Source organism: Acromyrmex echinatior, chromosome 13 (genome assembly GCF_024713525.1).
Source record: "Acromyrmex echinatior isolate Ae372 chromosome 13, ASM2471352v2, whole genome shotgun sequence".
In the NCBI taxonomy this organism is placed as follows: domain Eukaryota; kingdom Metazoa; phylum Arthropoda; class Insecta; order Hymenoptera; family Formicidae; genus Acromyrmex; species Acromyrmex echinatior.
Window position 1 is genome coordinate 8,342,301 of NC_141864.1, and position 144,179 is coordinate 8,486,479.

The 144,179-nt window shown below is 31.5% G+C and overlaps 6 protein-coding genes and 2 long non-coding RNA genes across 25 annotated transcripts; 2 read left to right on the forward strand and 6 right to left on the reverse strand.

The window, feature by feature from the left end:
• Positions 1-218: 218 nt before the first annotated feature.
• LOC105143060 (uncharacterized) lies at positions 219-42,748 on the reverse strand. Of its 2 annotated transcripts, XM_011051045.2 has the most exons (6): positions 42,273-42,748; positions 8,006-8,479; positions 3,997-4,095; positions 2,754-2,858; positions 2,562-2,644; positions 219-2,428 (listed from the first exon to the last, which is right to left on the reverse strand). In XM_011051045.2, coding segments are annotated over exons 2-6 (309 nt in total). In that variant the 5' UTR covers positions 8,026-8,479; positions 42,273-42,748; the 3' UTR covers positions 219-2,426. The 2 variants fall into 2 exon arrangements, with proteins under 2 accessions (XP_011049347.2, XP_087268387.1); XM_087412261.1 differs by lacking the exon at positions 42,273-42,748 and adding an exon at positions 31,876-32,443 and having other exon boundaries at positions 219-2,644.
• LOC105143117 (putative cation-transporting ATPase 13A5) lies at positions 12,637-86,425 on the reverse strand. Of its 2 annotated transcripts, XM_087412263.1 has the most exons (6): positions 84,827-86,425; positions 84,213-84,685; positions 83,936-84,122; positions 14,289-14,358; positions 14,037-14,138; positions 12,637-12,979 (listed from the first exon to the last, which is right to left on the reverse strand). In XM_087412263.1, the coding sequence occupies exons 1-2, from the start codon at positions 84,846-84,848 to the stop codon at positions 84,492-84,494; spliced, it is 216 nt and encodes a 71-aa protein (XP_087268389.1). In that variant the 5' UTR covers positions 84,849-86,425; the 3' UTR covers positions 12,637-12,979; positions 14,037-14,138; positions 14,289-14,358; positions 83,936-84,122; positions 84,213-84,491. The 2 variants fall into 2 exon arrangements, with proteins under 2 accessions (XP_087268389.1, XP_087268390.1); XM_087412264.1 differs by lacking the exons at positions 12,637-12,979; positions 14,037-14,138; positions 14,289-14,358 and adding an exon at positions 44,275-47,257.
• Positions 25,298-30,768, reverse strand: LOC105143059 (uncharacterized). Of its 2 annotated transcripts, XM_011051044.2 has the most exons (3): positions 28,871-30,768; positions 28,590-28,789; positions 25,298-25,858 (listed from the first exon to the last, which is right to left on the reverse strand). In XM_011051044.2, coding segments are annotated over exons 1-3 (321 nt in total). In that variant the 5' UTR covers positions 28,990-30,768; the 3' UTR covers positions 25,298-25,856. The 2 variants fall into 2 exon arrangements, with proteins under 2 accessions (XP_011049346.1, XP_011049345.1); XM_011051043.2 differs by having other exon boundaries at positions 25,298-28,789.
• LOC147907606 (histone-lysine N-methyltransferase SETMAR-like) lies at positions 41,084-41,494 on the reverse strand. The gene has a single exon (XM_087412702.1). The coding sequence runs from the start codon at positions 41,492-41,494 to the stop codon at positions 41,084-41,086; it is 411 nt and encodes a 136-aa protein (XP_087268828.1).
• LOC105143058 (uncharacterized) lies at positions 49,019-67,368 on the forward strand. Of its 14 annotated transcripts, none has more exons than XR_015547052.1 (17): positions 49,020-49,265; positions 49,542-49,918; positions 50,015-50,148; positions 50,242-50,456; positions 50,920-51,079; positions 51,167-51,382; positions 51,686-51,849; positions 51,974-52,138; positions 52,323-61,076; positions 61,282-61,520; positions 61,773-61,908; positions 62,014-62,215; positions 64,633-64,988; positions 65,087-65,215; positions 65,694-65,843; positions 65,994-66,430; positions 66,542-67,368. It is a non-coding gene; the product is annotated as an uncharacterized LOC105143058 (long non-coding RNA). The 14 variants fall into 14 exon arrangements; XR_015547051.1 differs by having other exon boundaries at positions 49,022-49,265; positions 65,994-66,100; positions 66,214-67,368; XR_015547053.1 differs by having other exon boundaries at positions 49,023-49,265; positions 64,633-64,821; positions 64,910-64,988; positions 65,994-67,368.
• Positions 86,426-90,922: 4,497 nt separating the features above from the next.
• On the forward strand, positions 90,923-115,916 carry LOC147907607 (uncharacterized). Its single transcript, XR_015547093.1, has 2 exons — positions 90,923-97,661; positions 114,206-115,916. It is a non-coding gene; the product is annotated as an uncharacterized LOC147907607 (long non-coding RNA).
• LOC105143063 (phospholipase B1, membrane-associated) lies at positions 98,930-124,569 on the reverse strand. 2 transcript variants are annotated; one of them, XM_011051057.2, is made up of 8 exons: positions 124,016-124,569; positions 116,042-116,151; positions 114,264-114,468; positions 113,082-113,258; positions 112,816-112,975; positions 108,411-108,570; positions 108,038-108,189; positions 98,930-99,745 (listed from the first exon to the last, which is right to left on the reverse strand). In XM_011051057.2, exons 1-8 carry the CDS (start codon positions 124,043-124,045, stop codon positions 99,558-99,560), a joined length of 1,182 nt encoding a protein of 393 aa, XP_011049359.2. In that variant the 5' UTR covers positions 124,046-124,569; the 3' UTR covers positions 98,930-99,557. The 2 variants fall into 2 exon arrangements, with proteins under 2 accessions (XP_011049359.2, XP_011049357.2); XM_011051055.2 differs by having other exon boundaries at positions 121,390-124,569.
• Positions 124,570-124,664: 95 nt separating this feature from the next.
• On the reverse strand, positions 124,665-139,543 carry LOC105143062 (phospholipase B1, membrane-associated). The gene is made up of 7 exons (XM_011051054.2): positions 139,293-139,543; positions 133,134-133,235; positions 132,387-132,598; positions 128,810-128,986; positions 126,307-126,605; positions 125,652-125,830; positions 124,665-125,174 (listed from the first exon to the last, which is right to left on the reverse strand). The coding sequence occupies exons 1-7, from the start codon at positions 139,426-139,428 to the stop codon at positions 125,038-125,040; spliced, it is 1,242 nt and encodes a 413-aa protein (XP_011049356.1). The 5' UTR covers positions 139,429-139,543; the 3' UTR covers positions 124,665-125,037.
• Between the last annotated feature and the right edge of the window lie 4,636 nt (positions 139,544-144,179).

The window sequence follows — 144,179 nt, forward strand, 5'->3', positions numbered from 1 at the left end:
AATAACTACTGATCAAGTATTCAATTATTTGAATAATTACGATAAGAGAAAAATTGGTTGTTAGCCTTTTGTCAATAAATAAAGTGATTACAGTCAGTGTTACAATTGACTCTGTTAGACCACTCTCCCCTACTGCACATTTTTCCACGTTACCCTGGAGGTAGTGTGCAATAACGCGTTTTTTTTACAGTGGTATCCCCAGTAGGCCTATTCCACTATTGTGTCTTTTTTCTATTTGTATAGCTGACGAGTATAATATAAATTTGATTCAATTTTTCCTTGGAAGCTTATACCACATTAGGAGACATAAAAAAAGGACCGACAGCACTATCTCGGACTGAGTAATAGCATCTCATATCGACGTTGACCCACATCTTGGACTGGGATTTACAATATAGCGGCTCTCTACGCGAGCTTATACTATAATTTCAAGTGTACACGCATTAACACGTCAAAAAACTCTGGCATGCAGGGTGATGTTGGGCGACGACGATAATGACGACGTCACCGGGTGACAACACAATGACAACGCATAACGACAACAATGCCAGACGACGACGACGACGACGACGCCGGGCCAAATTTTGCAACCGCACTCACGAGCATGGTGCAAACTTCGTCGCATGTTCGTTATCATAATTCTTTCCGATTTTCTTCCATAATTGCAATTCTCTATTCGGAATCGACAATACACACACACACACATACACACACACGCGCGCGCGTGCGCACACACACATAATATAATCAGACAAATTCCAATTATTTTTACACTTATTATAATATCGAATATTGGGCGCCAGGAACGAGGGAGCGTGCCACTCTTCCTCGGAATTTGCTCGAAGATTTTATTTGATTTACAAAGATCTCTACAAGATCACGAATGCAGACGGGTAAAATAATCTCTCTCTATGTGTTTGCATGACACGTTTTATTTATCGCTCCGTCTTTAAGATTATTTTTCTGCTGGTTGCTGCCCTGTACAGGCGTCTTTTTGGACTGCGGTCGAGATTGTCGAGAGCAGTGTCTGCTTAACATTCTGTATGCAAGTCTTCGATTACTGTAATCTTATGGCTCTGGTATGAAATTTTCCTGCTCTGTTTTTCTGCTAATTGCTGATGGTTTCTGGGGAATGCCTGCTTGCTTTGCTATCTGATTGCGCATGCGTAACTGAGCTTGTGGAACCTAGCCGAATTGAGCGGATGACTCCTGCATTACCGATGGAGGGCAGCAGCGGAAGTGATTTTGCGAGACCGAGGCTTGGGCAAGCAACCTAATTCATCTAATATTTTGGCGGAAAGAATTTTATTTGAATCAATTAACATCTCTAGAATAAATGCACTTAGAGTGTCAATTGATAGGCAATGTGAGCTGTCTAGTAAGATCATTCTAATAAGATCTAAGAAGATTCTAACAAGATGACAGTTGAGAGAAGGGGTCAGATGGATACTACGTTACGTGCCTGTAGGGATGCTTTCCTAGAAGTGTCTATAGTCCTTTATTAGATGAGAGATCAAGCGAACGTAGATAATATTAAAAATATTGTTCAAGAAGCTGTAGTTGAGCATGATAAACGTGGCCCAATCAAGTTAACGATAACAATAATTCTTTAATTTAAATTAAAGATGTCATCGTATGTATCTATAAAATCGCTCTCATCAAAGGTATCTCGAGGTTCGATCTTAGAAGTGCCTACCTTCACTAACTTCTTTGTAGTACCTGAAAAGAATCATGCGGATAGATTTACATGCGATCATCATATGACATCAAGAAGATTGTACTTGACGTACTTAGGCCAGCGTAATGTTCCGTCAAGGTCAATAAAATTGCATATGCTCCATACAAGGGTATCAGAATTGAGGCAAACAAATCCGATCTGGCAAAATTGAAGTATTATACGGAATTAGCGAACATTGGCTTAAGGTATTGGAGAACATTAAAGTAAATTCTCGGATTATTGTACATGATCCGCCGAAATGAGAACTAGACGAAATCAACCAAAATTCTTGCTCAAAATCTCAAGGCAGTTGCGGACTCTAATTTGAAGGCCATATACATATATGTATATGCCGAAGAGTAATGGGAGGGTTACAAGCTGTGTCTTGGAGATATCGCTTATAATCCGAAAAATTTTAATAAAGAATGATCGAATATATCTACGATATATTGCGTGTAAATTTGCAGATTATATATGCATATTACAGTATTATAGATGTCTTGTTTTTGTGTATGTGTGTGTGTATGGGTCATATGGCTAAGGACTGCAGAGTTATGCCTTTATATGGCCATTGATCTAGTGAACATGAGATGAAAGATTGTACTAAGAAGAGGATCCGCCAAGATGCGGTAATTGTGCACACAGTAAAATCAACAGAGAGACCCATCGTCAAATGATTGACACCAGATGACGCCGGGCGGCGGCGGTATCCTAAAAAACATAGTTAACTAAATTAAAAAAAGAAAAGTCAACTAAGTTAGAAAAAAGATCGATTGATTGATCAATCAATCAATCAATTTTCTTTTACATGTAGCTAACCACTTTACATACTTTACTAACTTACAATGTGATGACGACGATGACGTCAGGCGACGCCGGGCGAAAACAACGACGCCAGGCGGCGACGGCGGCGGCGGCGATGGTATCCTAAGTTAAAAAAACATAGTTAACTAAGTTAGAAAAGAGATCGATTGATTGATCAATCAATCAATCAATCAAAATTTTTCTACTAGCTAACCAAACTTTTCCAACTTACGACGATGACAACGATAATGACACTAGGCGATGCCGGGCGAAGACAACGACGCCGGGCGGCGGCGGTGGTGGTGGCGGCAGCAGTGGCGACGGCGGCGGTCGCATACTAAGTTGAAAAAATATTGATTAAATAATCTAGAAAAGAGATCGATAAATCAATCAATCAATCAATCAATTTTTTTTTTTATCAAGATCAAGAAATTTAAGAAATCTTGTCTTGATTTTGTCTTGAATCAAGACAAAACCAAAACAAGAAATTAGAAATTGATTTCAAGATAAGACAAAAAATTGTTATTAAGACCAAGATTTCTTGACAATAAATGAAATTTCTTGAAATTTCTTGAATTTCCGTGACAGTTTTTATTTTTAATACTTTATTATTTTATTTCTAATTTGAAAAGTTTTGAATATGTTAGGTTTCAACATTTTTGTATTTATTGATATTAATAACAGGTTATATAACAGGTTATAGTAATCTATATTCATACATTTTCACTAAATAGCAAAATATGAGCAGAGTGTAAATCGATTAATGAAAAAGTGAAGTCCCTGATCTAACCAAATTAAATTATATTCACTGATACGTCCTTGTTGTACCAGATATTAACTTTTACATTTTTGTAAAGGAATATGTATAAAATCAATATTGCTTGAGATTACTTGCAAAAGTATATTATGTATAAATATTTACGTATTTCTACTAATAGTATCAATTAAATCAGGAATGATTAAATAAAATATGTAGTAATTATAATAATTATATCTAATCTCAGGAATCTAATAATCTGAAATAGTTACATTTGGCAGTAACCTCATAATATCAAAAATGATAATTTGAAAAATATTTTTAATTTTTATTAATAGATTTGTTCATAATAGACAGTATAGGCACATTTTTAAACCATGAATTTAAACATAGTAAACTACGAGACGACTCAATATTCAATTTGTACTTATGTTTTCTTATTATCTCTTACGATGCGATGTACTCAACGAGCCACAAGGGTCTTGCTTAAAAAAATCAAGAAATTTCAAGAAATTCAAGATTCTTAAATTCAAGACAAGAAAAACAAAATTTCTTATCTTGAAAATCAAGATAAGACAAGAAATGCTTTTTAAGACAAGAAATGCTCTTTAAGACAAGAAATGCTCTTTAAGACAAGAAATGCTCTTTAAGACAAGAAATCTTGTCTTAATGAAACACTATTCTTTTTCACGCAGCTAATCATATTTTTTCAACTTACGACGATGACAATGATGATGTCGCCAGGCGACGCCGGGCAAAGACGACGAAGCCGAGCGGCGACGGCGTCGGCGGCGGCGGCGGCGGCGGCGACATGTTCCTAAGTTGGAAAAATATCCATTAATTATGAAAAGAGATGTGATATATACAAATACGTCATTTTAAGGACAAAGGTTTGTTCTGGGACACCTTGTCTATTATTTTTATATTTTAATTTATAATGTAAATAGTGTCAAGATAATATATTCACAGAAGTGCAATTAATGCGACCTTTCGGTATAATCATAGTAGTAATATATTTTTCTGGAGATGTTAAATTTGAAATGATGGAACAATGTCCAGTCCATAAATCGATAAGAAGAACGCTATTAAAATCAATGTTTGAAAAATAAGTTTCTTCTAACCACATTTTAAAATAATCTATAAGAAATATAAAAAATATAATTAATTTAATAACTTTTTTATGACTGTTATTAGATTCTTAAATGAAATATAAAATATAAGGACAATTGATGTATCAGAGATTGCAAATTTTTTATATTATTTCGTTTATACAAATTTATATTACTTTTCAATTATACACAGTAACACAGGTAACAGTAAAAATCTGTAATATGAAAATCTGTAATAAAAGAAAATTAATTTAATTATCTGATGTCATTTTAGATTTTGATGCTTTTACGATAACATTTATTGGTTTAAACAAGTTTCTTGTATTCTTAGTCTAAATAAATCATATTAACTTCCTTTAGTACAATAAATAAAGATGATGACAAATTTCTATTACACGATATTGTTGATTGTATATGAGTATGTTATTAAGGATATAGATTACACGATAATGTAATTATCGTGTAATCTATATCCTCAATATATTCTTCTAAATCTATTTTGCACTGGTTTTAAAGGACGGTTTTTTTGTTTTTATTTTCTTCATTAATATCCCAATTCCGCTAATACTTGCTCAACCGTCTCGTCTTTTGTAAGAACTGTCAAAGTCTGCGTCATCATTTAAACATTGAGGATAAGAATTTAAATCTTCACTCTATGCTTTATCGTTATCTTCAATTATTTCGAAACTATGTATTGTAATTTATAAGATTCCTAATAATCAAGATATGTTTCTTTTGTTACTTCCAATCCACTATAATAAAAAGCGCTATCCAACAATGATTTTTGTATGTTCTCTTTTAATTCAACTTTTGCTTCAGTTATTGGTGTGTTTTTTGTTTTAAGAGAAGAAAAATCTTCTCAAGCCTAGTCAACCGGCAACGATCCAAAAGTCGTCCCTGGATAGCTAGGAAGACACTCATGTCCCGAACATGGGTAAATAGGATTCGATGCAGCCGCTCCATCCCAAGAGGCGGTACAGATCACATCGCTATCTGCTAAAAAACTCTTCTTAAGACAACTGCCGTCCGAGCCTACTGAGGACGCCACGGAATCAACGACAGGTACTACATCATGGTACTTTCCAAGGATCATGGAATCTAACTCCCTCCATCTAACTCGGACACCACACAATAATAAATAATTCATCCCAAATAATAATAAATCATTCAAATTAATTCATCCCAAATAATAATAAATCATTCAAATTAACCCATCCATACTTGATCCACGGAGAAAACAGGGACATCGGACTTCTACTCAAAGTACTTCCCATGCTTCCATCAGGGCCCATCCTCGTCGGAGTCAAAAACTTACAACGCACATACATACAATACATAAAGATGTATACAAGCATGTACACACGTGTTCATTAAATGGGTGCGGCAGGTACCGAAAGAGTCTGCCAGAGAACCAAGTGGCAATCTTCACCCTGGGATTGTTCATTTGCTTCCTTGCGAGTCATTACTGCCTCGCAGAAGAACGCGAAGACCGTTTAATTCCGAAGAGAGAGCATAATGGCTCTTACTATCGCCAAATACGTCCTATCCATAATTGGGTCCAAGCCCATTTCCCCAAACAGCATACACCTCTTCTCCGCCCACGAAGGGCAAAAGAGGAGGGTACGCCGTGTCCAAAAAAGCACCACAATATAAACATACAAGAAAACTCGTCCTATCTATCTCATAGAGATATGCCTGAAAGCAGCCACGACCAGGACTTACATCACCCTGAATGAAAGGACATATCCTCTCTCTAGCCACGCGTCTAAAGACTATTGCATCTCACACCACAACTCCGGGCGCGTCCAGGGGAAATCCCAAAAGATATTCGTGCCATAATAACACATTGCTCTACGTCATGAAGGATGGCCTGAGCGCGAGGAGCGACCACGCTATCTCGTCTCAAAATTTCCCGTTGTCGTAAATATGTACAACAGTAACACGCAACATATCTAAACGGTACTAGTCTCACAAGTATGGCCGCCGTCTCGTGCGAAACAGTACGATAGGCACAAATAATGCGTAATGCAAATTGCTGCTGCAACTTTATCACATCCCGGCAGATCATTCTATTTTTTACCGCCACTTGGGTCCATACTAGAGCATCGTACATGACCATAGAACCGACGCCGGATCCGCCGATATTTGCAGTAATTCTAAAGCTATGGCCATCCTGTACGCTTTTGGTAGAAGACGAAAGTATTTCCGGAAAATCCACCGCGAGTCCAAAACAAGTCCCAGATACTTCATGGTAGACCCCACAGGAACCACGGCTTCCCTCCCTACCTGAAGAGATGTGTGAGGCATGGCTCTTCAGCCATGAAGGCCACAACCTCCATCTTATTGACAGGGACTCTCAGACCCAACTTCTCAATCGCCCTTACAAGAAAGGTCATCACTCCCAGCTCCGTACGCACGAGTGCCTTCCTAAAGGAGAACCCATATGTGACCAAAAGGGTATCATCTGCGAAACATAATGTGTTATATCCTATAGGGAGAGTAAGACTAAGTATCGAGTCGTAGCTAACATTCCATAGAGTCGAACCCACAGGACACGTATTAGTCTATTCTCGCGATCGACATACACCAGGCTCCTATCCGACAAATAGTTGTTTTCAGAATATCGAAGGCACTCCGTAACACTTTCGTTCTCAGTATGTCTCTGATGACTAGCCATGGAAGGGAGTTGAAGGCATTGGCGATGTCAAGAGACACAGTCAGTACCACACCCCCATCCCGCACACCGTCCTCCACCCATTCTCTGAGCCGCCAAATGGCATCCACATGTATAACGGTAGACTCTATAAAGTCATATTGGTAGTTCGAAATGCTCCTGGCGGAATCCAGAAATCACATAAATCCGCCCACCAGCACCCTCTCTCTAAGAGCTTGCCAGACTCATTGAGAAGACAGATGGGCCTATATGATGGAGGAGCTAATTCTTCCCCGGCTTCTTCAGGAGGACAAGTCTCGCAGACTTCTACTCAACAGGGAAGCACCCTCTCCCCCTCTCCATAATTAAAGATTCACTTTTTCGAAAGCTGTGAACCCCATGTGTACTTGGGGATTTTCGGAGTCGCTAATTACGAATCTATAATATTTTCAAAATTTAAAATAAAATAAATTTAAAATAAACATCTCGCTTCGCGTGTAAAGTCGTATACTGCGGCTTTATTATAAAACTTTAATTTACTATATCTTCTATATCAATGCCTCCATTCAATTTTTGCAAGAAATCACTCAGGACATTCTCCTCTATAACATATTGCGATAATTTGTATTGCTAAAGTAAATACAATGAAAAACAAAACAAAAACTAATAAATCGTGGCTTCTTCAGAAATATACCCTTAAAAGGAACGCATTACAATTCCTCATATAAATATTCTGAGTAATGTAGAGTATGTATGTATGCGTTTATATTATATTTAATATTTTTATCGCGTAAATAAATTTTGTAAAAATTTCCCATAATGAATAAATGAAAAATATTCTGAGATTTGTTAATTTTCTAAGAAATATTGAAAAATTTGATTTTTTATATTTTTCAGAATTCCTCTTAAATGTAGAGATTATATAAATTCTTAAAATTAACAAGATTTCTAAAAAATGTTTTTACCACAGCTGAATGTCCTTCATTTCGTCAATCTCAGTTTCTTTAATTTCCTCCACGCTGGATTTTTTCCAGTTCGTTGCCGTCTTCGATTTCTTCTGGATTATCCTCTGGATTATCCTCTGGATTATTCTCTGGGTTGTTCTCTGAGTTATCCTCCGGATTATACTCTGCGTTGTCTTCTGGGTTATTCTCTAGGAATTCTACAGTTTCTTATAGATCATATTTGAGTGTTTTTTTTCTAGCTAAACTGACTGCATTAGTTCAGAGTTTATCTTTTTCTTTCCATATTGAAAGAAAAAAGAAATTCTTAACTCTTTCTTTAATACAAATAATAAAAAAGATTCTTTAATTTCTTGTCGTCGTTTTCTGTTGTAACGTCACATTTTCTAGTTTTAAGACTCCTCAGAGCTTTTTCCAGGGCTTCATAAAATTCAACGTTGTTGGGGGTGGGAAAGTACTTATTTGAGTAGATGGCATCTAAAAAAATCGACAAAAAATATGTTAGTTATCATGTTTTTAATGATTGTTTACATTCACTTTTAATCAATTTTAATAACATCCATTGTTTCAAGTCTGATAATGATAGCCGTTCCATTTTTTTAGAAGCTGGATAATTAGAAGTTATAATTAGTCAATCTCAGAATGTTAGAAAATTCGAATAAGTTTTATGTATACGTAATCAAATATAAAATATAATCCAGGGATGGAACCATTAGTTTTACCATTATTTTCTATAATAATTATTTGACACACACACACACACACACACACACACACACACACACACACACACACACACACACACACGCACGCACGCACGCACGCACGCACGCACGCACGCACGCACGCACGCACGCACGCACGCACGCACGCACGCACGCACGCACGCACGCACGCACGCACGCACGCACGCACGCACGCACGCACGCACGCACGCACGCACGCACGCACGCACGCACGCACACGCACACACACGCACACACATCTTTCTTTTGTATAACACAACATTGTCACTCGTGATCAATAAATTAGTATTTGGTTTTCATAATCCTCGCATTTATTTTCGAGAACACTCAGTTCTCCCAAACATTTGGCGCCCAATGTGAAGCTGCGAGTGGAAAAAGCAATTGGAGATAGCAATCGTAACGGTTAAGCAACGAGCATTGTAAAATGCAATCTAACCTCAATATGGCGGATTTGAAGAGGCTGAAAGCCATACATGCCCAAATCAAGAATCAGGTAATAAAATTGAACAATTTCTTTACGTCCAATCGAAACATAACAGAACAGTAAGCACAAGCGCGTCTGGATAAGTTACAAGAGCTATGGTTAACGTTAAACAAAAATCATGTACATGCTTTCGAGGATACTTAAAGCATTGGTAGTCGGCTGCAAAAGTGTTAATATCCATTTTTAATTTTATTATTATATATATTTCGTTCTTTACAAAATATTTGTTATGCTTTGATTTGTATAATATTATATTGTGTAATATTTATACACTGAGAAGAAATTTACCGAATTTTTTAAACACTAACTTTTCGGAACAATGTCTTAAGGAAAGTACGATTTAAGGAGACTTTACGTCGTAATATCAATCAATTTCAACGAAATTTGTAGTGAGTGGTATTGATGTCAAGTGTTGCTGCAAGCAAATGGATATCCAGAAAACGATATCTTATAGATATCCCTCTTTAAAAATATCTTCAAGATATTTACAGAAGATATCTAAAAGATGTCTAAAAAAATGTCTAAAAAGATTTTATTAAAGATATCTTTGTAGAACTTTTAAAAGATATCTATTAGACATCTTAAAGATATATTAAAAAATTTTTTTAAATATTTGTAATGGATATTTACATATGTCTAATAGATATCTTTTAGAAATGTCTTAAAAGACATTTTAAGAGAGATCATTTAGATATCTTTAATATATATTGTCTATTACAAAATATATATATATATATATATATATATATATATATATACATATATATATAAAATATAATATATAGAGACATACATATGTGGGAATGCAGGATCATCTTGATTCTGTCGATATCGATTCTTGTATCGATAGATCCGTGCATCGACCAGTGCATCGATGGTGCTGAGAGCAGTGCTTGTGGCGCGCGAGTAGCATTAAGACACAGAGATGTAAAGAACGGCGAGTGATTTTTTTTATCTTTCGTGCGTGGGTGACTCAAGTTCGTGTACGCGATCCTACATTTGGGAGCTCATTTGAGATCGCGACTCAAATCGAAAATCGAGCAGTGCGAAAGAACAATTTATGACGCGGGATGACGAATCGAGTCGAAGAAATAAGAGATCGTAAAAACGGGAACGAGGCCACGGTAAACGTCACACAGGAAACGTCTCCTACAGTAACGTGTACGGCGACTAGGAAGATATTTGTCGGGCAAAGCGATCACAGACATCATGACGAACGAAGGAGCAATCAGAGAAGATAACACGAGGACTTGAGCAGCTAGATCTCAACGGCGATGTTACGAAAAAGGACGAAGGGCGATAATGGCGAGGACAACGCGAAAGGAGAATTAAACGTAGCGATGTCGAAAGTAGAACTACAGAAGCAGCTATCTAATTTAGGGCTACCAACATCCAGTCTTAAAGCTACTTTACGCGAAAGATTACGCGCTGCATTAGAGGCAGACGCAAATGATGCGGACGAAATCGATAGTGCATACGAGATGGCGAATAAGACGATCGATGGAAGATCAATGGCGGTGACAACGCGCGATCACGCTGGCGATCTCCCACGATGATCGAGTGACCTTCAAAGTAAGTCATGAACGTGAGGTGCGTACAGGAGTCTAACCTTCAAAGATGTTGAGGAGTCATTAGGAACGTTTAGCGGCGATAGCGCTCAAAATATGCAACGATGGTTGGTATCATTCGAAGAAACGGCAGACATGTGCAAGTGAATGGATGCACAAAAGGTGATATATGCTAAAAGGGAATTGCGCGGATCTGCAAAACTATTTGCAAATTCCGAGTGTCACTTACTAACATGAAGGAATTTGAAGAGTGCTTTAATAGAAGAGTTTGCCAAAACGATGAACAGCAGGCAAGTGCATAAGGAGCGCTGTCAAAAAGAAATCGAATGAATCATACCAAGAGTATATTTACCGAGTATTAGAATTGGCGAGTTATGCGAATATCGAATTGGAAGCCAAGATTCAATATATAATTGATGGAGTGAACGACGAAGAATCTTATAAATCTATCTTCTACAGTGTGACGACAATTAAGGATCTGCGACAACGTTTCCTGTAATATGAGATGCAGAAAATTAATTGAGGTAAACTGAAGCAATAATTGAATATGGCCACTAAGAAGAAGATTGCAAATCAAACGCCGGTGAACATAACAAGATGTTTTAATTATAGTGACACAAGCGTTTAGGCAAGGACTATCCAAACAAGACGAAAGGACAAGTGCAATGAATTCGGACACATCGCAGCAAATTGTCTCAAAGATTTGACTCCAGGAAATAAAGATACTTCGGCGAAATGTAACGCAGTATGCTCGCAGAATGATAAGAAGACGTATAAGACCATGAGGAGATTTTGGGGAAAGTCATTATTGCAGTTATTGATCCTGGCAGCAACTAACACTTGACGTGCCAGCTGTTTATATATATAATATATATATATATATATATATATATATATATATATATAATATTATTTTGTTAAAGAATTAAAATTTATATATATCCCATATATATATATAAACAGTATATAAGAACAGTATGTTTTATACGTAAGCCGATAAAAGCACACGAAAAAATATAAACGACTGATTTGAATTATGAACTTTATTAAATCGTTTGTAATTTTTCCGCATCACTCTGCAAGTTCAGACCTTCGATTTATTTTTTAATAAATATCATTTCTGATGTCATTCTTTTATGAAAGCATGATTCTATGTTTAACACCTGAACGTTATCCCAATTAATTTTGTGACCACAATCGATCTGATGCTGTGATAATACGGTCAGAGAATCTCGATATTGTTCCACATAGTTAACTATAACAGGTACTAAAAAAATTTTTTTATATTTACAACTCGAAACACGATCAGAAAACATTTAATTAACCAAAGAATATTGTAACTACTACTAATATTGTAACTACAGAATCTGGAAATTTTGCGCAATGCAACAACTAAATAGGAACATTTGGACTATCTGAATTATTGTAATAAAAAGACAATTATCTTTGGATAATTTTAATCTGTTCGGACTAACATCAATTACGTGCTAATTTTAAAAATAAATTATTAAATAACGAGCGGTTTTACGTTACAAGTAGACATGTCATAAAACTATACACGTAGACGAATTTTTTGGAGTAAATATTTGTAATTATTATGTTATTACTGAAGATGGCCTAATGTAAGACCGAAACGTTTATGTACTTAATTATGTGAAATTAGATTATAATGTTGTGTAATCAAATATAATCAATCGCTAACGATTCCTGGCATTCATGGTTTATATTCTTTATCTTTTCGTTTTTAAATATCAGATACTTCGAAAGTATCTTTAGATACATTTAAGATACTCTTAAATTAATTTTATTGTAATAATGGTAATGTAAAAAAATGTATTAGTTAAACGAATCATTTATTTATTTTTCTTACATTTTTATAGATAACAGGAAAAACTTATCGTAAAACGATGTAGGATAAAATGCTTCATTTCACTTATTATAAAATAAAAATAAATAAAAAATATATAAAAAAAACTATAGAAATTAAAACAAAAAAAAATGAAATAAATAATATGATATTGAAATGATTTGGAGATATATCGCCTTCATTTCTGTAAAACAAAAAGCATTACATTAGCATGCAATGTATAAAAGAAATTCACATAATATAAATATATGATACTTACTTAGGCGCCTTACGCTCAAAATTTTCCATCGTTGTTTTTGACGCACCAATCCGCTAATGGCAACGAATAAAAAAAAAAGGAATTTCCATCAATTTGCATAATACAGGAATATGAATGCAACAAATTTAATATTTTCTTTTGTAATAATATATTTGACATTTAATATGACATACTGTTATATTTTCTGGCTTTATTTTTTAAAAATATTCTGATTACGTCTTCAATTGTTAAGATGTCAAGTTCTATCATTGATTACATAATTAAAACTGTTCACCAATTCTTTTTCAATTGATATCATAGCTAAATTGCATAACCGCATCATTGTATTTTTTAGATAGTTCTTTATTATTTTTAATTTTGAAAAAAATGCCTCTGCAGTGCCACAGACATTGACAGTTAATAAGATCTGTAATGCTATTGCTAACGCTATTTAAAAAGATTTCCAGAAAATCACTTTTAGCTAATTCATTTAAAATATCAAATAAAGTAGAGCTTTATATTTACAAGAGTAAAAAGCGCTGCCTATTAAAATTTTGCGCCCTACACTAGAGCGTACCTATTCAGTGCTTCGCAACGCCTCCGGATACTTACAATTCTAAATCTCCAACTCCGGATCTGACGGCCAAATAATTCTTCCAAATGGAAACTTGCAACTTCCTTCCACATATCAATTCTACATAACGCGACAATGGATTCATCTGGATAGGCGATAATTCAGAGAATCGCTTGTTGATATGTGGGAAGAAGTCGCAAGTTTCCATTTGGAGGAATTATTTGGTCTCCGGCAGTATGCACTAGATCCGGAACTGGAGATTTGGAATTGTATCATAAATTTATGTCATATGTGAACTGTTATACAGAAAGCTTTACATTAATATGCAATATATAAGAAAAGTTTATCTTATATATTGCATGTTAATATAATGCTTTTTGTATAACAGAAACAATGGCACTTCAACATCACATTTTTAAAAATATTTATTTATTTATTTATTTTAATTTAATTTAATTTTACTTTATTTTATTTTATAATAAAAATTAAAATAAACATATTTTTTCAAAATAAAAAATTTTATGTAATGCGAAAGAAATATATGTAAATTATATTACTTGTACATCTAGTCGCTTCCTTCTTATCTTCGCGCTATTAAATTACGCGTATCGACAGCATCATCGCACTTGATGGTACATCCTCGTATTAACATTCGCTTCCTTTAAATCATTAAATAAAAAAAAATGTATGATAAAATATCTTTGCGTGAGAAAAAGAAAATACAACGGAAGCCATTGCTGTGGGAAAGATGATGACACATGAGAGGAAGAGAAATGGTAAATATATGCGGTAAATGTATGTGAACTCACATGCTGGTGTGGTGGATTGACCCGGTCGATGGTGGCGGTGGCGCGCTGTGGCGGACGGCGGCGGCGGCGGCTGTGGCATAGCGAAACGTCATCACGTGTATCATATTTATGTAATTTATCGATTGAGATCCTATGTTTACGTAAATATAGAACCCCAATTGTCACTGTTTACATAAACAGCGATACTGTTAATCGGAGATCTTCCCCGCGTTGACCTCCCGCGCGTACGAGTACCCCCCGTTCCCCCCTCAGAGAAACACGTTAGAATCCGCCTATTCCTCCTACTTATTTTATATAAATTAATCCTATTTCCGCGCTGACTCTTATTAGCCTTAATTTTATTATTTATTATTTAAAAATTTGAAAGTCCGATTTAAATTATTTTCTGTTATTAGATACAATAAAGTTAAAATATCAATCTTATAACATAAATAGTAAAATATAGGATTATTTTTAATAAAAATACAACTGAAAATTTCTCGGTAATTATTCAGAATGCGGCCTTCATCTCTGATTTCGATGAAATTAGGCTCATTCGACGCATTTTTGCGTTACTACACTTTATCACTTTGACAGATTTCCTACTTGAGTACGTCAACTTCAACATTTAATATGCCTGCTAATAATATCGTGCTATTATCCTCAAATAGCACAATAGCGCTTGCAAAGTGTTAAAAAAGCGCGTACAACCTTTTTTAGCGCTTTGTTAACTTTATAAGCGCTATGTACTACTTGGGTCTCAGTTCACCGGTCCGACCCCGTTTTTTCTTATAAATTCTTTCATTTCGTGCAAAAACGCGTTGGAGGTAATGGCAAAAGTTGTATACGATTCTATCATTTTGGTTCTTCTCAAACAAAAAATCTAAATAGTTTCATAAATTATAATGTACTCTTTATCGTCTGACCGAGCTTTTTTTTTAAATTGATGGAAATAAATATGTTTGAATTTTTGACAATTTTTTTGTTTGACACATATTATATATGTTATTGTATTTTGGAAACTAAAAATATTATCAATAAAATCTTCGGCTAAACGATAGGGAGTACATTATAATTTACAACACTTTGGATTTTTTGTTTCAGTTTTTTTGGTTCGGTTCCGCCATTTCGGTGGGCAGGTCCCTTTGACATTCGATCCTATCATTTCGATGGGACGATATTCATAATCCGTTTTTAAAACTGTCTTAAATAATATCTTAAAATGCTAATACAGTCCTCGGATTGACTTATTACATCTTAAGATTGTACTTAAGACAGACTTATAGGCCTTCTATAATAAGTTATTAGTCATAAATCAGAAGTTAGCTAAAAATTGATCAATCACAGTCGTCAATTTTTAGTGTCTGACTTCTAATTTATGGCTGATTTATGGCTTATTATTGTAAAAGGTACATTAAATATAATAAAGATGGAATAGCTACATATGTGCAATGTATTTATGTACTGACAATACATGTTACATCTTAAGTTAAAATGGCATTGCGAACAAAGGAAAAAGTGCTATTACATTACACGTGTATATATATATATATATATATATATATATATATATATATATATATTTCAAATATATTTTGCATTCGAAGATATATCTATGTCACAGTCAGAGTGTTCATTTAGTAAAAATATACTTATTGTAACTTGCTGTTAGTTAATGTATACATTGACCTATAAGTGTATACATTTACTAAAACACTTTGAATATGATATACTTATATACATTTCATAAACGTACAGTGTCATATGAAAATTATGCATATGACTATTGACTATGTAATGTATGTTATATATATGTATAGCACATATATATGTATAACATATATATTATATAGTGTGTCCAAAAAGACCCTAGATTTATGAACTGAACAAAAAGGTAACTATAACTAATCGTGAAGGAATGTGAATTGTACTTGTATTGGCATAATACGCTAAAATATAATGTGTTGACCTATGACTATTCATTACGGCCATCCTTGTGCTATAAGACCCTTACATAACATTTTTGGAAGAAACGCTTCAGACAAAAGTTGTAAGGTTTCAAAGAAGCTATCTACTGATCTTCAGTTTGACCTAGGGTGGCGTCTGCAGGGTCTGATCAAGGTCTGATGCAAGGTCTCATCTATGTTTTTTTAATGAAACATACTATTTTTATTAGTAGACTCTAATACACAGTTATTATTATATGTTGATTTATACGAGGATATAAGTTCGAAAAGTTTTCGATCTAATATAGAAATGATCCCACAAATATCAAACTGCTATCATTTTAAAAATGTTTGATCCTTTACAGGATTACTGTTAAAATTTCAGACAGATGTGTTCATTAGTTTCTTTGTTTCGGTCGTGTCAAGCAATCAGCTTTTGATTCCTTCATGACCATGCATCTATTCATATAACTTCAATTACATAATAAATGTATTTGTTTGTCGCTTTATATTATGTGTGTGTGTGTGTGTGTTATATATGTGTAATAAGTTTAAATATTATGTTATATAAGTTATGTTACATAACTTTTTGATGTTATGTAACTCGTGTTTTTATTATAAAACATAAATATACATAAATACACAATTACTAAATATATAAAAATGCATTACATATCATTATTTTTAAATTATCTGTATTGTGCACCTACGTGTGCACAGTAAAAACCGTTTTATATTTGTGTTGAAAATACAATCCACTCAAGTCCTTGTTATCATTATGTGTTGAATTTTTTAACATATTCGAGAGTTAGTTTAATAAAATGTGGAGTTACATAATACCATAAAATTTTACATACTACTTATGTAACCATCTAACAGAAAGATAAATCGCTGAGGGAATTATTTGAGACATTACTTAAGAATCAATAGGAATTACCGAGCAGCAAGCATTACTAGGTATTATTGTCTTACCAGCCATTAATTAACATCATTGTCATTCTTTAAATTAAAACTGTTGAATATTAATTATTCAATTATAACACTATATATATTATATTATATATTATATATATTATATATTATATATTATATACTATATATATTAATTATTCAATTATAATACTATATATATTATATACTATATATTTCTTATACATTAGCAATCAAGTATTTATACAAATTTGGGGCATTACTGGGAAATTACTTTATCACTCGAATTAAATATCTGGATGGGGTATTTTTGAGATTAAGAAATCTGTCACATTCATACAACATATACAACACTACTGGGGCATTACATAAAGATTCAACAATAATGCTCCGTAATTCTCTCAGTGGTTTATTCCTCATATCTAATATATATATATATATATATATATATATATTCATCTTGTGTTAAATTAATCTAAAAATTTGACCGTTTGATACATGTAATTTATATTAAATTCGACACATTTTTTTCCAACAGTGACAAAATATACACAAATATAAAACTGTAATACGATACAAACTAAATAATGCCTAAACTATGTTTTTTATATTAAATTGATTAAATTTTCTATTTTTTTATTAATAGAAACATTGTTAAGCATTATTTGGGCATTAGCGGACATTACTAGGGCATTACTGAATATTACTGAGAATTATGGGCATTACTGGGCATTAGCGGGCATTACTGAATATTATGTAAAGTTTTGGCAGTAATGTCTAAGAATTAGGTATTACTAGACATTGGTGTACAGAATGTTGATTAGCGGTTTACTCCTTGCCTCTACGTGAACAGAAATGCTTGAATAATAAAAAAGGGAAGAAAAGTATTGTAAAGGAAAAAGGCAGCGAGAATGTATAGTTTAGCGGCCTTTTATTATGAAAAAGAAAATAAAAAAATAAAAAAATAAACATTTTGATTAGCACCTCGACGGGGGCGGCACTACTTTTCGTGTCACAGCCTCCATCCGAATGATCCGCGGAAAGACTCGGGCGGTGGGACGCGACGGCGGCGGATCCGGATGATTTCCGGGGACCGGATGATATTTTGGTGATTCTTGTGTCCACCGAGGGTCGATGAAGACCCGCGGGTCGAACACCCCGACACGATGGTATTCCCTTACAAGGGACTGAAGAACCTCTTCTCGGCCGGTCCTCCTAGTACGGCCCATATTATCCTGCGAACATTTTCTTCTCTTGTATTTGCCGTGATATTTAGAAACAATTCCGTGCATGTGAAAAAGAGTGCACAGGTACCGATGAATGAGCCTCGGCCTGATGATCAGTTTTATTGTCCTGTACTATTCGCACTGAGGATGGAAAAATGAAGCAAAACACCTTGGTTCCTTTTTTTGCAGGAACGCATTTGTGGAGGATGAGCAACGGAGAAGGAACGATGCAAGGTTGAAATGTGGAGTGCTCTGTAGGAGCGCTTGCTCCCCGCTTGGAAGGCGGCCGTGTGCTCGAAGGCGAGCCCGTGATGATCTTGGGCAGGAAGATCCGAAGACGCTGGTCAGTGCTCACGGGCCGGTGCAATAGCATGGGATAGATATAGGAAGGAATATCTCAGATGCTCAAAAGGGCATCGCTCGAGAAGTGAGAATCGGAGTACCGCAACTTAGATTATATGTCCCTAAATCTAACGCGGTGCACTCCCACGCACTGTACATCTAGTGGACGGCATAGACGACACACCACACTAATTCACTTCGCGATAGCTCGAAACAATGATGCTAATACAAGAAAGAAAGAAGAAAAGAAAAAAAAGAAAAAACTTTGAGATAAATTGATCACTGCTTTTTAATAAACTATTATCATTGTACAATTGACGCACTACTTTCACAAAACTCAACGCGAGATAACTGACGAGTTCAATAAGCGAGTAAAAAATGAATTTAGCGTTCAAAAATTTAGATTTAACAAAACATCGATTACAAAGTTGCACAAAGAGTTCCGATTACAGTGTGACTTACTTTTCGACTAGCGAAATGTTCTTTCGGATACCAGCTAAATGCTTACAAAATGACTAAATTACAAAATGCTTCTACCAAACTAACAAAATGCTCTTACTAAAATGCGTTTTTTTTTTTAATAATTACATAGCAAATCTGACAATTTGATGAACGATGTAATTTTATCTATCGATGCAATGTATACGACACCGTTTTTATTTTATATAAGTTTTTATATTATTATTGTTTAATTTAATATTCATGTTAATCAATTGGTCATTCATTACACGGCAAATTGGCATTTGGATAAAAAAGAACAAGCTAAATTGTCGGGATTCATCATCTTGAATTTTGCGTTACTCATGTAATTTAGACTTATATTTCATTTATTGATAAGGATCAATTGAAGGGTTAAAACGTCTATTTTATTCGTTTTCTTACATTCACACGAAAATAAAAAGTTTTTTGTGCATCCGAACAGCCAATGTGCTCTGATGGGCTTTTTTATATTTTTCACTGGTAAAGTTTACTAAAATGCGATGCCCGCGAAAAGTTCTCGTTTATATACTCTTACGGGGTGTCTTTTCGCAATGATGGAATAGCCCAATCATATCTCGCGTTTCATATGTTAACATTATTCTAGATTGTTCTAGAATATGTATTCTTTATTAAAACCGGTAATGATCGTTGCTATTAATTTCGATTTCAGAAAAATGCCTTCATTTTGAGTCATTTAATGGGGTACAGCAGCAACTCTAAGTTCTAGCTCCTGTTCTCTTTCTAAATGATTATTTAATTTAATTAGAGCCTTTTATGTGCTAGCTTTCGAATGCATTGTTAATACCACGTTTATAAGTAAAAAATGTAACTAGTTAGCATGATCAAGCTGATTTGTTCCTTTTTTTCATAGATTTCCGAGAAAAAATATTTTACATATATAATTTATATAAAATTATATATGATTTTGTATATTTGTATATAAATAGACATATTTTATATATAATTCTATATAATTATATATAATTTTATATGTAAGTTTATATATAATCAGTTTATATAAATAAATATATAATTTTATATAATTACATATAAAATAATTTTTTCCGGGTTTTTTTCTGACATAACTGTAATAGTAGACGTTAAAGCTCCTGACTAGGTCGCGGGGATCATGTTGGAATCGTGACGTCAGAAGCGAAGAATGAGATTAATTTATGTTGCGTGTCATTTTTTAAATAAAAACAATTTGGATGAAACGAAATGACGAGATCACTTTAAAACATTGTAAAAATCATTGAAAACTGTCCTTTCCTCCCTTGACAGTTAGTAAATGGTCGTAAAAGGCACGTAAAATGAGCCTATATTCGGGCAGAAACACACGGTCCGACAGCGGTTGAAACGAGTAAAATATACGCTTTTACATATAAAATTTCAAGATAACTTTAGTTTTCATCAATAATTACGACTTTGATAGTACGAAACGAGTCACATTTTCACTATTAAGCAAATAATAATAAAATAGCACGCAACATAAATTTCGTCGTCAAAACATCACTTTTCCATGCTTATAAGTTCGGCCATTTATCGTGGTGCGGCGCTGTAACACACACAAGCACGAGCCCATGTCCGTGTGCTTCCCTACTCATATTCCGTGTAAGCAGCCTGTAGGAAATGCTAATGATTATTATAATAGAAAATGATTTCATTCTATTATATTGCAGGATAAGCTTTACAAATTCCATACTTAAAACAATTCTTATTTCAATAGGCTTTTTGCACATGGGTGAAATGATATCCTATATAATAATTACTTCTAATGTTCTATATAATAAATATTTTAATTAAATGCACATTTAATTAAATATATTATACGTATTAAGTTATAAAATATTTTAGGAGTTTGTGATCATAAAGAATTATTTATAAATTGTTGCATTGATATGTCAGGACATATACTAGAGTTTATAGAAACAGTCCATTATATCAACACATAACAAATGCAGAAGCGCTCTTAATTCAAGATAATCGACATTTAATTGGAGATACAGCATCCCCCTGATGTGTAATTTAATGACGCTGTTTAAAGATAATGGACACTTAACTCGTTCTCAGATTTTATATACATAAAACTAAGTTCAATACGATTTATTATCGAAGCAGTTTTTGAACTAATAAAAGCAAAGTTCAGAAGATTGAAATATTTAGATGTTTCCGATTTTGAGTTAGTTAATAAGATGATTGCCGGAGCTTGTTACAATTTTATAATTCATTGGTGACAAAGTGTTTCCAAAAGATGAAAATTATGAAATTGATGCAAATATGGAAGAACAGCATAATGATATTGTAATGGATGAAGAAAATCATGATGCTATCGAAAAACGTAGTCGTATTGTAGAAGAATTGTAATTATTTAAACGAATTTATTAGTATTTTGCATTACACATGTATTATTTTAAATACAAATATTTTAATTACATTAAAGTTAAACATATTAAAGTATCATATTATTAGAGTATTATGTATTATGTTAAAATATATTATGTATTATATCGAACGCATTAGTTTTCATACATATCAAAATTATTAATATTTGCTGTATCTATTAAAATAAAAAATAATAAATAAACTCCCCTCCCCCCCCCCCCATTGATACTTTTTCAATCATAATAGAAATTGAAGTTTAGATTTATATTACAAGAATTCATATTTTATTTATTGGCTGAAAGATCTTCCTTTAATGGTGAATTAATTTTTCCCATTAAAGATAGAAGTATATTTTTAAATATTTCATTTCTCTCTTTCTGAACGTTAGAAAAATTCTCCAATGTTTGCTTTATACTTTCTAGTGTATCTAATTCTAGTGTATCTAATTTCTTTTCATTAGACTCAAACTCTTTCTTTCGCATAATATAATGCTTTAGATCTTGTAGCTTTCTGCTTTTTAATACCTTTTAACGTTTATTTATTTTAGTTTCAGAAAATGTACTATAAGAGAAAAAAACATCACAATCTGATTAGTATATTCGTATATTAGTATATTTTATTAAGTAAATAAAATAAAAATATAATAAAATTATTTAAGGAATATATTTATTTATAATTTATTTACGTATTTATTTATTTATTATTTATTTTATAATTTAATTATTTATTTATTTATAATTTATTTTTTTAAGGAATATATATGAATTTTTATAGATATACCTAACAAGTAAAGGTTAATGTTCCTTTAATTTTAATCTTCTGTTATTTCAACATGTATATTTGAACATGTTGAATTGAGAGTTTGTACCACTTCACATATTGAGATCGACGGAATAGAAGAATTGAGAGAGAGAGAGAGAGAGAGAGAGAGAGAGATGTGTTTAGCATTCGTTCCTTTGTCGGGATATTCCACAGACGAAAAAAAAATGTTATATTTATATTTATTGTGTCCTCCTTAAATATATCTTCCATAATCTCATATCATTCCCAACTTATCAACATCCTGTTTTTTTGTTATTATCAAATTTCTGTACGATTGTTTTAAGTTTCGCATTTTTCGATCCAATATGTCTTCAGTACGTTGTAGTTTTTTACTTTAAAATCATTCACTATCTCATTTCAATGATTTCTTTTTTATTTTTGGATCATGAAACATATCTTTCTTTTCAAAATATTTTTGTAAGAGCAACTTTGTATTTTGTTTCGTCCATACAGAGTTTTTAGAGATTTTTACATATATTATAAAAAACATTCCATATAATTATATACGCTACAATATTATAAAATCTCTGATGAAAAAATTTCGCTGAAATAATTCCACATTTTGGAATATTTCAGCGAAATTACTGAAAATTTACTGAAATTCAACTAACATACAGAAAAATCGTTAAAACTAAACTGAAATTACTCTGATATTTCTTTAAAATTTTATTGACATTTCTTTGAAATATAAAATATACTAAAATGCTAATACTATATTAAAATGTAAGAAAAAATAAGAATCAGCGCGGTAATCGTTGCGCAAGTATAATAATGAAAATGTTTATATGTTCATTTTTAATGTAAACAATATAAAATATAACAATATAAAAAGTTGGTATAAAATCCATACGCGTTTCGACTTATTTCAAGTCATTCTCAACGATATCAATATAATTCTAATTTAGTACAAGTAGTGCATCAATCATGGGACCAACCATTCAACATCACAATGAGGTTCCTTAGCTTCATTCTTTACAGGTCAGAAGGAAACAAGAATTCTTATAAAGTGAAGCTGTAATAAGAATGAGAACGTCACAGATATATGTGAAATTATTTTTTGAAAAAAGAACCGACAAAAAAGAAGAAAGCAGATTAATATTCATCGAATTGATGTAACTTGTGTGTATACATACAATCAGTAGAATATAATATTAATTTTGTTGATAATTAGATGAAATAACAAGATTGATCAAATAATTTTTTCGTCAAATGAAAAGAATAAAATGTAACAGTTATTCACTCTTCAGTTACACGCAGACAAATAACAAGTATCATAATCGATACAAGTGCTGATCCGGAACGATCGAAAACATAATTATAAACATTAATTTCAAATAGTATTCAGAACAATATTTCATAGTAGAATAGTATTAGAATAGTATTATTAGAATAATATTTCATTAGTGCGGACAAAATTTATTGTTTTGTTTTCTTTTGGATAAAGATATATATATATCTTTATCCAAAAGAAAACAAAACAATAAATTTTAAACAATATCTATATAAATATACGTAAAGTTTATTTCAACCAAGTATTGTTATCCTAACTAATGGAAATATTTAGAATATATTATTTTGCATTAAAACTGCGATGAGATATCGAGAACGGGATCAGAAAACTTCCATATACATATATATAAGAATAAAGATGGTTTAATCTCCCTGGGTGTTGTATTATGTAGAGTACATTTACCGCATCATTCTCGTTTAGTAACCTATTTTTAGATATAAACGATTAAACGTACAGTTTTGAATCGGATCCGCATGAATCAACGAATAGAGTTTTCTTTGTTTAATATATATGTTGTGTCTAAAGTTTTACCGCACCTTTCCTACAATATACCGTATAAAGAACGTACAAATAGACAATTTCGCGTATGCGGACGAATGCAAAATTTTGCGATGAAATAAATAGCAATCGAAAAAGAGTTAGCAACAAAGAATAACGATAGAAAAATATGAATTAAGTAGATGCAAAGACATTGACGAATTTTTTGCGGTGAAGATGCCGCATTTGCGGTCAGATGCGGTCGTTGCGGGTCCTTTGCGATCGCGTGCAGTAGAAATAAGAGTGAATGATATGTGTGCGGTGTGAATGAGTACTTACCTAGTATCTGGATAAATGACACGAAATGAAATGGATGAATATGAAATGAGGAACAGGGGAACCTCCACGTAGCGGGAATCTGAAATAAAAGAAAATTATTAGTATATATATATATATATATATATATATATATATATATATATAGTATATATAGTAATATTAGTACATATGGTAATGTTGAGTGATGGTAACTGATTATTGAAGGATGAAACGTGACAGAAAAACGTAGAGATGCGACAATTGAATTTAACTCACGCATTACAAAGTTCCGAGCGCCGCGAGCATATGTAGTTCGTAGTTCAAATCGCAAAAGGCGTAATGCCTCCCTATTGGAAAAGCGATAGGCAATCGAAATTGATATAGCACGGTGTAGCGAGAGTAACGCGAAAACGAGTAACATGATTAAAAACGCGAACGCGGAAGGCCAACACCCGAAGCTTGTTCGGAGATATAAATTAATTAAAAGCGAGCGTGTGTATAAATCTCGAGCACAGTGTAACTACATACAGTAGCGACAGTACGAGCAAACGAAGGGTTCAGTTTTGTTCTGCGCATGCGTTGATTGTAAAATCAAGAATATAGCGGACTGTCATAGTATTAAAACTGTGGCGACGACGATTGAGACACAATAAACTATGATTGAGAGCTAAATGAATTTTGTGTATAATTACACATATTAAGATGAATAAAATAGGTGGAATCTCTTGACTATCGAATTTATTCGTATCCATATCTCTATTCTCCGGGTTTTAGAATAGAACTCATTGAAGCTTAATTCTGTAATTTTCGCGGAAATTGTTTTTTTTTGTTTTCATTTTTGTATGCGGCAACTATTAAATTTCTTACCCACTTTAAATGTTTTGTTAACAATTACCATACGTTAATAATGCGTTAATTCTGGCTGAAATTTGACCTGAAAGGGTTTGAAGAGTGATACTTTTCAAACAGGTGTCATATCATCAAATGGATTGTAGCACCATCCCAAAAAGATTTACCAGACTTATCGAACCACCCTCGTATTACAATAATTAAATAAATATTTTTCGTTGTCTCTAACTTATATCCTAGAGAGCACAAATTTGGATACATGTCCAAAACTGGGGGGGGGGGGGATAAAATGTCTTAAAAATTTATGTTGGCGTTTTAAAAAGATCTTAAAGACGTTTTATGTTCCAATTTTAATTGTTCCCAATTTTTATTAATTGTTTTATTAATTGTTTACGATTTTCCGTGAGCAGTATATAGTGCATTTATAAACGTGATCCAGAAGAACTCGACGTGGCCTCGCGCGAGAACAGAATGTTGGAAATTCCATAATCGAATTCTGCTTTTTTTCCCCTTTTCGTAATTTTTTTTCTGAAATAAATAACAGCTATTAGTAAATATATTAAGCCAAATACATTTTTGTATAATTATTGAAATTATACTTTTAAAAGTTTTTAAAAAACAATTGTAGGAAAAATACCGAATGAGATTATTCAAAACAGACAAATGAAAAATTATTTTTTAATTGCATAATAATAATTTTTTAATTGTATAACATATAAACGTTTTAATTTCTATATTATAAAATGATATTGGCGTCATCCTCTCTCTCTCTCTCTCTCTCTCTCTCTCTCTCTCTCTCTCTCCCTCTCTCTCTCTCTCTCTCCCTCTCTCTCTCTCTCTCTCTTTCTCCCTCTCTCTCTCTCTCTCTCTCTCTCTCTCTCTCTCTAATTTATATTAAATATTAAATATAATAAAAAATATGTAAGAGTCTAAATTACAAATTTTATGTTGAGAAAAATAAAGTGTATTACATAATAAAAATTATTATATTATAATTATATTATAATTGATTACAATCATTACATATGAGGAGGACCTAATCGAAAGACCGAAACAATAATAACTAATAATTTTATATTATAATAATTTTAATGGATTACAATATAATGATTTTTATTATGTAATATACTCTATTTTTTTTTAACGTAAAATGTATAATTTAAACTCTTATGTCCTTCATTATATTTATTGTTTATTGAAATCAAGAGTCTTTTGTTCTTCAATCTATCAATTATAATTATATTAATCGTCTCATTTTCATAATTTTATTCATGATCATAATTTTTATACATTTGGATGATGTTTCTCTATTTATACACTGAAAAAAAATTGGTTATACAAACAAAATTTTTATGGTTGATTTATCCAATCATTCATTCAATCATTATTTAATTGCAAATATATAGTTTATTATGTCAACTATCTAAGTTGAAATGACTAAACTGACTCAACTAACTTATTTTGATAGAAATACTAATAGAATTTATTTAATTTTGCATCGCATTTAGTTACTTTCCGTAATATATTTATTTAAATTCGAAGTATCGAATTGATTAAACAATGCCGAGAGAATTGATAAATATTGTGTATTTTCAACCAAACGATGAAGTTAGATATGACAAAACAATTTTGTTAAAACAAACAATAGATTTCGTCAATTTTTAATTTTTAAAAGTAACAAAAATGCAAAAGTTTTTGTTATATTTAAAAATTGAAGTTGACAAATTTATGATTGTTTCAAAAAATATTCTATCTAATTCAATCGTTCGGTTAAAAATATACAATATTTTATCAGTTTTATTTAGTTGAAGGAAACACGTCGAACAGTTGATGTTATACAATGATGTAATATTTAATCATTTCTTTAGAGAAAAATAATATTCATTTTTAATTAAATGTATGAATCAAACGAATTTTTATTTAACCTAGAAGATTATAATAAATTATCAATTTAGTTAATTTTGAATCGCATTTGATTCATCCATCAAAAAGTTTTGTTCATCTTCCAAAACAACAGTAGATTTGTCAACTTCAATTTTTAAATATAATAAAAACTTTTGTATTATCTTCAAAAAGTAGCAACGTCAATAAGCTGACGATTAATCGGAAATTATTAATATATATACAATACATTTCTATCCCTTTTTTTATATTATATTTTTTTTTATTTATTTTATTTATTATATATTATATTGTTGTTTTTTTTTATAAAAGTTAAAAATAAAAAATAAAATTTTTTTTTAGTTTTTTTTAATCCCGCATATCCGTATCATACTAAGAATATAATAATATTAACGCAATTACGTTGATTTAAAGATGCGATTAGTCTAATAATATAAAAATAAGAAAAATGATAAAAGGTTCACATAATACTTATAAATCTACGTTGGTATATGTGTAGGGATATACAAGGTATAAAATATATAAAATGTCTTAATATAATCATCATAAGGACGAAGGTATAGATTTATGTTATTATAGAGTGTCAGGTATTGCTGGCGCGTCGCAGGCCGTGATTGGTACGCGATAACTTATTCATATTCTGAGAGATTACAGGCATTTCGATCAGATTAGTTTTTCTTAAACCTTGTGAAGGATGACAATGACATGACAGTCCCCCCCACATATGGGAACAATTTCTTAACTCCGCATGGAGTTACTCTGCCTGGAATTTCATCGCAATACATCGGCACACGGCACGCGCCTCACGGCACGCGCCTCACGGCACGCGCCTCACGGCTTGCTTCGATTAGCTCAAGCGACACACGTGTCACGCGGTGCCGGCATGACAGAATCATACTACATCAAATAAGTTTCTCGCTAGGATTATCAATTAATTAATAGAAATATATTAGATAAACGACTGTGAGATTAAATAACAAAAATAATTTAGCGCGAAACGAAAAGATAAAAAAAGAAAGTAAAAAGTACAATTTCACGTATTATCTATTCAAATAAATTTTTGCCAAGTGAAGATAAATCACTATGAAATTCACGGATTTCACAGTTTCGGTGAATTCAGTCACTCTTTATCGTTATATAATGCTGCTCTTTTATCGCGTGGATTCGTTTCAAAGTTTCAATACGGAATTGTACGGAGATAAAGTAATATTTCTGTCATTGAAGTTGTCTTTCTTTTTTTTGCATAATTTGTAATACTTTACATTACGTGAGAATCTTTATAAAATATTCACAAACAGATACTTCAATAAATAATCGCGACAGATGTGACCCGATGTGACGATAATGTCATACGAACATCGCACGTAGTATCCTATTAATGCCTCGTGCTGTTGATATGTGTACGACCATGCATCTTCCCTGATGGATTTCGTCTTCCGTAGAACGCACTCCAAATCAGCGTAGACGATGAATGAGACGCGTTCCTTATTGCAGTGGTTCCCAAATTCGAGCCACTTGTCCACGCTCGGCAGTCGGATAGCGCAGTCGTTCATTTTCCTGCGAAAAAGAAATAAAAAATTATAACTATTACCATTAATTTATTAGTAAGACGAAAAATTATAATTTTTTCATGTGTACCGATTGCAAAAAAATTTCTTCTTCTTGTCCCTAGTAATTTGCGATCTCACGAAACAGGATAGATTTTTTATCCACGCAAAATGCCCATCGTCGTCGCGTGGATCTTGCATGTACAGCATGTGACGTATTTCTCCTTCTTATTACTAGTAAGCCACAGACTCGTTTATGATACCGTACACGTTGATTGACACCACGTTTAAACGTTCAAATTTAGAAATGTCTTTTAAAGTTACTGGAAATTTTATACCCGCAAGATTCAATACTGTCCTGTAATGCGGATACGATAATTCTCGATCCGCATTTCTTTCAGTCTAGTATAGAGCGACGACCACGCGAAGTACGTACTGTCCGTCGTACGCACATTGATCACTGCTCGTTTCGTCACTATTTGTCGCAGCATTTCGATATGGCATCCTGGGATTTAGTTTGTTCACATTGATAAATCAAATTCAATATACGTGACAATGTCCACCCGCAGTCGCGTTCCTGGAACTCATCGAGTGACGTCAACGTGGGCTCGATGACGTACCACTCGCGCAAATCAGTGTATCGGTATATCTCAATGTTCTTAGTATTTATATTCTTAATGTCACGTTTGTTGTTCGTCGTAAACTCACTGTTGAACGCGATATTCACTTTTACACTACCGTGTCTTTCTATAGCATCTCAAGCATTATTTCTCTCGCGTTTTCCAAAAACCGTCGCGGCTTAATCCGAGTTAACCACAACGGCCGTCAATGTACGACTTTCAAACACGGCGTCGATCTTTCGCCAAATAAGAGATCTTTCGTCGCGACTCGAGTATTCGCCATTCGCGTATCCGCCACCAACATGCACGAAATGTCGCTCTAATTGTCTTTGCACTTGCAAGTCGCGCGATCCTCGCCACCACGGATTGTCGCAGTTGCAGCCACACGAAACTCTCTACCAGAGTAGCGACCTAGCCGCATTGCTCCAGCAGTTCGCGTTCCACTCGCTCATGATTTTCCATGTTTTTTTTTTACAGTCTTTAGATCATGTCATTCTTCCATGGAGCACTTGCTCGTTGATACGCGTTGTACCACTACGATATATCTAGAATATCATAATACGTAATAACGTTTTAACACGTTATCATTGTTTGTTTGAAAAAGTGCTGTTCATACTCAAAGCATTGATCATCGCATCTATCGAAACAGTTTTAGCGCAAGATTCTTACCGCGATCATAAAACATCCATATATTATCAGCCATATATGATCAATAATCAGTAGTTCGACGCACTTTTCATTACCCGCGGAAATCTTAATGCACATGTACCAACGCTGTCTTATCTTATCTGCGATTTTTTTCGCCCAATAATAATCGTCCAAGTAAATGTTGTCACAGCTGAGACGCCATGTTACACTAGAAAATTATACTAGAGAATTACGAAAAGATATATTGAATATCCCTAGTCACATTTTTGGTGAGCATAAACGATGTAAGGAATGTGGTCATAAATGTGAAGATGACTGTGTAATGAAGAAAAACTACGTATCATTTCTAAAACTGCACGATCTCTATCCGAAAATAGAGGCTACTGTTACAAATTTAGCCGCTCACTCCAATAGTTTGTTATTAAATGTAACAAATAATCTTGCAGAATCGTTTAATTCGATAATCTGCAAAGAAATTGGCGTATTAATTTTGACACAAACGCGGCTCTTACAATGCTAGAATTGCGGGAACCATTCTACAATACGCAGAAACATTCTACAATACTCTTACATATTATAGATACATGAAGGCATGAATAAAATTGTTTCTGCCACTGTCAAGAAACTAGAGAAGCGCCCGCAAATAAAGGTTGCTAGAGCCAGAGAATATCGACAAACAAATGGAAAACATAAGAAATGCAAACGAGAATCAGGAACAGATTGTTATGTCCGCAATCGCAACAGCCAGATTTTCTAGATGATGTAATGAAACAACTCAGCAAAATTATTTAGAGAAATTGTCTGAAGATAGAAACAACTGGAAGCAGATTGGGATACGATAGATCAAAGTGATTCCGAATCACTAAGACAACAAAGGTTGACAGCGTCTAAATTTAGAATCGTATGTCACAGTATGAGATCGACAACATTATTCATTGATTATGAATATCCGTAACTGGATGCTTCTCCTGATGGACTTATAGACGAAAATGGTCTAGTGGAGATAAAATATCCTCTATCAGCTAAAGAAGAACAGCAGAAGAAGCTATGCATTTACCTTCCTTGAAAAACATCTTTGATAAAAGAAATTCAGATAAAATGAATTTGACTCATCGATATTTTTATCAAATCCAATGGCAATTGAACATAGCACAGAGAGATTATTGCATTTTTGTTATATGCTTTGTCATATGCCAAAAAGCTTAAAAATGATGCGTATTGATAGAGACGATGTTTTTTGGAAAAATCAAATGCTACTTCGGCTAACATGCTTTTATTTGGAATGCATGCTTCCAGAACTCGTGCATAGTCGCATAACAGGCATACACCTATCACGGAATCTAAATATATTCTAGAAGCGAAAAAAAAGCAGCAAAAAAAATTTCCATATATGTATATAATAAATAAAAAATTCTATGCATAAAAGTATTATTATATGATTATAAAAACTATAATGTTTACATTGTTTACAAGGTATTTAGTATTTCATGTCAAAGTGTATCAATATGTATAAAACATCTCATAAATTATTAATTTTTCGATAGTTTTATCTTTATTTTTATAATACATGTTTTACATCCTGACGAAAATTTGCTAAAAAATAAAGACATATTAATTGGTAGAAACGGGCATTAAAGTGATAGATTCAGCATCGATAAGTCAGGTCGCTACTATGACGAATTAATGCGTACCGTGCACGCATGTTAGTAGTGGTCTAACTTATCAACTCGTTATCGATAGGTTAGATTGCTACTGACATGCGCAAGTTACGATCCTGTATCATTAATAGAACAAAAAGAAATTTAAGAGAAGACATTCGGTCTTTTACCTGTAGTGGTATAGAGTAGCAGTCTTATTTATACTACTCGATGTTGAGTTGTATTGGATGCAGCGAAAAGTGACTCTAGAATGCATTCAATAATTCAGGATTTATTATTTTATCCTCGTTGTTTACTGAACGTTAATAAGGTTAAAATGATCTCTGGATGCATCCGGATAAAATTTCTGAACGCAGTCCTATGTTGCACGTACACAATTTGAGTTTGAGCTAGAGATAATGTAGAAAACGGAATAAAAATGTCGGTAGCACCGACAGTTTATTAGAGAGCGTTTTCTCGTCGGAGTTCGGCATTTGCTTTATCCCCTTAAAGATTAATAAAATATGTATATATGTATGTAAAACATGTGATACTACTATTAGGCTCGTTTCAATGTAGATTAACTTTAATCTCGATTTAATTGATTCTTCATCTTTTTCACCGACGAGATATTAAAGATCGATATCCTTATGGGAATTCGCGTTCTTAAGAATAATGAAGTGATTAAGAATTAAAAACTGATAATATTGAATTAACTTATGATTATTAATTTAGTAGATGTATTTATGAATTTAGAACTCAATAATACTCTATTTTTCTTTAAAATTGTGATTTCAGTGTTATCGTCAGAGATGGATTATTAACAAAAGATAATAATTGCAGAGAAAAGATTATAATTTTTCTGTAATATTAGGTGTAGTAAAAAGAAATCCATTATTTTTCCAATAGATGGCTTTAGTAATCTGTATCACGCGTAGACGAGATACAGATTACTAAAGCCATCTATTGGAAAAATAATGAATTTCTTTTTACTACACCTAATATATAGGATATTATAATTTTACAAATATGCATATTTATTTATAGAACACATATAATAAAAAAATCATGAATTTAATAATGCATGAGCCAAATATTTATGTTAATAATAGCAAATTTATATCAATTTTCAATAATGTCGGCGTTCTTTAATTATCTCCGGGCCCTCGAGTCCTTTTTATATCGATTTTCGCAAAGTTGACGGTCTTTAATAGAATCTTTAAATCTCGTCCGTGTTTTCTTCTTATTCTTAAAACTAGGAAAAATTGAAGAATTAATTGAACTAAAACTAAAGTTAAACTGCATTTGTAGAAACGAGCATTAGCGATAGACTCAACGTCGATAAGTCAGGCCACTACTATGACCCAGCAAATTAATGCATTGCACTGAACAATGCACGCGTGTCAGTAGTGGCCTGATCGACTCAACGTCGATAAGTCAAATCGTTTATCACTCGACTCAACGTTGATAAGTCAGACCGTTTATCATTCTAATATCCATTTTTATCAATTAGTATGTCTTTATTTTTTACCAAATTTCTTAATTTTTATTTTGTTCTTATCTTATTTTTAATTTTCTAGTTGCATCTAACCAAACTTTTAAATTTATAAGCAAGTAGACACAAAATTTTAATATTATAATTAAATTTTAATATAAATTTTATTATAAATATATTTCATTTGCTTTTATAATGATTGATCAATTATTTATCCAATTACTATAATTCCTAAATAATAAATTTATGATGAGATAAGTTTAATTTCGATTCAATTTTTCACCTTTTTCTAGTTTTAACAATAAGAAAAAAATGAAGAGTCAGTTGAATCAGGATTAAAGTTAATCTATATTGGTAGAAACGGGCCTAATAGTAGTGTGTATCACAAGTTTACATATATTTTATTAATCCTTAACTGGGCGCGCCTCCCGGTCAAACGTTAGTAGACGCGCGCAACAATAAGCGCCCCAACACAAATTTATTATTTAGGAATTATAATAATTGGATAAATAATTGAACAATCGTCACAAAAACTAGTAAAATATATTTATAATAAAATATAATATTATAATTTTGTATCTACTTTGTTATAAAATTAAAAGTTTGATTAGATATACCTATAAAATTAAAAATGAGATAAAAATTAAGAGATTTGCTAAAAAATAAAGACATATTATTTTGCAATCAAACAAAAAAATAATAACACTACTTTTATAAAGTAATGATATAAAATAAATATAAATAATTATAACAAACGTGGTTTATAAATCAAAACATACAAAAAGAGGAGCATAAAACCATAGCACTAGATATTGTTTGTTAAACTATTTTTTTGTTTGCAAATGAAAATCATTCCAATTACATATATTAATTTAAATATTAAGCAATATTCTGCGTTTATTAATAATATATTGTAATGCTTTCATTTATTATTGTATAATGAATCAGAAAACACAAAGATTTCGCGAATGTAAATTTCTGACATTGAAAAGCATCCGAACTAAGATCGAAACGTTTGGAGTTTATATGAGAGATTAAATAAAGGAAATACTTCACACCGAGATTCAGTGCATGGCTTACAAAGGCATTAATTCATTGACAAAAATAGTAATTATAAAAATTAATAGTAATTATAATTATTTTTAACATAACTTAAAGCTAACTTTAATCTAAAGCAGGAATTGGCATTATTAATAATATTACATATATTATTATTATTATATATATATAATATATATATATTAATATACATACTGTAATATACATAATATATATAATATTATAGTAAGTAATTAGTAATATTTTTAACTTTAATTAACAATTACTTAGATAATCATTAATCAAATTCGAAAATTTTTCAATTAATTGATTAATCAGTAATCACAAGGAAAAATATTTAATTAATGTTTATCTAAGTAATTATTAATCAAAACTAAAAATATTACTAATAATATATGTATAATATATGTACAGAGTCCGGCTGAATAATATGTAAAAGCGGGCACGACGTGATTCCTTATGAAAAAATAAAAAAAATACACAGAATAAAATTTTTCGATTTTCTGCTTAGTTTTCGAGAAAATCGACGTATGCTATTGCGGCTAAGCTACGGTTCGTCAAATGACGTATATCACATATAGTGTTTATAAACAACGCTCTACAATCTACAATGTCGAATCATGTCAGTTTTCATTCAAATATCACGACGATGAGATATAGATATATAAACAAGAAGTGCGGCAATATGATCTGGGCTTTGGAAACCTGTAATGATAATTTATCCGCCGCTATTCGCTACTACGGAGAGCGATGTACTAATCGACAGGTGTCAGATCGAAGAATGATTCAACGGGTGGAGCGAAGCCTTTTAGAACTGGATCTTTTGCACCATTTCATTGAAATTGTGATCGTATTCATAGGCGAACGCTTATTGAAGACAATGTTTTGGAAGATATAAACAATAATCCTCGAATTAATTCTTCCTGTTCGTACATCTATATCTCATCAAATTTTATAAAAAAGTGGACACAAAATTTTAATATTATAATTCAACAAAGAATAACGGTTCAACTAATTAAATAAATTAATAATATAATATAGGGCTATGAATACTCAAATTATTATTTGAGTAAATATATTTATATCAACAATCTAAAATTTTGTAACAGACGTGACGTTTCGACCCTATTAGGTCATTTTCAATGTTAATAATAATTTTAAAAAAGTTACCGATAACGCAAGATGTTCACATATTAAAATATAATGTATAAACAACGCATGTGTGCTCGCATTGGCAAGAAGAATTACTGCAGGAAACGACGTAAATATAAGCAGCTTCAAATCCGAATACTGTTGATATTAATTAAACTCAAAAGTAGCATAATAATCGCATGAGATCTATTATACCTTCAACTTTTCCTCAAATTTACAATAGGTTGATACCATGAATTCAATATAAAAAAGATGTATACACACTTCATGTTCCTTATACAACTATAATTAACAAAAAGAAATTTTTTGTTTTAACCAGTTCGTTCTACAAACAGATTTATAGCACGCCGATGGGATTATGGCATTATCTCCTATTATAGCAGAAATAGTTTTGCAAGATTTAGAAAAACAGGTTTTGGAGATGTTGTCATTGCAATTGCCTTTATATTACAGATACGTGGATGACATTATTCTTGTAACTCCACAATCACAATTAAATTGCATTTTAGACACTTTCAATTCGATGCACAAAAGGTTAGAATTCATATTGAGATTGTGTAATGAACCGCACGAAAAGTTACAATTTACAATTGAGTATTGTTGATATAAATATATTCATTCACATAATAACTTGAGTGGTTCATAGCACTACATTATATTATTAATTTTTTTAATATTATATTAAAGTTTTATTACTCAATAAAGATCTTAGGCGCTCATTAATTATGTTAAAAATAAAATCATTGGGATAGTCATTACTTAAAAGTATCTACATCTGCAAAGATTTTTATCTGTTATTCGTTGACATTGGAATTGTCAACCATTACCACTAGAATAAGGAGATTGAGTTGCCACTCTACCGTCTCCCTATGAAGAAGTGAGAATTTTACAATGTACGTTCAGATATACTGATGATGGCCCGGAAATAGGCCAAAATGTTTATGCGTACCTAATTATACAGTTTTTCGACAATAAACGATTTTTATTTTCGTATTAACAGTCGCGCAAAAAACTCTCATTAGCCCTTTGTTTATATTTCTTAACATTCTCGAGAGTTTAGTTACTTTTTTATTTTATAAAATTTTTATTAACTCATCAAATTTGTCATGATATCCGATATTAATGAGTGATGTCACTGGTAATTATAGAGGATGATGAAACATACACTCACTTGATGAAACTTACAATCAGGGTGCGATTACATGTAGCGCGGTACGCGATACGCGATACAGACACTAAGTAACCACAAGAACCGCGTAAACCGTGTCGTTTCCTTCTTTTCCCTTCTATTACATGGAGCATGCCACTTACCGCGCTCCATGTAATAGAAGGGAATAGAAGCAAGCGGCACGGTTTGCGCGGTTCCTGTGATTACCTAATTAGTTTCTGTATCGTGTATCGCGTACCGCGTACCACGCTTCTATTATATGGAGCACCATAAGCGACACGCGCTCCATGTAATAGAAGAGAAAAGAAGCAATCGCACCCGCACTTATCAATGATCGCGTTTAACAGATTCAGCTGTTGCGGAGCTGATCCGTGAGCGCTCATTGCTATTAATATATAATTTAAAATATTTTAGATCATCCAATAGTAATGAGCGCTTACGGATCTGCTCCGCAACAAATGAGTCTGCTAAACGCAGCCAATGAGTGACACAAGTCGACACAATTTATACTACTCGCTTCAAGTTTTCCCTTCGAATGACACATCTCGACTAAACTGCGTAGCGGAACCTGCGAAGCTCCGGAGCCGTCGGCTTGGTGGGATAGGGCGTGGCAAAGTCCCCCACCATGTCAGATCGATATCCGGATCATTTACGGCATTTTATGGCATATGGAGAGGGTAAGACGGCAAACGGCGGCGAATCACCGTCGTGATACACACAAAGGTATGAACCCATGTCCGTGTGTGGTTGCGATTTGGCGGTAGAAGGGAGCGGTATTTCTCCCTGGGCGCTTATTTCAAGCACTTTTAAAATAATGTTTTATCAATCTCTTGAAAAGCAAATATGTATTTTTTCTATAGTCGTTGGTTTATTTCAACATACATACACGAATAATTTCAAAAATTATATCGATCAAAACCACGCCAATTTTTTGCGAATCAGGTTTATAAACATGGTATACAACATTCATAGAAAATTGTAAACAATTAATATCTCGTAAACTATCGCGTTTTGACTTGATTTATGCTATTTAAAATTAGGAAGGGGTATACAATTTGATGAAGGGATATACAATTTATTAAAAATTACATACTATTACGTATTGTTCCTTATCGATACACATCGAGCGGCCGAGGATTTTCGATCGCTTGATGGGCTTTTGTGTATCATGATGGCGACTCGTTTAACTCTTAACCTTTTTCTAGTTTCAAAAATAAGAAAAAGATGAAGAGTCAGTAGAACCGAAATTAAAGTTAATCTACATTGGTATAAACGGACCTAATAGTAGTATGTAACACAAGTTTTATATGTATTTTATTAATCCTTAACCGCGTCTCCTGATTAAACATTAATAAGCGCGCGTGGCACTGAGTACCCCATCACAAATTTATTATTTAGGAGTTATAATAATTGGATAAATAATTGAACAATCGTCATAAACTAGTAAAATATGTTTATAATAAAATATAATATTAAAATTTTATGTCTATTTTCTTATAAAATTAAAAGTTTGATTAGATGTAGCTATGAAATTAAAAATAAGATAAAAATTAAGAGATTTACTAAAAAATAAAAATGTTAATTTCAAACATAACAAATTAATTTACAATCAAACATAAGAAAGTATTAGGTTGGTGCATATGAAATGTCGGATTTTTAAGTGAATATATAAAACATATCTTTTTTGAAAAGCTGTTTATTTAATCAAAATATGCTCCATTTGTTTCAATATACTTTTCCCAACGATTTTAATGCATAGATGCCTGTCTTAAAGAAATTTTGATCTTTAGAATCAATAAACTCTGATATGGAATTTTTCAGTCTTCATTTTCTGTCTTCATTTTCATATTGTTTAGCCCGTAAAAATTGTTCTAAATGTTTAAAAAAATGAAAGATCCGGTTGGCGAAAGATCCAGTGAATAAGCTGGATGCTGTAAAATTTCATATTTTAATTCATTTAATTTCGCAATTGTTTTGTACGACGTATGCGGCCGAGCGTTGTCATGGAGAATTATTGGGCCATGTCGATTAACAAGTGATGGGCATATAATTTTCAATTTTTCATGCATTTCATCAATGTACTGGCAGTACTTTTCGATTGTAATTGTCTCCCCAGTTAGAAGGAATGAGTAATGAATTACTCCAGTCACATTCCACCAAACTGTTATTAAAATTTTCCGTGGATGAAATGATGGTCTTGGAGTATGAGCACAAGCCTCATATCCTATCAAGCCACCGAGCCTTTTCCTATTGTCGTAAAGAACCCATTTTTCATCACAAGTAATAATCCGATCGAAAAATGGCTCTCAATGAAATTGGGTTAGTAATAATGAGCATACGTTCAATCAATCCAGCTTATTTCGCTCGGTTAGTTCGCGGTACTCATTTATCCATTTTTTTCACCTTACCAATTTCAGAAAGGTGTCGCAATATTGTTGTATGGTCAACTTTCATTCTGGTAGCAAGTTCCCTTGTAGATACAGTTGGATTCGTTTCCACCAATGCTTTCAGAGCATCATTTTTCACAGACGTTTTGGGTCTTCCACGCGGTTTTCATTTTGTAGGGAAAAATCACTAGACCGAAATTTTTCAAACCAACGCTGCACTTTTCGATCGTTAACAGTATTCTCCCCAAATGCCTGGTTTATATTGCGTGCAGCTTTTGCAGCATTTTACCAAGTTTACCAAGTTTATACTCATATAAAAAAATTACATGAATATCGGTTGAATTCATATCCTTACGAAATTCAAAACAAATAACAAAATGGAACACTTTTGAGAAAATCTTCTTTGTTGAAATGTGACTCTGGCAATGGACAATACGACTATAAACGAGGTTATGCCAAAAACAAAAGCATAACGAAAACAGGGAGACAAACGTTCATATGTAAAGAAAATCCGACATTTCATGTGCACCAATCTAATAATAACACTACTTTTATAAAATAATGATATAAAATAAAATTGTTTAAAACATAAATAGTATAAGTAGAGTTACTTTGAATTAAGGCTCCTTTGAGATAAATCGATTAATGAATTAATGCCTTTGTAGCCACTTGTACTGGATCTCGGTGTGAAATATATATTTTTTTATTTAATCTCTCATACAAACTCCAAAAAACGTTTCGATTTTAGTTCGGATCCTTTTCAATGTCAGAAATTTACATTTATAAAATCATTATGTGTTTCCTACACACTATACAATAATATACACTATGCAATAATCAATGAAAGCATTACAATATATTACTAATAAATGCAGAACAATGCTTAATATTTAAATTAATATATGTACATAAAATTTAATTTAGCTTACATGAGTCAAAGGTAATGAGAATGACATGTTAACAAAACGACAGTCATAACTCATGTAACAAATAAGACAATATGTAAAATAACTAAGCATAAATAAAGAAAAAAATTTTGTAAAAATTTATGCATCTTCATTTATATTCGTATTACTTCACACTGTTACATAAAAATAATAAAAGTGGAAACGGCGTGCAGTTGAAATCAATGTAAATTATTAAGAATCAAGATGTATGAATGATGTAAAAATTCGATGTCAGATTGCAAGTTAAGGCTGTTTTTTTGCAATTGAATATGTAGCATTTCCAAGATACGTCGTTTGTATAAAAACCGTTCCTGATCAATTTCTGTACCTTCCCAAATCAAAATTATGATTTAAATCCATTCTGTGTTCAGTAATAACAGAATGATTACTCCTTTGGCTGTCATTACAATGTTCCGAGATTCTTGTTTTTAAAGTCCTCCCTATCTGCCCGACAGAAATCCATCGCAATCCTTGCAATATCTCGTAAACTACATTTACTTTTTTGCTTTATAAAGGGTCTTTATATTGGGTGTGGGAAAAAGTTCGTGGCGCTTTTTTAGTAAAATTCAAGTGTTTTTCTTAGAATATTAAAATCAATTTATTTAAACCAAATATGCTGCATTATTTTCAATAATATTTTGCCATTTTTGGGGCAGAGCCATAATCTCATCGCGATAGAATTTCTGTGCGTTCTAGTCGAAAAATTGCTTCAAGTGATTTTCACAGGCCTCTTTTGAAGCCATTAAGAGAGTTCTGCAGAGACCTAAACAAATGATAGTCTGAAGATGCTATATCAGGACTATACGATGGATGCATTAAGACTTCTCAGCCAAGCTCTCACAATTTTTGCCGAGTTATCAAAGATGTGTGTGGTCGAGCATTGTCGTGATAGAAGGACACCCCTCCTATTGATTAATTCTGGCCGCTTCCTTTCAATTGCTTGTTGTAATCTCTTCCAGTTGTTCACAGTAGAATTAATTGTTTGATCGGGCGATAACAGCTCATAGTGAACAATTCCCTTCCAATCCCACCACACATACAATATCACCTTCGTCGTCAATCCAGGTTTTGCGATTGTTTATGTCTTCTCTTTTTCCTTTATCCACGATCTTTTGCGAGTTTGATTGTACGTGATCTATTTTTCATCACCAGTTATCATTCTCTTCAGAAATGGCTCAATTTCATTCCGTTTCAGTAGCGTATCGCAAATGTTAATTCGGTCATCATGTTCTTAACACTGAATTCGTGAGGAACCCAAACATCGAGCTTCTTTTTGTATCCAGCTTTGTGTAAATGATTTAAAACTGTTTTGTGGTCGATGCCTAGTTCCCTGGCAATCTCCACAGTGCTCACATGCTTATCACGCTCGACTTGTTCCATGATTTTCGGACTTTTCAGTGATTGACTCCAACCGGAGCGACGTTCATCTTTCACATCGAAATTTCGAAGTATGAAAATGAGCGAACTATTCCAAGCTGTTGATTTTGATAGAGTATCTTCACCGTAAATAGCACAAATTTTTTCACAAGCCTGTGCAGCGTTCTTGCCTTTATTGTAGTAATACTGCAAAATGTAGCGAATTTTTTTCTTATTTATTTCCATTTTCAAAATAAAATAACTTTTGATCCACTTCACCGATTTCAATCTTTTTCGGCTCAAAACAAAGGTTGAAATGTCACTTTTTAAACGCACAAGTGTTGTCGATGCGATTAGTAGTTATCGAGTGCTGAGTATTTAATGTCATCTCATGTGGGGAAAAACGCCACGAACTTTTTCCCACATATGTTTTAATAAAAGAATTGAACTTGTTCAGACTAAAAAATGCAAGGTCAACATCAAGAGCTTTAATTAGTCTTTGAATTTGTACGAGATCTCCGAAACAAATGGAACTGTAAACCATGACTTAACAACATCTTCAGCGAAAGTATAATTCGTGTTTGGCTTTAAGGTTTTGTTACTTAATAAAAATCATAAGCGCTCATTAATTATGTTAAAAATAAAATCATTCGGATAATCATTATTTAGAGGTATCTAAATCTTCATAGATTTTTATTTGTTATTCGTTGACATTGGAATTATTAACCATTGCCAATAGAATAAGGAGATTGAGTTGCTACTCTACCATCACGCCATGAAGTGGCGTATGTAATGAATTTTACAACGTACGTTCAGATGTACTAATGATGGCTCGGAAATAAATCGAAACGTTTATGCGTCTAATTATACTAATTATATTACAGTTTTTCGACAAGAATGATTTTTATTTTCGCACTAACAACCGTGTAAAAACTCTCATTAGTCCTTATTTGTTCATGTTTTTTTGACATTCTCAAGAGTTTGGTTACTTGTTTTATTTTATAAAATTTTCATTTTAACTCACGAAATTTTGTAACGGATGCAGATAGATGTCCGACGTCAATGAGTGATGTCACTAGTGATGTGATTGTAGAGGATGATGAAACACACCCTCACGTGATGAAAACTACACTCAATTACATGTAGCGCGGTATGCGATACACAATACAGAATCTAACTAGGTAACTACAGGAACTGCGCAAACAATGCCGCTTGCTTCTATTTCCTTCTATTACATGGAGCGGGATAAGCGGCACACGCTCCATGTAATAGAAGGGAAAAGAAGCAATCGCACCCGCACTCATCACAATGATCGTGTTCAGCAAATTGAGTTGTTGCGGAGCGGAACCGTGAGTGCTCGCTGCTATTGATATAATCTTTTAGAATATTTTAGATCATCCAATAGTAGTGAGCGCTCACGAATCTGCTCCACAATAATTGAGTCTACTAAACGCGGCCAATGAGTCGGCCAATGAGTGACACAAGTTGACACAAGTTATTCTACTCACTTCAAGCTTCCCCTTCAAATGACGCAACTCGACTAAACTGCGAAGCGGAGCTCCGGAACCGTCGGAGCCGTCGGCTTGGTGGGGTGGCGCGTGGTGGGAGTCCTCCTATCATGCCAGATAGGAGTCATTTGTGGAATTTTACGGCATGTGGAGGGAGTATCTTTTTGTGTATGACGGCAAGCGGCGGCACATAAAAGTATGAGCTCATGTCCGTGTACAGTCGCGATTCGGCAGAAGAAAGCGATTTTTCTCACTGTGCTCTTATTTCAAGTGATCGAAAATGCTTCCTCGACATGCATCGATAAGGAGCAATCTGCATAATAAGTAACTTTTAATAAATTGTAATCATGTGTCCCTTCCATTAACCCTAAATAATATAAATCACATCAAAAACGATAGTTTATGAGATATTAATTGTTTATGATTTTCTATAGATGTTATATACCATTTATAAACCTGATTCGCAAGAAACTGGCGTGGTTTTCGATTAATATAATTTTTGAAATTATTCGCGTGTTACGTTGAAATAAATCAACGACTATAGGAAAAATACATATTCGCTTTTCAAGCAATCGTTAAAAAATTATTTTAAAATTGCAGCCGAGGAAGCATTTTCGGTCGCTTGAAATAATCGTCCAGCGAGAAATACCGTTCTTTTCTACCGTTCGAAGCTGACCGAATCGCGACCATACACGAACATGAGTTCATGCTTTTATGTGTTTCACGATGCCGCCGTATCCCTTCCATGCCATAAATGAGCCGGATCTGGTATCACTGGGTGGGAGTCGCTCCTAGAACTCGTAGACCATCGTGGACGAATAACAAGTCGTCCAAGTATTTTGTTACCGCCCCTTGAGACACAATCAAGTATATATAATGATAGATATGTGCAAACTGTATTAAGAGTCTTACATGAATGCGTGCTTTCAATTGCTTGACACATCTTGACACATCTTGACACAAACGTAGCAAATTAATTCACTTATTTTCAGTATTATTAAATAATTTAACCCTTTTAATTATATATTCTTTGTTGTCGCGATAACCTTGAAAGAATTAAATTATTTATTAACATACTGAAAATATGAAAACTGATTTGGACTTAATTGCATCAATTGCCGTAATCGTCACACAACACTACAGACCACACATCCATACCATCGATGAGATACTATGAATAATACACACCATCGTAAAATACGAAATATTTTGTAGATATATTATAATGAATACAAACAGATCGATGGCATTATTCTGTTCCGTTCCATTTCCGTAAATATATTAGGTGTTGGAATTAATTCGTAGCGTTTTTAATGAAAGAATGTTATTTATTTCACATGAGCATTAAAAAATACATTAATGAAAGTACTTCCCATCACTTGTAAAACGCTACGAATTAATTCCAACACCTAATATTTCTCATCATGTAAAACCCAGCTACGAAATAACGTAACGGAATTGTTCTGATTGATTAACTTCCACCCCATTTGTCTTTTCCGTTTTTTTTCCATTCCACTATTTCTCTCCATGTAACCGCACTCTTAGGCCTTTAGGGCCACTTTAACAAACTTAATCGATGATTAATCCATTGGAATAACTAATCACATTCATCAACAACAGATGAGATTGACCAATTCCAATAGATTAATTTAATCGACTAACCGTCGATTAAATTAATCTCAGCTTTCTTAAAGTGGCCCTTAAGCTGATAGATCTGTTACTTGTACTTTTTGTACTCTGTAAATTTTATTTTTTGAAAGTGGGGAATAATCACATAATATTATTATATTTTTCTTGTATATAGAAAGTTTTTTATTATATCATTTACATATTAAAATTCAACTGATAATAATTGTAATGTTAATAAAATATTATCTTATCACATAGTATAAAGTTTTTATAATACTTTTTACAATTTTGCAATAATTAACTTTTTCGTAAAGATGGAATCACACGATGCTCGATTTCTTGAATGATAACATGTATACAGTCATGATGTATGCTATTAGGTGTTGGAATTAATTCGTAGTGTTTTTAATGAAAGAATGTTATTTATTTCACATGAGCATTAAAAAATACATTAATGAAAGTACTTTTAAAACTTATAAATACTTTGTAAAACGCTACGAATTAATTCCAACACCTAATAGAATTCGTTCATTGAGCTCTGTATGCTGTATATACATAATTTTTATATTTATTATGAATTAGCTTCATAGCTTATTTCCTTACATGCTCATCATTCAAGAAATCGAGCATCGTGATTCCATGTTTAGAAAAAATGAACATCTGATAAAAAATGAGTCTTAAAATTAACATATAATAATGCTACATTTTTTTTATTCTTTTCCTATCACAGGAATCATTTGCAATTGAATATTTACAAGTGAATGAATAAGATTTTCGAGAATCTTTTCACTTCTATATAAAATAGTTTTCATTCATTTATATGCATACTTTATACTGTTCTATAAGATACAAATATATGCAACAATTTCTTTTTTTTTTTTAAGATTTTCTCATAAATCGTCAATTGTCTTTAACTCCGATAGGACTATTTAACACTATAGAGACTAAGTTAACTTATGGTCTTGTACAGACAGGTGTGTCAGTTTACGCTGCACTTTTATATTAATCTATATGTTATATAAAAGAAATAAAAAACAAAAATATAAATTGATTTAGGAAACTACAAACATGTAAAAACAATATTATATAACGTTATCAATAATACCACTATTATTCAAATTATACAATTTGCAAAAGAGAATCGTAAAAATTTTATTTTCGCTTTGTAGAATTCATTTTTAACTGATTTTGTATAGAAATAAGTCACAAATAATATATGAATTATGAGTTTTTACTTCTAATTATCTGAATAAATCATATTTTTATCAATATTAATAAAGTACAACTGTAAGTTTTTTTCGAAAAATAAAAAGATGTCTCTTTAGAAAACCTATATCAACGATTTTCCATAATATTTTTGATCTATTAAAACGCGTATTATAAATTATAAAAAAATTATACATTTTATTGTTAAAACATGTATTTTATAATTCGAAATATCTGCATTTCACTTTTACATCTCTGGTAAAAAAAAGTTGATAAAGAACGAAAGAAAAATCCTATCGTTTTGAACATAAAATGAAAATCTCCATTTTATATATACTACGTAGATATCAATGACAATTAACATTAATTATGATTTAATGAAATTTTAATCATTTTAATAAAATTAATATTAATTATAGTATAATTCATTCTAATTCATTCTAGGAAAGCATATTAACACATAGACATAGATATAATTTCAAAATATGTTACAAGGAATAAGTCCCAATTTCGTATAACGTATAACTCGCTTTTAAATCTATTTAGTAATAAAGTCCCTAATCCGCAAATGAATTGTGCATTATTTCTAAAAATTTTTATTAAGTAAAAAATATAATATTAGGTGTTGGAATTAATTCGTAGCGTTTTACAAAGTATAAGTTTTAAAAGTACTTTCATTAATGTATTTTTTAATGCTCATGTGAAATAAATAACATTCTTTCATTAAAAAAACGCTACGAATTAATTCCAACACCTAATATTTAAATTTCTATTTTCATGAGAATTACGTATAATCAAAGACAATAATATTATGTCGAACAATAACTGCTAATATTACTGTAATAAATTTCAAATTTTATTACTACAATAAAAAAAGATAAGGATAAAAAATTTAATATTAAAAAGTATTCAAAATTTTTCTTTATCTTATAAAAAAATATTTATATATGCACATATTGAATATGAAATATATCAATACTAAAATAATAATTTGAATATATATAACATTTCTTTAATTTGCGAAAAATAGTTTATAATTAAAATGTTTATTGAATTATTAGGTGTTGGAATTAATTCGTAGCGTTTTTTAATGAAAGAATGTTATTTATTTCACATGAGCATTAAAAAATACATTAATGAAAGTACTTTTAAAACTTATAAATACTTTGTAAAACGCTACGAATTAATTCCAACACCTAATATTTGCATGAATTGAATTATGAACAAGACGGGCGCTGAAGATCTTGTTTATTTTCGATTTTTTATTTCTATAATTTTCTACTTGTTATCGATGTAAAAATCCCTGAGATGTGCCTATAAGCGCCACATAATTCATAAAGCTTACCGTTGCATAGAAATGAAACTTGTCGCTTGGAGATAATATTGCTTATAAGTTTCCATGTTTTGGCTAAAAATCTAAAGCGTAGGAGATCGTCCATTAGTATGGAGAGGATAATATTATCAAAGGAAAATATTGTCCATCAATCTCCAGGAATACGCATATGGTGCTAGTGTTATTTATGAAGCCTCCTTATATGTAGTTAATAAGAGCAACTAGGCTTGTCAATACATGTGTGTGCATCCACGGTTGTTTAGCATTCTTCCGACCACCAAGATAGAGAAATGCGCTTATCCACGACAGGTCTTGATCTTGGTATGCGTGAATCTGGTGAGAACAAAGAGTGTAAAGTCTTGGTGATATTAAGTGCTAGACGTTTGTATTGGTCTAAAGTGCTATTCTCGGAATTCAGAAAGGCAGGTTCATTCTTCACCGATAGCTTATATCTAAAGACCCTTGTTTGCTGCGTTAAGCTTGATTTTATATTTAAACTGCAATTCCAACCTGATATTTGCATCTATACGAGCTATCACAGGAAAATGGTCACTAGACAATGTATCCGACATGTTGTCGGATACATATCCATACATTGCATATCCATACATATCCATACATTGCATATCCATACATATCCATACATTTACACCAATTCATTTTTCTTCTTCTTCTTTCCATCTGAAGAAAACGGGAAGAAAGATGAACTGGGGAGCAAAAGTTCAGTTGAAAAGAAGGTTTTCTTCTTCCAATTAATATGGCGCTCGCCATAAAAATGACGACGAATCCAGCCAGCCTCAGGAGGAAACCGTGTGTTCGATCCTGAGCAACCAGGCGGATACGTCACTTAGAGAGGACTAGAGAGATTACAATTCCACCATCCCTAATATCGTAGAGAGCTAGGAAGTGCAATACATAGAGGCCCGTATTCAAAACGCGCTTACAACTGTTAGCTAACATGCTATAATTTACGTTACGCATATTATAGAATTTCAAAGATAACGCGTTTTTATCGATAAAAGAGCGTTTTGAATACGGACCAAAGACTATATCTTGAGGTTTAAGGATTTTAAATAGACGCAAATGAGGCGACATAAGTTAGATAGGGGATTTTTTATTATAGTGTGAATATATGTAGAAAAATGTTTTTTGAGATAGGCACGTAATTTGTGGGACTTGCCAATGCACTATCTACAGTAAAATAAAATATGATTTATGTCCTGCCCATGATGTAAATATACAGGTGAACCATTCCCATGGATGCGCAATATTATAAAATTGATACTGTACTTCTTGTGCAAGAAAAGATTCAGTATCAACTTCGTAACGCGAAACAGGTCGGTATTCATAGTCGATTCCTACATTTAAGACTATCTTAAGTTAATCTTAAAATGTCTTAAGTCAATCTTAAGATGTCGTAAGCCAATCCGAGGATTGTATTAACTTCTTAAGACATTATATTTAAGATTGTTTTAAAATAAAAACAGACTATGAATAACGCCCCATGTTTCGCATTTCACAGTTGGTAGACTGCGCACTGTGAGACGACGCGGAGCAAAAGTAGGCACGGTTTGTGAACACACCATGTAATTCTTCCACCACGTTTGTTATGTTCAGTTTTTATTTTCCTAACAGTAACGATGTAGTATTATCCTTGAATCTGAGGCTCTATGTAAGAAAAAATTTACACGTCTTTCAAGAGTTCCACATAATAAATTTTGAATCGTCTTCAGTTATGTACATAAGTGATCTTCCTCCAACAATTCGCCACAGTCTGTGCAATACTTAAACAAAAATATAAAAAACTTAAATTAAATATGCAATTTATAATATATTAAAAACGTGTAATTTATCCATTACAATGTCGATTCTACAAATCGACGAATCGGTTGTCGGTAAGTCTTATCGGTGAATTGGTAAAGTTAGCCAACAGCCAACTTGTACGATTGTATCGATTTTCTTAAGACTGACCAAAGGGTTGAAGTAATGATGTTTCGTGCTCTCCTATTGGTAGAGTAACATCAACCAATAGCGAAGCATTTTCCAACCCAAGTTGATGCAAACTCGGTCGGGCCGAAAACGCTATAACTCATTTTTATTGCCGGACATGGGGCTGACTGTTCCATCTTTTGATAAATTTTACCTATTAGATAAATCTGACAATCCGTGCATGTGATAATCTTGCTACCCAACAGGTAAAATTTACTAAAAGGTGGAACAACCGAGCCATGATGTCATAACCGCTGTTCGTATTAGCAGTGCAGTTACACTTTGGGTAACACTTTTTGCCCTTGGTATTGAGGAGAAGTAAACCGTGCAAAGATGATTGAACGCTAAAATGGTGAGTAGAATGGAAAGGATGGAAAGTATGAAAGTAATACACATATAATTTTAGGTTAACTTTTTACAGTTTTTTAACATTAAGTTTATTAATAATTTTAATATACAGCGATTCTAATAATTAAAAAAAAGCATCGAATGCGTAGCACGGAAAAAGTTCGCACTCAGTGCGCACTAATGCGGTCTGCCGAATTCGCTAATAGTCATTCATATCAGCAGATTCAATTGTTGCGGAGCGGATTTATAAGCGCTCGATGCTATTGGTGTATTCTTCTAGATTATCCAATAGCAGCAAACGATCCTAACGGCTTGAATACTTTGGTTGCGGACATACTTTGAGTGCGTTCCACTTAAAGTCTACGACGACCACGACTACAATCGCAGTATTTGCCGTTCCACTAGCTTATGGGCGCTGCGGATGAAATCTTTAGTGGAACGGATTTTATGGGTGAACAGTCTCTATCACATGGATGGTAACATTAAGGTAATCGTACTGCGCTGTATAAAATATGAATCTGAAGACTCATCGAGTTCTGATGATGAATGGGAATTAGTGTTACGTAAAAGGAAAAAGCGTACATTTCGTCTGCGAATTCCGAATTATGTCGATGTTGTGGTCCGCTACATGGATTACGATTTCAAAAGTCATTTTAGGTTAGTGAATATACATGATTTTTCACTTCCAATTATCCACACATGCTTCTTCGTCTTACATAAGTTGTTGATATTAACAATAATATTTCTTTATAGAATGTCGAAGGTGAATTTGAATTTCTTTTATACATGCTCAGGCCATATTTAAGACAAATAAAGAGATCTCTTATGATACCATCACATCATCAATTAATTGCTATTTGGAAAATAGCAACGATGGACTCCTCCAGGTAAGGAAACATTCAACACAAAATAATGCAATAAATAATTATTCACAATAAAGTATTTGCATTTTACATTTTTAAATAAATTTCTTTCTTAAGATCTGTTTGAGATTCAATGTTGGAAGAGACACTGCTCTTCGAGCTGTGCAAAGGGTCACTCATGCATTTTTCTTCGATATAGTACTTCATTCTGAAGTTCAAAACATTGAAGAATTAATTAACGAAGTATTTCAACGATCACTATTGTGAAATTGTAGTCTTCCATGTGAAAATCGAGGACCATCAATAATCTCGTGCGGAAATTGAAAAATTAAGTAAGTTTCAAATTTTTTATGAAAAAATTTTTTATAATGTGTAAAACTTTGATTTTTTGAACTATTTAAACAAAGCTCATTATGGTTAAAGTTAAATGTTTGAATTAATATCTCAATATGTATTAAATAAATTTATGTTAGAAATATGATTGCATGTTGATTTGTGAGGATACTTGTCAGGCAAACGAGAAATCCGAGTTCGATTCCCGACTGAGGTAATATTTTTTGTAATAAGTTTTTTATAGATTTCAAATTACCTTGGAGAGATTATTAGTATCTTAGATTGATTATGTTGTAAGTCCGACAGCAATTGGTGTGCAATCATATTTCTAAGATAAAATTTATTTGATATTGAGATATTCATTCAAATTCATTTAACTTTGACCGTAATGGGTTTATGTATTTAGTTAATTTATTAAAATAAACGATCCTGTTCCTAAATCTTACTATTGTTTTATTTTAGTTTTTTTAAAGATTTATATCCAGATACAGCAAGCTCTAAATGGCGTAATCTACAAGACACTTATGTCCAAAAATTAAATGATCAAAATAAATGTGTTCCAAGTGGTAGTGCTGCTAAAGCCAAACCTAAGCCAGTATCATGACCATATTTTGAATTAATGGTATTATATTAATGGAATTTATAATTCTTCATATAATTTAGATATATTAAAAATGCATGATAAATAATTATCACTGTACCAATACAGCTTTAGTGGAAAATAATAAACAAGGTAGTTCAACAGAAAAAACATCTGTTAAAAAAAAATAAGAATAAAGAGGACAAACTGTAGAATATATAAGATGAGATATTGATAGAAGGTATATGAACCAAACCATGTTTATGAAATCATACAATCCTTACTAAAGAAAGAGGTCCCTTATCTGTGAAAGAAGTGTATTGGAAATATACAAGAAATTGGAAGGTAAATATTTTATGTGATCACAATTTTTATATTATTTACAATAGTTACAATTTATTTAAATAAAAATAGTTTTGTTACTGAATTTAAAACATTATTTTTATGAGATTCATCAAGATGTTTTGTAACTTCTTGTATATACTATTTAAATGAGTATGTGTTGTATCGATAAACCATAAACCTATGATGTTAAACTGAAGGTGGTTTTCTTTATCATTTAAGTGTGCAAGACATTTCAATGAGTTTCTATAAAAAATTCCTCCAAAATATTTATTCATTAATCTATTGTAAATAACTTTGATGTAGAAAATATTAAAAAGCGCTGGAGAAATCTCCGTGATTGTTACATGAAAGGGAGAAAGAAAATGACACATCAAGTGGTTCAGCAGCATCAACTTCAGATAAAAAAAAGATGATTTTCGCTTTTTTGATCAAATGCAACTTTTAAATGATTCCATAATTTCAGGAGAGTAAGTTAATATCCCATCAATAATGCATATTTTATACAACTTTTGAAATGATTATGTTTTTAAAAATTGTACGATTCTGTAAGTAATGTTTCAAAAGAATCTGAACTGATGAATGATAACCTAGACACCGACGGCTACTCCATAATGCAAGAACCAAGAGAACATAATGAGAGCAGTTTTGTAGATAGCCAAGTTCGAAGAGGACAATACAAAAAAATCTACTTTGAATCTACTTTTGGAATAGGAAGAAGTGTCTCTCATACAAGTAGTATCTCTTCACATGAAAATTGTAAGTTGTTATGCCTCAAATAACACATTTATTAACAATAAATAATAATAGAATAAATGATAATAGAATGAAAAATAGAATGAATAATCATTTATATGATCATAATACAATTGTATTGTTTTCAACATTCGAATTATATATTATCATGCATATTATATCGTAAATAAATAATTTTTTGTTTTAGGGCGGAAAAACACAATCAGGTGATGCAAAATTTAGAAGAGATTTGATGAAAATTTTAAGTAATACCATCACCTGCTGATGATATTGAAGTTTTTTAATCCAGATGATGTTTTAAGAAGGTTACCCTACAAGGATTATAAATTACAAATGAAAATCCTAAATGATGTGTTAGAAGCTGAAGAAAAAGCAAGTCTCTTAAATAATTAATATCCAATTCCACCAATTAAATTAACTTTCTCGGTTTAATTTGTTCTTCATCTTTTTCTAATTCATAAGGGCATTCTACAATGCGTTGCAAACACTCATTGTCAGTTGAAATGTTTGTCGTGACAATTAATAAAGCCAATGTTCATGATGCTAGAAATCGGTCCGAGTTCTCGGATCGAGAAATGTGTAGTCAATCAATTTTTTGATTTTCTGTAAAAACTGGAAGCTGATTGATACTGAACTATACATTTCTCCGAGAACTCGCTATGACGCTCATTTTCAGTGTCAAAATAGGTCACGTGATTACGACATATCGAGCGACAATTTTGATCACGTGATCCGTTTTGACATTGAAAATGAATGTCGTATCGATACATTTCCGTTTTATCGAAAAGTAATAAACAAGGGATGTTCTTGAAAGAATAAAAGACGATGTATTCATACGAAGAGAACTACAAAAGAAACAAGAATAAAAGCTAAACCTAAATATCTTGGAAGAAATAAAAAAAGACATGAGAAAAATGACACTTGATGAGCTACCAGTACAGTATGGAATAAAGAAATTATCAAATGTTGAGGAATATTGCAAAGCACAAGGTTGACCATTAATTTTGGTGAAAATCACTTTATATGAAATTATTATAAAGTATATCACGGAAATAACAAACGTATATTTAGAAATGTAGTTATATGCCAGAATATACCAAAAGTATGTGCTTTATTGAATAATTACAAAAGGAAGGAATAAAAAACGGAAAGGCGACTTCCAAATGTGAAGTCTTAAAGGATGTGGATTAGCAAGAAAATATCAAACTAATTACATTTTTGAGACACTGGCTCAGAGAATATGGCAGGTATGACACAAACATAGTGAATATGGAACAAAGACTTTTTTTTATACTTGCCAAAATGGCCTGAAGTCAATTTTGTGTTACTTGTTTATATTTAAATTTTATAATAATCTCTCTTTTTTGGAGTGAAATCTCACTCTAAGAGAGTAAAAATACAGCGAAATTATTAGCAAAATAGAAAAAAAGATTTTTCTAATTTTCTTCTGACTGAAGTCTAAACGAAGCACTGAATGAAATAGAAAAAGTATTATAATTAGAAATAAAAGGTAATAAAAAATAAATCAAAAATGACGAAATAAAACAAAACATTTTTGATATTGTTTAAAGCATATTTAATATAAAAAAAATCTCAATCTTAAAACATTCACTTTTAAAAGAAGAGTATTTATCTTTTTGTTTATTTTAGCGGTATCTTGTTAAAATATAAAATCGAGTTCCTTGATTTTTAATTTACTCATTATTCGCAGATTAAAAATTCTCAAATTTTGTTATTGCTTCTATAAATAATTTTAAAAATTTTAAGTAAATATTGAAAACAACAGACTCCAATGATCGATCTTTACATATATGTATATGTAAAGATTATATATTGTCAAAGTAATTCGTTGCCCTGAGTAATCTTTGGAAGATTTTAGCCCGCGCTTATTCGTGTGTTCAAATGTTATTAATAAAAAAACACCATTAATATGTATTTAATTGTATATTTTAAATTATAACTATGACAAATAATAGTATCTCCAACTTCCTCCCTGCCTCAGGGCGTACGATTTCCATCCCACCTCTCCCTGCCAAGAAGTATGCGACTTTCCACGCGAACCGAGATTCATCTCACAATCAGATAAGGTGTGGATTAGATTAGGATTAAATCAGGGAAGGGAGGGGGGAATACAGAAGGATGCACAGAGTCCACACGCCCCCTTTTGCTCCTAAAGCGAAACATGATCAACAATTGTTGTTCTATTTCAAATAGTTTCGTGTAGAAAAATTACGTGTGGACGGGGAAGGGGCGGAGCCTCCGGATTTAATCCTAACCTAACCTAATTCAATCCTTATGCTAATGGAAGGTCTGTGCCTTCTTACGGTATGTGGAGCGCTATTTTCTTTTTGTCAAAGACTTGTGCCTCTCGCCTTGTAGCCACGCACGATGTGATTTCGTTAGCGTAAAATAAGTGCAGCTTGTACAGAAATATACTTTAATTCTCCTTATGACGTATTTACATGGTACTCACGCTGTACAATGATCAGCTCATCGGTCCTCATTGTTCGCGGACGAACAATGGCGATCGCGAACAACACCAACGCGCTTTGCAGTAAACATGCCATGCTGGCCTAAGCAACGCCACGCTAGTCTAAGCAACGCCACACAAGCGTGATAGAGAAATCGGTATGCAGCCATGCGTGATATTTGAACGACTAAATTTTTCCATTCATATTACCAGACATTACGCGCAGACATATCATCGCTTTTGAAAGCATCCCCTTTCAACAAAACAAGTTACCAATTAACAAAAAATAGCGCATTCAAGAACTAGCAAAACAATTAAAAAATAAAAGTATAACTAATAAGATTGGGATCAAGACAACAGTATGAAATGTTTGGATGCATAAAGTAAGGATTCCCTTAAATGACCTCCCATGCGTAAGATGCCGAATGAGTCTGGTGAAGTTTAAATATCGATAAAATATGCCAGGCTGTGCTATTAGCTGCTACTGCGGTAATAACCTTGAGTTTTCCTTCAAGATGTTCTTCATATCGATGATATAAAGGAAGAGCTCTCTGAGGCCAGCTATCCTTGTCGCTTCAGCCATGGAGTGGTTCTGATCACCAGATATTTAATTGAATTGGAGAATTTGACATGATATCCCGTGACAACGGGTCCGCAGGATTGTCCTCACTGCGTACGTGATTCCACTGATGGATCGATGTTAATTCCTATATCTCTCCAATCGTGTGGCATAAAAGTTGACTATGATTGACTGCAGTCACGATAATACAATTGTAGAATTCATCCATAGATAATCCAGATAAGTTATTTGACATATAAAACATTTCAAAATTTTACTGATAAGTTGAGCTAGCAGCAATGTACACATATAACTCGAGGCGTGAAAATAACAAGCTCTATGGTACTACTCTCAATTTAGAGCAGAGTAGGCGTGTGCAATAGACACCGCTGGTTGAAGTGGTGCATAAATAAATGCATGCTCCATATGTGATTTCGTTAGCGCTTGAGAACCTATGTAGTTTCAAACAGTTGTTCTGCAGCGGTGACAAGACGAGGAATGCTTATGCTATTCAGTTCCTACAATTCTGTTTCAAAACGCTTCCATTTGATATTCAATTCCAAGGGAATCAATTCGTTTCAATTGAACTTGAATCGCCAAAGATTCTACATGATCGAGTAATGTAACTGTACCCAATCTCAGCAAATCAAAGATTAGAGAGATACGCGACAAAATACTTCATTTGGTGAGCAGCAAAAGGAAGCAGATGATTGATGGACGAGTATTTGAATACATTGGCTTGACAATCCCATGCAATAGGTAGCGTCGATTTCTCCGATAAGGAATCTGTATCGGAGGATATGATAAATTTTCTTCATTTGATCGAGGAGTGCTGGTCCTGGAGACAAGGAAGAAGACTCGCAATGCTATTTATGACGCTTTTGGATACCAATCTGCATTGTCCTCCGCTAATTTTCTTGGGGCTTTGATTGATAGAAATGGTGTTGAAGAAATGCCATGGTAAAAGTGAGCAATTTGAAGGTCTTGATGGACTTATCGATGGGATTCTCGTCAGAAAATACGTTACAATGATGTTTGAATTGAATCGACCAGAACATGCCGAACATTTTGGCTGTATCGCCTGTATGAGCAATTTTAAATATTTGAAATCTGGCCAAAATGGAAAAAAGATCTTCTTGTAGGCCCCATTATTAATGGGTTTAGAGATAGCCCGGTCATAGTTTTGCATGAGTCATCGAACACTACCCTGAACTTCGTAGTGGAGTTCGTTTAATTTCATACAGCATGGTGTGGGAGATAAAAGGATGGAGTAATTGTACTGATATCGTGTGAATGTTCATCTCTCTCATGTGGTCTAAATATATGTATTTCGGAATTTCCCATATTCGGTATACATACAAGATTGAGTGATGAGTCACTTCTCCAATGATATGAAGCGTGTTAGAGCGATGTTTCGGGATTCTCCCAAGCTGTTTAATTTGTCTTGCCTTATTGATAGCTTAACAATAAAACTCCTGTCATTATTGCGCTTTGAAGGAATAACTCTTCACAGGCCTTCTCTTCAGGGAAGAATGGGTTAGCAGTACTATTCAAAATCCCAAAATCAATTCAACATATGCCTCAATTCACCGAGTGATATTAAATAAAAATTAAGTTTAAAGACTAGTTATATCACTTGCTGTGATACCAAAAATGATCCATCCAAAATGTGTCTTTTGCAGCGTCGGCTGAATTTTTGATTGTTTAATATGATTCGCACAAATGAACTTCCAAAAGAACTTGGCTCCTATTGAAATGTCAACGCTAGCTAATACGTTAAAATTAGGGTCAGCGGATTTTATGTATTTTGGAACAGACACATTTTGAATGGATATAAAATGTATGCTACATCATTTTTGGAAAAACAACGCAATCCATTTTCTCACAGAAATTATTAAAACGCAATTTGACGCAGATACTACTAACTATCTTATTGGCGTGAATCACTCCATTCATGACTCCTACAGCAATATCAAGAGATCGCTCCTTAATTTTTAATCAATTGACTAACTCTTTCGTTATGAAATTCATTTGAGAGCTGTCAAGTAATACTTAATATAAATAAATCTGATTTTCAGAATCGTATATATTGATAACCGCGATAGATAACAGAAAATTTAAAGAGCGATGACCTGACGTACGTGCGTGGCGACTGAGAGTGGAAGATAGGTAACCTGACACGACATTTGCGTGCTTAACACAGACTGATCGGAATTATTCGACACAATTGTTTGCAACAACGCATTATGTTTCTTGCTGCATTTCCGACAGATAATTGAGCTACATGCTTTCGCTTGGTGCGTGGTTGATCGTAAACAATTAAGACAAAGGGGGGCACCTTTTTCGCGGTCTTAACTCTATCTTCAACTAATAAATTGAGGAAATCTTTTGATATATTGAACATATAATGATATATTGAAGGCCTGTACTTTCTTGCATGTGAAGCGCTATTTTCTTTTTGTTTGAGAGACCTGTACCTCTCGCCTTATATTTACGCACGATGTGATTTCGTTAGCGTAAAATAAGTGAGGCAGCTTGTGCAAGAATATACTGTGGATGTGATCCACGTTGCAAATACAAAAAATGTAATCTTCATTGACCAATCAGAAGAAAGAATTTATGAAATGACCAATCAAAGAATGCTTCAAAGCATTTGTAACATGAAATGGATTACATCCTTTAATTTTCTTTATGACATATTTACACCGTAACTCACGCTGTACAATGACCAGCTTGCTCAATGGTCCACACGCAGAAGAATAATGGAAGACACATGATCGCAAACAATTAGCACACTTTACTTACGTTCAGAACATACATACTGGAAGAATTAAGTAATTGTCGATAATCTGTCCTTGTCTGAATGTTGTCACCGTATTGTGTATGCATCGATTACTATTATATAGTGTTTAAGAATGTTGTATTATCTCCGCTCTCGCCTTAGAACATACACATGTACATTCAAAACTCACGCGCAAGCGCACAGCAAACTTTCAGACAAAAACTGTTGGAGACACTTTTATTACATTTGTCAGATACGGTATAGCCCTTCCAGTATGTATGTTCTAAGGCAGAGTTGGTAAAAAACATGTTTTAAACGTGTTTTAACAAAACATGCTTAATTGATGTTTTAAATATGTTTTTTTTTATAGTACTGTTTAAAGCATATTTGAAGCATTAAAACATAGAGAGAGAAGAAACATAATATGTTTTATTCTTAAAAAAAAAAGTCTACCAACCCTGGTTCTAAGGCTATAAGCACGTTATGGCCTAAACAGCGTCACACTAGTCTAATCAGCGCCACGCAAGCGCGTTAAAGAAATCGGTAAGCAACCATTCGCGATATTTAAACGACTGAATTTTTCCACTCATACTAACAATCATTACGCGCAGACACTTTATCCGATTGTGAGATGGATCTCGGTTTGCGTTGAAAATCGCACGCCCCTAGGCAAGGAAAGAGATGGGGTGGATCTCGCTTCACATGGAAAATCATTAATTACTATAAACAGGAAGGATGAAGTAAATTTTGTGTTCTATTTATAAAACTTGTTTAATTATTTTTTAATAAATAATGAGCGCAGGCTAAAATCATTCGAGGATCACCTAGGATATGACAATATATGTCAAAGTCGATGTCATTGGGCGTGGGTCCGTTGTTTTCATATATAATTACAAAATTTTATATAATATAATAATTTTTAAGGAACTTATGATGACTCGTAATATAACAAGCAAATACACAGAGGCTGAAATAGCGTATAGGGATTATTATAATAATTATGATGCATCTGTATGATAAAAATAATAATAAGCATAAGCTAATGTGTATGCTAATAATTAAGTCATAACGGGCTAATATTTGTCATTCAAATGAAATCCCTTTTCACGAGCTTTAAAAATAAATATTTTATAGAGCGAATACTTTCATGACTCTTGCTATATATCTCTACACTTAATATACCTAAAACAGTTGTAATCTTTACATATAAGTTTCACAAGTGTTATACTTTTATATGTATTATATATATTTACTTTTATATACATATATGTTACTTTTATATATATATATATATATATATATATATTACTTTTATATATATATATTTCTGGGCTGTATATATATATAGTATATATAATATGATTATACATGTGTAATTTTTGTGAATGTTAATATATTTTGCAAGAAATTATTTAAAGTGACTGATGAATAAATAATAATAAGTGAATATGTGCGATAATATTACTAATATTGCGCGAAGAAAGCTTTGGATTGTAAGTGCTTTAATTTTGATGGAATACAGATAAATATATGTATAATAGAAATGTGCGAATCAAAGTTTTTCGACTTTGAATCGAATCGAACCGATTCGAATCTGAATCGAATCTGGGAATTGATTGCGTATCTGGAAATAAGATGAAAATTACAAAAGTGAGCAAATTCACTAGAATACATCATAAACACGAACGTGGTTTATAAATCAAAACGTATGAAACGAAATATGTAGAACAAGAATTTCCAGATTCTAATTTGACAAATTAACCTATCATTAATATCTTCTAATCCAAATGTATGAGAATCGTTACCTGTTTTATAGCAAAAAAATGATGAATCTCAAGTACATCCTTCATACAGATGGAAATTTGTCGCGACAATTGTGTGTTATTATTTGTCATATCATATATGTTAGCACTATTTATATATATAAGTCAAAAGTTTAGAAAGTTCTAGAATTATTTAAGCGTGAGAGAGATCTTTCTTAAGAAGAAGCAGATAAACATCAGGCAAATCTTCAGTGTCACTTTGCTTATTGATACCACTTATTTGATCTTTAATGTATATTATTTCAGAAATTCTTCTTTTCATTAATGATTGTTCTGTATTTAAAATTCTTATGTTATCCCAATCCAATTCATGCATCTCATTCAACTGGTGACATGACACCACTAATATTTCAGAGGTGCATCTTCTTATGTCAGCCTTATGTTCTTTTATTCGAATTTTTAATTTCCTTTTAGTTTGGCCAACATAAGAAGATTCACAATTTAAATAATTTATTTTACAGACCACTGCACGATAGTCTTCTTTACACAAAGGATCTTTTCCAGTTTTTATAAATCTATTCATTTTATTTATGGGTTTATAAGCGATATTAAAGCTGTGAATATGTGAAAGTTTTAAAAATTTTTTTTTTTAAATTTTTCTGATACTTTACTTAAATATGGTATAATGAAAAACTTTCAACTGAATGATACGGAATGAATACGTTTCCAACTTTTCACTGAGCGCGTCACGTGTCGCGACATGAAAGAGAGAAAGAGAGAAGTTTATATATACAACACTCTCTCTTTCTCTCTCTCTCTCCCTCTCCTTCGACACGTGACGCGCTCAGTGGAAATCTGGAAACATACCCTAATGTAATTAGTAATACTGAACATACCCATTGTATTTCATAGTTGGTAACACTGTGAAAGATGCACGTTAAAATGATTGCGTTCAGCAGAAAAAGCAGCTTTGCAACTATTGTAAGATAGGCTGCGTTCAGCAAAAGTCAGCGCTTAAGAAGCGCTTTGTACTGTGCTGCCAGCAGTTTGCAATTTCTGCTGAACGCACTTTAGTCCTTATATGTATCAGTGTATAATCACAGTGTTGCGACCAGTGTATTTCGGTGTATTTATCGGAATAATTTATGGATAATGGAAGCTATAATTTTAATAGCGATAGATGACTTAAATATAAACGATATAATAAATAATTGCGGAAGATTTGGATCAACCCCAATTATTTGATGATTTGGAGGTTAGAAGGAATAAAAGACCGTGAAACGAAAATTATTATGAATTAATAATCTCTCAATATATTGATGTATAATTTATTGAACACTTCAAGAATGTCGCGATGCACTTTTGAAGTATGTAGTATACACACGAATATATACACATTTATTTATTTATTTATTTATTTATTACTTAGGATGCTTTCCGTTTCACGCATGATGTATCATTTTATTTTTCTTTAATATTTGTTGAACAATAACGATACATTATGCGCATCATGCATGAAATGAAACGCACCTTTAATCATACACTATAGAATTTTTTTACGTGAAATTACAGGAACTGCTTCATGTAACTGCTCCTCTCATAAATGATTATGAATTTGCAAATGTTAATGTAGAAAAAAAAATGTTTATGATTTGGGTACTGGCTAAATCAGAGTTTTTTAGCTGTTGATAATAAATTTAATTTGGCAAAAGTACAGGACACGCAACATTTAAAAATGTTATAAGTGCTTGGGCACAATTGATGCCTCAGTACGTGCAGTGACCAAATGCAATATACAACAGCAATATCTTGTAATGTATCTTGTAATGTATTAGGTGTTGGAATTAATTCGTAGCGTTTTTAATGAAAGAATGTTATTTATTTCACATGAGCATTAAAAAATACATTAATGAAAGTACTTTTAAAACTTATAAATACTTTGTAAAACGCTACGAATTAATTCCAACACCTAATATATTGTTAAATTTGTTATATATTTGACTTGAATTACTGAAAGTTTATGTTATTATAAAATTATGTTTACTATAATTTTAAAATATTAGGTATTTCAAAACCGATTGCGTGGATTTCCAGGAATAATAGGTGCTATAGATGGATGTTATATCCCTTGTAAACAACCCCCAGAAAATGCACATGATTATTACAATAGAAAGGAATTCCATTCTATTATATTGCAAGGTAAAGAGAGATTATAAATTAAACAAAGTAATTTTTTCTCTTTTAATAGATATACATATTAAAAAATTATCTACTAAAAAATAATTATAAAAATATTTACAGCAGTTTGTAATCACAAAGGAGTATTCATTGATTGTCATATTGACATGCCAGGACGTATGCATGACGCAAGAGTCTTTAGAAATAGCCCATTATACAATCGAATAAGAAATGTACAGAAATGCCTCTAATTCTAAATGATGTTGAATAGGAGAGATTCTGCATATCCCCTGATGCAGAATATGATGGTTCCATTCAGAGATAATGGGTATTTGCTACCTTCTCAAATAACATACAATGTTAAATTAAGTTCAATAAGATCTATTACTGAAATAGCTTATGACCGATTAAAAACTAAGTTTAGAAGGCTAAAATATTTGGATATTGCGGATTTTGATTTAGGAAATGAAATGAATTGCTGCAGCTTGTGTGCTCCATAATTTTATACGATAGATTGAACATAGCGATAGTCTATAACTGAATGACTATTCTTTAAATAATACTGTCTATCGAGCTATGGGTGACACTCCTTCGCAACTAATGTTTAGAGTCACTCAAAAAGGGAAAACTAATGATATGTTACGTAAAATGTTCGAATCAGATGTGGATCGTGACCTCAAAGAAATTCGAGATCGAGCGTCTGTAAGTATCGAGGAATTACAATCTAAAAATGAACAGCGCTATAATTTGCGAAGAAAGGCCGCGCGTCCATATAAAATTGGCGACTACGTTGAAATTCGAAACATAGAGACCATCTCTGGTATCAATAAAAAGTTGTTGCCCACGTTTAAAGGACCCTATGTGATAAAAGCTGTCCTCGACTATGATCGATATGTCACTGATGTAGAAGGATTTCAATTGACTCAACGACCATACACTAGTAGCGCTAGATCAAATGCGACTTTACATTCACCAATAGTTTGTAATACATGCGTATTTCTTTTATATTAACTTTGTTAGTTACAAGTTTAGTAATAAGTTTTGTACATGTGATGTGTGTGCGTTTGACCGGCACGATCAAAGAGTCAGAATGGCCGAACTGTAGGCATATTTCGTGAGACACTGTTATTTTGCGTGATGAACATTGAACGTTCGTCTCGAACGTTCTCGTCTTGCCCTTTCGCGGAAGAAGGAGACGCGAATGGAAATCCCGAAACCATTGGCGCGGTTTTCCATATTCGGCGATTAGCCGTACGTGATCTCGCGATCGCGCTAATTGATTGTCACCCTATCCCTCTGGCGTAGGGAAGCGGGCCCTGGTGACACGAATGTTCGAGACCTTCAGTCTACAATTAGATTTTCCGTGTAGCGGATTATCAAACTTCCCTACAGAGATTTACTCTTATTGATATTTGCTTATTTCAGGAAAGAAGAAAAATATCAACAAGAAACAAAGTCAAATTCAAGCAATTCCGATTATTTCGAGGAATCAAATTAAAATATAAAAAATTATAATTTCCACGTGATTACTGCGATTACCTGCAAATATTAATTTTGGGAAAAAAAGAAAGTTTTATTTACTTATTGTATATTTTTTTCAAGTTTATATGCCTTAAAGATAGAGATTTATGTTACTTACATGTATATAAGAAACAGTTTATTTTTGAAAGAAAGTTATCTTTATTCACTTCTCTTTATATACTTATTCGAGTTAGCGTATTATTAAATAATAAAGATCTATTAAATAATAGAGATTTATGCTTTTTACATTTGTACAACATTATTTTTAGTAATATTATTACATGTCACTAAATATATAATTAACTTCATTTTATGAAGTTTAACTTAACATTATTAAAAAAAGAAACAAGTTTTTACATGTATTATGAGAAAATACATATAAAAATATATAATATGCATATATTGTATATTTTTTATTTTATATTTATAAAATAAAACGATATTTGTTTCTATGTTTGCTAAAACTGATTACAGTCATATACATACTTCATCTATCAAGTATTTTATCTTTATATGATACAATAAAAATCAATTATCTTCATTTTTCATGATCGATCACTTTTAGGCCTGGTTAATTATCTGGTTAATTTGTGGTTAAGCTTAACTTGATGTTTCACTCAAAGGATTTCCATATGACATGATCACATAAACTTATTGGATAAAATATCAAGTTAAAGAGATGCTGGAACAAAATAGCAGGTTGCAGTAACTTTATATTAAAATCGAAAAAAAAAGGTAAAAATTTCTAACTTTTTTCGATTTTAGTATAAAGTCCAATACAGCACCTTTTAATAATCTTGTGTTTACTTTAATCCTATAGAAGGATTTCTAATTCCGTTTAGTCGGAGATTTTTATACTGTATTATGCAGATATTCTCTATGTCCATTTTTATGCAATAAAAAAAATTAAAATTTCATATTATAATATATAATATGTATAATGATATATAAAATTTAATTCTAACGTTGTAAAAAGATATTCATGAATACGAATTACAATTACATTTTATGTGTATTATGATGTATGTGTACACATACAATGATACAAAAAATATTATTATATTATTGACATATTAGTGAAGACATATAAACATGTTAGTGAATTAATGATATATGCAATATTAAAATTATATTTTGGATACATTATTGTGTATATGTACATTGTAATTCATATAAAATATAATTATAATTTATATTTACTAATAATGTTTTTTTATATTTTAGAATTATGTATATCATAGTATGATATCCTTCTGCAACTCACTCCTATAAAACAGTAAATTGAATCGTTCAAACAACAAGTAGAAGTACTAACCATTAAAGCACGCCGGGGATATTCAAGAAGCCGAAACCGACGAGGTCTCCGAGGATTGATTTCCATAAATATAACACTAAATAAAATACTATATATTGGTACTGTTACGCTATTTTTAATAAAGAAGCTTACAGATGTAAACCACACTATGCTTTGCGAAATTCTGAGATAATCTATACACAACAGATGGGAAACTAAACAATCTTGACCGGAAGCACACAAGGAAGCTACTTCCAAGCAACAACATCTCATAATCGCAGTTCCGGTACACATGCTATTTAATAAACACCAGTGTAGATATTAGCATAATATCAAAATTAAACGTATGTAGTCAAACACTGAACAATTTAATACTTTATGCAGCAAACAATATGCAAATATTCCAACGTACGACCATAAGCTCATCAACGATATTACTGTTGGCTAAATTAATCGAATTTACATTTAAAGACTGAAGATTCAATCCATCTCACAGTTTAAGAAATTACAAAGGTAGTATATAAAATAATTTAAAATTATTTAAGTACTTACGATCTAACTTAATTAATACAGGATATCATATCTTTCTATTTGTACTGCCGGTCACAGAAAGATTGCAACACTTTTTTTCGATGGGTTTCAGAATGCAGCCTATTCACCAAGCGATTGCTTCTTATTTGTGGATCCATGAATAAGAACTAATTGCTCGATGAAAAAGCTGCATTCCGAAACACATCGAAAAAAAAAGTGTTGCAACCTTTCCGTACAATAGCATGTATAGTCCTGGGCACACTTTGTTTAATGTTGTATATTTATAAAAATGTATACATTTCCTGACTTTTTAACATGTGTTAAAATGTTGTGGTTTTAATGTAATTCTGAATGTCTAACTTTTTATTGTATTTATATCTAATTGTAATGTATTTTTATTTATTACAATTTATGAAAATATTGGAAAATTTATTATTGGAATTTTTTCTGTTACAAAAAGGAAACAATTTGATTGTGATGTACAAACAGTGCATAAAAATTTAATAGAAGAATTGCTTGTAGAAAATGAGCTCAAGAAAGATGAAATTGATAATTCCTTGGAGCTGATAAGTACATTCTGCGCAAGTTCACCTATTTCCGAAAAAAGCAGGTATGACTAGATTTGCCGCAAATCCTTCACAAAGTAGAACATAATAACGATTAGCAGAGGAATCTATCAATAATTAATTTTTTGATATTATTATTGCAATTGTAATATTTTTACTAGACCAAGATATTTTATTCGTCTCTGATATTGCAGAGGGCGCCAACTATTCAAAAGTATCAAACATTGAAGAATTGTATTTTGATGTCATTTGATAAAGCGAGTCCAAACTACGTCGGCTGCTGCGAGGAAAATAGGGGAATGTAAAAATCACTAATTTCTTACAAAAACTGCGTAACCTAGCAGGCAAAATATGTGGAGACTCATTACTAACGTTCTCTATTCATCAAACAATTACTCGGATAAATTTGGGCAGTTTTAGCTGTGGGAGGTCATTGAAGACATCGTTACATTAGCAGTACCAGACAAAACAATAGAGATTATGTAATTAATGCATTCGCATCGCTGCAATCTCCCTGCAACTCACTCCCAACTTGGAACAACAAATTATTTCCTTTAAACAACAATTAGAGGCGTAATTAAAGCACGAGGGAATGCTTAAGAAGTCGAAACCGAGGACGAAGCCTTCGAAGGTTATTAGTCGTAAATTATTACGACTATTAAAGATTAAGAAATTTTACAATAAGTAATTTTGTTGAATTAATTATCGACTGATCAGAGTTTAGTCGAAGTTTTCCTTTCAGCGCTTCTCGTGTTGCGCGAGCTTTAAAATGAAGATTAAAAAATCGTCGGAAAATCTATTTATCATATCGCCTTTAATCGGGGTTGACAATATTTGTGTTCTCAACAACCGTCATCTGTCATTTTACGGATTTTGCGAACGCCAAGGCGAACATATTCCGCATGGTCATTATTCCACCGCGATTTTCAAGATATTTCGCGAGACTATTTTCTTGAGATATCGCAAGGTTCAATGAGTTGATCAATTGTTTTGCAGCATTTCCAATCTTTTTAGCATTACAAGGTTTATTATACCATGATTATGAGTTCCACATGCATTAATATTATTTATAAATACATATATTTTAGTTACATAATTTTATGAATATAATATTTCACTATATTTATCTATGTATGTTATCACAGCTCATACCGGATATGAATCTGTTTCTCCAGAGAAATCATCATAACTTTTATCAATATATCATAACTTTTTTTTTGGTACATTGGATATGAAAGCTAACTATCAAGATGTGACAGATAGATTTGGGAATTCCATAAGTACACTGTACAATGTTATATCCCGAGTTATAAATTTTTTAATATCCCTTGCACCAAATGTCATCAGATTTCCTACATTGCAAGAGAGACTATTAAATAATTTTTTTTCGGCAAAAAAGATTTCCTGGAGTAATAAGTATATTTCAAGAAAATAATATTGTCATACATGTAGGATTTCGATCATTTCATTACTAATAATCCACTACGTCATTTTGTGATTACGTTACAAAAATAATTAATTTTTAATCGTACAAATTCGTTTTATCAAACAAAATAAAAAAAAAGGAAATGTCACTTGCTTTAAGAAAAACAATCAATGTGTTTTACATTTACATTAATTAAATATCGCGATAAATGACAACTAATAATAAATAAAATCATTCAATAAGAAACTCAATATTATCGAGCATTGATTACACTCATCACATACAGAAAAATGTTCGAAATACATCACAAAAATATTTGAAAGATATAACATATTCTACATATATCTCTGAGATATTCCTATGATGTATTTTGGACACATCTGCTATGTGGAATAGGACCGTTATCAATCATAAAACCTCTAATATGCCAGATATTTTCTTGCTCGCGTACAGCATCAAACGTTTGTGTCAGTAGGAAAACATCCACTAGACAGTTATAAGTACTTGCAGTACATTCGCACTTACGACTTTATCGCGACATTCAGTTCAACAATATCATTAGTCTATGTAATTACAATTATAGTAGTATAAGATTTTTTTTTATAATACAATATCGGCAATTTCCTTATCAATCTCTCTCTCGCTCTCTCTCGCTCTCTCTCTCTCTCTCTCTCTCTCTCTCTGTCTCTCTCTCTCCCCCTCACTCTCTGTCTCCCCCCTCTCTCTATTAATGGCAATTAATACTTTTAAAGTGTAGAATTAAAGTAATGTAATATCTTTGTGAATACATATTATGTAAAATAAAAATTTCTGCTAAGCTAAAAATTTGTTCAAAATTGAATTGAAAATAAGATTTGATTACATTTAGCGTGTATATTTATAAAAATCAATTATTAATAAGAAATGATTCACTTTCAGTTTCTTATAAGAAAGAAAGTCTTTTTAGTTTTCTTATATTTATGAGAATTTTTCTGCTTTCTCGTTTTAAGATTCTTAATAAGAATTTAATATCTTAGTGTATTGTATATTCGAGCCAAAAAATTATATATTCTCTATGTATTAATTACTTAAATATCATTACTTACATTTTTTTTTCGATTATTTCACAAATACAAAAATTGCAAATAACATTTCACGCGATATCTACTCATCGAGTTCACAAGAGGATTGACACGTGTGTCGTTAGAAAGTCGTTAAATCAAAATTCAAGGCCAGTCGTGATATGGACACATATCATATAAGTTCTTGACTTACCAATGTGTGTGTGTGTGTGTGTGTGTGTGTGTGTGTGTGTGAGCGCGCGTGCGCGCGCGCTGAGTGTATGTTGAGAGAAAGAGAGAGATAAAAGATGTTTCAGGTCATACACGTGCGTCAACAATCGTAGAAACGTAAATATATGCCTAGTCCACGCTCGCGCGATTCTTGAAGTTGTAAAATGTTGTTACATTCTACTCCGTAAAAGATTTTCAATGAGAAACATAAGTATTTTCGACGTATTTAAGAGGAAATCAATAATAAAATAATTTATCTCGCAAATAGTTACGATTCGCAAATAGCTGATTGCTTATGTCCGTAAAAATAGTAAAAAAATAATAGAATAAACGAAATGACTTTGGAAAGAGAAAAGTTGTATTCCTATAATTATAGAATACAGAAAAAGTTTGTTGAAGCTACTGACGTAGGAGTATATTAAACGTAAACTCTTTGTAAGTGGCTACAACAAATAAACTTTTTCTGTATTTTGCAATTACAGTTCGGAATACTTTTTTCTTTCCAACACCATTTCGTTTATTCTATTATTTTTTTACTATTTTTACGCACGTAAGCAATTAGCTATTTTAGAACCGTAATATTTGCGAGATAAATTAATTTTTTTGTTAACTTTATCTTAAATACGTCGTTTCGTTTACTCCAAAATAGTCCTATCTCAGACAATTATAGAACAGTTACTGTTATGTTTTATTGAACGCAGCGAGGGAATAATCACTACAGCTAAAATATTGTTTTACACAGATTACATAATTTCGTTCGGTTTCATACGATTTCATAGTTAAAAATTTTCTTCGCTACATGTTAAGTCATTTGATAAAACAATTTTATTTATGTTACACAATGATTTCTTGTGATTGCGTAGATAATTATCGGATTATAGATAAGGGTTTCACATAAATTTTATTATTGATTTCAAAAACATTGTACTAAAATTACACAGGATTCCCCCCACAATTACTGTGGAATTCCCTACAGCGCATCACTCTCACTCTCCTACGTTACTTACACACACACACACACACACACACACACACACACACACACACACACACACACACACACACACACACACACACACACACACATTCGCCGCAGATGCTTCAAAATATGAAGTGTGCCCGCCCGCTTCAGGCTATTCTCGAGCTTTCGCTTTCCCTCACCATTCGCACACGCGCAGCCTCCGAATGTATGTGCGTGTGTGTTAATAGAAAGCGAAAGTTCGAAAGCAGTCCGGCGGATTTCATATTTGAGAACGATGTGGCGGATACAAGAGCGGCAGGGGGATGGAGAGACTGATCGCTTCTCCAGAAAGCTCCAAATAGTACAAACAAATTTCGTGTATTGAAAAAAGTCGGTTTTATATGAATTGAGAATTAAAAAAATTATCGGATTATTCGGGATTAAATTCATTTACAGTATAGCTATTATACCTATGCGACCGCGAAAGCTAGAATTTATTATATATTAAAATTTGTTTTTAAATTACATTTTATATTATGTACATGTATATGTAAATATACATATATCTGATTAATAACATGCTGAATATCAGGCAAGTATACTTAATATTTCATGATAACGATGATTAATAATAGTAATAATGATAGTAAACACGTAATAAAATAATAAAAGAATAAAAATACTAATAAAATGTTAAAAATAATATCAACGATAAAAATTACAACAATAATCAGTAAATACAATTTATTATAACTCCTCACCTCATTTGAAATAACTGAGTTCATCCTTGTTTCGTCCCGGAGGGATCACGCGCTCACTGAAAGGGACACTTTTTATGAAAAGCATTCGCGAAACTACGATTCAATATAGGCAGACAGGGAAGTACGCCGTAAGAGCTCTATTCTACCTGCAAAACACGGTCATCCCCCTTCGTCAGTCGATCCATAACTACTTTCACGAGGCAGTTCAATCCGGTTTGAATCGAAGGGTGTCTCCCAAGCATAACAACAATGGATTCCTCACCATTTACACGCACATACACACACACTCGCGCAACTGTTCGAATCAAAGAGTATCTCCCTCAAGCGTAAATATGGATCCTTTTTCATTTGCACACACATATTTGCACGATATTGTATGTGAGCAGCCAGGGAAAACGAGAACGGTGCACAATGAAGGGAATTACGTTGCGCTCGCAAAAAGGAATATTGGCTACATTCAGCAGAACACAAAAATTTTCAACCGTTTTATGATTGTCTGCTCATTGTGAGAGACTATTCCTCTAAATCTAAAGATGTTTCTACATAACCCGCAAATCGCAAAACGTAGTTCGCAAACGCAGAATGACGATCACCGCACGCAAGACACACAGACAAAACTGCATGCAATGAAAAAACAAACGCAAATCTTCATTCTGCATTTGCGTTTGCGAATTACGTTTTACAATTTGCAAATTATGCAGAAGCACCTTAAAAGTATACAATCCAATTAGCGCGAAGAAAATTTTGAACAGCTGCAAAATAAACATTCATATAAACATTTGAATATAGCCGTTATCAAAAAGAATCCGCAAACTTTATTCAATAAAGGAATATAGGGAAGCACCGCGTCCGTGCCTGATTCAAGTCTGTAAAATCTGATTCCAAAACACGATTGTCCTCCTATTGTTAATTATCCGCGACCTTTTTTTCTCGGAACAATACACTCGCGATTTTTTTCTCAGAGCGGTTTAGATACGCGGGCTTCCCTATATCGCGGCTGCGCGAATATGTGTTCATGAATAGTGAGGAAATCAATACTGTTACGAGAAATCATCAGCGACGTTTACAATGAAATTTTAAAACGTAAAACTTAAGCTTTAAACTCTAAGCAGTAAGAAATTGACTAATCAGTCGAATGTAAGGAGAATAATTAGCTATGATTTGTCAATTTCTTCTGGCATAAAGCTTAAAATTTAAGTTTTACGTCTTAAAATCTCATTGTAGATGTCGCTGCTTTTGATTCAAACAAGATTGAACCGCTCCGAGAAAAAAAGTCGCGTAATAGTTGACAGGATGAGTGTGTTTTGGAGTTAGATTTGTTAAACTCGAATCAGCTTTCGCGGCACGGACGTGTGCTTCCCTAATCGTACGAATGTGTGTGCGTGCGAGTGCGTGCGTGGGTGTGGGTGTGTGTATGTGTACGTGCGAGTATCAAAAATGAGCGAGAGTGGCGCGCGGTGAAGGAATTACGTCGCGAAAAGAAACCTTATTTCTTCAGCAGAATGCAACAAAATTTGCAACCATCTCTAATTGCCTGTTAATTGTGAGATTGCTCTAAAAGTATAATCCAATCAATGTGAAGAATACTTCGAACAATTGCAAAATAAACATTTTGAACATAGCCATTATCAAAAGACTCTGCAACTTTTTCAATGAAGGAATACAGGGAAGCGCGCGTCCATGCCGAAAGCTGACTCAAAGTCGAATCTGTCAAATCTGATTTCAAAACACATTGTCCTTCTCCTATCATAAGCTTTGCGATTTTTTTTCCGAGGTAATTCAATCTCGCTCGAATCAAAGAGTGTCTCTCGCGAGCGCAATACGACAAATTTATCATGGGACTTTACAGAGCTTTCTAACTTTTATTGCATACTGTTTTAATATTTTCATATTTAAAGAATAAAGAAAATTAAATTACTGCAAGCTATTAATTTTATTTAAAAAATTGAATTACACGCGTGATAATATTAAAATAATACTGTATTTCTTTATAATTTAATAGCATTTTTTGTATATTTAAATATATTTTCATAAGAAAATTCATATTCGTAATTATTACATTGTAAGATTTTTTTAGAAATGCTCACGTGTTCCAAGGTAAGAATATTTAATCGGACAAAATGCAAAATTTTTTGTAATATTAAACGTATGTATTATGTATTGAATATTATGTGTCTCAAAACTACAGAACAATCGGTTTCAAGTATTAATTGTACAACAGCGAAGGAGCGTCGAGATTTATACTCATTTCTGTTTTTTGCATGAGAGATCGATTAGTCTTATCTAAATCTCGAAACTTTTGACGACCCCTCTCGCTAAAAAAAATTCCGTTGGATTAATTCGGTCGTTATTTGTAATTACATCGTTAACGCAATCAGAAAAAAGATACGATAAAAGAAAATTAAAACGGCCATCAAAATTGGTGCATCGACTTATTGTTCGATAGTTTGGCTTCAAAAAAATATGAAAACTTTGGAAGTAAACGCTATCTTGTGAGATACGATAGACTTTATCAAGAAGTACTTTAATGCAAAAAACACTCTAAAATTTTTTTTAAATTTTAATTAATGTTAAACTTGTATGTTCACAATAATCTGCACATGTGTTATTTTTATTAATAGATAAATAATTGAGTCTGTACTTTCTTCGAAAGTATTACTTATAAAATATTTCTTTAGCAATCTCAAAGTCTCTTCGAGCGTAAAGACACGTTCAAACTTATTCTTGTCTATGCGACCTATTAAACCAATAAACGAGCTTACGAGGGTCAATAAGTATTTAATGCGTCGATTGACCTCTTAGCGATTCGCAAAGTTGTTTTTTGTCTGCTGTAATCTGCGTTTCTAAAAATGGAAGGGATGAGATGCGATAAAAAAGCATAGCTTTTATTACCGTTTTTATAGTTTGGAATTATTTACGAATCATAAAAAAAATAAAATACGCATGCTACGGGTTTTAATTTTCATCAAAAGAAATTTTCATGATATTTCACAATTGTTCTCAACCAAATGAAAATGTTTTACAGAAAAATATTTTATTTTACAATAACATATTTTGCTATATAGAACTTTCATTATATGTTTTTACATTTTATATTAATTTAAAAATCCATAGTGAGTAGCTAAAATGAATTAAAAATTTATTTTTATTTCATGTTATTAATTTAACTTATTTAATTGCTCGTTGAGTTAAGGTAATCTCAAAGAGTTCTAATTCTACAATTCGCAGATCTCCAAGAAAGATGTTCCTGAAAGATGTTCTGAGATAAAATCTGAGATAAAAAGAACGTTTCAACGTTTCCAGAAAGATCTCTGGGATAAAATGTGCAGTATTAGGACAAAATCAAAAGCGTTGTATTAGATTTTAAAATTACGTTTAAAAATTGACGACCTAAATTATAGAGATATCATATTTGAAAAAAAATCTGATTTTTATCTAACAATAATATACTGTTTATTAACAGTATTTGCATGGCGACTAATTAGGTCAGCGATATAAAGCCGCAATTGCTCATTTTAAATATGCATAAGATATGCAGCGATTTTAAATATGCATAAAACGATAATCCACCATGATCTCGTATCATCGAAACTAATTTGTAAAATTGCATTAATATTAAATAATGATTTTAATAATAAAAGACAGTTATTTCCGATTATATTTCCTTAGTGAGTGTGAAATACATATCAAAAATTTATTGTAACTTTTACCGCTTTGTCGATTTCGTTATCGCTTCTACTTCTAGATTTTCAGATTCTAGAAAATGTTATATTTTTGAATATTTGGCATAAAAATTAGATACGATATATATCGTCCATTTTTTACCAAAAAAGAACATATATAAAACTGTAAATGCGTAGCGATCGATTTGCAGTGTTGCCAGATCTATTGTTTTAGCCAGTACGGTTGTCAAACCTATACCGTTTCAACAATAAATTCATCATTTTGGCTCGCAAATCTATTCCCTACTGTTTTAGCTATATTATTTACGATCTTTACTTCATTTATATATTTTATTTTTATCGTTATTCAATTAAGTACTGCCAGTCAACAGTACCGCGAGCGATGTTATTGTGTTTCTTAATAAATATCCATAGAAGATAGAATCTTAATTTTTTAGTTTTTGTTTTATTAAATATATATGTATGTGCACATGTATGAGAAGGCCATAGTCATTGATCACAGTAGAAGGAAAAAAAAAGTTCAGTTTAATCTGGAGATACGGTAGTGTTTCGACATTAAGACAAGCGACTAAGCAATGACACTAGTTATCTTTTTCTTAATTAGTTGTTAAGAAGAAGATAATCTAACCTTAGCGTCCACTGTGTCTGGATAAACGGTACTGCAAAAACTCCCTACTGCCGTGCTTCTTTACATTGCAGTTATATTGTTGAGTGACGAACAATAACATAATATTGATGTTATAATTAAGTACGGTATATATATATATATATATATAGATAGTAACGTACCTAATATTAATGTTATGTTATTTTGTATTAAATGTATTGTTGTTTTGTATTACCTCGGAAATTATATGAGGTATGTATTTTTATTATAATATATAAATTTATATTGTTTGGCAAGAAAGAATTTGAATGAAGTGTGCGTGCGTGCGTGCGTGCGTGCGTGCGTGCGTGCGTGCGTGCGTGCGTGCGTGCGTGCGTGCGTGCGTGCGTGCGTGCGTGCGTGCGTGCGTGCGTGCGTGCGTGCGTGCGTGCGTGCGTGCGTGCGTGCGTGCGTGCGTGCGTGCGTGCGTGCGTGCGTGCGTGCGTGCGTGCGTGCGTGCGTGCGTGCGTGCGTGCGTGCGTGCGTGCGTGCGTGCGTGCGTGCGTGCGTGCGTGCGTGCGTGCGTGCGTGCGTGCGTGCGTGCGTGCGTGCGTGCGTGCGTGCGTGCGTGCGTGCGTGCGTGCGTGCGTGCGTGCGTGCGTGCGTGCGTGCGTGCGTGCGTGCGTGCGTGCGTGCGTGCGTGCGTGCGTGCGTGCGTGCGTGCGTGCGTGCGTGCGTGCGTGCGTGCGTGCGTGCGTGCGTGCGTGCGTGCGTGCGTGCGTGCGTGCGTGCGTGCGTGCGTGCGTGCGTGCGTGCGTGCGTGCGTGCGTGCGTGCGTGCGTGCGTGCGTGCGTGCGTGCGTGCGTGCGTGCGTGCGTGCGTGCGTGCGTGCGTGCGTGCGTGCGTGCGTGCGTGCGTGCGTGCGTGCGTGCGTGCGTGCGTGCGTGCGTGCGTGCGTGCGTGCGTGCGTGCGTGCGTGTGTAACAAGCGAGCGACCGACCCCGCATATGATGAAACGAATCAATAGAGAGATGTGACAGAGGTAAAACGCACGCTGTGTAAAATAGCGCTTTAGTAAAATAAATTGTTGAACTATTAACTAATGGAAAGCTTTTAATTACTTGACTGAAAAGTATTTCTTCTGAGAGGGATTCGATAATGCACATCGTTAATTGGTCAATTTAATCCATTTAGTTAACAAAGAAAGCTCTGTAAGCCTTTGATTCATCCCTGCTCAAGGGTATGTCTTTTGCGCAGGCATATAACAATATCATATTCAAGTTCATTATGTTAATTTTATTTTCATTTTTATTACGATATAATATATTTCACATTTATTGAAGAATATCTTCGTTAAAACAGATCCTCATCTTTAATATTCTTATTACAGATATATATACATTTAAATTACTTTATAATGTGCAAATAGTGAAGCATTCTTAAGTAATTTACTTATAAAAATCTGGAGACACGCGTAGTGTCTCAGCGCAAGCATTATATAAAAAAATTACAAACAAGTAAAAAATCAAAATTAGAAATTAAACTTTAATTCTTTGCAGTCGTAATGCTGTTACTCGAATTTCAATAAAGCGCACGTCCATGCAAAAACCATGTTTAAATCTGTCAAAAATATGATCGTTTTGTCACCATGTAGAGACAAATACATTATCAATGCCTGCTAGAATCAAAGAGGTGCTTCTTTGTTTATACAAATTATATAAACGTATTATATAATACAAATATATATGAATATCAATGCCTTTCCATCAATTATATATCTTCGATTAAATATCATAATAATGATGTGCAAATTAAACATCATAACGATATTCTCTAACTGCGTCTTATGCTCATTTTCATCAACGTAAATTAACTTTAATCTCGGTTCAACTTATTCTTCGTCTTTTTCTAATTCTAAAGATTAGAAAAAAACAAAGAGTAAGTTGAATCGAGATTAAAGTTAATCTACGTTGGTAAAAATGGGCATTAGTGTGCTAATATCTTTTATATTTTTTATTAAATTGAGATATTCGTATGGTATTATAACAAATATTATAATTAATCAATTATATCATAATTAAACAATTACTTATAATTATTATTATAATTATTATGTAATAACAAGATAGAAAAATCTAATAACAATCTCTACATCGCTATGATTCAGTAATAAGGGAAATAAAGAAAAAGGGAATCAAATCAGTTTTAAACAAAGATATTTTACAAAATATTTGGCATTTATTTAAACTATAATATAAAATGATCAAAATAAATTATATGAAAATGCACATTGATGTGTGATATTGTAAACGTCGATCCCATAACAGTCGATAGCTAATACTGGCTTTGACTAGTGATCTAAAATTGGTATAGTTATTGCCCAGTGAGAAAAGATATCTACTTTCCTTCTTACTTATCCCTCAAAACCGTGAATATTTCGACGAATCTTAGAGCTCTAACTAATTATGGCACAAGAGAACATGATAATATTGATGAGTACATAATAATACGAAGCTAACGTAAATAATAAAACAATTGCTTTGGATGAAAAAAAAGTTATTCCTGTCGTTTCTTTTCACAATAAAAAAATGTGTTAATAATTCACAGAAACACTTCTTTCCAATAATTGATGCGATCGTATAATGATTAACGTCTTTGGATTCCTGCGATTTTCTCGGAGAATTTTGACGGTGACCTTCGAGTTCTTCGAGTCTCTCCGAGATTCTTGATGCGACTTATATGTTGTTTCATCCTTAATTATTATAATCTTCCGACTCATTTTTTTTAAATGACCGCGTTGTTGTCGCGAATCGTCACCGGAAGCAACTCCATGAGTGAAATTCAATGAGTGAGATCAGGCTGTGCTGTTTTTTTCTTTGATCGTTCGCCTCACCGGAAAAACTTCAGCTGCTGGCAATATACACAACCAAGTAAAATACAATGCGGATGTGCATAATTTAAGTAAAAAAAAAACATGGCTTGAATATCGAGCATAGAAGATCGTCAGTTGTGCAAAAATAATGCAAGGATTGCATTCTTAGCAACTGAAAAAAAGAGATTACTTCCTGCCCCATGGAAGATTATCTCGATGACTATGCGTCAAGTTGTAGCATCGTCCGAAAGTTCCATGATTACTCTTCAAGCTGCCATTACTGCTAGAGCTGCAGACACTCTCAGATCTCCGGATAGATTTCTTCGTGGGATCCAGTAGACGATCCAGCATCTGACGAATCGTGCTGTGTTTGCGATTGAACGGATTGGTGTACATGGCTGATTTTCCTCTCGAGTTCTTCAAGTGCAGAATACGTCTTCGCCGCAAATTCGTGTTGCTCTTTTTTTTTTGATACTCAAAATGACTCGCTCTATAGCTGATAAACTCCAGTGATCGTCGCCCGTTAGCACTTGCACAACTGGCACACTTGTTACGTGACGAATCGTCGCCGAGATTGTCACGAGACCAGAGATAAGATGGTCGTCGCTGACTGAAACTTTAATTCAAAGCTCAAATGAATTAACTGCACGCTCTGTGAGTGAATGCGCGGAGTATCAACCAGTCGGCTTTATATAGCTCTGCCTGATGACCTTCAAACGAGCTTGACTGATCGACGTCATTCTTTATGCGAATTATTCGAATGCGCAGGTACTCGTACCGACGATCCTGCTGCAGTTGCATTTACCGGCATGAGTGCGTGAGAATATGTAGAGACAAGAGTAACTTAATTAAAAGTTTTCATGTGTTATAAACACATTCATGTCATCGTCGCGTCTTGTGGCAAAAAGTCACGGATTTTTCTAATCGAGAAAAGGTAACGCACTCGACGTATTGATAATGCGTAAAAAATTATGATGATATATTGGACCATAATTTCATTTTTATTAATGATGTTTGTCGATATTTTGTTTAAGTAAAAAAAAAATCATTATGTAAAAAACTAACAGTGAACTCTTAAAATTTGAGATTTGTTCTGATTTCAGTTTAATTTTGATTTTTCAAGCAAATCAGATTAGTTTAGATTAATAATTTAGGAAAATTGGATAATTGAATTTTCACATAAAAAGATGTATAAATAAAATAACCCTGATTTTTTCATCTTAATCATTCTCATAATACGTATTATATTGAAGGTAATGTGCCTTCAGCACAATATGACTTGCAATCTCGAGAAAAAAATTGAATAATTAAATCATAAAAATAGCAATATGATTGTAATAAGTCTAATAAATAATGATCTATTCAACAGAATAAAAATATGTTTTTCTTTCTTATTTTTACAAAAAGTAAAATTTTACGTCAATCACACAGCGATAAAAATCGATGAGTAATTATTCATTAGGGAATTACCTAAAATTTACACATGAAGACGCAGTTTCTAGTTTCTGACGCCTTACAAACATTCGGTTAAATATCGACGGAAACATCCTCATTCAGCCGAGTCATTAAATTACATATTAGCGACGTCTAGACTTATTTATTTTATGTTTTTACATTCGTGCGTAAATGATATATATCAAAGCGTAATAATAAAAAAAAAAATTTTTTTATTTTTTTATCTATTTAACATAAATACATTAAAATTGATGACAAAAAAAGAGGTGGAGTTGCTATTAAATATTTTGTTAAACTAAATAAAAATTTTAGAAACTTGTAACTTCTTTAAGATAAACTTTTATTTTCCAGTTACGTATTATTTTTATTTATGTGCTTTTAATTTATTAATAATTGAAACGAGTCCAGTCCTGATTATTGAATAGATAAGTTAAACTAAGCTAAACGAAAAAATAGAAGCAGCGTTTTGTTTTAGTCTACTTTGATTCTAATTTCACATACAAAATGTACACATATATAAATTTCTCGGTTTTTTAATGTTTACTATATAAAAAAAAAACACACAAAGTAATCCCATTTTTTAGCCACCTATTCTACTCGTAAAATCAATAGACTCGAGAAGAATCAAATAAAGAGACACGAAATGCAAAGAGATCCGTACTTCGACTGTTAGTAGATCTATCGCAATAATTTGAAGATTCGAACGAGATAAAACTTTATAGCACAAACATAATGCATTGTTGGAAATTTACACATTTGTGCAGTGATTGCGAGAGTCTACACAGTGGTCCAAAATCTCGAATAACTGGCCAAAACCTCAGAAATAAAAACTCTATTTGGGATATTTTAACCGTTAGGTTGGCTAGGGCAAAGATGAATCTGTTCAATAAAAGAAAAATAGACCTACCGGTTAATAGACCTGCGTTTCTACATTAGTTCAAAGTTAACTTTTGTGTGATGTGCACACATAACATAATGTAGAATTCTTTATTTATAATAAAAGACGGTGTGATATTTCTCAATAGACATAGTTGGAAGGATCGTATCAACTCTGTCAAATGATTTTCAAGATCAAAGTTTCTTTTCCTAGATCAATGAAAAATAAAAGACTACTGCGTAGAAATAATACTAAGAATGCACAAAAAATACCTATGTCATGAGGCAGTTGCATAATAGTTTACTGTGCTATATGGTAATTAGAGACTTGATTAAATCAATCAGCGTAATCGTTTTCGTGAATTAGCATAAAAACCGCAAGCAAGTAAACTTTGATTTATTGTGATGTGAATGTAACTACAAATACGTAACGTAATATATATTTTTTTAAAAATATTGTAAATTTAACATCACGCGATATCTTTATAATTGCTATGTTGCTGTTAATACCAACATGTGAATTAATGTCATGGTTTTTAAATCCACACTATGATGGTGTTGATATAAGCATTATAAATTCACACTATATTAATATTAAGAGAAGATTCTAGTGTGACAGTCAAATAAATCGATTATTTTTATTTTTTATTTGAAAGAACAACATTAAAAAAATCTATTTCTAAAACTTTAAAATCGAAATCGTAAAATTAACAGCCCATTTAATAAAACGCGACAAAATTCGAATTTGTAAGCGGACGACGGCAAGCAATCAACTGGCTTCTATCGAGTCGATCTATCGTTGATATCTTTAGAAGCCTCTGAAATATATTTAAATATATATATATATATATATATATTTATATAGATATTAGAATATGTACAAGAGAATCTGATTGTACATACGACATATAAAGGAAATTGAAACATAATATCTCACGTATGTAGTTCACAATTTGTATAACGTTTTATTGTTATCATAAATTTTCCTAACACTCGGCATTACAAATATTATTTCTCTCTTCCATATGTATTAAGAAACATTATGGAATTCGTTTTATTAGGTTTTTGGACGGTTCAAATTTTGATCAATTTTAGCAAAATTTTACCTTTCTTTTATCATACACGTATTCATCATTACGTCACAATCGTTGCACATGATCTTATAAACCACAATTGTTTTTGACAATTGATCAAAATTAGAAATTAAATTTTATCTCTTTGCAATACTGCTGCGCGAATTTCAACGTCAGGATTCACAGCACAGTGTTGCCGGTTTTCATTGTTACGCGTATGCGTCACATAAATTGCACCAATATCTTACTGCTATTAAACGCCTCGCAGCTTTTTCCTACCTTTCATCCAATTTCAATAGCATGACATCCGATATCATTGAATTTCTATGTAAATTTATCAGTTACATATCACGATATTATGTATACTATGGTATTATTTAATCGAAAGCGATTTAGACGTGAAACAAAACGACTTGCTCTCGGCGCGCAGCGCAGACGTTACCTTGGCAATACCTAGAATATATACATACCTGCTCTCATCTTCCATGTGTGCACGTTATTGATTGTGGACAGCAATACAAACCTTTATATAAAGCATAACACAATACGCATAAGAGAATCAACCAATTTGAATCCCCCCACTTTCCTTCACGGAAAAGAAGAACTTTGATTGATTGATTCTCTTATGCGATATGCAAAAGTCTATGTCGTGGTCCTGCCAAAAGTAGATTATATGTGCACGTATATTTACAAGAAATTTTAAAGTAATTAAAATTCAAATTTTTTTATCAAGTAACGAACAAATTTTTTTATCAGTCACACGTATAAATGCATACAATGTAAAACGTTTTGTCTATTAAGTTACTTTCACAATGCCATTCAAATAACATTATATTAAAATTAGCAATGTAAGTGCACATTAGTGTACATACATGTGTAATAATTGAGGGGATGGGCGGAATAAAGGCCTAATTAAAAAATCTTGATCTTAATAAAAATTAAAATAACTTGTTACATTTTTATTATACATAAATGGGTACAGTAACAAATGAATTTATGTAATGTGTTTAAGAAATTATATGTTATTATAGTACTTCTCTATTACAATCAATATTATATAAAAAAGCTAATCTCCGGAAAAAGAGCCTAAGTAGAATTGTATCTTTATTCCGTCCATCCTCTCATCCCAATTATCAATGTACGCGAGACAGACAAAAGAAAAATAATAAAATTCGAATGTGTAAAATCGATAAGTGAGAGATGCCCCTTTTGTTTGAGCGGAGAAAATAATTGCGGAGCCTCAACAACGAGATCGTGTTCAAAATATTGTGTTCGCCGTACAATGAAGACTGGCAGACAATTAAAAACAATAAAAATAAATAAAGGACAAACGGGCAATTGAGAATTGACACAATGATCGGTGCGTAATTCGCTTCGGAAAAGCTTTATCTTACATAAATAAAATAAAAATTGTACAAAAACAATATTAAGAATCTTTATTTTAGACCACATATGTGAGAAACACAATCATTACTAAAAATTTAAAATGCCTATTACGGTCGAAGCTGGCTCTTCATTGCTTTAAATATTTCAAAAATTTCAATCTTAAATTACTAATATACACTATATATGTACTTACATATATACCATATTGTAATCTTTTCGAACTGCGCATCGAATTGTTTTTCCGGACTGTAAACGCAATTAAAACTCTAGTAATTGTGAATTAAATTGACAAGCAATTTTAAAACATTATTTTTATATTTTATTATTTTAAGTTAATTTTTCAGATAATAATTTAAATGAGGTAATAGTTTAAATGTGATCACCGCGCGCGTCAAGAGCGAAATACAATAATATTTATAAACAAATTTATTAAAAAATCCATTTAAGTTTTAATACGCTTAAAAAAATATTGACTGTGATTCAAGCCAGAAACACAAAAAAACTTAAAGCAGTAAGACATAGCGACATCGATGTAGATTTATCGAAAGCATCAAATCGACGTCAAATCAATTATCATCGAATTCATCGTCTTTTTGCTGAAGAAGGTTAGAAGACTAGCCGAAACAAGTACAATTTTTATTTTATTCATGTAAGATAAAGCTTTTTCGAAGCGAATTACGCACCGACCACTATATCAATTCTCAATTGCCCGTTTGTCCTTTATTTATTTTTATTGTTTTTAATTGCTGTCCTATGTATGTGACGTCACAATCATTGCACACGATCTTATAAACTACAATATTTTTTGACAATTGATCAAAATTATAATAGAAATTAAATTTTATCTCTTTGCAATACCGCTGCGCGAATTCAAAGTCAGGATTCATAACACAGTTGCTGGTTTTCTTTGTTACGCATATGCGTCACACACAATATAAATTCCATAAACTTTAAAAATCTGCGACTTTTTGTTTAAAATTTCTCATTCTGCATTTTTTTGCATTAAATTATAATACATTAGAAACAACTAGAACTTTCTTTTTTTGAATTAACTGTATTTTTTACCTGTGTTTTTTACGCTTACTACCGTCTACATACACATATTGATTTATTACATATAGTTAACAACACAGTACGTTCGTCTGATTAAGGATCGATTGTTCCACTTTTTGATAAATTTTACTCGTTAGATAAACAATCCGCGCATGTGATTGGTAATCTTGCTACTTATTCAACAGGTAAAATTTACCAAAAGATGGAACAATCGAGCCTTAATCGGGCAAACTAGAGTATTGATACTTTCTAACTGATGTAAGCCAAGAAATAATTTCAAAAAATTTCTATTTCTTAGAAGCTATTTTTTGCAAATATTTATGATGCAATTCCTTAATCCCTTCTTGTTCTAATATCGTTTTCTTTTATTATATTATTGTAAAGGTTTCTTTGGGAGGATTAAAAACATTATTTTTATATTTTATTATTTTAAGTTAATTTCTTAGATAATAATTTAAATGCGAAGCAATTTAAATGTGATCACCGCGCGCGTAAAAAGCGAAATACAATATTTATAAAAAAAGTTATTAAAAAATTCATTTAAATTATAATACGCTTAAAAAAATGTTAACTGTGATTCAAATCAGGAACACAAAAAAACTTAAGACAGTAAGACATAGCAGTAAGTAAATTGGCCAATTACAATAGCTCAAACACTTCTATTCATACTTAATTCTCCATTTAAATGTAAATGCAATTAAATATTTTTTAAATGTTTTTTGTTCACACTTACCAATGTAATATCATAAGTTAAGACTACAGTTTTTGAACCAACTGCTGCTTCTGATCCGGCGACATTCTCGCAAAAATGACATCGCGGAACACCACGTTAAGTATCAGTTCTGGATAATACTGCTTTATTAATCCCCACTTTTTTTTCTGTTAACGCAAACGCGTACTTGTTCTTGAAATATTGCACACTGTAATTCAAATAAATCAATAGATTTACATTATCCAATGTTTTTAATAGATCTTATCACACAGTGCTTAATAAAAACACAGATACTTACTCATCTGATAAATAATTGATATTATCTTCCAACTTAGTATTACCGAAGGAACCGCTCTCGACAATTTTCAAATTAAATTAATTACATTGTTCAAATCGAATATTTTGCCGGCTGACTATTTAGTAAGATTGGTGATGGTTGACTATCGCTCTTTGTGAAGTAAATCTGTGGTTTCCATTTGATGGATCACAGGCGTAACTGGCTTTACGATGTCGCAGTCTCTGAGAGTGCGATCAATGTATTGTCGTCACCATCACCGTTTTTTAATGTACACGGTATTCAATTCGGCGAGCACCGGCGAAATCTCTCCATAATTATAAGCGCCAAGAATGTCAAGTCAATCTCGGCAGCTTCACGATTTATGCGTTGCACCTTGGCGTACGGAAGACAATTCAGAGATTTGTGCGCGAGAGCGATCACTCGATATCCTTCGGATGTATATTCTTGTACAACAGCTGCGAAATTTGGAGAACCTACAAAAAGAACAAATAGAGATGTTATTTGTATTATTAAAATCAAAACAGTAAGATTTACTAACAGTAAGATTTAAACAGTAAGATGTCCTTAGCAATGTCCTTGACAGATAATTGAAACTTGCCATTTGATACACTTACCCCACATATCTAAACTTGTCATCTAATACACTCGCCTCACATATTCAAACCGTCTTCGGTTAATGTTCCAGTCTTATCAAAGCAAATGATGCGATCGATGGATTCTGACACGTTAATCGTTCTCGGGCTCGTACAGTATATTTTTTTCTTTTCCGATCCACATTACACTACGAAACGTCGACCACGATGGAAGGGATAACATGATGTGTTCACATGCTCAAGAAGCAAGCGTTCCTCTCTAAATCTCCGCTGTCTCTTTCTGTGAATGTTGCCAATGGCCAAGTTTCCACCGAGGGTTTAAACCGGATCAGAGTGTAAAGGGTTGCGCACAATAAAAGGAACAGGGAACAGAGAACAGAGAATAAGAATTCCAACCTATCAGAAACTATGTATTCTACAATACATGATTTCTGATAGGTTGAAATTCTTATTTTCTGTTCTCTGTTCCTTGTTTCTTTTATTGTGCGGAGTCCCTAAGAACCAACCAACTTATACTTATTGTATAATCATTTCCCAACTCAAGCATTCCGCTGTCGTTCGACTGTAACGGAGTACATAAGGATACTGTAAGGAATACGACTGTAATTGGTTGGTTCTTACATTCTGATCCGGTTTAACCCCTAGGCCAATGTTGCATAAAAAGCAAAAGCTGTCAACTGTAAAACGCGAAACATGGGGCGGTATTTATAGTCTGTTTTTATTTTAAAACTGTCTTAAATAATGTCTTAAGATGCTAATACAATCCTCGGATTGACTTATGACATCTTAAGACTATACTTAAGACAGTCTTAAATGTAAGAATCGACTATGAATATCGAGCGCCCTATTTCAAGTAAGCGCTCGCTTTTATTCGTTCGCTGGGACTCAACGATTTTAGAGTTTCGTTCTTTCCCTTCTCTCTCCAATCCCTCTTTCTCTCCCTTTTTTATGGGTGCATTCGTTTATTCTATCTGCGAAAGCGATTGCAGTTTGTCATTCGTTTATCATTCGTAGGGATTTATGTCATCTGCGCAACTATCTCAGAAGTCCCGTACAACCTGTTCGCAGTACTGTGTAAATGAACCTGCAGTTTACCTTTGCAGGTTGGATATCTTGTTCATAATACCGCCAATTATAATGGTATAATAGCCGATGTGTTACTAAAAATTTTATTAAAATATTGAAAATTGAAAAAGGTTAAGGTTATAACTTGTCGAAATCGATCCTACTAAAGTAAAAATAATGCAACGTAAATTAAGTAATGGAAAAGGTATGAAGTTTGCTAATTTGTATTTGCGATTAACCTAATCAGATTAACCTAAAAATCACATCTTTTGGATGTAAATTGAAAATATCAACACACACACATAAGAATTATGAACTTTTTATAATTAAATTTTATAATATTTTGGAGTTTATTTAGTATTTTCGGATTTTTTATTTAAGTCTAATTTTACAACTCACGGTTAATTCTTCCAAAGTTCAACTTATTTTTCATCTCTTTTAATTCTAGCATTAGAAAGAGATGAGGAATAAATTGAACCTCAGTTAAGAGTTGTGAAACTGGTGCTCTATTTTTGAGAATATATATATATATAATTAAGCTTCGGACAAAATTTTAGCAAAAAAAAATCGTCTATATATGTCTATAATCGTCTATATATCTGTCTATATATCTATATTGAGAATATATATATATATATATATATATATATATATATATATATATATATATATATATACACACACACGCAATGACGTTCATACATCACAATCAAGCGGTCCATTTCATATTTTTACGCATTTGACGTTGCTATCGCGTTACTTGATAAAAAAGAAAAAATAAATTTTAATTCTTTCTAATTTCTTACAAATATGTGCGTGTAGATATATATGTGTATGACCTACTCTACTTTCGGCATTATTTAAAATTGATAACGTACATGTATATGCGTATAGAAGAGGGGAGCAGACTTATCTCGTCCGCGTCATTGGGAGAGCACTGAGAGCCAGACAAACACATGCATAGACAATGTACTTGGCATCGCGATGCTATCACGTTATTATACTTTTTTAATAATAACCTTTAACTTTTTCTTGACATAATAAATTTAATATATATAAATTTATATATTTATATATTTCTAAATCTGAAATTATAATACAATTATTACGACGTAATCAATTTTAAAGTTATCTTACAATTTGAAATTTTAAACGTATAAAATTATAAAATATAATAATTAAATTATAAACTCAATAATAATAATGTAAGGCAATGCTTATGTGAGCCAACACAAAATATTGTGTAATAATCGGATATACAAACTGACTAAATTATGTTAAATGTATTTCAATTAAAACCAGATTAAAGATACTGATTATCGAGCTTTACTACTCGATACTAACATCTCTTTGTATTCACATCGTAACAGAGCATTATCAATCTAGTTTTAAGTTTAGTTTTAAGTTTTAAGTTTAGTTGAAGTACAATACATTTAACGTGATCAGTTTGTATATCTGACAAAATATAACAGATGACAGAAGTTTTCAATTATTGACAATTTAACGATTTGACGACTTGGCGAGTAAACATCATTTTATATCTCTATGGATGGTTAACATTTTTACATTGAAGAGGACCCAATACTAGAAGGTTGAACCATTTGTAATGAAATTTTTAATATATGTATTATTACACTTGAATATCTTGTGTCGGCTCACATAGGCGTTTCCTTACATTATCATTATTGAGTTTATCTGTGGAGCTTTATATTGTAATTTAAACCTTTAAATTATAAAATTATGTAAATTAAATTTAAAAAATATTAAATATTTTTACTTTAGATTTCAAATAGTTTTGTTATTTAAATTATTAATTATTAATTTATTAATTTATAAATTTAAGAAGAAATTTATTATTGTGCAAAGCCTTATTAAAACATGATTAATGTTCTGGAAAATTTCTGAATGTAATATCGATAAATGTCAATAACTCTGCTCTGTTTGAATTATAATTGTAAACATTCCTATAGTTACGTAATATTGACAAGTTTGCACTTAGTAAAATGACATAATTTCATGTCATTTGAGAATAGCAATAAATTTCTATTATAAAGATTGCTTTAATTACTACTATTACATCACAACAGCTAATATTATTATTAGAGTCCAAAATATGTATATTGGAATTATTCTAAATAAATTTCGCTTGGAATAATTAAGAGGCTCCTAAAGTCTGTATTACCAACTAATCATATAATTTTGTATAACAAATACTTTCTTTCTCTTTCACAGATTCGAAAATCCTTTTCCAGGAGCATTTTAAAGCATATACATTAATACATCTGTGAGGTGGAATTTATGCCGAAAACGACCAAAAATTTCGAAATTGATATATTTTTTTATCATTTCTTGTAATATGCGGCGTCTTAAGACGTCAAATCGTGACAATATTTGTTTGATACGAAAGTTTTCCAACCTATATTTACGAAATTCACAAACACGTAATTTGCACGAACAAATAACGTCAACTTTTTAGAATTATTAGGTGTTGGAATTAATTCGTAGCGTTTTTTAATGAAAGAATGTTATTTATTTCACATGAGCATTAAAAAATACATTAATGAAAGTACTTCCCATCACTTGTAAAACGCTACGAATTAATTCCAACACCTAATAGATTTATACCCAATTTCTTCACTTTCAGATAAATTGCGGATAATCCTATCCAGGAGATATCTCGATTATATTTTGGGAGATATCTTTTGGATGAAGTTATCTAGAAGAAGAAATTGAGTTTTAGATACTTTATCATGACGAATTTGTTATACGAAAACTGACACGAACGTGAAACTGCGTGTATAGATTGCGTGAGATATTGGTGTTGTAGTACATAAATATATATGTCGATGCACTGAAAGAACAGGAACCTTTGGTAACTTCGTCGGAAAGTTCAGGCTTTACATTAGGATTCCCTTAAATCAGAAATTCCTATTGTGTTTTGTATATAAAACAATATTTCCAATCGGAATTCAACATCCAATTTGTTTTATCATATACGATATCCGGATTTCGTGCTGCTACTTTTCTCCATTCCAAATTCCGCGCGCTGTAGAAGTAGCACCGCAAAATTGTGTATTTCTTTCTCATCTTCGAATAAATCTCTTGAATGCATGTTTTGAATAAAACCGACGGTACACGATGCTCATTTTCCTGCTGGATTGCTAGCTGGATTATTCGATTCCATTATCATTTCTGAATTGGCTGGATACGATAATGGCATTGTCAGCACCACAACTAATATGGTGGCAAGAATTTAATTTATCTAGCAATCTAGCAAAAAAAAAACATCATGTCGCCGGCTTAAGTTTTCCATATTGATGATCTCGCATGTCAATACTCATATTAATGCGAGAGCGTCTATGAGAAGTTTATTCTAATAAGACGAAGAAGGAATATGCAATTCGAATGTGTCATACACGAATCCCAACATAGACGATACTACTCCAAGTGAAGAGCTCTTATTACATGCTGCGTAATGATCTAATTATTTAGCAGTCCTTTCATGTTTCCTCTTCCCTTCGTATACGACACGTGCTTAATAGGCTTTACATGACGGGCTAATTAGTAGATGGTTACACTTTGATGAAATGATACGAGCATTAAGATAACATATCATATTGTATTATATTATATCTTATTCCTTTGTTATATTCAATGATGCCCTTTTAGTACTCTAGATCAAAGCTGGCGGATTAGGATTTAGATTGCGCACGAGATAATGAGATAAGAGAAGAACCCTGAGAATAGGGGAACCCAGCTGCAAAGCGTCGAAACGTGCATATATTAGCCTAGGTGCGTTCTAAGGAGAGTATCAGACTGAGTTGACGATTGACAGTTGTCTGGTTCTATTTAAGCCTATTACGATGGATTTGCTATATCATAATTGGTTGAAGTAGAATCAGGCAATCGTAAACCGTTAATCGTAATCTTCAATTCGTCTGATACAAACATAAGCTGTTTACAACATAGCAATTAATTTTCGTGGTGCGCGGCGTTTAGAACGAAGAAAAGCAGATTCGGGCTTCAATTATTTATTATATATTATATATTATATTAGGTGTTGGAATTAATTCGTAGCGTTTTTTAATGAAAGAATGTTATTTATTTCACATGAGCATTAAAAAATACATTAATGAAAGTACTTCCCATCACTTGTAAAACGCTACGAATTAATTCCAACACCTAATATATTATTATACATTATGATACATATTATTGTACATAAACCCCTTTTACACTATTAAATCAATTAGTATGCATATTAAACTGATGCGGATTAAATATACGCTTATTTATACCGATCTGCTTGAGAACGGATCAGGTTAGATGACATAATGTTTTTATTGCTTTTTTCAAAATATAAAACTTCTAATTTTAACTTTAACCTGAAGTTAAAAGCAGTAGTAAATTTTAATATACGATCCAAAATGAATCAAGCGTTTACACGCTGAGATTCTTTGATACCATTTGATATGCGACCGGCTTGATCTGATATTTGTGATTCAAAAGTATCTGACTAAAATAATCCGCGTTTATATTAAGCGTATCAAGTGATTTGGTATGGATATGGACTTAATACACACATCAAGTGCTCGGTGTAAACTAAATTATAGTACTCTACATAAACATAAATTTCTACATAAACGTAATTGAAGGATGTTCCTTCTAAAGTTTCTTTCATTCATGTAAAGAAATTTACTTTTCCATTTATGCAAGCTATGGTTATAATGTTTGTAAAGATACAAGAATTATATTTTAGAAGAAATTTTAATAACTGGATTTTTACACGAATTTATAGTGCAAAAATCGGATTATATAATTCTTTTTAATTTTTAAATTGCATGTTACAATTTAACTGTCGTTAATTACAGCCCACCAGTCTGGAGTCCGGAGGATTTTGCTGCTTTCTCCACTTCAAGCGTCGCGTGCCGTGTGCCACAAAAATCAATAATTTGCTACGTTGTCATGTTGTAACGGTATGAAGTAATAAATCGCGCCCAATCATCGCATATACACACACACATACACACACACACACATACACGCGCGCGCGCCCACACAAAAAAATAAGATATAATGTAATATAATATATTATAAATATAAAGAAAATCTTTATATTTTCTTTATATTTGAGGAACATTTACATGGATTTGCGGACGTTCAGAAAAAGTATTGACAAATGTTTAATTGTAACTTGCAATTTAAAAAGAATTATATGATCCGAATCTTGCATTATAAAAATCCGATTATTAAAATTTCTTATAAAATCTAATTCTTGTATCTTTACATTGTATGCGTAGCTTGCATAAATGGGAACGTAAATTTCCTTACATGAATAAAAAAAAACTTTAGAAGAAACATCGTTCAATTATGTTTGTAATTGAACGATGTTTCTTTAAAGTTTCTTTTATTCATATAAGGAAATTTACAATAGAACGTGGTTAAACTTAAAACAATGTGATTAAAAAGGTATATACCGACTCGTGGTGTATGCCTTTTTAATCACATTGTTTTAAGGAAATTTATGTAAACTACGCATACAATGTCTGTAAACATACAAAAATTATATTTTATAAGAAATTGTAATAACCGGATTTTTACACGAATTTATAGTGCAAGAATCAGATCATATAATTCTTTTTAATTTTTAAATTGCATGTTATAATTAAACATTCGTCAATATTTTTCATCCGCAAATCAATGTAAATGATCCGCAAGATTTTTTTTTTATATTTATTCCATTATATCTTATTTCTTTGTTATATATAATAATGCCGCGCGAGTTAGAAACCCTAAATCGTTACAACGTAACAACGTAGCAATTAATTTTTGTGGCACGTTGTAATTAAACATTCGTCAATATTTTTTTCTGGACATCCACAAATCTATGTAAATATTCCATAAGATTTTTTTTTATTAGGTGTTGGAATTAATTCGTAGCGTTTTACAAGTGATGGGAAGTACTTTCATTAATGTATTTTTTAATGCTCATGTGAAATAAATAACATTCTTTCATTAAAAAACGCTACGAATTAATTCCAACACCTAATATATTTACATATATTATACAATAGTATATTGTTACGCTCGCGAAGCGTTCCCGCTTGCGCAACCGAATCGCCAATCTGAGCGAACACACTCTTTCGAACCGCGAAAATAAAAAGACATATACGTTGGTTAGAAAAAAAAACGAAACATTTTATTGTAACAATTTGAACAAACAAAGCGTTCGTGCACTACGGTGAAAATACAGCGAAGTGTCCGAGCGAAGTGACGTCTCAATCCACCAAATCTTTCAAACTCTCCCAACAGCTGAGCTGCCCATTTTAGCGACGTGCTCGATCATGGTCACTCGACTCGTTTGATGACGGCACGACATGAGTGTCGGCGAGGATAACAATATTACTATATTTTTTTCGGAGCACGTCCGAGCGAAGTGACATCTCAATCAATCGCCAAATCTGTCAAACTCTCCAAACAGCTGAATTGCAGCCCATTTTAGCAACGCGCTGTTTATGTTTTACTTGATTCGCTCGGAACCAGCACGGCACGGAGAGATAAATGATAATGGAATCGATGTCGAATCAACGTCGATTCGTCGTCAATTCGATGATTTTAATGTCGAATCGACATTGATTCAATGTCGATTCCATTGTCATTTTTCATTGGAGGGTGTCGGCATGACAAAGGCGTAACAATATTATATTATATTTCTTTGTTATATGATGATTACGCGATTTAGTATTTTAAGCCATTATAACCTATCAACATAGCAATTTATTTTCGTAGCATGCGACGCTTGGAGCAGGAAAAAGCAGCGAAGATCCAAACTCCGGGCTGACGAGCTTTAATTAATTATTGACAGCTTTATTATAAACACAAATTTCGTAATTAAGCGATGTTTCTTCTAAAGTTTCTTTCATTCATATAAAGAAATTTACATCAACACCATCTAGTGACAAAAACCGCGGATATTTTTTAGATGACCCAATATAATTGAAAAGATTACGACAAAAAGAGAAAGAATTAAATTCGTAACCAATGTGATGACTATACATATACTTAGTGCCAAGACACTACCGTATTTTCAGATATTATAATTAATCTGTGTATATTTTATGTTATATTTTTATTTTAATATTTTAAATACGTTATTTATAAAGAATAAATTACTTTACCTCACATACAGATGAATTTTTTGACGGTATCCAATTTTTATATTTGCCATTTATATTCTTTAACCAATTCATTCGGCGTTCTGTGTCTTTCGGAATTATTTTCATAACATATCCTTTTTTTAATGAATTGTTACAAAATGGTATTGTACATCCACCCATATTTCTAAAATAATTTCGATAATTTTATTTTTATCAATGTACCTTTACGTATCTATGTCATTCAATGCTGTTGCACCTAACCCTAAAATTGACAGACAATCTATTGGACAGACTGAGACCGTATATCTCTTTCTTTCTCGCAGAATTTCGCTAAAATATGACGTCATTTCTCGTATGGCGCCACTCTGATTACAGGCTCTCTAGTCTAAAGATACAAGAATTATTGTATATTTTAGAAGAAATTTTAATAACCAGATTTTATGTGAATTTGTAATATTTTTTATATGAATTTGTAGTACAATCGAATCATATAATTCTTTTTAATTTTTAAATTGTTACAATTAAACATTTGTCAATATTTTTTCTGAATATCCTCAAATCCGTGTAAATATTCCGCAAGATTTTCTTTATATTAATATTATTAGGTGTTGGAATTAATTCGTAGCGTTTTTTAATGAAAGAATGTTATTTATTTCACATGAGCATTAAAAAATACATTAATGAAAGTACTTCCCATCACTTGTAAAACGCTACGAATTAATTCCAACACCTAATATGTTATATCATATTTCTTTGTTATATGCGATACCACCGCGCAATTTAATACTGTAAAACTCTGGATCATTATAAAACTGACAACGTAGCGATTGATTTTCATGATACGCGGCGCTTGGAGCAGGGGAAAACAATAAGAGGTCCGGACTGGCCGGCTTTGAATAATTATCAACAGATTTCAATCTAGCCATCTACTGTAATCCATGTAAATATTCCACAAGATTTTTTTTATTCATTTTACGACGTTTTTTGTTTAATTTTTATTTTATTTAGTTTAGCGTTAAATCACAAATGATGCATTTTATGCTATATTTTCTCTCGCATAAAAGTTAATAAATGTAAATGTTCTCAATGTTATATTGCATATAATAAAATAGCAGAAGGCGAAGTCAAGTCAAAAATCAGCCGAGAAGTGCAAATCTTGCCGAGCTCTAATATATAGCGTCTAATTAAGATATTGGATTAATCTACTAATTGGATTAAAACCAATCGTTTTAACGAAGGCGCATCTATTCCGAATGAAATAACAACAGATTTCTCGGTGCAAAATATAATTAAAGTATAAAATGAAATAAGAACAGTACAATGTTTGTAAACAGATTACCGGGAAAGGCGACATATTTTTGCCATTCGTGTCGATCTGTTTCTCTTATTTTTCTTACATGTGCGCGCGAAGAGATTTCATCTATTAATCACCACAGACAGAGCCGATGTAAGGGTAGAGGGAACGAAATGGTTGCCCCGGGCATCGTCTTCGGGGGAGTGTCATAACGTCGATGAACAAATCAAAATATAATCCAACACGATGCACATTCAGATTTTTTTATAAATTAAAATATCTTAAAGACTCTTCTTAATTTTAAAAAATATAAAAACAATTATAAAAAAAACTAAAATGTACAAAAAAAGAAAGATATAAAAAAAACAAAAAAAAACAAATACGTTTTTCCAGTTTACCACGTCTTCGTCGTGATCCCGGGTAGTGCAAAGAACAAAGCTATAGAATGGGGAGAAGGGCAATTTTTGATTCCTTGCCCCGGGCATCATAATTTCTCAGTCCGACCCTGGCCACAGGAGTATTTTTTCCGGACGAAGATAGGGTCGTGATTACCATTTATATTAACGCCTTGCTGCAATGCACGCCACTTATGATGCAATCTGGCACAAACACATTCCCGGTTTAATTTAATATTTTCGCCGGTGATAACGATTTCATTACAGACACATGACATGGATTTATGAAAAATCAAAGCACGACTCTCGAGATTTACATATTGTTTCGCATATATTTTTTAAATAATATATAATATTATTACACTACAAAAAGATACTTTACACTAAAAGAAGATACTTTATAAATCTCATGCCTTGCAATTGATATCTTTTAATAAAAACCTGCTTTGAAAAGTTTTCAATTTTTATTAGTAATTATAAATAAGCAATAATTATTAGTAATTATAAATAAGCTTGATTTCAAATTGCGAAAATAAAAAAAATATTTTTTTATAAATCAAAACACAAACTTTCGATTATCATAGAACATGATCTTAGAATTGCCTTATATTCTAAGAAATTATATAATAGATTGAACGTTATTGATCTATTACAGGTAAAAAATAATTATTATTATTATTCTCTATTCTTTTTATGTGTAATGATGATAATTCTGTGAACTTTAAGAAGTCTCGAGAGGTTATATAACGCGTAATACAACAAATCCTGTTCTTTCTGCGTGCTATCGCTTTACGTGCTCTTGTTTATAGCTTATCGTGTGTTATCTTCTACTCTATAAGAAAACTAATCACATTTTCACGCAAATGATTCTTTAATCTATAAGATAATATATTATTTGGATTCATATAGTAAAATTATAAATATGAATTATGCAATAAGAACATGTGTCCGGGAAATACTCTTAAAACTTAAACTGTAATAATAAATTAATCGAACCACAGAAAGGTAATCGAATAGTAGAAAGATTCTAAGCATTAAAAGTACCCGACTTGAAGCAGGTGAATGATCAACAATTTCGTAATGAAATCACGCACCAGACGTAGACAGTTGAGCTTAGTTATCGGCGATATCTCGTAACCAGGGTCAAGTTCTTCAAAGATCATGCAACAGCTATAACCTTGAATATCTCTTTTGCTTTCTCAAGCGGCGTGTTGCATTATAATGATAAAATCACTCGTAAATCATTTTATGTTCTAAATATATTTTTAAAGAGCTTTCAGGAGCTTACGAAATCTTGAGATTTTATCATTTCTGTAAGAAGATTATCGATATCTCCATAAGAAGATTTATAGTTTGGTATAATTTATATATATTTGATATATTTGATTTATTGTTTTTTTAGCAATAATTTCTTTTCAAAGCGCATAAAAAAGTATGTATATAACGGTTGTCGTGTGAGTAAAAAGTATATTTTCTAACTTTGTTTCGGTCATACAAATGTTCCAAGTTAATTAAAATTTATTTAAATTTAAATAAATTGAAGGACGTGTTAGTTAGCTGGCGGCGTACTATATTATCTCGTATTATATTATCTCGATGCCTGCAGAGTCGACATTTGGCACAAGATAAGAAAATGTAAATAAGTAAAGGTCCATTTCTATCAACGTAGATTAACTTTAATCTCGGTTTAATTTATTCTTCTTTTTTCTAATCTTTAGAACTTGAAAAAGACGAAGAATAAGTTGAACCAAAATTAGAATTAATCTACATTGGTAGAAACGGATAAAAGTAGCTCCGAAAGTTTAATGAATTTTCGATGATACTTTGAAAATATCGAGAGATAAATATGATCGTCGTGTAAGTGATTTATACATAAAAAAATGCGACAGAAAATAAGTGATACATAGCGTGGAACAATTCATAAATCTACAATAAATCACAATTAACAATTAATGATTAGATAATAATCAATTTTCAATTGTTTAATTAGTTGTGGAACGATTAGCCTTACTTAGCGATATTTCAGGGAGATGATTTAATTGTTTATTGATTGAATGTATTTAATTAATTTTATAAAATATAAAAATATTAATGTGAATACAATAATAATAATAATATAATATCAAATTTCTAATATTTACATATTTTTAACTATTTTGTTATTTATTGAATAATTACACCAATTTGCAAAATATACAAATAATTTTTTTAATATTCCTCTTTTGAATCGGTCTCTTATACATTTTTGAACGCTGAAAACAATGTCGCAAACAAAAAAAAAATTCTATCACGTCAAATTTCCAAGATAATTGAGATTTAGTATGTAAAAATAACTTTTATTGACAATATTTTATATTTTTTTATAAAAAAAAATTAAGTAACGCGGTATCGCAACGCCAAGTACATAAAAATTTGAAATGGACCTCTTGACTCCGTGATGCGTAAATGTCATTGTGTGCACCGGCAGGAAGAATGATTGTCCCCTGGCGTTCGGCACGCGGCGATATACACGTGTTATTGGAAACGCGCAGGAGTCGAGGAGCGCGAACGGTTCTCCCTTCGCGCTCCTCGCCTTCTATGTGTTTCCAATAACACGTACGTGCGTGCTTCGGTACGAGTGTGCATCGCCGCGCGCCGAACGCCAGGGGACACTATTTGATTGAACGTGTACGCGCGAGTTTGTCCATAGTAACACAATCGCGCGCATATACGTTCGACCGTCAGTTGCTGCGTCCTCGTTTTCGCCGGCCGGAGCGGGATCTCATACTAAAATGATATCCCCTGGCATTTGGCGCGCGGCGCTACACACTCGTACCGAAGCGCACACGTACGTGTTTCTGGAAACGCGGAGGAGGCGAGGAACGCGAAGGGAGAAAGTAGTGAGGGCGCTCCGAAATTCTGCATGGTACTGTGACTCTATATATGAGTTGGAAAATCAAATAAGGGTAAAAAGTAAACATTAAGCTACAATTTAGTGCAAAAATTGATTGAACTATACGCAATAGGTGCATTTAATGAACAAAACTCACCCTTTTTATCCTGGTTGTCAGAGGGTTGTGACCACTTCAAAGATGATACCTTCATTTTTTGTAATCTACTGATCCACCTCTTTCCAACGGTAATCCTTTTATAAACATACGCAATGGGACATTTTTTCAAAATTTTTTAATTAAAAACATTGTAATTAATGATATTCTTGACCACTTTTGTGAGACACTTTTGCAGTTTAGTGTTGCTCTCAACACGAACTTCGATTTTTTTTTACATTTCTGCATGTGCGATAGATGCACAAACTCATGATGAGATCTTCTGCCGGTGCGTACACGGTCATCCAGCTATAATTCGCTTCCACCGAAAATATAATAAATTTTGTCAAATAAGGATCGTATTAAAATAATTTATGTTAAATTCATGGCCATCAAGAACATTATATAATTAAGTTCACTAGGCTACTTTTCCGTAGGCTTATGGAATATGTAATTTATACACGGTAATAATTATGTAAATTTTGTAACTTGTAATTCACTGAAGGGGACCGTTGAGAAATGATCGAACCGTTTGAAATATTGTTTATATGAAGATTAATAAAACAATTGAATTATAGTATATGTTACCTTGCTAGGCTCGAAAAGCCCTTATTGTATACTAATTGAAAAGTTAAACAATTTTTCTTTCAGAAATAAGAACGATATATTATCTTTTCTATGAAGGAATTTCTTTAACTTTTTAATTGCAAAAATATTTATTTAAAATTATTTACAATTATTCTGAAACGCTATTAATTAAATTCTAAATATCTTGTTCGTCTAATTCTTTGCGATATATTTGTCACAGTGAAAAAAATGTTCAACCGAAAAAATTCCCTGAACATATATACAAATCTTCTTCTAGTATATACAAATCTTCTTCTAGTACTTTCTGATGTGACACATATTTACATAGCTCGAAATTCCACAAGCATTTCTTAATCGGACATTTCGCAGATGTATGTTGGATTTTAGATCTTGTTGTAATAGGCATTCTGTTTAAAGTTTAGACTACGTGAACTTTACAAACTAGTTTTATGAGGTATTCCGTCCAAAATTATGCTTTCCACAAAAAAAAATGCAAATTAAATGAATGATCCTCCCATACAGAAGCTTGCAGCAATACTTCTGTATTATTATAGGAATGTCTTACACTGTATGGATTCGAAAAAAAATCACAATATAAATAAATTTTGTATCATTTTTTATTTTAGCATATATATTTATGAAAATCTTTTTTAATGCGTTTAAACACATGTATAAAAACGCTATGTACAAAAATACATACAGTAAAAATATATACATGTATACATATATTGTATATAACATATTTTATAAACTTGTCCGGAAAAGTTAATGTATTCTTTATCGAAATCTTTCTTAATTTTAACTTTATTTTCAATACTTGATTAGTTAATAATTTTTTGTACATCATATTATTTGCTTATAAATATGTCTCGAAATGCATATGTCATTAAATCCTGCAATTATATTCTTTTGAAAAATACGCAAAGAAAATGAAAAGTGCATTTAAAATTATCTATAATAACGCAATGAAATGCTAATTAGTCGAACATCAATCATGCAAATATGTATAAATAGAAATTCTTAATTTACATTTATAACTATATTGTTATTATATTTATGTTATTTATATTATTTTTATCTGAAAGTTTTTAAAGCAAATAATCAATAACAAATGTATGAACTTCCTAATACTCTCACTGCGTTTGCCGTGATGAAGTTCTTTTGAAACTTTCGCAATTTAATTTGTTTCGTAACAGATGTAAGTAACATGATGTAGAATGTAAATAATTATTTACTATTGTTAGACAGAATTCCATCTTGCCTGCCAGTCGTTCGGAAACGCCGCGAATTAATATTTGTGAAGATATAGGGTGCATTTTCCGTAGGGCAGTTTATTTTCTCTAGTATCTCAGGCAATCCCTTTTCTGTTTTATTTCCGACCGGCTCCAACATGTTATTCCACAAGAGATTAGCGCCTGAAAATAAAATAGAAGCGAAGTTATTACGCAAAAAAAACGAGAATATTTTGCGCGTCATTCATTCCATTATTTTTTGTGTAAAATGATAATATGATGGATGTGACGTTCTCTCACCATGACTCTTGTTGACACCATCTAAGAGGCATGATATCTCTTACCACGCCCGGTAATGAATACGCGCTCGTGTTTACAACATATGTCATCTACACGGGATTAATGATTATTTTATTGCCCGCGGCGTTGTTTAAATGATTTATTTATATTTAGCTATTTAAATCTCAATGAATAAAGATTATTAAGATTATTAACGAATTAATTTTTGTACATATATATATATATATATATATATATATATATATATATCATTAGAAACAGATGTATTACAGAAGTCGTACGCACTGTTAAATTTATAGTGTCAAATTTAATCTAATTTGAGTCGCCTCACTACTCCTATTCAAAATATCATTATTTTATACAAAATAATGAAATTAAATAGTTTAAATTAGGTTAAATTTAATATTATATAGCGTCAAATTTAACACAATTTAAACTGTTTAATTTTCTTTTAGTATAAAATAACGACAAAAAAAATTGATAGGCTTCAAAGAATAAATCAAAAAATTACAATGCGTATGAGAGCCGAACACTAGATGTAGGTTAGATGACTTATCAATTTTTATTGTATTGATTGTTATTGCGATATTAAGAAAGATTCTTTGATATTAATATCCTTCAATATTAATTATTATCAGATCATATAATTATAACAGATCATTGTAAACAATCTTTGATACTCAACTATATTTATTATCATTAAATTTATTGTTGATTGTCCTATTTGACTAAATCATGTATTCGATAAAACTTTTATACATATATGCCAATTTTTATTATTTTAATATTAAACCTTTGCGACTCTTAATTAGGTATACATGTATATTTATGGATATATAATTAAGAGTCACATAATTTATTTATTTCAACGATGTTTAACAAATTTAAATTAAAAGTCATGATCTGGAATAACGCAAGTATCAGGGAAACATAATAATCAATGTACGTACACTCATGATCAGTATGCCTAGATTGGCTATATTGAATATAATTCTATCTTACAAAGAGTTTCTTTTTCTTGATTATAAATAAAAGAATAGAAAGATAAACTAATACAATGTTGTAACGTAATAAATACAGAGTTGTAATAAAAATAAACTGAAATTAATATAATCATCTCTTAGTAATTATAAAAAGTAATTACACACTTATGAAATATTACATTTCAATATTTTGTTTTACTGAAATAACGAAATGAATAAATTGAGTAATAAATTGCAATCGAGTCAGCGCGACTTACTAGTATTATTTATTAAAATTAACTATGTAATTCCATAAAGCGAAGATAAATTAGACTATATAAGGTCCAGTTATCTTAGTTTAAGAGTCTTATATGTAATTACTTTGACGACCTAAAAAAATTATTTTTAGATCTAACTTTTTAAATATTTCATGAAAACCGCTTTTTCCTTCGTTACATTTGTTCAGTTTCTCAAAAAATTTGCGCTTAAAACGAAATAAATATATTTAAAAAAATATATATATGTCAAGTGCATAAAAAAGGTCAAATATTATATTATATTCCTTTTAAAAAAAATGAATACGAAATAAATGCAATTAGCCAAGTATCTTATCACGCAAGACACACAAAATTGCTTATACCATTAATTTCAGTTAATTTTTATTACAACTCTATATTTATATTTCACGACATTGCAGTTTACCTTTCTGTCGTTTTATTTATAATCAAAAAGAAGAAATTCTTTGTAAAATAAAATCAATATAGCCAATATAGGCATACTTGTGAGTATACATCGATCGTTATGTTTCCCTGGTATTTACGTTATTCCGGACCATGACTTCTAATTCAAATTTGTTAAACATCGTGAAAATAATTAAATAATAGCTAATCAATTTTAGAAAATAGTTCTTTAGTGTATTCTTACAAGTCAATATGTTAATACATTTATAATCTTATAAAGGTAATATTAAATCACTTTATTTTTCATTTTTACGTTTCTGACGAAAGAAAGGAAATATGTATGTAGGCTGTATTATTATCCAATATGCTACTTTTTCTTAACGGAACAAGGTATTGATACTACGTACTAATAATAAAGCTCTGATAATAAATTGTATAAATTACAATCATAAAATAATAATAATTAATACACAGTTGTACCTTATTATTAAAGTTAAAGTAGTGATATTGAATGTGTAAATTTTTTAATTTTACACATTATTTAAAACTGAAAATTTGTTCAAATGATAATATTATAAAATACCTAAAAGTCAATATAAGAGGGTCGTGTGTACATACATCGATTGTAATGTTTTCCAAAACTGAAAGTGGCTAAAATAGTCAACTGAATTATAATGAAGAAAAAACTTTTTATGCATTTGGCATATATTTTTTTCTTTTTTAAAAAAGTTTTTAGGTATTTTACTGCTTTTTGTAAATTTTTGAGAAATTTTTGAAAGAATATAAATTTAAAAAATTTTCTGCAAATAAAAAGATATAATAACAATAATAATAATAACAATAATAATTTGTATTTATTAAATATTAAGTTAATAACATATAAAAATAAAAAGTAAAAATTATTTGCCCCCTTCCTTCCTCTTTTTCTCTTTCGTGCTCTCTCGTCTTTTCCTCTCTTATCTTCACTTTCTTGCGTCTTTTCTCATTTTCTCCTTACATTCATAAGCCAACAGAGGCTTAAGTTTAAACGACTAATGAATGCCTGCTTACGCTTCATATTTAATCTGTACAAGAACAATCATGTCTCGTCCTTCTATTGCACTCTCGAGTAGTATTTCAAAAAATTTATATCTCAAAAAATTTGTTTTCCGATATTGCTTATGTTCTAATTTTTGAAATTATAACTTTTCGAGATGTATTGTTTTCTTAAATTTCAATAATCTAGAGACACGTAGTGTCTCGGCGCTAAGACATAGTTTGATATTTCGGGATATTGTCGCAAGATTTAAATTTCGGTAACTTGACGTTTCGCGACATTATTGCACGTCTTAAATTTCGGTAATTTGACATTTCGGGACATTGTCCCATTTTTTCAGATTTCGACACGTTTTCGAAATATTGTATGTCCACTCTCACTGCTGATAACAAAAGGGCTTTCTCATTGTTGCTTCATTCACTCTAACATTTCATCTTATATCGTTCCCTATCTCCACTCTTATGTCAAACCTCGCATCCGGGCATATCCCTCCGTTCTAGCAATTCCTTCCTGTAGAATTTCTTATACTTATCAACGTTCTTTTCATTACGCTGGAACCTTCTTGTGAAATTCCTTGCTAATATCAGGGCATCTGAAAGCTTGAGCGTTTAAAATAAACTCTTTTGTCATCTATAACTGTAAGAGATATGCGACAGCCGGAAATGAGTTAGATCTCACATCTCGATATGTCCTCTTATTCTTCTTCGCTCATCATCATTCTCTTTCATTCTTCTTTGCTGCCACTTTTCATTTCATCTTCGCTCCTTCTCTTTTTTCTAACTCATTGTTTTTGTTTTCTTTTTTTTTCGCTTCTTTTACACGATTATTTGTATTATTTGTAAAGCATTTTAACAATTCTGCCAAGACGATTATATTATATAGATAATTAAATATTAACTTTCATTGGACGAGATCGTAATATCGATGTAAAGAGAGATATACGTAGAAGATAACCATAGTTAATTTAATTGTAACATCGATGAGCTATTGTACTGATGACGATCAAATCTTAACGTCTCAAATCAAAACATCTACAAATTTTATGTTTTAACGTATTAATTCAAAATACATTATTTTATCTCTTAGAACATCTTGAGTTATAGCTATATGCTCCTTAATTGTATATTTACTTGTAAGGTAATGCACTATATTTGAATCGAGATTTTGAAGCACGTGGGTGTTATCTCAATATTTTCAATCGCGTATATCTTTACATTGTAATGCATAGAATTTGAATAATTTTTTTTCAATCGGTACGTCAAAAGATCATAAAGAAGAATAAATAGGTGTGAAAATTGAGAAACTAAAAATATTTGCAATATTTTTATTTAGAAAAAAAAAGAAAAGATTTTAATTAACAAAAAATTAAGGATTTTTTTTCAAAAATTCGTAATTTCGAAGAAAAAACTGTTAAGGAGATTTTTATAGCGGGATTTCAAACGTAATCGAACATTTGAAAAGAAAAATCATTATTTCAATTATTTTCAAAAAATATATTTTCGTTATGTGGAATTCAACAATCTAATAAATAAAAAATGACCGTGAAAAATTTCGATTTAATTCTCGGAACCAACTGTGGTGAAGAATTCAGTGGGAAACTACTACCCTTAGTATAAAACTGCTACCCTCTACTTTAATCCATTCCACCCTTACGAGTAAAGACTTAGCAGTATTATATATATAGCTCGATGTATGTAACTCAATGTTTCAGCTGAGGGTTAGTTATATCACTTTCAAACGTCTGATCTCAACTTGCTAAAGAATCCCGCAAAAAAATCATAAAACCCTCGGTGAAATTGGCTAAAATTTAAGTATGTTATAGTTCCTGACTCACTGATTAAAAATGTCCATAGGTACAAAGCTTGAAAATGTTAGTTTTTTTGTTATAGCCGTTTAAAGTTTTATTTTATTGATGCCTTAAAATTAAGTTGCTGTAATATATCAAGAGATTAGATAACAATATGCGGACTACTCTTACCATTCTTATCCTCACTTCCTCTACCCCATGCGCGCGTATTTTTATAAAAAAAAGGTGCATAAAAATCAAAATAAATCTTTTTAATTTCTTTTGTGTGTGTGTGTGTGTGTGTGTGTGTGTGTGTGTGTATGTATATCAATGATATGTTTATTGGCGAATTCAATTGAAAGAACTACGCACTGGTGCATATTAAAGTCGTTGTACACTGATTCGAGTATAAAAGTGAAATACAAATATTTTGAATTATAAAATACATATTTTATCTAATAGTACAATAAAATGTATTGAGTATTTCAGGATTTAATCGATTTCTATGTTATGTATGTAACAATGTGGACGTGATCGACATTTCATTCTTTGGAATTGATTTTCATGAATTTCTTTGCCTCTTATGTTTGGAATACACAAACAAAGAAAAGAGGAAATAGAATTTTCTATCCTATGTTGTTAGCACATTTCAGCAAGCACCCAATTTTTTTTTGCACATGGTACTTCACACGCGGAAACAAACATCCGGGTCGTGATAATCAAATACTTCGCAGGTGAGAGATATGGGAACTCACACATTTCATGATACACTGAGAGAAGTCGTAAAAATCTAGTAGAATCTAAAATAGATGATTATAAGAAAAATATATGATTATAAAAAATTTGCTTTGATTTTTATGCCAGTTTTTCATATAAAATTGCGCGCGAACGTATATGTGTGGGGATGGATGAGGGATGGAGTGAGGGGGTAGAAGGAGTGAGGGTGAAGATGATAAGAGTGATTTGCATTTTGTTCTAATATCTAATATCTCTTGATATATTATAAAAACTTGACACCCACTTCCTCAAAGGAATTGGCGAGTTATTCGCAATTTCTAAGAGCGACAGCTTGACATCCCTCTTGTTGACCTGAATTCTCTCTTCCTCGGAGGAAAACACTTGGACGCTTGGTTCCTCATCGACAAACACTTATGCTCAATTTCTTCACTTCTAGATAACTTTATCCAAGAGATATCTCCCAGATTACAATGGAGATATTTCCTGGATAAGAATATCTGCAGCTTATCTAATTAAATGAAGAAATTGGGCATTAGACAGTACCTAGACACTCGGTTCTCTGACGGCGAATAAATATAGACATCGACTTCCTCGATGGCGAACATCTATTGGACGTCGGTTGGCGTCGTTCGTCATCATCCGATATTGTTTAGCATCCTCCAACATCGTTCTCTCTTTCTCCCTCCCTCCCTCCCTCCCTCCCTCCCTCCCTCCCTCCCCCCCCCCTCTCTCACGCACTCTATTTCTGTATAATAAAAGTGTCAGAATTTTTATTGCAGTTTTAGTTTCTGAGTAATCTTAATCGAAAATTTGTCGATGCCAAAGCTCCAAAAAAAGCTAGTGGTAAGTATCGTCGCTTTATTAGCGGTACGAACATATTTACGCAATAACGTTAACGTATCAAACAGTCAAGTGATCTGTTTCATATTTTTATGTACTTGACATCGTGGCGCTACCGCTCAAAAAGCTTGATCAAAAAAGAAAATTTGAATTTTAATTCCAAATTCTTGTAGTGTAAATTATTAGGTGCCTGCATGTGTGCACAATGTATGCACATGACATATATTTTCGGCGTATACCAGAATCGATATTGTATGTGTGCACACGCAAATGGAGTAAGAGCAGATATCTACCACCTCCCATGGTGGATGACGCTTCCGCCATGCTTCTGCGTTTACCTTGGCAATGCCAAGCGTCGAGAACGAGACACGTACATACATATACTCACGCACATGCATACACGCACGCATTTACACGAAAAAAAACGTTACATTCAAAAGCAAAAGTTAATAAATTGAATTTAAAAAATTTTAATAATAAAAAATTTATTTCAATAAACTTTGAATAAGAAAGTAATTGAAAAAAGATTAATATTTAAATGATGTTCACGCATCAAACATCGAGTCGCTCGTTTCATATTTTTATGCTTGGCGTTACGATGCTATCACGTCGTTTGATATTCGGATGTTGAAAAGAGTAAAAGCAAAGAGTATAAATAATCCCAAAGAATTTAATGCTGCGAAATGTGTGTGGTAGTTATAAGGACTCTTACAGACGACTTTATAATGCCACAATTGAAAGCCGTTCATACGGAGCTATTTTCGAGCGCTACAAAAAAGTGTCGCGAATATATTCATGTGGGTCAATTCGCGGCGTGACAAGAAACATTATGGATGCGTTCAAATGGCTGAATTCGTGGCATGACAGAGGAGCGAATGCGTTAGTCAGAAAATAGCTTCGTATGCACGGGTCGACGCTTTCAATTGTGGCGTTACAAAGTTGCTTATCTGTAGAAGCTCTTATCGCGAAATAGTCAAATTCAAAATTACAATTAATCATATTAGATCGCTAATGATGTTTCATTTTTAAATCTGCGATTGAACAATAATATTAATAAAACCTGTCAATACTGTCTCATCTTATTATCACCACTGTCCATTAATTACTACTATCACAATAATTATCATTTTGTTTAGCCAATTTGTTACATCACTGCGTTTGCATCGACTAACAGATTATGCAATCAAGATTACACTTAATATTCGACTATCGTAATAATAATATCAATTAATAATTCTGCAACAATAACTGATTTCATGATTTGTTTTTCGCTCCATTAACCGCTTCGGAAGGAGTATTAAGGAGTATTAATAATAATAGACGCTTTATCCCGATAATTTATATGGAATTAAAAATAATTTAAAATATATTATGTAAATTATTAAGACAATTTTAATGATAAATTATCTAAATTACAATTTATAAAATTATAATAATTTTTCTTGATAAAGTAAATGAATTTTAGTATATAAAAAGAAATAGAATGTTATCAATTCTAATTTTCGATTTTATTTATAATGCAAATTATCTCTTTTTTCTTGTACGCACGCCATACATACATACATACATACATACATACATACATACATACATACATACATACATACATACATACATACATACATACATACATACATACATACATACATACATACATACATACATACATACATACATACATACGTACGTATGTACGTACCATATACACACACACACACACACACACACACACACACATTCACATACGCACGCACAAGGTACCATCTCTCGCTTGGCGAGGGCGAGGGTGCAATCGCTTTCATTACGACGTCCTTTTCAGTTTAATGGACGCACTTCAATCGAAAATGCCACATCAGGTATACGTCTGTTCATATTGGAAAGAACGTTGTGATATTACAATTGCTCTCTGCTAGGCGAAAAAATTTGTGTGTGCGTGCGTGTGTATATATGTATCGTTTATATATTAATGTGTATGTATTAATGTTACACATTATCTGCTACAGCGTTTATTGAAAATATAATAAATAGCAGATAATGCTATTATATTAGCGCACATTATGTAACGTCCATTTTAATTTTTATTTCGATCAAATAACATCGTTCATTTAAATGAGAATAGTAATCGTGCCTTACCGAGTGCATGTCCTTTCTGACTAAAGTGAAAACAATCATATGTGACCAGACTGGAGTCGATTGGTGGAGCACGCTTAGGATCTGCATTAGGTGCGTTAAATAATTTAATGAATGGCTGTAACACCACCGTGAAATTCGGGGAGTTATCATATCTGTAAAACGAAATAACGGTATCTTTATTAAAATTTTTTAGCTATATATTTTAGGAACATAAATAAATATGAATATAACGTATTGTAATTTAAAAAACTAATATCAAAAATAATAGGAAAAACTTCTCATGGATAAGATATGATAAATTCTGATAAAAAATTCAAAATTAATTTTATTAATTAAACGAGACACATTTAATTGCGTATCAAACATCGTATACCTTCCTGAGTATACTAAAGCTTCAGCTGCCTGCTGATACAGCCGTGACATTTTCGACGCTTCAATTTCTGGTCGACTACCCTGATGCATGCAGGCGCAATAAAAAGGGTGCAATATATTACACATGGTACTTTTCATTACTCTAATTGATACCGTAACATCTGTCGCAAAATAATAATAAATACGATTAGATAAAAATTTAGTATGTAATGAATATATTATATGAATATTATATATTATTATATATATTATGTATATATACATATGATGGATATATTATTAATTAAAGAAGCTACGCAGTGTGTATTTTACGGATTGTCTCTGTGTCTGATATTTATCGACGTATCCAGGACACAAAGATGACCCGCAAATGCAACGTAGCTTTTTTCGAAAAAATACCCACGAAAGAGTCAAAAGTAATATTACCAATTAATATATAACTTTGGTAAAATATGTAAGCACCTATATTTTTTCATTCATTTAAAATTATTTTATCTGCATTAATATATTGGTTACTGATATTATAATAAGTTTAGTTTAAAGTGTTCTTGAAACAAAGAATAATTTATTAAAAATGCCATAAATCAAATTTTGAGCTTCAAAACTTTATTAGTGGCTGTATGTGTTCGTCAAATCACGAGTTCGACCGTCGCTAGTATAACGTTTACAAGCCTTTGTAAAAAATATTAAGCACCTTATTATCCATTATTTAAAACTTTAAATAAAACTTTAAATTTATTTAAAGTTAAAATATTCAATAATGGTTAATGAGTTACCTAATATTTTTTACGAATATTTTTTACTTGTAAACGTTACACTAGCGACAATCGAACTCGTGATTTAACGAACACATACACCCGCTAATAAAGTTTTGAAGCTCAAAATTTGATTTATGACATTTTTAATAAATTTACGTTATATCAGCGGCGGTCAAGCTTGCGATCTGACAAACACATATTCGCGCCGCACTGCGCTCGTGCATACCTGACATATAAAAATAATAAAATTTTAATTTAAAAAAATATTTTCTCTTTGATATAACATAAAATCAGGAAAATATAGAACCGACTAATGTACAAATGATCAGGAAAATATGAAACGGAGTAAGAAACCGTTCACGCACGGCTCACAATCAGCCAGAATTCCTCGACAACAATTCTGCAACTATTCTCTGAATGTATAACGGATCCTCGAACACCTCGGAATTTTGCTCATCATCTTTCTCTTTGCTCGCGACTTGATCCGGTATTATAAGATTTTTTTAACAAAGTCGTTCTTTTCGTACGGATTTTAAAATAATAAAATGTTATGCTCGTACTGTATTGATTCTGCATGTACCGGATCGAGTCATGAGCGAAGACGAAGATGACGAGTAAAATTCCGAGGTCTCCGAGAATCCGTTATATATTCAGAGAATAGAATGACGTGCAACCTATTACTTTGGTGTATTGATTTTTATTTTGACGATGCCTAGCAGGCTTGATTCCCCGAGTTGTAATTATCATAAAGAAAGGACCAGGCACTAATCAGAAAAAGTGACCATCATTAAAATAAGAATAACATGTGCAAAAATATTTTATGAGATACTGATTAAAAGTCTCAATGACATCAACCTTCTAAAACCGCTAATTTTTACAATACCAGCTCATAAAGATTGCTTGAAATCACTTTATTTTAAAAAATCATAAAAGTACGCTTCCTTGCTCTCCCTCCCTCTCTCTCTCTCTCTCTCTCTCTCTCTCTCTCTCTCTGTCATATTAAAGATGCCTACATATATGTAAAAAAAAATAATACGGAAGATTTGTGAGGAGAGAAAAGTGAACAAAGGGCAATACATATTTTACCTAAAGCTTGAGTATGTGTATATATGCAGTTTCAGTCTATATAGTTAGGTTTGATCATAAGACTTATAAGATAGATTGCGCGCCCATTGAAATCGGGCGGGAGAACATTGAAGAGTGAGAGGGCACTTTTCGCTTTATCCTTGTTTAATAATGCAGTAGTGGGGAAAATGAAAGAGCGGTTCGCTGGCAATAGCTCCCAACTCGCTACCGCTGCTGCATGGACATGTGAGGATTGGTGGATATAGTCTAGCAAGAATGGATAGTGCGCACTCCGCACTGCATATGCCTGCTCAAGCTCCCAAACTCGAGCTTTTTTCTCTTTGATATACTTTTCTCGTACTCCCCTCATACATACACATCTCTATTAAAACCCACGCTATATATTAGGTGTTGGAATTAATTCGTAGCGTTTTACAAGTGATGGGAAGTACTTTCATTAATGTATTTTTTAATGCTCATGTGAAATAAATAACATTCTTTCATTAAAAAACGCTACGAATTAATTCCAACACCTAATATATAAAAAACTGATGTTATACTATATATATATATATATAATACTTATCTTTTTCAATTCTATCACACTTCATTTTCGCCGAAAAGAATTATTCACTTTCCTCTCCTCATGAGCCTTCCATATTACTTTTATTTTACATATATATAGGCACCTTCAATATGACAGAGCGAGAGAGAGAGAGAGAGAGAGAGAGAGAGAGAGAGAGAGAGAGAGAGCAAGAAAACGTACTTCTATGATTTTCTAAAATAAAATGATTTCAAGCAGTCCTTGAGCTGACAGTGTAAAAACTAGCGGTTTTAGAAGGTTGATGTCATTGAGAGTACTTTTGATGAGTACCTCATAAAGTATACTTTCGCACATGTTATTCCTATTTTAACAATGGCCACTTTTTCATCTAATTGATAAAAAAGTGGCCATTGTTAAAATAGGAATAACATGTGATTGATCCTTTTGTTCAAAATGGTGATACATACCAAAATTTTAAACAATTTCACCGAAACTCGTAAAATTACGACGGAAGTTTTTCTGGATATATGCATATAATGTAATTTTACGAGTTTCGATGAAATTTAAAATTTTATTATGTGTCGATATTCTGAAAAAAATTGTTTTCATAATGACAACCCGGGAATCCCCGGGAATCAAGCTCGCTTTGAATCGTCAAAATAAAATCAATAGACTAAAATAACAAGTTACGTGTCATTCTCATTTCGTTCCACTCTCACCTATCCTATCATCGTCCCATCCTACCTTGGCGGGTATAAAATGGGGAAGCAAATTACAGGTAGGAGTAGGTATGAAGGGGAAGTAGTGATAGAATGGGGATGATAGGAAACGCCCTGAACCAGAGAATGGACTACTCGATCGTATCTAAATAATATGATCGACAAAAATGAGAGAGAGAGAGAGAGAGAGAAAGAGAGAGAGAGATCGTGAAAGACGGCCAATCTCTCTTTCATTCTCTCGTTATATCGTTGAACGGAAAGAGATAAAGATTGGCCGTTTTCCACGATCCCTCTTTCTCATTTTTATCGACCATATTACTTAGATACAATCGAGCAATTCATTTTCTATGTCTTTGCCTTAAACACAATGTGAGCGATAAAAATAACAATATAAATGTTATAGAAATAAACGATATATAATTATCGCCTCCCACAATGCCTTGCACAATGCCGCGAAAGAAATAAAAAATGCCAACCAATCTAATTTCGTACATAGATTGCAGTATATTCTTCCATTCGTTTCAAGATTATTGCACATATAAACAGAATGAAAAGTCTGGACACCGATTGATAAGCTATAAGGCGACTGAATTTCAATTCGTCGGAAATTTATCGTTATTGCCTTATTCCGTGTTCCTTTGTGTGTATTGACATATGCATTCCCGTATATTGGATTCCTCTGTTTCTATCACTCGCTATCGCTATTGCCTCTCATTGTATTTAGAGCTTAAGGCTAATATTACACGCGTCCTTTTTTGATGTCGTACAAATTTTCAAGTCTGTTGATTAACTGTAAGACAAAAATATCCTATCTATTTTGCAATCATTTACGTTTAAAAAATTCGTACGACATCAAAGAGGCACATGTAATATTGATCTAAATGTAGGTGGGGTAGAAATAATGAAATGGAAATGGACGCTGGGTTAAAATGGAGAAGGGTGAGATGGGTATACATGGGTAAGAATGGAATGAAAATGAGAATGTACAGTTATATTACAATCGAGCCTACCTCTATAAGCCCATATAGGCAGGCTCGATTGTAATATAACTGCACACAAACCCTTTTGCTTTATCGATTCCAATTTCGGTGCAATTATCTGAAAATTTGATAAAAAACTGTACCCTAAAAAATTATGCAAAAAAAGATCCTTTGCAAAATTATTCTTTCATGTATAATTTGTAAAACACATTAACCTGTTAGAACATTTAGTAATGTTGCAATATTAATATATATTAATATATATTTTTCTTTGTTTGTGTTTACAAAATTATTATAATTAAATATTATTATTATTATTGATTATTAATTAATTTATTACCTATGGCTGGAACCAAATTGACTAGCGTGCGGGGTAATGCGATTTTTAAAAAATCGAGTGTTCTTCTTAAATGTAGGATGTAACGCATCGGCGAGAATTTTTGCGGATCGTAACATTGCGCCGAACAAATGTCATTAGCTCCAAATAAAATCGTAATAAGCTGATAAAGAAAATACAAATATTTAAAATCAAACGACGTTTTTCTTTAAGTTTCTCTTCATTGATAAGTATACGTCACGGTAAAAAGATTATCAGATTATTATTACCTTCCAATGTTTCTTTACATTTATTTTTGAATCATTTTTAATTCTCTGCACCAGGATTTTCGCTTGCTGCAACGCGTCTTCTGTTGCAGCGACCGGAAAAGCAATATTTAATTTCGCCGCGGTTGAAATAAATTCCCCTGTACCGGTAGAATATCCAGTTAATTTCGGATTAAATACCTACAATGCGAAACAAAGTATAATAAAAATTTTTATTGCGAATGAAATATGCGAAATGCCGTATGTAAAGTAAGAAACGTGATAAAAACATATTAATAATATTACGTTTAGTAATAATATTACATTTAGAAAAGGGCATTGTGGATTATAATTTTCATTTCTGTCAGTACATATTAACTTTTTCATCCGGACTGTGATCGCGCTCTATTTATTGTGGCATTATTATATTTTTATTTATAAGTATATGATACTTATATTTATATTTACCATTTTTATAGTTACTAACATTATGCTTTTTTCCGGCGTTTTCCTTAAATAATCTCGAAGATTATGTCATGCATAATGTTAGTAACTATAAAAATGGTAAATATAAATATATGATATAAGTATATGATACTGATAAATGATAATTATTAATGATGCAAAAATATATGCATATTATATGTATAAATATATGTATATTATATGTATATATTAAATAGAATCCGACCGAAACTTTTACCGAAACTGAAAACAAATACTCGTTACGTGTCAGTTTCGATTGAAACCATATTGCTCTTCTTCATAAGTATTATTCATTTTAATATGTGTAATTATTGTTTCAATAAATAAATTATGATGTTTTTTTTTTGCAGAAGTACTTACAGGTATATTCTTTGGCCAAAATTGATACACAATCGAAATTTCAGTTTACGATTTCGTCCGAAATTTAATTATTATTTCAATATAAATTATGATATTTATGAAGAAAAAATATATGATATATGGACATGTCTATACATATGGCTTTTATAGAATTCCTATTTTTTAATTTTGGTTTCGGTTTCGGTTGAAATTGATATGTGGCCGAGTATTTAGATTCAATTTTGGTAAAAGTTTTTTGATCGGACTATAATATTAAATGATAATTATATGTATAATAACTATCATGTTTTTTCTGAGTATAGCTTGATGAAACGATACACGATGAGATGCAATGTAAAACAACCTTCTGATATTATATACTTTTAAAACATTTGGAAGAGTGAAGAATTGTCTCCAATCCCCTTGACCACCGACACACCAACTGACTCCGCGTGCCTCGATAAAGGTTCCTACAGCAAATTCTTCCAATGCGCCACTTCCAGCTACTAAAGAATCACCGAGACCACCTATTATATCGATGTCACCCGGTCTTAATCGATGCACATTGTCTGGTATTGACAGGGATCTTAATACATGAAACAGAAGTTTACGTGACTTTTCTTTTTGTTCATTAATAATAATAATATCTACCACTTAAGTTTTAATCTAATGCAACAGTTTCCCCCTTCCCCTCCCCAAGAAGCTCCTATTTCATGCTTTTTTCCTTTTTTTAAAGGTTTTTTTTGTTCTAATGTATTTTTTTGTTCTGATGCAATCCTGTTCGGAATTCTGGTTAGCCAAAACGCTTAATTCGCCGTCACCCATCGCAGTTAATGAACCCGCAAAACCCTTCCATTTCTCTTTGTCGTTTCGGTGCAGCGAGGCGAGGCACGACATATTGGTAAATGCGTTTTGATCCAGCCGCCGGCAAAGGGATGAAAGCGTAGTGATTCGCGAGCTTTCGACAGGCCTGTGTAAAGGCAAAATGGTACAATAACGTTTACAATAATAACTAGTAGTAGTACAATATCTATTTGATTGACAACTGCAAATGGGCGCTAGCTTTTTATATCGAATCTTTTTTTTGTGCAAATAGCACGTATATTCGGCATTTTTTCTTTTTTTTTTGTTAAATCAATCTGTGATGATATAAACGCGAGTTTTTAATTTTCTTTTTCATAGAACTTTATAATTACTTATATCCATAATGGTTAGTATAGATTTTCAGCTTAATTCCTATCCCTTATCTTCACCAACCCATGCGCCTAAAAACCGATAATCGGCCAAAATGTAAATTCTGGTACTGGCGTAAATAGTTATATTATTTTTCTTTCTTTTTAAATAATAATATTTATATTATATATATTAGCCTACATTCCAGATATAAATATTTACATAGTTTTATGAAAAAGTAAATTAATACTCGTTTTTATCATTGCAGATTGATTTAATAAGAAAAGATAAAAAAAACAATGTATACCTGCATAAAAAAAAGATTCGATATAAAAAGCTAGCATTAATTTATAATTGTCGATCAAATATAGTTATTGTGTTTATGCCATTTACACTTTACACAGGCCTGGCCAAAGCTTGGGAGTAGAAACGCTTCCACCTCTCTGCCGCCACGCCGTCTTGGATGATTTGCTTCCATCTCTCCGCTGTTTTGATAGAACGAAACGATACGGCGAAGAGGAAGTGATCGGATACATCAACCGAGAAGGCGGAGTGGTGGAAACGATTCGACACCTCACTACCTCACCACCTCACCACCTCATCACCTCATCACCTCACCACCTCACTACCTCACCACCTCACCACTTCATCATCTCACCACCTCATCACCTCACCATCTCACCAACCGAGTTTTAAATATAGAACTGCGTTAATACATCAATATAAAAAAAAAATCTTTTTATTAACGCAGTCCTATGTCTAACACTCGGCTGATGAGATTTATTTACGACTAAGTCTTGAAACGTCATCTCATCGTAAATAGAAGTATGTTCATATATTTTATAGAATATCGTAATTATCGATAAAAAGAAAGAGAAGAGAGAGAGAGAGAGAGAGAGAGAGAGAGAGACATATAAAGAATTATTAATTTTAAAGCATTACACTTTCAAAATTTTTTTGTTAATTTTAATTACACATAACTGTACCTGCCAAGATGCACGTTGCAAGGAAATGGGACATCATCAGGAATTATCGATTGCTTTCGTACGCCGCCGTACTGTGCCGGATATGAAATTCCCACTTTATCAATTTTATCCTAAAAAAAATTATGTGATTTGAATAATTCACACTTCTGTGTTTATATTATATTTCACGCAAAAGTGTTCATATAATTTTATCGTATTTAAATATATCTTTATTAATTTATTATTCCTTCGGACAGCGGATACTCGCACGCACGGCGGACTCAAAAGCAACCCAAGAATGAAATTGTTTTAAAACATTTGGAAAGCAGTTTTTTATGTAATATATAGTAAATTATTTCAAATATGTAGAAGGAGAAATAAAAACACATATTTATCATAGAAACAAATATTCATTTATTCATTTTTTGCAGTTGAACGCGAGACTCTGCGTCCGCCGGCGGAAGGTTAAATCAAATTAAAACCAATATTTGCTGGGGCATAATAACACTGACAATGCAGAATATTTCGGAATAGAGTGTAAAAAGTATTGTTACGTCCGGGACCGATCGAGCTCACGTTTCCACGTATCCGCGCTTATATACTTTTAGACCCGTAACAATATTTAAACACTTGTGTAAAAAATGAAATGATAGGACGCTAATCTGTATATCCGTATCCGTTTTTATAATTAATCGTACTTTTTTATAAAATGCACAGGTAAACGTTATAGTTTATAATTTCTCCTTCAATAAAGATGCAGCTATTTTAATGCCACTCTAACCACAATAGACAATTATGTGAAATTCTTCATTAAAATGATATTCATCATTAGATGCTTGTTTTGGTAATTTAAATTTGCGCAATTTACAAACACAATTTACCATTTGATTATCGTAATTTAATTCTTTGCAAATATACACATATATATAAATATATATATATATATATATATATATATATATATATATAATGCATTATCTTAGTATTAAGAATGCATTCTCGAGACAATATAAGTCTTTTGTCTGCAATATTTCTGACAGAACATTTCAATCGATGTAGATTAGCGCATTTTGCATTCGACAGGTATTTACGCTGTTCTCATTAATTTCTACTTCTCCTCAAGGAATCACAACCACAACAGTGTTATCAAAGGGATTATATGTTCAAGCCAATTATATATGCAGAACGATGTTTGTACGTTTAAGCGCTTGTTAACACTAAGCTGTGTAAGCACTGTATACTATTAGTTCTATACGGAACTGCATCACATCGCGTCGCGATTGAAAGCCTGACTTATATATGTATTCATAATCTGTCGCAATAACAGCGTGCAGCGGTTTAATACATTCTTTTTATGCTAATCTACAGTCGAATACGGCTTGTTTGTCAAGCTTTTAAAACATCAATCATTTTCTATTATTATATATAATATTTTTTTACGATATCATTATAATACGTTTTAGTTAACTTATATTTTAAAATAATTTATTAACTAATATTTTTAACATTAAAATGTAAGTGTTTAATTTTACTACACTATGAATTTCGAATATCTGTTACGTATTGAATTTAAATGAAGGAAAGGAGAATGACATTTACTTCCCATCTTTTTTATTTCGAAATATAGGTTCGAAGTTTAGAAAATACTGTAGAGAATGTAACATCGCGTATAATTCATAATTCAAATATGTTTTTAAAAAATACATCCGTTATGTGACAGAAGTGTGAGTCACAAAACCGATAAAACAAAATATTCCGACCTTTCTCATCAATTAATTTTTTTTTTTTTTAATTATGTCCTACTGGGCTCACGTAACGTTGAGTTGCCTCTTCAGTATTGATTTTTAATTAACAATCTTTTTTAATAATTTGCACAGATATTACAGTACTCGAATTTCAATATCATGTTGCAAAATATATAATAATTTTCAGACGATTGTAAATATTTCTGCGAAATTGCGGGGAGAGTATTTTATTTCATATGAATAATCGCGTTATATTTGCACGTGAAAATAATATTCTACCAATCTGTGTGTGTGTGTGTGTGTGTGTGTGTGTGTATGAAACGAAAATTACAAAGCATGATTTTTAACGGATTTGAGTAGCCATATTCGTACATTGCATAAAAACCATTGAATATTGGTTCTATTTGATAAAATGGAAAAATATAAAAAGCATATACTTCAAAGTATAATACACATTTTTCCTAACAATAAAATGTATTGAAAATTTGGTAGTTTAACTCATTCTTTTGCAATTTCTTCTGACATTTAAGCCGATGTTGATTAACGCATTTAACATTCGATACGTATCACTCTTGCTTTCTTCTTTGTTTACATTCCACTGCATCGCATAACGACATATATGTATATATTGTATAATTTAGCATGCTTATACTATCGTAAGATTGTTCATATTAAACACACAATTTCACATCAAGCTGTGCATACATCAGAACGCACTGAGTGCGTCCAATCAATATTTGCTTTGCAAATCACGTACGATTTCTCGTATAATACGGATGCGTACGGTGGCCTCTTGCATGCTAAAATATTTTCGGTAATCTTTTTGTGATAAAATACCTTTGCTCGTCAGCTAGACAGAATTTATGAACAATTGCAAGAACAATTTATGAACAATTGCACTGCTCTCACTTCCGTTTACACAAAAATTAACATTTATTGGAAATAAATTTCTTTTCTTTCATAACTGTGCTATATACAAGTATATTTACATTCACATATTTATACATTTCGAATAACTTTAACGTTTTTTTATGAAGTTTTTGTATAAAGTCTTTCCCTTTTTGCATAATATAAAATTATTTTATTATAAGTGGAATATCGAATAAGAGAAAGAATCCTATTTTTAATTAAAGTAAATTTTAGTATAATAGTAGTTATATACAAGTTTTTAAATACATTTTCCAGTTCTATAAACAAAATTATTTTATCAATATAAAAATGCGTGTTATAATTAATTTTAAAAAATGACTTGAAAGGAAGAAGAAAGTAGGACAACGGTAGTGATGTGTGTAATATTCAAGACTTCAAGATTCTCGTTTCGTCTTACTTTTAAATCAAGACGATATCAAGACAATAGATATTAATTTAATAAATTTAGATACGAGACAATATTGCCTTTCTAAGATCAATATTCTCTGCTCAAGAATATCGAAAATATCGAATAAGCAATATAATAGGTATTTTAAGCCGTTAAAAAATTAATCAATTACAGTCAAGTACAAGGAGAATAAGACTATGATTCATCCATTTCTTATGACTTAAGACTTAAAAACTTATTGTAAATTCAGACTAACCCTATATGTATATGAGTTATATCCCCACTAACGGTTTCCCCCCCCCCTTTTTTTTTAAATATTGTCTTAGTGCATTACTATAGAGAATGGATAAAAGTCATCGATTTTATTCCCAACCAGAAAGTAAAATGTGTACATTTTTTAATAATATAATCCGATTATATATATATATATATATATATATATATATATACACATATAAAATTGATATATGATATAACGATTTGTACCCGGTTCGATTTATAATCACATCGATGTTATTATATAATTTCGGCGTAAATAGAGCAATATAAACATAGTTAATCCCACATCATCAACATCAGCATTAGTCGATGTGTACCACGAAGGGACGACATGATCGATCGAACGAACGCGCGCTCGGCCTGGGAGCCGAAGAGACAAATAATTTCGAAGCTTATAATATGCAGAATTTGAATCCTTTTAGAATCAAATGAAATGCAAAATCCGACTGCGCAACCTTTCCGCGGTGCACATCGGATAACGCTGATGTCAATATGAGTGGAATGGAAAGAGGTTAATTATAATCGTATTAAATTGTCATTAATAGACTAGGATTTATTTATTAATGGACAGGATATTATAACGCCCATTAATCATACCGATTTGCCGCGAACTTTTCAATTGGAAATCTAAACTAATGCTGGATGGAGTCAGAAGTTCGATTAACAGCGGGATTATAAAATATATATACGATTGAAAAAGGAGCCTTGAAGTCTTTTGGATCCCCAATAGCATTTAAGAATTAAAGATTTATAAGTCTGAAGTTTAGATGTCCACGGATAAGTTCCATGGATTCAGACTATAATAGAAGCATCAAGCTCCAAGTAGCGAGCAGAAAAATCAATCAGCGAAGCGATATGAACAGTAGCGTCTCTAATACGGGCACTGCCTCGCTGATTGATTTTACTGCTCGCTGCTTGACGCTTAATGTTTCTATTACAGTCTGAACGCATCCATGGAGCTTATTCGTGGACATCTAAACTTCAGACTCATAAATCTTTAATCATTTGCTGCTCGCTTGATGCTTCTAGTCTGAATGCACCAAAAATGCGTTCAGGGAGACACTATTAGCGCTATTGTATCATTCTATCCTTGTTTTACGTTTAATAACAACGAAAATAGATCGATAAAAGTAGCGCTAATAGCATTTCTCCGAGACGCACCATTAGAGTCTAGAATTAGAAGGGAAGATAACGTGCAAAATGTGTATTTGATTCTCCTTTTTTTTTGTACATTTATTTCCTTCTCTACTTCAACTTTATCACAACGAAATGTCATATTGTTATGCTCGGAGAACGAATTCAGACTTCCGCTCAACAATCTCACTCGAGAATAAAGAGATACAAAAGAGTTTTACAAAAGAAGAAAATTCGTTTAATATGAACAAACTTATATTACAGAATGTAATGTTCGAAAACGCCAAAACGTCTAAACGTCAAAGACGTGCTCTTCAAACTTTTAATAGCCAGATACTTGAGCCAATCCGCTTGGGGTACCAATTATATAACTTTTTCTTTAAACCGGGAACATGAAAAATGAAGATTTTTATGTATGTATTTTTATGTACACGTATATATATATATATATATATATATATATATATATATATATATTATACATATACATACAAAAAATTTTCCCGTTTCTGTTTCCTAAGGAAAAAGTTACATAATTATTATCCCTACCTAACACGTGCGTGCAGGTATAATAATATATTTATAAGATTTTTGAGAATTAAAATATTAAAAACGATCATATTATATTTATTTTTATAGCAAAAATCTATGCTTATTTACTCGCTTTATTTATTTATTTTATATTTTATATTCCCTTCATGTTTGTAGAATATTGATTGATTTATTTTTTTTAAGCTTGTTTTGCAGCTCAAAAATGGTTTTAAAAACCTACACATTTTATTTTTTAATTGAGAACAAAAATTGATATGTTTTTCTCTCTCATCCATTCTCCTTTCAATTAATGTGAAAAATTCAACCAATATTTTAATTCCGCAGTTTCAATAATAACTTACCCTTCCTCCCTGAAATACGTTGCGCAAAAAATCCATGAAGAGATCGCATTTGCCCGGAAGGATGTTAGTGATGATGAAAAGTAAACAAAATATTTCGACTCTCATAGTTTAAAAATGTGGCAAGCGTTTTTTAAAGATAGTCTACCAAAGAAAGTCCACGTTCAATTTTCTTCGGACTTTTCTGCACTTGAAATGACTATGATTCCATGTTGAAAGATTTTGTTCGGCCTTTGACTTGGTCAAACGAGACTTCCGCTTGTCATCGGCGCGCTTCCTTCAATTCTACAACGCGTCTCTAATAGATCTTCCGCGTCTTCGACTGAAGAGAACTGCAAACTTTGACGTACACATAAAAACCGTTAATTACCCATACATACAACGAGTCATATCGATAAAGCCACTACCGGATTTTTGATTATTTAACGGCGATTACCTATTGAATCGTAAAGAACTGTTTAGTTAATCTTATATAATCCTTCGACTAATCTTGACTAGATATAAAAGCAAAAAATTTATATTCTGCAAGTTTTTTTTTAAATTTAAGGTAAAGTGCAGCCGTTTTGCTTACATTGTTTCTAAATAACAATTTACAGTAAAACTGTGTTTAATTATATATTTCTAATTATATTTTTGAGTACTGAAAATGCTAATTAAATACTAAAATGTAAAAAAACTTTATTAAAATTTCTTAATTTTGTTATAAATCCAGAAAAATAGAGATTATGAATTTTTTCTTATACATATTGATAATAAGGTTTAGATTAAAGCATCAAATTGTTATATTGTTAGTCAATTTAACTCGTGATATTACTTATAGTTTAGCAGAGTTTACATTTCAAGACCGAAAAATTATTTCGGCACGTTTTAAAAGACTAAATACATAGAAATCAATATCTTAAAGGGGTCTTAGTATTTGATTCTGTGTGAATTTATATACTACGTAAAATGCGCACTGAAATAATTTTTCGGTCTTGAAACGCAAATTCTACTAAATTATAACCGCAGTAATATCACAAGTTAAATTAACTATAGCAATTTAATAATTTGATACTTTTTCGCATCTTAGAACGATCTTAATGCTAAATGACATATTATTATCTCGCATGAAATACAAGAGATTTTACATATTATGTCATTCAGCATTATTAAAATAATAAGAATGCAAGAGATTTTACATATTATAATATGTCATTCAGGATTATTAAAATTGTTTTAAGATGCGAAAAATCTCTTGCATTCCGTGCGAGATAATATACATATAGAATCTGACCGAATTTGCTATAACTGAACACTTAGCGACATGTCAATCGAAATCGAAACCAAAATTAAGAAATAAGGATTTCTATAAAGATCAGATGTATAAACATGCTCATATATAACATACTTTTTCTTCATAATTTATTGAAATAATTAAATTTCGAAATCGAAAACCTAAATTTCGGTTGTATTAATTTGTATGAATATAAATGTATGAATAAAATGTAAGAATATAATTACTTTTTCTTCATAAACATCATAATTTATTGAAACAATAATTACACATATTAAAATAAATAGAATTAAACTATAATAAATCTAATATGTGTAATTCTCTTAATAGAATTACACATATTAAATGTGTAATTATTAAAATAAGCCCCATATTAACAAAATTAATATTTATGAAGAAGAGCTATATGGTTTCAGTCGAAACTGAATGTTCGTTTTCAGTTTCGGAAAAAGTTTCGGTCGGACTCTAATAATATGTCATTCAGCATTATCAAGATCGTTCAAAGATGTAAAAAAAAAGCATCAAATTGAAGCACGAAATTCAGAAAATACAATTTAATTAAATAAAATAAAAAAGAATAAAAGAAAGTATAATTTTCTTTCGCAATATAATTGTAATTCTTAGTAGTTAATTTCTTTCTAGCTCCGTTAACTTCATTATCTATGATTTAGAGAAAGTGAACGTCTTCCGGTGTTTTGGCCCGAAATTTAGTCCTACGTAAGCCTATCATTCGATTGAAAACGTATTAAATTCACATTCCTTTTTAAATTGTGTCACATTCTAACTCACATCATTAACTACATTATACTATGTCGATGACTGTCCTCTTGCAAAAAAAGAAAACGATCACTCGAAAATACAAATAGAAATGAACAATGAACAATGTTTTCACATAATTTCACAAAAAAATCAAAAGTGTCAACAAAGACTTTGAAAGTGTTGTTTTACATCGGAATTTTCTTTAAGAAAGGCATACTTTCGCTGATGTTTAAGTTCACTTATTAGCCTCCTGGGCATTTTCATTCTTCACACCTTTAGAAAATGTAATTTTTCGTTCCATGAAAAAGAATAGAAGCAACATCATAAAAATATTGAATTGTGTACACGGCTACATGGATGCACAGTAAACATTTTACTATGTATGTCAAAAAACGTGCATATACATTAAAAATATCTTTCCTTACCTTCCCGCGAATAAGTAATAATTAATAACTTTCTATTAATATTAATTAAATACTTTTAATAAATCTATTTTGTGTAAATTCAACTAATTACATTACTATAATTTACGCGATGGATATATTATATAAATATACAGATATACATATATGTAAGTACATACGTACATAAATATACCTTGTTTTCCGATGATTTATTATTTCGCATCGTTACACGATTAAGAGTTCAATCAAATGTAACTCTCCTTATCTTCCATCTTAGTTGTATTTTTCTTCACAGAACGTAAGTCTAGCATTTAAAACTGACCTTTTCTTGGCACGATGCTTTCTTTAATTCTATTATCAACATTTTTCTCCTTTTTACGTAGAAACTGTCCATGTTTTTTTACACAAAAAACAGCAAACTGTTATATAATTATCTAAGCACCAAATCAATTTAATAAATTGCACTGCTTCCAAAGTAAAAAACTTGGCAGTTTGTAGATGTAAATTAGAAAAGAGGCCGATATTCTTCACCGATACTACCGGATGACATTACTAAACATGAATGAAGCATGTTGAAGAAAGAGTTCTTGTGTCCATCGATGTACTCCCCACTTGTACGATGACCATATTTACGGTTCCCCTGCATTCTTTCGAATTCCTATGCGATAGAGGTACGTGAGTAAGAGTGAGTAAGAGGCTACAGCCAATATTACGATAAGACTTTACGCGCTTTTCAAACCCATTTAAAATTTCGTATCGCATACGTAGAGAGAGATGAATTTTTTTAAGTATTTATTAAAAAGTTCTCTTTTATCGAACTATTTTTTGGAAATAACATTAAATACATCATTCACACGTTTATTGCACAATATAATATCCTAAGAATATATCAAGTACTATTAAATTAAATTACATATTCAATCTGCAGAGAAGATGGCAAATGATAAAGTATTTGACAAATTAATATTATTTAATCCTTTATAGTATCATAGAATAAAATTGGCAAAGAAATAATTTTCTATCTATTCTATTTCTGTTCTATAAAGGATTAATAAATGCATCATGACATTTTGTTTACGCTTAAATGATACTGCGACTCTATTTAAAAATCATGGGATCGCAACTATGATTGATGACCTAATATCGACACTTTCTCTTTCGTTAAGTGTCAATATTTCTTGTTTTAAACGCAGAGGTAGTTGTAGTAGTAATAAATTATTGTTTTGAATTTAATGCTGTAGCTAAATAGGGTCTCTCCAGCGTTGGACAGTAAAATTTATGAAAAAGGTCGCTCCATGTCGTCGATTTAGCACCCACTGTTTCTAACAAGTTGTTCCATAAACCGTTTGCAACTGCAAAAATAGAAAAGATTTTCTAAATAATTTTTTTAATTAGTCTTGAATAATTAAAAATATTCTAATTTTATTTTAACATTAGTTTAGAGTTAGTTTAATTTCATGAAACATATTTGAACGTTTATACCAAATTCTTTTTATACTATTTAAAAACGTAAGCTAATTTAATGCTAATGCGACTGTTACAATTTGGCAATCTAAACTACTACGTGGTGATCAAACTGGTCAAACTGGTTAATATTAGAATAACATTCTACTAGATAATATTGTTACACTTTCTCATATTATTGTTTCATTATGTTTAGAAATATCAAACTGAGAAATAAAACACATTTTATGCAAAACATTTTAAATATAAAAGATTAATCTCCTAATTATTAATTTGATTATTAATATTTAATATTTAATAGCTTTTTTTTATTATTCACTTAATTATTAGCGAAACACTTTTTAGAGAATTCTGAGTAAACTTACAACGAGCATTGGTTTTTTGACTAATGTGAAAACAATCACTACTCAAATATGTCATATCAGAATATCCATCGGAAGCAAGTGGTACAGTTATGTTCAATAAGATAGGTTGGGCTACAACTACAAAGTCGTTTCTTTGGAATTCTGGATAATCAGCGATTTCCATTTCTAATATCTGCCATCTAAAATATACATATTTCCGAATTTTTAATCAATTCCCATTTTGCTATCAATTATAGTGACAATAATAATATATTAATAACAATATTAATTTATAATATTATAACATTGCTAAATATGATATTTCTAATTTAATATTATATCTGATAATTAAAGATGCCAACTGGATATCCAGCTAATATCTGATTTCTGGTAATGTATATACATATTCGGACGAAATTTTATAATATATTGAAATTATGTGCATCATAGTGTAAATGCTTTGAAAATTCTTATTATCACTAATACATTTTTTATATCTGGAAAATATCTGATATCCTGCATCAGCTGTATCCGGTTACATTCTTACTTTATATATATATATATATATATGACTAAAGATTGAATGAATTAAAATTACTTTAAAAAGTAATTATTTCTAACATTTCATAAATAATATATAATTTAGATTATTTTTTGTTTTATATTAATCACTTACTGTCGCATAATATCATAATATATTGATTTATAACGTTGAAATGCGAGACCAAACAAGCAGGAACACTCAATGTCTGTTGTAACAAAACATTGGAATGATGGTCTTCTTTTACGAGTATCGACCAAGTTCTTTAAATGTGGCGGCGGAATCAACGCTACAAAAGTCCGCGGCAAATTATCTCTTAATATCCGTAAAACCTGAAGTAGATCGACCTTATGATTTTCGAGAATTGACCAAGGTGATGAAATCCAACACATTTCATTACAAAAGTCATTGGCTCCAATCATTAGCGAAATCAACTGCAAATCAAAATAATTTTACATGATTTTATATAATTTTAATTACTTTATTATTGTCAGTAATTCTCATTTCATTTGTAGTTAATTAGTTTAAATTATGTTGTAATTTTTAAAATATTCAACTACAAACAAAAGGAAAATCTCTCTACAAACGTTTTGAATGAAGATATGTTAATAATTTTTCTTTATTTTAAAGACGGATAACAGTCATTCTTTTAAAGATCTCTATTTTTTATGAGTTGGACTATAAACAATTACGAAATACTATATATTGTTCAAATTAAATACAAATTCGGAGCTATTCGAACTTGGCTAATTAGTTTACGCCAAATCGTATATTACAAAATTCTTTTACAGAATATAGTCTAATATGTCTTACGTTTCAACCTTCAATATAGTCCTCTTCAGTGAACAAATTAAAACTTAATATAATTACATACAGTATAATCTTCAAATTCAAAGAACAATAAAATGCTTATTACTGTCTCCACTATTTTATGTTTAACTTCTTAGTAATCCGTCTATCTATTTTATGATATCCTGCGCTTCATGTTATTCGACTCCAACATGCCTTTATCAATCCGATGCAGATTCGTTGTGTAAATAAATCAAATTAATGGAGAATTCATGGCTCTTAAATCATGTACACTAGAGACAATCTTATATTGAATGTGCCATTATGTACTAAATTTCTTCTATTATAAGATTCATCAATAACTTAAAATTGAGTAACTTTTCTTATTGTCGACGTAATACATAATGATATATTGGACACCTACAATAATGCTAATACCGACGGTACTGTAATTTCAAGCGAGATATATATATGAAAAAGTATTTTATTATAGTGTTTTGAAAATGACTCGATTTCATTTACAAAAATATACAATGAAAAAATTGGGGTTCTCATTTAAAAAATTCAAAATGTCGATCTTGACCTGATCTTGATAGTTCCTTTGCTTCCTATCCATTGTTTCTATCTTTTTTCTCTCAAGAAAACCTTCAACTTTTGTGTAAAACTTTTTTTCTATTTCTCTTAATTTCCGAGAAAAACTTTTTGAGCGATAACTTTTATCCGCGGAACCGGTCCATCTGTGTGCACTGGTAACGGGTCCACGGGCGGATACCTGAATGTTATGTTATTCGGTTCCTTTTCGAACTCTAATAAGAATATAGAATTTTTTACAAAAAAATAAGATATTTTATTGTAAATGTAGCGAATTAAGATAGTTATACCCCAAAATGCATCCAAGAATGTCTTGAAATTTCATTTCAAATAATTTAGATATTAATACCTGTAAAAGATGAGCTCGAATTACTGTCCCATTTTTCTGATATATAACCAATCAAAATATCGCAGATTTTTCTATATCTATCATTGTAACTATTTTTGTCTGTGATGTGACACGAATTTTCATATAGTCTCGAAATCACATTCAAAAGATTAATGAAAAACGTGTCTCAAATAATTAAATTCGTGAGGAAACTTGTGTAACAATACCGCAAATATTTATCGCATAATATTAAAGTTTGAGTAATAAAAATCTTGATTTTATACATTTTCTCGAGAACTGATGATATCCGTTAGATATAGTAACGTCGCATTTTCAAGGACCGACAAGGAAGTTGTCTTTCTTGTCATTTTTTTGCGAGAGCCGCTTTACACTTTTTTTGTTAAAACTGTATTTTCGATATATTTTCTTTTTTAACGTAATTGTCTGGATATTTTTTTCGTATAAAATATCTCGACAGATATATTGTGCCTATATTGATCGTCCGCGCGCAAAAATTAGATTGTGGCGCGATTGTTGCCAACAATCTAATTTCTCTTATTTACTACGTGAAGTTTCCTTTTTTTAAATTAATTAATTTTATTATGATTTAATATTGTAAGTTAGAAAATACTTCGTTTTATTATTTTTAGATTTTACATAGCGATATATTTGCTTGAAATTTAGAAACATGTTTGAGTCTGTTATTGACTCGTATAATTGGGGTATAACTACCTTAACAAAATATGACAAACAAACGCTCAAAATATGAAATGCTCCATTCAGTTTTTTTGCCATAGAAAAAGTTAGTTTAAAACTGTAACGTTCAGTTTTAATTGAATAATTACAAACAACGAAACGTAGTAATAGCACATGCTGTATTAAATTTTTTTCGATGTTTGTAACAAATTGAATTTGTCTAGCGCAATATACCTTCCAATGTTTCTGCACATTTATTCGCGGATCGTTTTTTATCTTCTTGATCAGCATCTCTGCCATGTATATCATATCCGCAGATTCAGCACCGGATTCAGCAATATTCAATTGTGATGCTTTGTCAGTGGTCAAAGAGTCTCCCAATGCAAATCCTATCAAATTGGGGTTGAATTCCTAATGTATTAAAAATTTATGGGTGATTAATTTGCACACGCACACACATATTTCAGTCTTTAAATCAGGCCTGTCCAAAACTTGACTCGTCAGCCGAAACATTTCCTCTCCGCGTGCCGTCTCGCTCTACCGACGGCGGAGAGATAGAAAGCGTTTCAATTCACGAACAGAATTTTGGACAAGCCTGCTTTAGATGTTTTTGCAAAAAATTGGATATGAATACTATTAAGCATCAAGATTCGCTTTACACAATTTATACATATATATATATATTATATATTCTTATGGATTTAATTTCTATTTATAATTATCAATCTTTAAAGTTATTCCTCTCTCAGAATATAATTTTTGTTATCTAAATCAATATTTGTCCAGGCGGTTCATATATATTATATAACTTTTTTAATTATCATTCAGCCAAATTACAAAATCTTAAAAATAAAAAAACGTGATTTTAATTATAAACTCTCTAAAATTATTTAAGTTATTAGTACTCTCTTATTTATTAGTACTCTATAAAATTATTTAAAATAAAATAAATTGAAAAGGAAAGAAAATTTTGATAAGACATTTATTAAAGTAAGGAAAAAAATTAAAGAGCTCGTAAAGAAATCATAATTATAAATATTGCTTAATGATGATTATGATAATGATCCCATTAATTAATATTACGTCCTAAATTACGTCCTAACTTTCGCTCAGCAAATTGTTTAATGTTCTGGTAAAAAAAATCTATTTTCTTTTTATTATATAAAAAAGATTACATAACAGTACAATATAAGCTTTCAGAAAAGAATATATTTTAGGATGCTATATAATTTTGACCAAAAATATTAGGCATCTATATTTTTTTTATTATAGTCGTGAAACTCATTTATCTGTATTGTTTCCTATTAATTACCAACATTATATAAGTTTAAAGGGTTCTTAATCATTAAAAAGAAAAGGATGATTGACATCAACTGTCATAAACCAAAATTTTTTAACTAAAACGTTAAATAATGTTAATCAGTTAATAAGTTAACAAAATAAAAGAAAAAAAATCTTCTGTAAGACATTTACTAAAATAAGGAAAGAATACGCTTAATATTTTTTGTTTAAGACTGCAATACATGATTTTGAAATGAAAAAGCCACTTGTAGCATACATAAAACAATTTGCTATTAGTCAGGAATAATCGACGGCTGTGCTGGTAATCCACTGTTCAAAAGTTAAGAAGCAGCAAATTGCAATTTACACGCTTAATATAAAATCTCTAAAATACGAGATACGAGCGTCTCGTGAAGATTAAATACAATCATAGACGAAAGTCCGTAAAGAGGTAGTCCAATGTGAAACAAAAATATGTTAATGTTGTGCTAAAATCCTTTTGCAACAATTCCTTCTGTGTTTGTCACGTTTCTTTAAATATTATAGTAAAGCCAAAGATATTGAATTGTGTGTTGCGAAGAAAATGTCGATTGCCTTGTCATTGTTTTATTGACACCGACATCTCAAAATTGATAACAATGTATCATGCACATAATTTAAAAAAAAAAAATCTTGATATACATTTTAGCTTTTTGATTATATTGGTTTTCTTAATTACATCTTAGATTTATATCTTATATTTAGATCTATATTTATATCTAAAGTTGATAATTATATGCACGTAAAAACAAAAATATATGCATATATTATAAAATTTGGTAAAAAATATGCAAAAATATGCAATATATATGTTTATTAAATGAAAAGCACAGAAAGAAATATTTTCAAAAATATAATAAGTTATCAGTGCAATTAATCCGTTTCAACTGACTAGTTACACTGCGCATCATCTTGTAGGGAGGTCAAACACGGTCGAACATATCAGGACACGCTCGGAAAACAGATGAGTTCAAGGAAGTCATGCGTTGCGCATATCCGCCGAGCTAGCTGCCAACTGATACTTGCCGAGTATGTTCAATCGTGTATGGTCTACTTTAGATTCACAAGTACTTCAGCGGTTTAGTACTCGCATTATATAGTACAAGTGAAATCATTCAATGGAAATATCAAATAGAAAGTATCAAACTTGACGTACATATGTATAATATTATCAATAATCAATAATATAATTGACAAAATATAAATATGCAATTTTTTCAAGAAATATGCTCAAAAAGATACATATATGCAAAATATGCAAAATAAAAGTAGACTTTAACGCTTTGTTTTTACGTTATTCGTGTAGATATGCAAGCCGTTTTGTATTCATATTAATAATAAAAAATATGCATTTTCATATAATACCAGCTTTATTTATATACGCTGAGGAGAAGAGAGTTGAAACGTTCAATTGAAAAATAGAAGGAATATCATCTCATCTACATCTAATCGATTTTAATTAATAACTTTCATCTTAATAACTGACTCTCATTAATAAAATTTAATTAGCCCTGATATATAGTTTAGCTTTAATTATTTCGAAGATTAAAAGTTCTTTTTAATTATCGTTTATTAAGAAAGAATTCACAAAGAGACAAACTAATTATAAAACGAAGAGACTAAACTCTTAATTTTATCGGCGATTTTTTAAGTTACTCATATTTTATTCGTAAGAAATGAAAAATAACTGACTCGGAGTTCTGTGATCAAATAAAAAATGCTATTAAAAAATAATTTAACTAAACACTATAATAAAGTCTGGTCAGAAACAATTTTATAAAAAATTTATAAAATAGAAAAATACATATATTTTTCTCTGTACATTATCTCACGTTAACTTATACTATTACTTTACAACTTCAACTAGGATTATGAAGCGAGATGACACACACATGCACGCACGTACGCATGCACGCACGTACGCATGCACGCACGCACGCACGCACGCACGCACACACACACACATACACACACACACACACACACACACACATTTACAAAGAGAAAGTGTATATACCTTTCTCTTTTTTGTAAAAGCTTGACAAAATCATTCGTGACCAGATTTTATAATAGGTTTTCTAAATATAACGCATACATAACATTGTACTTATAATACTAGGAATAATACTAGGAATAATCGATAATAAATTTTAAGTAATCAAAAACTTACGAAATATGTATATGTATATGCAAAAACTGAAATATATATCTATATATTTATAAATACGTGTATATGATAACAAAAGTATTTAATTTTTCAATGGCGCATTTATCCTTACTAAAAAAAAAACACGTCACAAAGTTGCATGACGAAATCATGTAATTAAAACAAGTAAATCACATAAATGATTTTAAATATTTCGATTACATTTGATTATGATTTAACTGTCACGTTTAATTATCACCAATTTTCATTTTTTATCTATTACATCTTACACGTTGATCATGTTGCATTTTGCTAAAAAAATCATAGAATTTAATTTCAGTTTACCTTAATTATGTTGGGAAGAGTTAAATATTCTCTCCATGTGCCTTGGCCTCCACCAGTCGCAGTAACTCCTCTGTTTTCTATGGCGACTTGAAACACATTATTTGCAAAAATTCCAGCTCCAGCTATAAGAGAATCACCCATCGCAGCAATGACATCAATATCACCTGGTCTTAATTTATGCACCGATTCTGGCACTTCTGGCGATCGACTATCTAAAATTTATCGTCAGTCAGACAGATTCCTTTCAAGTACACATTGTTTTATATTCTAGTTATATTATTATTTTAATAATAATTTGACTAACTACGCAACTTGGAATCGATTATTCTTCAATGAAACCTTGAACTGACATGCAGTAATTTTATATGGTAATAATAATTGAAATAAAATCACACACATTTTTTAGTTAAATAAACCTTATTCTGTAATAAAATTTTAAATTATTAAAATTGTTTAAGATTTTTATTATTTATTATATATATAAAATGTTGCGTAACAATTAATTTTGCTAAAAGAAAAATTGTATTGTAATTAAGTTAAATGAACATTTAAAAATATTGAACTACAAGTAAAATGCCTTATTTATTTGTTATTAAAGATGTTACTGGTATATAAAGTCGCATAACTTTTAATGACAATATTTTTTATAAAAATATATATTCGTACTAACCTGTGAACAGCCAAAATAATTATGGAAATGAATAAATATTGATAAAAAAAATGAAAAATAAATTCTCAAGAACCTACCTGTCACATTACAAGGAAATGGAACATAGTTGGGAATACTTTTTTGCACTTTGTTTGCTCTTCTTGCTATTTGCAAATATTTTTCCTCCATTCCTGTTCTACCTACAAGATTAACAAATCGGATGTTACAATTTACAAAGAAAAAGTAAAAACACAAATATAAATTATCTCTAAAAATGGATTTATTTTATGATATCTTCATTTCTCTTGCTAAATTCGACGTATAATTAAGAATGTTAAATTACATAATTGTGTCATAAATTCTATCCTAAAATAAATGAATAAATAATTACATGAATAAAAGATAAATGTGTAAAAAAGACTTACTTTATAAATCCATTTTTAAACATAGAATTTATGGCACAATTATGTAAAAATTTAAACTTTTACAAATAAGTAAAAATAATTTATTTCCTAAATTCATTTTGTTTAAGACATAATTTATGATATTATATTAGGTGTACAAATAAGTTTCCGCCGTTTGACAAAAGACGCCACTAGCAAGCTATGGTTAAAATTGTCCGATGTAAAACATTATATCGTAAGGTTGGACATCTGTCAACAACATAACCTTGAAATACTAGCGATTTTGTATCAGCATTATATATTTTTTTTGTGCGAAAATGCCGAGTTTTGAGCCGAATAAGCGTCATTTGCGGGAACTTTTGATTTACTTCTTTAATTTGAAGAAATCTGCAGCTGAGGCTCATCGATTGCTTGTAGAAGCATATGGTGAGGCTGCCTTAAGTGAGAGAAGTTGTCGTGAATGGTTTCAAAAATTTAAGAACGGTGAATTTGACGTCGAAGACAAAGAACGTAGCGGAAGGCCGAAAGTGTACGAAGACGCGGAATTGGAAACATTATTGAATGAAGATTCGTGCCAAACGCAAAAAGAACTTGCACTTACATTTTGACTTACATCAATAAAACATTATGTATCGTTCCTTTCACAATAAATGCTTAATTTTTTATTAAAAATGGCGGAAACTTATTTGTACACCTAATATAACTTGACATTTTAAGTTATACTGATTTACAACTACACGAATCATGCGATAAATAAAAAAAAAGTGAGGTCTTTTAGCAATAAATTAAAAGTATTTACCAAAACAAATAAACTGACAAAGCAGTATAAAATGTATAATTTATATTAGGTGTTGGAATTAATTCGTAGCGTTTTTTAATGAAAGAATGTTATTTATTTCACATGAGCATTAAAAAATACATTAATGAAAGTACTTCCCATCACTTGTAAAACGCTACGAATTAATTCCAACACCTAATACATTTTTGTTTTTAAAAAAATGGATCTATTTTGTAAAAATAAATTTGTAAAATAAAATGTGTAATCATTTTAGCCTGTTACAATGTATAAAAATAATCATAACTAATAAAATATTATGTCTATCTTTACAAATTGAATTTATCTGAAGAAATTTGTAATAAAAAAGGTAAATATTTTTGATAGTTATGATTATTCTTGTATTGTAATTGATCAACAAAGTATACATTTCATATTATTCTGTACTTTATTAAATTAAGCCAATCGAAAAATAGATTTAATTTATTTAATAAATTAAATCTATTTATTTAATAAATCTATTTATTAAATCTATTTTTCGATTGGATTTTTAGATTTTTATATAATTGTGCCATAAATTCTATGCTTAAAAATAGATTTGAAGAAAGTAAGTCTATCTTTTTTATAAATTTATCTTTTATTTATGGAATTATTTATTTATTCATTTATTTTAGGATAGAATTTATGACACAATTATGTAATTTAACATTTTCAATTATACGTATTGAATTTAGCAAAAGAAATGAAGATATATCATAGTTAAATAATAATGAAGTACAGAATAATAAGATCCTAAATGCAGTACGGTACGTGCATCGAATTATCGGACAAAATGATGAATTATGCAAAACAGCAGCTAAACAAAATAGGAAGAAGTACCGCGAAGACGCGAGTTACATTCGCTTATCGCGTTTATCGGAAAAAACTGCTTCCTTTAGACTACGTCACAATGACGTACGTTATTATTATTTTGATCGAAGTTAGCAAAACAGGTTATGCTAATAATAATAATAGATAACATTGTTTGATTATACAGCAGAAGCAACTTTCATGAGAAAAAACTCAAGATAAAAAATCAAAAGCGTAAATAGAAATTGTACCATTACAATCTTATCAATCATTATGAGAATTTTTTGTCCTTAGAAAATTATCGCAGCATAACATCGCAGCTTCGCAAAATTTCCAGAATATATCTTTAATATAATATAAATTTATGTATAAATTATAAATATAATCTATAATTATAAATAAATATGTTTAGAGATTAAATGGTAATAATTTAATTATTTAGAACATATTAATTATTCGTAAAAATTTAGATAATTAAGTACGCATTATTCATCTTTAATGCTAATGACATGTTGTGGAAACATAAATATTTATATCATTCGTATAATCTCCCATGTTGTATCTTTGATTATCGTATCTATATAAAAACTTGAGATAGCTTACGCATAATTCCTCGCCGTTTCTTAGACGTTTATTATATTATGTATCAGTCAAAATATTTTGCATGTATAACAGAAAAAATGTATATTATTCTTTTAAGTCAGACTTACCTTATTATTAATTGTTATTATTATACACTATCGATTTACATCAATTATATGCATAATTAAGTGCTTTATACATTAAGAAAAGTTCATAATGTATTTGTAAATATTGAAAAAACAAAAATTTCAAAACACAAATTGTAAAAATATATTGAATATTCTTCTATTACTTCTTATGCATTATTTTATCACAAAGACTTTCTTATCATTTCTGAAATTATTTTTGAAAATTTTTAATATCAATTTTATTTACATTATAATTATATTAATGAAATTTCCACATAAAATTAATTAAGAATAAAATAATTTTAGAATTTATTTTAGTCTTCCAAAATTTAATTTTAGAAGAAGACTTTCTTCTTCTTTCGCTTCTATAATTAGAAAATTCTTAAGTCTTTAGTATTTTTGCTAAGGAAAGATCAAATAATTAAATAATCAAGTAATTATAATAAATAATCTGTTTAGAAATGTTGCTCGAGAGAAATGGAATATTCTGTATAGTGACTAGTACATATATTCTCTTCGTACGTTTATCTTATTCTGAATAAGATAAACGTTTTCAAGCATAATTGCGTTGTAGTAATTTTAGAAATTAACAAGATAAGTATGAAATAATATCAGCTAAGATTCAATTAAAGTGCGTTCCACTCGACGGTCGCAACGCTCGCGAACATAATTTCATCGTTATTATTTTCATGTATTTAACAATATTTAGTGCTCTTAGTATGTTCGAAAATTTGTCAAGGCTTTGTTGATGGGAAATTACATTGATATGCCCATGCTACAGCGAATCTCTGCGCGCTAAATTATATAACGAGCGAAACAAATTGACAAGCAATTTCCCAGAGACGGTCCGCGCCTAAATTTGATCTTGGCTGAAAACTGTTAACACGTGCGAACGAACTCGTTTCCTTCTCTAACGTTGATCGCCGTTACTTTGATTGTCTTTGATTTCTTTGTGTGCGTATTAATAGTCTTGTGTTCTTACACGTATTCTGTTATATCAGAGATTCCGGAATGCGTAAATATCATGGACGCCGCCTTTTACAGTTCAGAGTGTCGCACATGCAACATTTTGAAAACTCGTCCGATGAACTTCCCTTCTCCTCTGAGAAAAGAGAGAATTTGGAGATATATCAATGTTCGCTTCTATGTTTCAAAAGCCTTCTGACATTTTTTCTCCCAAATTTATTCCTCAGTGAGTTTATAAACAGGCTTAGGTAAGATAATCTGTTCACAAATTTATAATGTTGTTCGAGAGCGAATCAGAGCGAGAGCGCTGATGTGAAATTTTTAAAGTGATGCGGCGTTTGTCTAACAATATTTCTTGCGAATCACATTCGGCGGTTTTCTAGCGGCGGAGTGTCTCCTTGGCGGTGCACTAATAGCGATGCGTTAACTTAGAACGGCGGAAAACTGAGAGCGGCGGAAAACTAAGAGTTGCGGAGAATTAAGAGTTGCGGAGAACTAGGAGTTGCGGAGAACTAAGAGTTGCGGAGAACTTTAAGAGTTGCGGAGAACTAAGAGTTTCTTTGTAATTTAACAAAAGAATTTTCTTTAATATGCACAGTTACAAATTCAGAAAATATAATTAATTAAATATTAGATTAACAGAATATTAAATGCGGTCACCTTTTCCAAATTGTATTTGGAATCGCGGTGATGGAAAATCTCGGCGATTTTCTCGGCACTTCTCGAAAAGATCTGTCTTATAGCGGTTTTCACTAAGCGGTTAGCACGGCGGTTTTACGAAACGATATAGTAGCGAGACTATAAAAACTCTAAGAAGGAGGAACGGCGAGATCGAAGCATTTATTGCTTTCGGCCTGGGCTTTCTTCTTGGAAAAAATCCAATAAAATTTTGCCACAATCGTAATTATTGCGTGGCATTAGTTGTACAAAATTGATTGACGCTTTGGATTCTTTTCTAACGACGTTCAACGTAACAGTCATGCGCGACAGAAAATCCGTACGTGGGATTGGTGACAGCGCGTGACGTATTCGTCGGAGCGCGGCGCTCGCGTGAATTGTTCTAGAACTTTCGATTGTCCGTTGCCGGTGCCTGTTTGCGTGTACCGAATTGTTTTAAAAAGACCAAAGGACGACGAATCCCTGACTTTGACGAGGATTAAGGTCAAGCTCGAGATGAAATCACGAGCTCACCTTGCGTGCGTTCAATAACAATTACTGTCGGTCGATCGAAAGAGTTCTTACTTTTTTTCCGAATTACCGATCTCAAACAATAATGTAAATTAAATCCCAAAAATCTTTGTTTTTATTTTTTGCTATGCGAAATAGGCCAGTCCTCTGCATATGTTAATAAGCAGAAAAAAATTGCTACTAAAATAGAGGACTGGTTTATATATTCCGCATAGCAAAAAATAAATAGTTTTCTAGGATTTAGTTCACGTTCCCCCAGCCGAAATTATGTCACCTTTCTTCTCGAAAAGACTTCCCTTAGATTTACAATCATCTCTGATCGAAAACGATTACGTCATCGAAGTAAATCACGCGTTTTAGGGGGTAACTTCTGCAAAACTTAATTCTTGCACGAAAAAGGTTAACTAAAAAAACGTATGATGAAACGTATAGCAATATATATATATATACGTGCAATTAATTACTTATAGTTAAACATTTAATGGTAACAAATAAATTAACGCAACACACATACACACATTTAGTATTTTTTCACACACAATTTAGTTTTTTTTTTGCGCACGCGCATATGCACGCATGAAAACTCTTTTTGCACTGAAAAAAAATACTAAATTTTAATAAATATTTATTTGAATAGTTTTGAATAAATATTTACTAAATGTAAACATATATTTATTTGATATAAACATTAATGATCAGTATGTTATAACATTCTCAAACTGTGAAAAAGTCACTTTCGCTTTAGAAACGTAAAAATGCAGCGCAAATTATATACAATATCAATAGATTTTATAATTCTTCGCCTTCCAACAATTCCACAACTACACTGTCTTCTCTATACATTAAGATTTTTAAATAAAATTTTTGGCTTTAACATAATAATGAATTTGAAATGAACGTCCATGATTGTAATCTTATATTAAAATAAGAATTGAAAAATTATTTAGGACACATAAACAAAGTGTTATTAATAAAAATCCCTGATAATGCATATGTACGTAACCGTGAGTATGACACAGTTTTAATTGTTTTTATAATCGACACAACAGTCGACCGCACTTGTCTATTGTCTTTAGAAAAAGATTTCAGCATTGACAGTTCTATAATAAGATGATAATAAGAATAAAAGCATACGGTAGAAAAAGGCCGATTATTGTGCCCTTTATGAAAAATTCTTAGTGTGTAATCGCATATATGAGTACAACACAATTTTAATTGTTTTCCATAAAACGATACAATCATCAGCTAACACTTGTCTGTCATGTGCTCTTGCCTTAAGTGTGTTTCTAGTGCAATTTGCGAGGAAAATATAAGAATAGAATTTTCAAAGAATTTTGTATCATTCATATCACTAATTGAACATACCGAAAGCATCAAAACTCCAATTTCGCAAGGAACGGAGCAACATGATGTTAAAGGGCGAGTCGAGGGCAGTTTTCCTTTCCATCGCCAATACAGATGTATGTAGCAAAATGCAATAGAACTGGCACCATTTCCACATTGTTCGGTTACAGAATCAATTACAAAATTCGACGGTGCCGTCTAAACTCTGATACTTGGTGATTTGCTGCAGAGGCGTGTTGTTCTCCGTCCGAGATCGAAGTATTAATGAACTACCGCAGAACCGAACATGCAAAGAAAACTCGGATTTAATAGAAAACCTGAGGCCTTGATTATCTAGCAACCGTCTAGCAACCAAAGGCAAGGCCGCCTTATTGTGTCGCCATAGCGACAATAAATTATGAGTAACTGATTTCAGAAATATTAGAATAAAGATTATCATTCAATCAATAGATTTTGATTATTTAACATTACCCTTCAAATTTAGCAATCATGTAGTCAGTAGCAAAATAATTAATGAGTGATAATTTTTTATACAAGACGTGTGAACAAATGTTAATAACAAATTAAAGCGATTTTTATAATATGTTTTATAACACGTGCACGTAATCTTAAATTAAAATTATTAACCATTCGTAAAATATTGGCTCTATAAATGCATCAATGCATTCTATACACTGCTATACATTTGTTATAAAAGGATAAATAAAAAATCTGATCTTCTTTTGTAAGTAAAGATATAAAAATCTTGTCTTCAGCATGTGTTCACTGAATTGAATGCGTGTTTCTCCTATGAGAAAAAAAAACATTAGTTATATAATCTCACTTATCAGTTTACATATAAAAACTTATAAAAATAAGACTTTTCTAGTTTAAAGATGCATTTATAGTAGTAAGACTTGATAAAATTTTATTTAAATTTTAATTACCTGGATAATTTTTCGGTATTTTAGATCAAACCGCATACATCACATTACTAATTGTCGTGATCGCAATGAGTGTTTTATTAAACATTATTCCTGTACAGTAAAATTGTTTTTTAACTAGAAAAAATTGTCTTTCTTTGTTTCAGTTTACATCTCGACTGTAATTAAATCACATCGCGATTTATTTTAACATGCTGTATGTGCAATGCATCAATAAAGTGCGTCGAATGAATTGCAAAATTTCTTTTTTTCTTGGTTAAAATATATGCGCATATAAAAATACATACGCATATATACAACTTGTGTAATTTAACATTTACTTAAGGCAAATTAAATATTTTTTAAATAAAAAAAATAGTTAAATCAAATTAATGATTTTTGTATCAAATAAATAAATAAATATAAATAAATATAAATAAATATTTATTAAAATTTAGTACTTTTTTTCAGTATATAAAAGTAAAAGAAAATAACTGTCAATAGATTTCCATTAATGTTATTCAAAATTCTATATTAAAGATATATAAAAATAAACTTCAAATGATAATTACAATAATTAAAATTAAGGAATAATATCTTCAAGCCTTTATAAATTTGGCAAAAGTTATATCAAAAACAAATCTTAAAAGACCACATGTTAGTGAAGAAAGACATCAAAATTAATGCCAAAGATTATCATTTGAAAGTCGTTGTATTAGCAATTTATTCGAATATGCAAAATAGTCTACGAGCTTCGACGAGAATCATAAATAAGGCAAAAAACGAAACAGCAGGTTTAAAATATTTTCTAAATGAATAATATTGCTTGTACTGTAATACTCTGCAATTGTACATATTTTATTGTTTGGATAAACATTCAGAAATCTTAGAAAATATCAGATTATTTATTCTTTTTGAGAGAAACAACATGCATAAAGAGTTGATGCGTACGTACACAATCCAAGATGCATATGTTTATAGTATATTCAAGATATTCATATTCTTTCAATTGCTGATGCAATACAGATAATACGTAACGCTCTATAATGATGGAAAAAAAAACAAAAAAAATGAATAACGAGACTAACAAGCATCTTATATTCGCATAGTTATCTTTTTTTCAAATACGATTTGCAAATTATAGACATTAGTTTATGTAATCTATTTTACATATTCTCGTATCATACCTAAACTGGCCATCGTACAATTGATTACGTATAACTATATAATACGTAATATTTTTTATTGCAGAAAACATTAACCAAAATAAAAATTGTATCAAGACAAAAAACTAAATAATATAACATATTATAGAACCGTATATGTGATAATGATGTTAATCAACATTATTAAAAACGTTTCCAAGATGCGAATTGCATCAAATATTCAGTAAATTGCTAGTCAATTTAACTCGTGATAATACTGCGGTAATTTAGTAGAGTTTACGTTTTTAAAGATCGAAAAATCATTTCGGCGCGCGTTTCTCGGGACTACATACGTAGTATAAATTCACGCAAGAATCAAGCATTTAAGTTAGACCGTGTAAGGCTTTAAAAAATCTAAAGTTCAATATATAATATTAAATTGAAATAAGAAGTTTTTAGATTAAATTAAGAGAAATAAAGTATAAAAATAGCATAAGTAACATTACTCTAGCAGCATAATTCATTAATGAAACGTTGGTTAAACAATGACATACATTGGGAATATTGAACGTTGTATCGAGCGATGAATTGTGCTGCTAGGGTAGTTTACAGCAAAAAATTACTTTGAGCCGGACTACGTGTCTCTTACAAATTTTTGGATGCTAAAAACGATGCTGTAAGCAAAAAGATTTTAGCACATCAAATTTCCAAGATAATTAAAGTTTAATATGTAAAAAATGGCTTTTTTAGCAATGTTCGATATTTTTTTATAAAAAATATAAGATTAACGTTATCTCGAAATTCCGATTAGAAATAATAAATATACTGTTCATCCTCTATAAAATGCATTTTTTTATTTCAATAGCTTACTTCTTAGACATATTATGAAGAATAAAAGATAGCGTTATTTCAAATATGAGAACTCCGGCAGTGTTATATGTGCAAAGTAATTTTTTAATCACGTTTTGATAACTATACCTTAACACTTGTATGCACAGAATAATGAGACTATCAATTGGTGAAAATACATAGATTACTTTTTAGAAATTATACAATTTATAATATGCAACTACATACCTTTCCTATAAAACAACTCCTCCTCTACCCTCTCTTTCTCTCTCTCACTCTATCTTTATTGCTGTCTCTCATACATCCATAATTATTACTCATGTATGTGCATCAATATTCACTTACTTTATTAATTTTAATATAATCTTACGTATATTTGAATGAAGGTATTGTGAAAGCAGTTAGACAAGACACTTTACATATGTATACGTTTATATACATGAAAAAATCTGAATAAATCTGAAATAGTCCTTTTTCAGGACTCAATCTCCAAATCTCGCGGTACAGACTACATCAATTTTATTCAGATTAGTCGCATTCGTGAAGAATGCCCGTTGGCGTTATATAAACAAAAGTGTTGTCGAATTTTTGATTGCAGTTTTAATTTCTAAGTAATCGTAATTGAAAGTTTATCAATATTGAAATTCCGAAAAAAGTTAGTATCGTCGCGAATTTATCAGCGGCACAAACATATGCATATACACAATGACAATCACAATCATTAAAGCAATCAAACGGCACATTTCATATTTTTATGCACTTGGCATCGCGACACTACCACGTTGCTTGATAAAAAAAATTTTAATTTTAACTATTTTTCTAATTTCTTGTAAGTATATGGGTGTATATGCGTATGACCTACTTTCATAGCGTTACTAAAATCGATAACGTGCGTGCGCACCATTAAAGCTGGGAGCAAATCCGCGTCGTTGCTAGGTAACGCTACACGTCAAGAGCGAGACACGCACATTCATACATGCACGCATTTACACAAAGAAGAAGTTAATACTCGAAAACATGAATTAATTGGATTAAAACAATTTTAATAAAAAAAGATTAATATTTGAAACTCATACTTCAATTTTCCTGTCGACAAATATTACTATAATAATTAGTTTATAATTTGTTATAATCAAATATTAAATTTTTGTGCAAAAATTTAGTCACCCGGTTTTTTTACGGATGAGTGTAGGTATAACATATCGTAAAAACGAAAATAATTAAAGATACAATAATAAAAATCATCGAAAATAATAGAAGGTACAATAAATAAAAATAACAATATAAATAAAAAATTAAGATTATCAAATCTTTATAGCTGCACTTTGATAAATACAAAAATATAAAATATGTACTTTGTCAATTAAATTAGAAATAAAAGTAAACTAAACTTAAATAAAGATATAAGTAAAATGTTTGGCGATGCAAAAAACAATTATGTATATGATTAAACATAACATAAACGATGAACAGCATCGTCGCTACCTGCAGTATTCAATAAAGCTGCAATATATAACACAAGAAAACAATTACGCGTTGTAAAATAGTCATTGCAGGCTGCATAGGCAGTCAAAAGAAATGGAAAATAACATTGATTTACAGCCTGTAAATTGAAATCTTTTCGAACAATCAAGAAATAGATCTCGAAAAGACAGATCACGTGACTGTTCATGGGATATTAACGCGATCTATGCCGTCTCCCATCATATACGGACTTGCATAAGGTTTTCTTATGAATAATAAAATTAACGTATCTCGTAAGTATAAAAAAAATTAACATTTCTTGTAAGTAGCTGTCAACTTAATAATAAATAAATATTTATAGCCTCCTCCCTCCTCTCTCTCTCTCTCTCTCACACACACACACACACACACACACACACACACATTTTATCTCTATTCTCTATTTATCTATTTCTCGTACATCGATAATTATTACACACGTATGTGCATGACTGAAAAAAATCTAAAAATCTGAACTGGTTCCTTTTTGGGACTTTCCAGATTTCGCT

What these genes read in the sequence shown, in the direction of transcription:
- LOC147907606 (XM_087412702.1), bottom strand. Translation starts at nt 41,494, where the DNA reads ATGGAAATAAATAAGAAAAAAATTCGCTACATTTTGCAGTATTACTAC.
- LOC105143117 (XM_087412263.1), bottom strand. Translation starts at nt 84,848, where the DNA reads ATGACAAGTTTAGATATGTGGG. An exon ending in GACAAGTTTAGATATGTGGG is followed by an intron (nt 84,686 to 84,826) that starts GTAAGTGTATCA and finishes TTCTTTTTGTAG; the next exon opens with GTTCTCCAAATTTCGCAGCT.
- LOC105143060 (XM_087412261.1), bottom strand. Translation starts at nt 8,025, where the DNA reads ATGAAGGACATTCAGCTGTG. An exon ending in ATGAAGGACATTCAGCTGTG is followed by an intron (nt 4,096 to 8,005) that starts GTAAAAACATTT and finishes TTTCCAACTTAG; the next exon opens with GAACATGTCGCCGCCGCCGC. An exon ending in ACATCATCATTGTCATCGTC is followed by an intron (nt 2,859 to 3,996) that starts GTAAGTTGAAAA and finishes TTTTCAACTTAG; the next exon opens with TATGCGACCGCCGCCGTCGC.
- LOC105143063 (XM_011051055.2), bottom strand. Translation starts at nt 121,494, where the DNA reads ATGAGAGTCGAAATATTTTGTTTACTTTTCATCATCACTAACATCCTT. An exon ending in ACGTATTTCAGGGAGGAAGG is followed by an intron (nt 116,152 to 121,389) that starts GTAAGTTATTAT and finishes AATTTTTTTTAG; the next exon opens with GATAAAATTGATAAAGTGGG. An exon ending in CTCTTCCAAATGTTTTAAAA is followed by an intron (nt 113,259 to 114,263) that starts GTATATAATATC and finishes TTCGCATTGTAG; the next exon opens with GTATTTAATCCGAAATTAAC.
- LOC105143062 (XM_011051054.2), bottom strand. Translation starts at nt 139,428, where the DNA reads ATGTGGAAATGGTGCCAGTTCTATTGCATTTTGCTACATACATCTGTA. An exon ending in TTGGAGTTTTGATGCTTTCG is followed by an intron (nt 133,236 to 139,292) that starts GTATGTTCAATT and finishes TTAATCTTGTAG; the next exon opens with GTAGAACAGGAATGGAGGAA. An exon ending in ATTTCCTTGTAATGTGACAG is followed by an intron (nt 132,599 to 133,133) that starts GTAGGTTCTTGA and finishes GATAAATTTTAG; the next exon opens with ATAGTCGATCGCCAGAAGTG.
- LOC105143059 (XM_011051043.2), bottom strand. Translation starts at nt 28,989, where the DNA reads ATGCTGTACATGCAAGATCCACGCGACGACGATGGGCATTTTGCGTGG. An exon ending in AAGAAATTTTTTTGCAATCG is followed by an intron (nt 28,790 to 28,870) that starts GTACACATGAAA and finishes TCTTTTTCGCAG; the next exon opens with GAAAATGAACGACTGCGCTA.